The 119373-nt window shown below is 43.1% G+C and overlaps 2 protein-coding genes across 3 annotated transcripts; both read left to right on the top strand.

Moving 5' to 3' along the window:
- Positions 1–11925: 11925 nt before the first annotated feature.
- Positions 11926–98763, top strand: LOC141148333 (up-regulator of cell proliferation-like). 2 transcript variants are annotated; one of them, XM_073635708.1, is made up of 3 exons: positions 11926–11997; positions 70355–70668; positions 93463–98763. In XM_073635708.1, the coding sequence occupies exons 2-3, from the start codon at positions 70374–70376 to the stop codon at positions 98139–98141; spliced, it is 4974 nt and encodes a 1657-aa protein (XP_073491809.1). In that variant the 5' UTR covers positions 11926–11997; positions 70355–70373; the 3' UTR covers positions 98142–98763. The 2 variants fall into 2 exon arrangements, with proteins under 2 accessions (XP_073491809.1, XP_073491810.1); XM_073635709.1 differs by lacking the exon at positions 11926–11997 and adding an exon at positions 53870–53991.
- LOC141148332 (up-regulator of cell proliferation-like) lies at positions 16870–34939 on the top strand. Its single transcript, XM_073635707.1, has 2 exons — positions 16870–17197; positions 29633–34939. Exons 1-2 carry the CDS (start codon positions 16906–16908, stop codon positions 34351–34353), a joined length of 5013 nt encoding a protein of 1670 aa, XP_073491808.1. The 5' UTR covers positions 16870–16905; the 3' UTR covers positions 34354–34939.
- Positions 98764–119373: the final 20610 nt, after the last annotated feature.

The raw sequence follows: 119373 nt of genomic DNA, 5'->3' as shown, positions 1-119373 counted from the left end.
TTATAGGTGGCATTGTGGGCAATGATAGGTGGCACTGTGGGCACGGATAGGTGGCACTGTGGCCACTGATGGGTGATACTGTGGGCACTGGTAGGTGGCGCTGGTGGGCACTGGTAGGTGGCACAGAAGCCTCTGCAGAGGCTCCCTATGATCGGGACCAATGTCCTTCTCACAGCGTGAGGAGAAAAAATAGCCGATTGCCAGCTCTGTTTACATCACATGATCAGCTGTCATTGGCTGTTAGCTGATCACGTGGTAAGGGGTCAGGATCTCATAGACTCGCTGATCACAGAGCGAGCTGCACGCTCCCTGCAGGGGGCACGCAGGCTGCTCGACCACGGGAGGACGTCTATGGATGCCCTCCAGGCAAATTGGGTCTGCGCTGCAGCCGTCTTTCGGCTATACCGCAGACGGGAAGTGGTTAATGTCCCCCTCACACTTTATTGTCTCACACACAGTTCCTATTATTATTATACATTTATATGGCTCTTGCATATACTGCAGTGCTGTACAGAGAAAACTGAGCCAAACACATCAGTCCCTGCACCAGATGAGCTTACACTCTAATGTCTCATGGAAATCACATACAATTATTTATGACTCACTCACATTACACAGAAGGTACCTAGATCCGTCAGTGTCTGCTCTCAATGAAGGTCACATTCTAATGTTCTCTTTGCAATCATCCAGCACAATGTTCAGTGAGTGAGAACATAACATTTAACTGCAACACAGTGCAACAAAAATACTGCATTGTGGGAACTAAACTAAAGACCTAGGACCTGCAAAACTACAGTGCTAAACCACTATGAATCTAACAAGAAACTTTATTAGGTTAATTTAACCTAGTTACCGTAATTAAGATTTAATCCCATTGTGTTTAGTCATGTGTTCCTCATTAGGGCTGTACAATGGGATATGAAACACAATGTAATATAAAAATACAATAAAATAAAATGTTGATATTAAACTTATAAAAGAATATCCAGCTTTCACTGTCTGATATTTACGCAACAAAGAAAGCAGCAGAGAGATTTTTTTTTCTTTGTAGATAAAGAGTTTCGATTCTACACTTTGCTCAAAGTTTATATTTCCTGCCCTCTCCAGGAAGTCTTTGTCTCTTTAGCGATGTTGCTTCTTTTAACTCTTTTCTGCCAGTTTTTCAATTTCCCACATGTGATACAATGAATTTTATTGAACCTGAACATTTATGGAGGACCCCCCATCCCCAAATCATATATTTTCTAAAAGCAGAGGTCCTTAAGAATAAAAAGATTTCCATCCCACAATATTGTGCAAATGTTGATCACAACTATAAAATTAAAGTGGTTGTAAACCAAAAACCAAAAACCAAAACCAAAAAACAAACCCTGTAAGGCAAAGGCATAATGAGCTAGTATACATCACTGTGACTGGCGACATGTCTCCCGGAGTTATTTCCAGGTACGCGGGCTCCGTCGCTGTGATTTGCTGGAGCCGCGATGATGTCACTCCCATGGTCACAACACTGGCCCTGAAGAAACGACACTAGCAGGCCGTTTCTTCAGTGCGCATGCCCCGATGACGTTGGCGCAAGCGTATATGGTAAATATCTCCTAAACCGTGCAGGTTTAGGAGATATTCATTCTACCTACAGGGAAGCCTTATTATAAGGATTCCCCTTAGGTACAAATGGTGTAACAGGGTTTACAACCACTTTAACCACTTCCGGACTGCCCACCGTCCTTATATGTCGGTACTTTGAAGAGGAATATCGTTGTTATGGCAGCAGCGAGCTGCCATAACCTTGTTATCCTCTTCTTCAGCGGGCTTTCAGATAGAATTGGTCTCTGCGGCAGATTCGCCGCAAGATCACTTTTATCGATGGCCGGAGAGGGGCCCACTCCTCCCGCCGCGCTCCGGTTCCCTCCGCAGCTTACCGGGGCCGTCGGCAGCGACGGAAGAGATTGGATGTTTTCCCTAGCCTGACATGGAGATGAGTGAGGGGAAGATGGCCCCTACCCGTCTCCATATCATTGCAGGGCGGAAGCGATGTCAAAGCATCACTTCCTCCCATAGCTCTTAAAGGGACATTTTTTTTGGAGTATTTTTTTAAATTACAACATTTTTTATTTAATTTTTTTATTGCATTTTAGTGTAAATATGAGATCTGAGGTCTTTTTGACCCCAGATCTCATATTTAAGAGGTCCTGCCATGCTTTTTTTCTATTTCAAGAGATGTTTACATTCCTTGTAATAGGAATAAAAGTGACACATTTTTTTTAAAAAAAAACAGTGTAAAAATAAAAAATAAAAGGTAAAATAAATAAGAAAAACATTTTTTAAAATGCCCCCCGTCCCGACGAGCTTGCGTGCTGAAGCGAACGCATACGTGAGTCGCGCCCACATATGAAAACGGTGTTCAAACCACACATGTGAGGTATTACCATCAGTAGACTGAGAGCAATAATTCTAGCCCTAGACCTCCTCTGTAACTCAAAACATGCAACCTGTAGAATTTTTTAAACGTCGCCTATGGAGATTTTTAAGGGTAAAAGTTTGTCACCATTCCACGAGCGGGCGCAATTTTGAAGCGTGACATGTTGGGTATCAATTTACTAGGCGTAACATTATCTTTCACAATATAAAGAAATTGGGCTAACTTTACTGTTGTCTTATTTTTTAATTCAAAAAAGTGTATTTTTTCCAAAAAAGGTGCGCTTGTAAGACCGCTGCGCAAATACGGTGTGACAGAAAGTAGCACAAGAAGCAACGACCGCCATTTTATTCTCTAGGGTGTTAGAAAAAAAATGTATAACGTTTGGGGGTTCTAAGTGATTTTCTAGCAAAAAAAACTTTTCTTAACTTGTAAACAACAAATCTCAGAAAGAGGCTCGGTCCTTAAGTGGTTAACCACTTCAGTCCCGGAAGGATTTACCCCCTTCCTGACCAGAGCACTTTTTGTGATTCGGCACTGGGTCGCTTTAACTGACAATTGCACGGCCGTGTGACGTTGCACCCAAATAAAATTGATGTCCTTTTTTTCCCACAAACAGAGCTTTCTTTTGGTGGTATTTGATCACCTCTGCGGTTTTTATTTTTTGCGCTATAAACAAAAAAAGAGCGACAATTTTGAAAAAAAAGCAATATTTTTTACTTTTTGCTATAATAAATATCCCCAAAAAATATATAAAAAAACAAATTTCTTCCTCAGTTTAGGCCGATACGTATTCTTCTACATATTTTTGGTAATACGAAAACCAAACCCAATAAGCGTATATTGATTGGTTTGCGCAAAAGTTATAGCGTCTACAAAATAGGGATAGATTTATGGCATTTTTATTATTATTTTTTTTATTAGTAATGGCGGCGATCTGCGATTTTTATCGTGACTGCGGTGGACACATCGGACACTTTTGACACTACATTGGAACCATTGACATTTATACAGCGATCTGTGCTATAAATATGCACTGATTACTGTGTAAATGACACTGGCAGGGAAGGGGTTAAACACTAGGGGGCGATCAAGGGGTTAAGTATGTTCCTCAGTGTGCTCTAACTGTAGGGGGGATGGGCTCACTAGAACATGACATAGATTACTGCTCCCGATCACTGGGAGCAGTAGATCCCTGTCATGTTGCTAGGCAGAACAGGGAAATGCCTTGTTTACATAGACATCTCCCCGTTCTGCCGCTCCGTGTCACGATTGCAGGCCACTGGCGGACATCGAGTCCGCGGGACCCGCGGGCATGCTCACGCGGCCGAAAAACGCCCCCACTAGCCCGCGATTTAAAGGGGACGTACAGGTACCGCCATTTGCGCAGCCATGACATTGTGCCGACGTACATCTTCATGTGCTGGTCGGCAAGCGGTTAATGAATACAATAAAATAAATAAGCCCTTTTAGGACATATCGAGAGCGACTTCAGGAACTTAAATCGGAGCTCCACCCAAAAGGGGAAGCTCTGCTTGTTCATACCCTCACCCCTTCCTCTGCCACATTTGGCACTTTTTTGGGGGGGAGGGGTGATAGGTACCCGCTCCCACTTCCAGGTAAGATCGCTGCAGAGAACTCCGAGTATGTTCGGCCCCTCCTCCTTTCCCCCGCTGCCTCCTGGGACAAACAGAGTTCCCAGAAGACGGCGGGACCATTCAGAAAGCGCAGTGCCACTCTTGGATGCTTGCAGTAGGAAACCAGCTGTGAAGCCTGAAGGTTTCCCTTATTGAAGATCCCGGCACCTGCATACAAAGTCGATTGAAGAATCGAAGGACATCGTGGGATCCCTGGACAGGTAAGTGTCCTTATATGAAAAGTCAGCAGCTACAGTATTTGTATCTGCTGACTTTTTTTTTTCTGCCCAGACTGGAGCTCCTCTTTAATATGTACAGTCTGGAGGGAAGAAGAGAAAGGGGAGACATGATTGAAACCTTTAAATACATCAAAGGGGTGAATAAGGTTCAGGAGGGCAGTATTTTCAACATGAAGCCAAGATCGAGAACACGGGGACATGACCTGTATGTCGGTCTGTGCATGTGGTACAGCTGGCTTGCGCGGCGCTGCGGAAGTGGGTCCACCAGCCACCCGCGATTGCGGTGAAGAGAGGCAGAACGGGGATGTAAACAAGGCGGATCCCCGTTCTGACATGGGAGGAGAGAGAGAGAGAGAGATCAGCTGTTCCTAGTGATCAGGAACAGCGATCTCTCTGTACTCCCAGTCAGTAAATCCCCCCCACAGTTAGAAACACCTCCCAGGGAACACTTAACCCTTTGATCGCCCCCTAGTGTTAACCCCTTCCCTGCCAGTGACATTTATACAGCAATCAGTGCATTTTTATAGCACTGATCACTGTATTGGTGTCACTGGTCACCAAAAAGTGTCACTTAGGGTCAGATTTGTCTGCAGCAATGTCGCAGTTCCACTAAAACTCACTGATCGCCGCCATTACTAGTAAAAGCAATAAAAAAAGAAAAAGTCCCTAAACCTTACCCATAGTTTGTAGACGCTACAACTTTTGCGCAAACCAATCAATATAAGCTTAGTGTGATTTTTTTTTTTTTTTTACCAAAAATATGTAGCAGAATATATATTGGCCTAAACTGATGAATAAATTTTTTTTTTTTTACATATGTATTATAGCATAAAGTAAAATATTATTTTTTTCCCAAAATTGTCAGTCTTTTTTGTTTATAGCGCAAAAAATAAAAACGGCAGAGGTGATCAAATACCACCAAAAGAAAGTTCTATTAGTGGAAAAAAAGGACATCAATTTTGTTTGGGTACAGCATTGCACAAACGTGCAATTGACAGTTAAAGCGGCGCAGTGCCGTATCACAAAAATGGCCTGGTCATTAAGGGGGTAAATCCTTCTGGGGCTGAAGTGGTTAAACTGTTTTCATCTCTGTGCAAATGTATTTTTATTTTGGACAAAATACCACATTATGGTCACTAGATGGAGCTAAGGAGCATAGGAAATACATACGTCTTTGTTACAATTCTAGAGAATGTTCCATGGAATTAGCAAATGAATCCTGAGAATGGTATTTGTTTGTTCCCTCTAACATTCTCTAGAATTATTACATTTAGGCTAGATTTACACATATGTGAATTGGATGCGGGTTTCACCGCATCCAATTCGCATGACAGGCGAGTGTGATCAGCTCTCAATGGACCGGGGCAGCGGCGGTCCACATTGTGAAAGGGTCCTGTGCGTCTTTGGGTCCGGTTCAGGTGCGAAGTTCAGGCAAAAAATTCAGACCTGATTCGCACCTGAACCGGTGAACGGACACGCAACGGACCCTAGGCATGAAACCGCGCCCGCATAAATGTGAACCCGGCCTAAATCTCTTGCTACGAAGACATATGCTTTCCTTGTTATGAATACTCTAGGTATCAAAGACTATTTAATCCTTGCAGTGGTATTTTTTCCCTCGGAGTTCAGCTTTAATAAATCAGATTCCTGTCTCACCTCTTGTCGGGGAAAACCATAATCATTGGGGAATCTCTCAAAGCCCCAAAAAGTTATGACAACCTGGCAAGAGTTCTAATCCTCCCCACTCCATCCGAAACTTGGAAAAAAAAGTTTCTGGCTATATATACACCTACATTGAGAAAAAGTAACAATGCAAAAATAAGCTGAATAAGACATGACTGGTGTAATGCTGAATTTGCTAGATGACCTACTAACCACCCCTAATCCCCCTTTACCATTGAACTTAAATTATTAGAATTAAACACATAACACCTTGTGGATTAAATGGCCAAACAAATGGCCCCTTTATTAATTCCAAAATTAACAACTTTATTTTAATACATATATATATATATATATATATATATATATATATATATATATATATATATATATATATATATATATATAAATTCAGGCAAAAAATTCGGACCTGAACCGGTGAACAGACACGCAACGGACTCTAGGCATGAAACCGCGGCTGCACAAATGTGAACCCGACCTAAATCTCTTATCTCTTACGAAGACATATGCTTTCCATATAGAAATAGTAGCTCCCGCGCTGTCAGAATAAGGGGCTAGAATACACTGCAGCAAGCACGTATTTGACTGATCCTAGGCAGAAAAAATGTGAATGTATACGTGATGGCGTTGCGCTGTGTGTGATATACAAATATATACCAAAAAAACAACCAAGGTGTATAAAAAATTAACATGTGATAGGTGACCCCCTGATGAAGTGACGTGATGTGACGATACGCGTCGGGATTGGAGCAATAGGTTTACCAGGAACTGATTGTAACTTACGAGCTCGGAACTCGTAGATTACCGCTGTTTGCTGCTTTTAAAAACATGAGTGTTTACTTTTTAACTGTGCTTGTGATATCAAATTATTCCCAACGGGATTACACTATGGGTATCTTTCTTTTTTGTGCCTAAAACTCCCTTATATCGAGGATATTAGTGGATACTAGTGGAGGGATTGGAACATCAAACAAGATCACCCAAGTCTGGGCAGAAGGATACGAGATTGGCGCTCGTGGATTGTTGCAAGTTATTTTAGATAATAAGTGAGTTCATTTATTATGTTTGTTACAACCAACCCTCTCATACGGGATCACGCTATGGGCTGTTTTTTCTTTGATAGCTAAACCCCATACACTGAGATTACGATCGTTAAGTTCACGCAATCTGACCAAAGGGACGTTTGAAGATTGTCATCAGGAATTTCTTTCATGCTGTATACCTTACAGCAGTAAGGTGAGAGGCTTGTACACACAGAGGTGCCACTTTTAGAAGACTGGCTAGGCACCAGTTGATTTAATGTTCACAGTGGAGGGATTCATTTTCTGTGTGGAACATCGTTTAGACTGTTATAGTGGAATTTAATATTTTTCTTCATCACCTTTACTTCATTGGATCATCATTGTGTTTTCATCTCGTTTTTTTTTCACTGCACACTCATATGTGTGCATATTGAACTTTATTATACTGTTTCATTTATTTGTTTGCTTTATGTCACATTTTGTTACATAGATTTTAATCGCTCACTTATCACGTTAATTTTTTTATACACCTTATGGGGCGTACACAAGGTCAGACTTTCCGGCTACAAAAGTCCGACAGTCCGTCCGACAAACTTTCGACTGACTTTTGGCGGACTTGCGGCGGACTTTCTAACGAACGGACTTGCCTACATACGATCACACAAAAGTCCGATGGATTCGTACGTGATGATGTACACCGGACTAAAATAAGGAAGTTGATAGCCAGTAGCCAATAGCTGCCCTAGCGTGGGGTTTTTGTCCGTCGGACTAGCATACAGACGAGCGGATTTCTGGGTCCGGCGGAGTTACGACGTAAAGATTTGAAGCATGTTCCAAATCTAAAGTCCGTCAGATTTGCGACTGGAAAAGTCCGCTGAAAGTCCGGGGAAGCCCACACACGATCAGATTGTCCGCCGGATTTGGTCCGTCGGCGTCCGTTGGACTTTTGTAGCCAAAAAGTCAGACCGTGTGTACGCCCCATTAGTTGTTTTCTTGGTATATATTTGTATATCACACACAGCGCAACACCATCACGTATACATATGCTTTCCTTGTAATGAATACTCTAGGTATCAAAGACCATTTGACCCTTGCCGTGGTATTTTTTCCCTCGGAGTTCAGCTTTAATGAGTCAGGTTCCTGTCTCACCTCTTGTCGGGGAAAACCGTAATCATTGGGAAATCTCTCAAAGCCCCAAAAAGTTATGACAGGCTGACAAGAGTTCTAATCCTTCCCACTCCATCCGAAACTTGGAAAAAAAAGTTTCTGGCTATACAGGTACATACACCTACATTGAGAAAAGGTAACCATGCAAAAATAAGAGATGAATGGAGCTCAGTGGCGGAACTACCGCCATAGCAACCCACGCGGGTGCTATGGGGCCCGCAGCCGAGTGGGGCTCCGGCAGTGGTGTACTAACTGGGTGGCGGGAGCGGTCCGCACCGGGTGGCGCACGCTGGGGGGATGTCAGGCAGTGTATGAAACAGTGACAACAGGTAGGCATGGTAGCGGCAGCGGCGATGTGCGCAGGGAGATCCCAGTTCAGGTGGACTGACCCATTGGGCAAAAATATAGGGATGTCGGCTGTACTTGACACACTGCTGTGCATTCTACAGTACGTTCTAACAGCCAAGCGAGTACAACTCCTCCCCCCCCTCCACAGAAATGGAAGAGGCTGCATCGGCTCTGCCCCCGCCCTTCCCTCTGTTCCTGTGTCAGACCATGCTCTGTGCAGCCCGTGTGCTGTGTCTGAAAGGAATGTGGGGGCGGGAACGCTAGTGTGAGCATCCTGGGAACATCCAAGTGACTTAGCAGCACTGTCAGTGTCCAGATTCTGCCTTCTCTCTCTCCCAAATCTTTTTCTCTCCCCCTCTTTCCTCTGATGTCCTCCAGCAGAATTAACTCCATCCAAAGCATTTTCTTTTAACCAGCCCATACTAATAGATGGCCACATCATGTTTCTTTAGCCAGGGTTTTCACTAGTGCGATCACAGACATTGCATGTGATTCGCACCGCATTGCTGTGCAAATCACATGCGATGTCTGTGCAATGTAAGTCCAGCCATACAAACTTATGGCTGAAATCACATTGCATTCGCTCCAAAATGGCGCAGGACCCTTTTTTCGTTCCGCACTGGAATCGGATCACATGGGTGTTCACACCTATACGATCCCATTCCTGCACCATTTTACAGTTCGCACTGCGATCTGCAAACTGATCTGCGGATGTCATTAACTTTACATTGACACCCATAGCAGTTTGCAAAGGGCAGTGTGATTGCCGGAGAGCGACACGCAATGCAGGAATCGCGCTGATTCCTGCATCGCATATATGTGAACCAGGACTCAAGTGGGTTCACACTGATGCGCTGTGGTTTAGTTGCAGTGCTGGTGTATACACAGTTTTCCCTCATTTAACTCCATTTTCACTACAGTCCCACCAACTTCTATTAGGTTACACATTTTTGCAACATTTTCTGAAAGCGCACCAAATGTCCTCTATACCGCAACTTTGGTGTGCTTTCAGAAAACACAGTGACATTATACAAACTAATAGAAGACTGTGGGACTGCAGCTAAAAAATTGGGATAAAATGCAGAAAAACAGCGTATACCCCAGCACTGCGACAAACTCCAGGACACCAGTGTGAACCCAAAGGCTTCAGGGTGCAGGGTGCTGTGTAATGTAAAGGGGTCCAGATTTGCAGGGGGTTGTGTAATGTAAAGGGGTCCAGATGTTCAGGGGGTTGTGTAATGTAAAGGGGTCCAGGTGTTCAGGGGGTTGTGTAATGTAAAGGGGTCCAGATGTGCAGGGGGTTGTGTAATGTAAAGGGGTCCAGATGTGCAGGAGGTTGTGTAATGTAAAGGGGTCCAGATGTGCAAGGGGTTGTGTAATGTAAAGGGGTCCAGATGTGCAGGGGGTTGTGTAATGTAAAGGGGTCCAGATGTGCAGGGGGTTGTGTAATGTAAAGGGGTCCAGATGTGCAGGGGGTTGTGTAATGTAAAGGGGTCCAGATGTGCAGGGGGTTGTGTAATGTAAAGGGGTCCAGATGTTCAGGGGGTTGTGTAATGTAAAGGGGTCCTGTGAAGGGACATCATTTTCAGGACATGAGGAGGCTCTGGAGTCTGGACAGGAGGTAGGGAGTGGCAGACTGTCATCTGTTTTGCACTGTTTTGCTATTTTTGTGGGGGGGGGGGCCCATACAACATTTTGCTATGTGTCTCTGTGATTTCTAGTTACGCGAAAAATAATGGAAGAAACCTGCGCTAATGAGCAGTACGTGATAACAAATAACAAATAAATAGAGTGCAGCTGCAAAAAAAACTTCAAATATCCATGAAGTGATAAACATATAAATAAAACTTTTGTGCGCTAGCAGTAATTAAATAAATAAAAAATGCCTAGGAGACACAATGTGTGTGTGAATCCCAGCAAGAATAACGACAACAAGTGCATGGAATCATAAATACAACAAAATATTAGCATAAACTGGAAGTAAGTAGTCACACATCAAGGCAACTCATGATCAGTCCAAGACAGGATTCAAAAAAATAAGGAAAAAGGAAAAAGTCCACTTGTTATATCTCTTCACTGAAACATGGGAAATAATGAGCTATAATGAGCTGAAGAGACTCTCATCGGATGTGCATTGATTGCAGAAAAAGGAGTAAAAGATGTGCGCTTACCCCAATCGTTGGACCTCCTCTCTGGCAAGGTCGTATGGGCTTGCAGATATAGCCCTCTGCAGGGACAGAATGTTGATATCCGGGTCTTGACAGCATGTACCACCGACTCCAAAATGGTACGGACACTCCAACTGCTCCAACATCAGAGGGGGGACAATCCTTAGATGTGATGTCTGCATTGGTTTTCTTTTTTTTCTGTCTTTTTTCCTTTATTTTCACCTGATTCTGCAACACTTCCTGTCCTGGGGTGACAGTGTTCAATCATTGTACTGTATTTATGGAAGAGCAGTGTTATCACCCTAGGATAAGTGTGTTAGGGGTACAGAACACCTCTCCTTCTTCTCTACTCCATAACATCTGGGGGATCTGAGATCCATAACATCTGAGATCCCCCAGATGTTATGGAGTAGAGAAGAAGGAGAGGTGTTCTGTACCCCTAACACACTTATCCTAGGGTGATAACACTGCTCTTCCATAAATACAGTACAATGATTGAACACTGTCACCCCAGGACAGGAAGTGTTGCAGAATCAGGTGAAAATAAAGGAAAAAAGACAGAAAAAAAAGAAAACCAATGCAGACATCACATCTAAGGATTGTCCCCCCTCTGATGTTGGAGCAGTTGGAGTGTCCGTACCATTTTGGAGTCGGTGGTACATGCTGTCAAGACCCGGATATCAACATTCTGTCCCTGCAGAGGGCTATATCTGCAAGCCCATACGACCTTGCCAGAGAGGAGGTCCAACGATTGGGGTAAGCGCACATCTTTTACTCCTTTTTCTGCAATCAATGCACATCCGATGAGAGTCTCTTCAGCTCATTATAGCTCATTATTTCCCATGTTTCAGTGAAGAGATATAACAAGTGGACTTTTTCCTTTTTCCTTATTTTTTTGAATCCTGTCTTGGACTGATCATGAGTTGCCTTGATGTGTGACTACTTACTTCCAGTTTATGCTAATATTTTGTTGTATTTATGATTCCATGCACTTGTTGTCGTTATTCTTGCTGGGATTCACACACACATTGTGTCTCCTAGGCATTTTTTATTTATTTAATTACTGCTAGCGCACAAAAGTTTTATTTATATATTTCTAGTTACGCCCCTGATGGAGCTGACTGTGTTTCTATCTGGAGGGATGCCATCAGAGCTGCAAACAATAAACCCACAGCCAGGATACTGGAGATGTTACTTTCATTTCTCTGGAATCGCTCTGCATTTCCCCTCCACCCCCTCTCTATATATATGAGAACTGAGCTGAGTGGAACCAGATACCCAGATCTCCTCTCTACAGAACAGGACCATGGATGGAAGGTCAGTAGAAAACAATTACAGACAATTCTTCTTTCTTATCCTCTAGGTCAGGATTTCTCAACCAGGGTTCCATGGATCCCAAAGGTTCCTCCAGAAGTTGTTAGAGGTTCCTGGAGCAATGAGCAATTTCTGCATTTCAGAGAAGTTCCCACTAACACCATTGATCTTTATAGCTATCTGTATATGGGTAATTTTTCCCAGTGACCATAAGCATGTGGACCACTATTCCCACTGACCATCTCACTAATGCCGCGTACACACGAGTGGACTTTTCGATTGGACTGGTCCGACGGTCTATCCGACGGACTTTGGGCAGACTTCCGACGGACTTTCCGACCGAACAGACTTGCCTACACATGATCACACCAAAGTCCAACGGATTCGTACGTGGTGATGTACACCGGACTAAAATAAGGAAGTTGATAGCCAGTAGCCAATAGATGCCCTAGCGTCGGTTTTTGTTCGTCAGACTAGCATACAGACGAGCGGACTTTTTGATAGGAACTGGGTCCGGCGGAGTTCTGACGTAAAGATTTAAAACATCTTCCAAATCTAAAGTCCGTCAGATTTTCGACTGAAAAAGTCCGCTGCAGGTCCGATGAAGCCCACACACGGTCGAATTGTCCGCTGGACTCCGTCTGTCGGACCAGTCCGGTCCAAAAGTCCGCTCGTGTTTTTAGTAGGGGTTCCTTGGGACCGGAAAGTTATTTCAAGGGTTCCCCTGTGTTGAAAAGATTAAGAAAGGCTGCTCTAGGTTTATCTTCTCCATTTGTCTCTACAGCTCCCATATTACATGTATCTCTGTAGATTCCTGATATCTAAATGTACTTTTATAATTCCCTGTGTGGGAAGGTGCAGGTATAGTAAAGCCTTTGTAGTGTATGGGAATATGAAATGGTATTTGAGGGATGTTCGTTTACAGGATAGCCTTACTTTTAACTAGCTAATATAATATAATGTAATATATTATGATTTTTTATATAAAGTAATATGAGATATGATATAATATAATATAGAAACCCTGCAGATCTAATGTACAGTATTCAGACTACAGAGAATTATCAGAACTTCTGATCACTTCTACACATCGCACACCATTGATGATCTTTATGCTGTTATAAATTACACATACATTATATTGTTAAAAGTATTGAGACGCCTGTCTTTACACGCACATGAACTTTAATGGCATCCCAGTCTTATGCCCCGTACACACGGTCGGACTTTCCGACAGAACATGTGCGATCGGAGCCTGTTGTTGGAAATTCTGACCGTGTGTAGGCTCCATCGGACTTTTTCCATCGGAATTTCTGACACACAAAGTTTGAGAGCAGGAGAGAAAATTTTCTGACAACAAAATCCGATCCTTTAAATTCCGATCGTGTGTGGACAATTCCGACGGACAAAGTGCCGCGCATGATAAGAAAAAATTAAGAGACAAAAGCTATTGGCTACTGCCCCAGTTATAGTCCCGACGTCCGTGTTTTACGTCACCGCGTTCAGAACGATCGGATTTTTTGACAACTTTGTGTGACCGTGTGTATGCAAGACAAGTTTGAGCCAACATCCGTCGGAAAAAATCCTAGGATTTTGTTGTCGGAATGTCCGAACAAAGTCCGACCGTGTGTACGGGGCATTAGACTGTAGGGTTCAATATTGAGTTGGCCCACCCTTTGCAGCTATAACAGCTTCAACAAAAACAGGCACCACTGCCCCCATCTATAACTGGCCATCGCAGTAAGCAGCATTGGGGGGCGACATAAGGTAAAAACAGGGCCAAGGATAAATCGAGGGTAAAAAGACCAAGCTTACTTACCGACCAGCTCGCAGACAACCAAATCAACCTGTCTAACAGTATGCATTAAAAGCTGGGGTTTAGTCTGCACACATTTGCCAATGTATGCGTAAGCCACAGAGCCTCGCCACGGCACCCTGATATCTGTGGTCCCTAACACTAACTTATAACAGCTTCAACTCTTCTGGGAAGTCTGTCCACAAGGTTTAGGAGTGTCTATGGGAATGTTTGACCATTCTTCCAGAAGCGCAGTTGTGAGGTCAGGCACTGATGTTGGATGAGAAGGCCTGGCTCGCAGTCTCCCCTCTAATTCATCCCAAAGGTGTTTTATCGGGTTGAGGTCAGGACTCTGTGCAGGCGGGTCAAGTTCCTCCACCCCAAACTTGCTCATCCATGTCTTTATGGACCTTGCTTTGTGCCCTGGTGTGCAGTCATGTTGGAACAGGAAGGGGCCATCCCCAAACTGTTCCCACAAAGTTAGGAGCATGAAATTGTCCAAAATATCTTGGTATGCTGACGCCTTAAGAGTTCCCTTCATAGGAACTAAGGGGCTAAGGTAAGGCAGCATTCTCAAATGGCACATTATCAGTGAATCGATGGTTTCCGTCTCCCAAGGGTGGGGGGCGCCGGGGGGGGGGGGGGTTGTCAGATCGCCGCCATCCTAGCCTGGTTCTGTGCACTGTTCCGCATGCATGTGCAGTTCTTTGACCATGGGCATGAATTTGGTTTTCCTGATGTTCAGCAAATGGCCAGGAATGGGGTGTTCGGCCACCCACTGGAGCCAGATGATCAGGTTGGTGGGTTGTTGAACATCTCATTTAGTTTGCCCAAATGCTGAACATGTACAATTCAGACTAAACATGGGTTCAGTCCACATTTGAAAGCTCCTTTCTAAATAATATATTTAACCACTTCAATACCACGGGCGTCATATGACCTCCTGGGCTTTGAGCAGGTATATCTGAATGATGCCTGTAGTTACAGACATCATTCAGATATTGCCGGTTTCAGCCGGCGAATCTCTACACCATAGGAATGATCATAGCGGCCGTTCCACCGCTTGATCGTTCCTATGGGAGGCGAGAGGGGACGTCCCCCCCCTCCCGCCGCCCTCCGGTGCCTGCTCCGACTCACCGTTACGATTGGTGAGGCGGAGAGTGGATCCACCGGCGCCGGATGTAGATCATAGAGATTTCCGGCGGACCAGATGGTCCCCGGAGTCTCTATGATCGTCGGAGGCCGGGCGCGATGTTATGACGTCACGCCCAGCCTCTCCATTCAAAAAAACGGCGCCGCTTCGGCTGGGAAGCGCCGATCGTTTTATTTTTTTATTTATTTCAGGCTTCCCAGCCTAGTGGTGAGATATGGGGTCTTATTGACCCCATATCTCACTATTAAGAGCACCTGACATGTCATATTGCTATTACAAGGGATGTTTACATTCCTTGTAATAGGAATAAAAGTGATCAATTTTTTTTTTTTCAAAAAAGTGTCAAATTAAAAAAAACAAAATATAATTAACAATAAAAAAAAAATGTTTTAAAGCGCCGCTGTCCCCGTGTGCTCGCACGCAGAAGTGAACGGTGTTCAAACCATACATGTGAGGTATCGCCGCGAACGTTGGAGCGAGAGCAATAATTTTGGCCCTAGACCTCCTCTGTAACTCAAAACATGTAACCAGTAAAAAAATTTCAAGCGTCGCCTATGGGGATTTTTAAGTACCGAACATTGGCGCCATTTCACGAGCGTGTGCAATTTTGAAGCGTGACATGTTAGGTATCTATTTACTCAGCGTAACTTCATCTTTCACAAAATGCAAAAACATTGGGCTAACTTTACTGTTTTGTTTTTTTTTTTAAACACAAAACTGTTTTTTTCCCAAAAATAACGCGTTCGAAAAATTCCTGCGCAAATACTGTGTGAGATAAAAAGTTGCAACAACCGCCATTGTATTCTCTATGGTCTTTGCTAAAAAAACATATATAATATTTGGGGGTTCTGTGTAATTTTCTAGCAAAAAAATGATGATTTTTACATGTAGGAGCAAAGTGTCAGAATTGGCCCGGTATTGAAGTGGTTAACCACTTCACATCCCGCCCATATTCATATGACGTCCCCAGGAGGGATCTCCTATCCTGGGCAGGCGTCATATGATGTCCCGGGCTTCCCGGCCATCTGGGTGGCGCGTGCGTGCCCGCCACGTCACTCGAGAGCCGATGCGCATGCCCGGCGACTGCTATGTCCACCGGGCACCCGCGATTGCCCGATAAGAGAGCAGGATCGTGGATCTGTGTGTGTAAACACACAGATCCACATTCTGTCAGGTGAGAGGAGACCAATGGTGTGTTCCCAGTACAGAGGAACACCGATCGGTCTCCTCCCCTTGTGAGTCCCCTCCCCCTACAGAATCACTCCCTAACCCCTTGATCGCCCCCCTAGTGTTAACCTCTTCCCTGCCAGTGACATTTACACAGTAATCAGTGCATTTTTATAGCACTGATCGCTGTATAAATGTGAATGGTCCCAAAATAGTGTCCAAAGTGTCCGATCTGTCCGCCGCAATGTCGCAGTCACAATAAAAATCGCAGATCGCCGCCATTACTAGTAAAAAAAAAAAATAATAAAAATGCCAAAAAACTTTTTTTTTAGAGGCTATAACTTTTGCGCAAACCAATCAATATACGCTTATTGCAAATTTGTTTTTACCAAAAATATGTAGAAGAATACGTATCGGTCTAAACTGAGGAAAAAATGTGTTTTTTGTTTTTTTTAAAACTTTGGATATTTATTATAGCAAAAAGTAAAAAATATTGTGTTTTTTTCCCTAACTTGTCGCTCTTCTTTTGTTTATAGCGCAAAAAAAAAAAAACGCAGAGGTGATCAAATACCACCAAAAGAAAACTCTATTTGTGGGGAAAAAAATTTAAAAAATTACATTTTAGTACAGTGTTGCATGACCGCGCAATTGTCATTCAAAGTGCGACAGCGCTGAAAACTGAAAATTGGCCTGGGCAGGAAGGGGGTGTAAATGCCCGGTATTGAAGTGGTTTACAAAAAATGTATTAAAGATTTATTTGTTCTTCTTTACCTGCAGACTTTGAATACAGCGCAACATGTCTTCTACTGAGGAAGCCTCGCAGACTATAAGGAATCTGAAGGATAAATTAATAATTATATTTGAAAAGAATGTCTATGGTTTCTACGAGGTGCTTGAGTCACTCGATCTTCTATCCTTGGACGAAGTCTTGGATCTCTTTAATGAGAACATTCCTGTCAAAAGTGGGAAGATGATAGATATTATACTACAGAAGGGAGAATCATCCTCAAAATTATTTCTGGATCATCTGCAGCTCATGATTACCAGGTTCCCTGAATTGTCCAGTTTGCCTCTCTACCATCAAGTGGGTAAGTCATTTATTAAGGAGTTTTTTAACCCCCCCCCCCAAAAAAAAACATTATTATATTGTATTATTATATACGCCATAGATGTAATGGCTGCTCTTTTTTTTTTTCACCTGGTGATACTGCAAGTAACAATCAACTGCCCTAATGTAATCATTCTCATTCACCATAATGTATCTATGGTCTTGTCACCCAAAGACTAGATGTGTTTCAGAGCTACAGAGCACCTATCTCTCTTACCCATAAGGCCTCATGCACACGAGACTCGTGTTAAACTCGTGTTCAGAGGCAGTTGGACACTTTTTTCAACTGCCCCTGAACTCATTCAATATTATCCTATGTGTCCATGTACACAGTCTCGTTTTTTGGCATTTTTAGGCAGTTTAACATCGTTTTTCCAGAAGCAAAAAAATGGGTTCAGATGCAAAAGTTTTCCACATTTCAGACGCCAAACGCGGCTAAACGCGGTACCGCGTTTACGTTTATAAGTGTTTTTAAAGGAACAATATTTTTTGGACCAGAAAACACAGAAATATGATGGTAAACTGCAGCAGAGAATGACATTTTGAGACCCGACTTTGGGGCCCCCGTATCTCGGGGCCACTTGGTGCTAGGAACCCCAAATTTAGATATGTTGTAGTGCTAGTTCCACTGTGTTAGCACACCAAAATTGTCAAGCACTTTTCTGCAGCAGAGAATGACATTTTGTGACCTGACTTTAGGGCCCCCTATCTTGGGGCCACTTGGTGCTAGGAACCCCATTTTTTGGACCAGAAAACACAGAAATATGATGGTAAACTGCAGCAGAGAATGACATTTTGCGACCCCATATCTCGGGGCCACTTAGTGCTAGGAACCCCAAAGTTGGTGTGCTAACACGGTGGAACACTACAACATATCCAAATTTGGGGTTCCTAGCACCAAGTGGCCCCGAGATATGAGGCCCCAAAATCAGGTCGGAAAATGTCATTCTCTGCTGCAGAAGTGCTTAACATTTTGCGACCCGACTTTGGGGCCCCGTATCTTGGGGCCACTTGGTGCTAGGAACCCCAAATTTCGGGGCCACTTGGTGCTAGGACCAAATTTGGGGTTCCTAGCACTTTTTAAAAACATGTGTTCAGCAGAGTTTGCACTGGCGTCTCGTGTACATGAAGCCTAACATGAGAGATATGTTTTGTAGTACACAAATATAGTTAAGAACAATGCTAAGCGCACTCAGCAGAGGCAAAGGATGTAGTCAGCTCACAAGATGTAACAATTTTTTTTTCACTGATTGAGCAGATAAAAGGGCATTGTATCAAAAATGACAAAATCTGCACTTTATTACCAACTTGTGATAGGTGCTCTCCTTTCTCTTATACATTATATTATCCAAAGTATTGGGACGCCTGCCTTTACAAACACATGAACTTTAAAGGCATCCCAGTCTTAGTCCGTAGGGTTCAATATTGAGTTGGCCCGCCCTTTGCAGCTATAACAGCTTCAACTCTTCTGGGAAGGCCGTCCACAAGGTTTAGGAGTGTGTCTATGGGAATGTTTGACCATTCTTCCAGAAGAGCATTTGTGAGGTCACTGATGTTGGCCGAGAAGGTCTGGCTCGCAGTCTACGCTCTAATTCATCCCAAAGGTGTTCTGTCAGGTTGATTTTAGGACTCTGTGCAGGCCAGTCAAGTTCCTCCACTCCAAACTCCATCATCCATGTCTTTATGGACCTTGCTTTTTGCACTGGTGTGCAGTCATTGAGCATCCTCAACCTGACAGAACACCTTTGGGATGAATTAGAGCAGAGACTGTGGGCCAGGCTTTCTCGTCCAACATCAGTGCCTGACTTCACAAATGTGCTTCTGGAAAAATGGTCAAACATTCCCATAGACACACTCCTAAACCTTGTGGACAGCCTTCCCAGAAGATTTGAAGCTGTTATAGCTGCAAAGGGCGGGCCAACTCAATATTGAACCTTATGGACTAAGACTGGGATGTCATTAAAGTTCATGTTTGCGTAAAGGCAGGTGTCCCAATACTTTTGGAAATATAGTGTATTATAAATGAGAAGACCTGTCATTTTTATAGATGAGGCCTAATACCCTGTTTCCCCGAAAATAAGCCCTACCCCAAAAAAGGCTTATTTTCGGGGATGGCTGCAATATGGGCAGCACAGTGGTGTAGTGGTTAGCACTTTCACCTAGCAGCAAAAGGGTCACTGGTTCAAATCCCGACCACGACACCTGCCTGGAGTTTGCATGTTCTCCCTGTGTCTGCGTGGGTTTCCTCTGGGTACTCCGGTTTCCTCCCACACTCCAAAGACATGCTGGTAGGTTGATTGCATTTTGTCCAAATTGGCCCTAGTATATGTGTGAACGTGTGTCCCAAGCGCATCGCGATCCTACGGGGTAAATGATCGCGCTATATCAAGATGCAACTCAACTCATAAGCCCTACCCTAAAAATAAGCCCTAGTTAAGGTCTTTGTAAAAACATGCAAACTGTTTTGTAAAAAGATTATATAATGTGCAGTGTGTCTCCATTTGTAACTTTATTGTGGAAAATACCTTATTTACAGCACCGCTGTGCGCTCACGTGACCTGCCGGAGATCTTATCCTCTCCTCCCGGCTGATGTCAGTGGCCCCCACCCTCTGCAGTGCTTGGAGCAGGAAAGAAGAGCTCTGGCGGGTCACTGAGTGCCCAGCGGTGCAGTTACAAAAGGAGACACACTGCATATTATATCATCTTTTTATAAAACAGATTACATAATTATACAATGACTTTAACCACTTCAGCCCAGGACCATTTGGCTGCCTAAAGACCAGAGGACTTTTTCCAATTTGGCACTTCGTCGCTTTAACTGCTAATTGCGCGGTCATGCAATGCTGTACCCAAACGAAATTTGCGTCCTTTTCTTCCCACAAATAGAGCTTTCTTTTGATGGTATTTGATCACCTCTGCCGTTTTTAATTTTTGCGCTATAAACGGAAAAAGACCAAAAATTTTGAAAAAAAATGATATTTTCTACTTTTTGTTATAAAAAAAATCCAATCAACTCAATTTTAGTCATACATTTAGGCCAAAATGTATTCGGCCACATGTCTTTGGTAAAAAAATGTCAATAAGTGTATATTTATTGGTTTGCGCAAAAGTTATAGCGCCTACAAACTAGGGTACATTTTCTGGAATTTACACAGCCTTTAATTTATGACTGCCTATGTCATTTCTTGAGGTGCTAAAATGGCAGGGCAGTACAAAACCCCCACAAATGACCCCATTTTGGAAAGTAGACACCCCAAGGAAATTGCTGAGAGGCATTTTGAGCCCATTGAATATTCATTTTTTTTGTCCCAAGTGATTGAATAATGACAAAAACAATTTACAAAAAGTTTTTACTAAATGATATATTGCTCACACAGGCCATGGGCCTATGTGGAATTTCACCCCAAAATACATTCAGCTGCTTCTCCTGAGTACGGGGATACCACATGTGTGGGACTTTTTGGGAGCCTAGCCGTGTACGGGGCCCTGAAAACCAATCACTGCCTTCAGGATTTCTAAGGGCGTAAATTTTTGATTTCACTCCTCACTACCTATCACAGTTTTGAAGGCCATAAAATGCCCAGATGGCACAAAACCCCCCAAATGACCCCATTTTGGAAAGTAGACACCCCAAGCTATTTGCTGAGAGGCATGTTGAGTCCATGGAATATTTTATATTTTGACACAAGTTGCGGGAAAGTGACATTTTTTTTGCACAAAGTTGTCACTAAATGATATATTGCTCACACAGGCCATGGGCATATGTGGAATTGCACCCCAAAATACATTTAGCTGCTTCTCCTGAGTATGGGGATACCACATGTGTGGGATTTTTTGGGAGCCTAGCCGCGTACGGGGCCGCGAAAACCAAGCACCGCCTTCAGGATTTCTAAGGGCGTAAATTTTTGATTTCACTCCTCACTACCTATCACAGTTTTTAAGGCCATAAGATGCCAAGATGGCACAAACCCCCCCAAATGACCCCATTTTGGAAAGTAGACACCTCAAGCTATTTGCTGAGAGGCATGTTGAGTCCATGGAATATTTTATATTTTGACACAAGTTGCGGGAAAGTAACACATTTTTTTTTGCACAATGTTGTCACCAAATGATATATTGCTCAAACATGCCATGGGCATATGTGGAATTACACCCCAAAATACATTCTGCTGCTTCTCTTGAGTATGGGGATACCACATGTGTGGGACTTTTTGGGAGCATAGCCGCATACGGGGCCCCGAAAACCAAGCACCGCCTTCAGGATTTCTAAGGGCGTAAAGTTGTGATTTCACTCCTCACTACCTATCACAGTTTTGAAGGCCACAAAATGCCCAGATGGCACAAAACCCCCCCAAATGACCCCATTTTGGAAAGTAGACACCCCAAGCTATTTGCTGAGAGGCATGTTGAATCCATGGAATATTTTATTTTTTGACACAAGTTGCGGGAAAGTAACACATTTTTTTTTGCACAAAGTTGTCACCAAATGATATATTGCTCAAACATGCCATGGGCATATGTGGAAATACACCCCAAAATACATTCTGCTGCTTCTCTTGAGTATGGGGATACCACATGTGTGGGACTTTTTGGGAGCATAGCCGCATACGGGGCCCCGAAAACCAAGCACCGCCTTCAGGATTTCTAAGGGCGTAAAGTTGTGATTTCACTCCTCACTACCTATCACAGTTTTGAAGGCCATAAAATGCCCAGATGGCACAACCCCCCCCCCAAATGACCCCATTTTGGAAAGTAGACACCCCAAGCTATTTGCTGAGAGGCATGTTGAGTCCATGGAATATTTTATATTTTGACACAAGTTGCGGGAAAGTGACAATTTTTTTATTTTTTTTGCACAAAGTTGTCACTAAATGATATATTGCTCAAACATGCCATGGGCATATGTGGAATTACACCCAAAAATATTTTCTGCTGCTTCTCCTGAGTACAGAGATACCACATGTGTGGGACTTTTTGGGAGCCTAGCTTCATACGGGGCCCCGAAATCCAATCACCACCTTCAGGATTTCTAAGGGCGTAAATTTTTGATTTCACTCCTCACTACCTATCACAGTTTTGAAGGCCATAAAATGCCAAGATAGCACAAAACCCCCCAAAATGACCCCATTGTGTAAAGTAGACACCCCAAGCTATTTGCTGAGAGGCATGGTGAGTATTTTGCGGCTCTCATTTGTTTTTGAAAATGAAGAAAGACAAGTAAAATTTTTTTTTTTCTTTTTTCAATTTTCAAAAGTTTGTGACAAAAAGTGAGGTCTGCAAAATACTCACTATACCTCTCAGCAAATAGCTTGGGGTGTCTATTTTCCAAAATGGCGTCCTTTGGGGGGGGTTTGTGCCATCTGGGCATTTCATGACCTCCGAAACTGTGATAGGCAGTGAAGAGTGAAATTAAAAATTTACGCCCTTTAGAAAGCCTGAAGGCGGTGCTTGGTTTTTGGGGTCCCGTACGTGGCTAGGCTCCCAAAAAGTCTCACACATGTGGTATCCCCGTACTCAGGAGAAGCAACAGAATTTATTTTGGGGTCTAATTTCACATATTCCCATGGCATGTTTGAGCAATATATCATTTACTGACAACTTTGTGCATAAAAAAAAAAAAAATTGTCTTTTTCCCGCAACTTGTGTCACAATATAAAATATTCCACGGACTCGACATGCCTCTCAGCAAATAGCTTGGGGTGTCTACTTTCCAAAATGGGGTCATTTGGGGGGGTTGAACTGTCCTGGCATTTTATGCACAACATTTAGAAAACTTATGTCACACATCACCCACTCTTCTAACCACTTGAAGACAAAGCCCTTTCTGACACTTTTTGTTTACATGAAAAAAATTTTTTTTTGCAAGAAAATTACTTTGAACCCCCAAACATTATATATTTTTTAAAGCAAATGCCCTACAGATTAAAATGGTGGGTGTTTCATTTTTTTTTTCACACAGTATTTGCGCAGCGATTTTTCAAACGCATTTTTTGGGGAAAAACCACATTTTTTTAAATTTTAATGCGCTAAAACACACTATATTGCCGAAATGTTTGATGAAATAAAAAAGATGATCTTAGGCCGAGTACATGGATACCAAACATGACATGCTTTAAAATTGTGCACAAACGTGCAGTGGCGACAAACTAAATACATTTTTAAAAACCTTTAAAAGCCTTTACAGGTTACCACTTTAGATTTACAGAGGAGGTCTACTGCTAAAATGACTGCCCTCGATCTGACCTATGTGGTGATACCTCACATGCATGGTGCAATTGCTGTTTAGATTTGACGCCAGACCGACGCTTGCGTTCGCCTTTGCGCGAGAGCAGGGGGGGACAGGGGTGCTTTTTTTTTTTTTCTTTATTATTTTTTTGATTTTTTATCTTATTTTTAAACTGTTCCTTTCATTTTTATGTTTTTTAAACATTTTTATTGTTATCCCAGGGAATGTAAATATCCCCTATGATAGCAATAGGTAGTGACAGGTACTCTTTTTTGAAAAAATTGGGGTCTATTAGACCCTAGATCTCTCCTCTGCCCTCAAAGCATCTGACCACACCAAGATCGGTGTGATAAAATGCTTTCCCAATTTACCAAATCTGTTTACATCCGGCAAAATCTAAGTCATGAAATGCTCGTAGCTTCCAGTTTCTTAGGCCATAGAGATGTTTGGAGCCATTCTGGTCTCTGATCAGCTCTATGGTCAGCTGGCTGAATAACCGGCTGCATTTTCAGATTCCCTGTTAGGACAGGAGAGCCAGAGAAAAACATGGAAGACGGTGGGGGGGGATTCCCTCCCACTGCTTGTAAAAGCAGTCTAGAGGCTAATTAGCCACTAGGATTGCTTTTACATGAAAGCCGACCGCTGGCTGAAAAGAATGATACCAAGATGATACCTAAACCTGCAGGCATAATTCTGGTATAACCACTCAAAGTCCAGCAACATACCAGTACGTTGCTGGTCCTTGTTGGGCATATATTGTAAACTTTTTTTTCATGAAGCCTGTGGGCTGAACGGAAAAAAGATATTGATCGGTGGGTATGCCCACCATTAGAATACCTCCCTTCATCCACCCACTTCTAATGATGGGCATACATTCACCGTTTATATATGCCGAAGCATGGGGGCATCCTCCCGCAAAAGGCAGGAGCAAATCGCTCCTCCACCCACTGCTGCCCCCACGCTTCGGCATATATGCTGAAGTATGTAACTGTGGTGGTGAAATCACCTCCGACAGCGCTGGAGTCACGGCTTTATGTGTTGTGGGAGAAAACGCTGTTGCTGTCAAGATTAATAAATCCGCGCTGCAACTGAATGGCGTACCTGCTAAGCAAATGATGGTTAACAAAAAACAAAGTAATATTACAGTATAACAGTAATACTTACCATACCTGCTAAGCAAATACAAAAAAAAAATAGTAAAATATAAAACATTTAATGCAACCTGTGCCTACCTAAAATATATATATGCCGAAGCATGAGGGCATCCTCCCGCAAAAGGCAGGAGCAAATCGCTCCTCCACCCTCTGCTGCCCCCACGCTTCGGCATATATGCTGAAGTATGTAACTGTGGTGGTGAAATCACCTCCGACAGTGCTGGAGTCACGGCTTTATATATCGTGGGAGCAAACGCTGTTGCTGTCAAGATAAATAAATCCGCGCTGCAACTGAATGGCGTACCTGCTAAGCAAATGATGGTTAACAATAAAACAAAGTAACATTACAGTATAACAGTAAGACTTACCATACCTGCAAAGCAAATACAAAAAAAAATAGTAAAAAATAAAACATTTAACGCAACCTGTGCCTAAAATATATATATGCCGAAGCATGGGGGCATCCTCCCACAAAAGGCAGGAGCAAATTGCTCCTCCACCCACTGCTGCCCCCACGCTTCGGCATATATGCTGAAGTATGTAACTGTGGTGGTGAAATCACCTCCGACAGCGCTGGAGTCACTTCTTTATGTATCGTGGGAGCATACGCTGTTGTTGTCAAGATAAATAAATCCGCTCTGCAGCTGAACGATGTACCTGAAAACAATAAAATGGTTACCAACAAAACACAGTAACCAGTAAAGTATAAAAAAATTGCATATCTGAAAAGCAAACATAGTAAAACATAATAACAATAAAACATTGCAGAAAAGAATACAATAAAAAAGAGCAGAACAATACAGAGAGAATAGAGAGAGAGAGAACAATAAAACGACAACTAAGAAGAAAACATCCTTCTTATCCCTCCACTTCATAGCGAGCAAGTTATTACACTTGAAGCAGGCTCTCTCCCCCAGCCTAAGACGGGAATCTACAAGCCGCACGGTGCCACATGCTCCAATCTGATGATCAAAAAGATGACTAAAGGTGACTAAAAAGTGGCACGCTCGTGTAATAATTGTCCACGTACAAGTGGTACCCCTTTCCGAATAAGGGTGACACCAAGTCCCACACTATCTTGCCAGCGCTTCCTATGTAGTCAGGGCAGTTTGTCGGCTCTACGTGACTATCTTTGCCCTCGAAAACCATAAAACTACATGTATAGCCTGTGGCCCTGTCACAGAGCTTATACATCTTGACCCCGTATCTGGCACGCTTGCTGGGAAGGTACTGTTTGAATGACAAGCGGCCAGAAAATTTAACCAGGGACTCATCAATGCAGACAACTTGATGGGGAGTAAACAAGTCTGCAAAAGGTTGGTTGAAGTGGTTTACGAGGGGCCGAATTTTGTAGAGCCGATCGTATCCAGGGTCTCCACGAGGAAGAGTTCATTGTCATTGAAATGCATGAACCGCAAAATCTGCTTGTATCGTGCCCTGGCCATGGAAGCAGAGAACACGGGCATATGGTAAATTGGGTCAGTGGACCAATATGACCGCAACTTACTCTTTTTATTTATGCCCATGTTGAGGGAAAGGCCCAGAAAGAGCTTAAATTCGGAGACCGTAATTGGTCTCCAATCTCTGGCAAGGGAGGACTGGGGATTAGCGGCGATGTGTTGACCAGCATATAAATTGCTTTGGTCCACAATAGATCTATAGAGATCTTCGGTGAAAAACAGCGAATAAAAATCCAGTGGCGTAAAATCAACTGTTTCCACCTGAATTCCGGGTTGGCCAGTGAATGGGGGAAGTACAGGTGCTGCAGAAGTGGTGGGTTCCCAATTCGGATTGGCGAATGCAGCAGGAAGGGCACTATGGGCATGACGGGCCTGTCTTTGTCTTCTTGGTGGCAGCGGGACACTACTTGTGCTTGCCACCTCGCCAGCTTGAACTGCACTTATGGGACTCGCCACGTCACCAAGTGTTACTGCAGTGCTGGATGTACGACCAGGGTGTACTAGGCCGCTGGTGCTTGCCAGTTCACCAGAAGGAATAGCGGCACTAGTACTTCTCTGCTCCATATGAGAGCCCTGCGGTTCTTGCACTTCAAGGACAGAAGAAGAAGATTGGGGTCTGGTACGCCTGACCTTGGCAGGGACCACAACTCCGTCGTCAGAGCTATCTGTCATGGGGCCGCTGTCCTCTACAGGATCGTATTCTGAGCCTGAATCTGACAGATGAGTGACTTCCTCTTCACTATCTGTCATGCACAGAAACGTGTAGGCCTCTTCACTAGTGTGCCTTCGATTTGCCATTTTGGGCTCTAAATTTAGGGGTACACTAGTGAGACTCACAGGCAAAAAAGCTCCTGACTGTTAGCGACTGATTCAAAACGCTACCAAAAAACTGTTAGCGATCGCAGGGATCAGGCCTGACTCTGCGAACGCTGCAGTTATGTGTGCTTAGTGTTTTGTAAGTGTCAGTGATCGATCGATACTGCACTTGGGTGGGCTGGGCTGGGCCGGGCCGAGGGGCAAAACGTAGGTGCTAGCAGGTATCTGGGCTGATCCCGCTAACACTGTGTTTATGGGAACCCTAAACTGCTGGGGATGCTAGTATAGATCTGATCGGATCAGATATCGATCCGCTCAGATATTATAGCACTAAGGGAGATGTATGCTGCGTGCGTGGGTGTTAGCGGTACTGGCGCTAACCTGACGCTGCCTGGGGTGACACAGACCTTATCTGACCCTAAAAACGTAACTTATATCACCGCCGGGCAATTAGGGGGTTAAACCTTTATAAGGTAATAAACGGCGGGTGCCCTAAAACAATGACAATCAAACTTACTAACCAGCGTCACCCATAACACTTATACGGTGATCGCTGGTGAAAGGGTTAACTAGGGGGCAATCAGGGGGTTAAAACATTTAGCAGGTAGTATATGGGGGTCCCTGTCGCTATAAAACACTGACGGCGAACCTATATACTTACCTCCCTAACTAGCGTCACCTGTGTCACTAATACAGCGATCAGAAAAACGATCGCTTAGTGACACTGGCGACGGAGGGTGATCAAGGGGTTAACCTTTATTAGGTGGGGTTAGGGGGGTACCCTGGACCTAAAGGGGGGTACCCTAGACCTAAAGGGGGCTAACCCTAACTGCCCTAACACTTATAACTGTCACAAACTGACACCAATGCAAAAAAAAAACCTGCTATTGGTGTCAGTTTGACAGGGGGTACAGGGGGGTGATCGGGGGGTGATGGGGGGTGAAAAGTGTGCCTGGCGTGTTCTACTGTTAGTGTAGTGTTGGTGCACTTACTTGAATGTCTTCTCTCCTCGGCGCCGGAACGAAAAGACCGGCTCGAGGAGGGATGACATTACTTTCTCTGCCTCTGTTTACATTACAGAGGCAGAGGAAGGATTTTCATTCGCCCGGAGCGATCGCGAGGGGGTGGCCACGAATGGATGGCCTTCCCCTCACCTCTGATCGCCCGCGAAGAAATGCCGGCCGCCTTTGGCACCGGGGGAGGTCTGATCGGACCTCCCACCTGCGGAAGGCAGATCACGTGTATGTACGTGATTCTGCCTGTCCGTGCCACTTTGCCGACGTACATCGGCGTGAGGCGGTCGGCAAGTGGTTAAGAAAGGTTTATTTTTGGGATTACAGAATGAGCTGACAGGGGACACAGGAACTCCTGAGCTGACAGGGGACACAGGAACTTTTTTAACCACTTTAGGACCGAAGGATTTGCCCCCTTAATGACTAGGCAATTTTTTGCGATACGGCACTGCGCCGCTTTAACTGACAATTGTGCGGTCATGCGACACTGTACCCAAACAAAATTGATGTCCTTTTTGTCCCACAAATAAAGCTTTCTTTTGGTGGTATTTGATCACCGCTGCGGTCTTTATTTTTTGCGCTATAAACAAAAAAAGACTGACAATTCTGAAAAAAAAAACAATATTTTTTACTTTTTGCTGTAATAAATATCCCCATAAAAAAGAAAAAAAGAATTTCTTCATCAGTTTAATTGATTTATTTATTAATTGATTTGCGCAAAAGTTATAGCATCTACAAAATAGGGAATAGTTTTATGGCATTTTTATTATTAATAATTTTTTACTAGTAATGTCGGTGATCAGGGATTTTCAGCGGGACTGCGACATTGTGGCAGACAGATCGGACACTTTTGACACTTTTTTGGGACCAGTGATTTTTATACAGCGATCAGTGCTATAAAAATGCACTGATTACTGTATAAATATCACTGGCAGGGAAGGGGTTAACACTAGGGGCCGATCAAGGGGTTAAATGTGTTCCCTGGGAGGTGTTTCTAACTGTGGGAGGGGAAGGACTGACCGGGAGTACAGAGAGATCGCTGTACCTGATCACTAGGAACAGACGATCATCTCTGTACTTTCCTGACAGAACGGGGATCTGTCTGTTTACATTGACAGATCCCCATTCTGGCTCTCTGTGGAGCGATCACGGGAGGCCGACGGACATCGCGGCTGCCAGCCACGCGAATTGGCTCCAGCGCTGCGCCACAAGTGCGTGCCCTCCATAGCTGTTAAAGGGCCGGCGTACAGCTACGGCAATTTGCAGGAAAGAGCCGACCTGCCGCCCTATAATGACGGCGGCTGGTCGGCAAATAGTTAAAAACTTTTTTTTGCTTTATTCCAGGATTTTTAGAACATAAAGAGGGGTAAATTACACAGCACAAGCACTGTTCTATCTATCATGCTTTAAAGGATCAGGATATATATATATATATATATATATATATATATATATATATATATATATATTAGGATTACAACCACTTTAAGATCGTCATGATGACATGACTGTATATGAATATATGTAGATTATTGTACATACTGTAAATAAATAAGACATCCCCTGAAAATAAGTCCTTGTGTGTTTTTGTAGCCAAACTGTATATATCGTGTTTTCAGGGAAACACAATATATACAGTATCTCTATTTCAATATATTTTCTTAGGTTCAGTGACAATATTCATAAGACTGATTTTAGAGCACAGTATTTTGTGAAACTTTTATTCAATTTTTTTTTACTCGTAGAAAAGAAAAGCGAATTTCAAGAACTTGTAGAACAGCTGAATATGAAAAATTACTTGACTTCTAAAGTGACCTTATCTGATGTCCTGAGCATTGGATTGGAAGATCTGAAAGATGTTGAGCTTCACAATATTAATGAAATTCCGTGGCACTTCTTGAGAAACCTCATGGCTTTGAATAGGTCCTCACGAAGCACTCAGCTGAAAAAAGATCCAACTAGTCAAGAAGATAATGATGATGATAATGATAATGATGATATGTTTGATGTACTTAAAGTTGTGCATGATACCTCAAGTACTATCCACCCATTGGATGCCCTTTGTGTTCTCTTGCATTGCTCAGACCACTTTCTACAGCAAGAGATTGCAACTAAAATGTCCATGTGTCAGTTTGCAGTCCCTCTGCTGCTCCCCCCAGTAGGTGATGGGTCACGCTGCACCTTCTTGCTGTGGGCAATGAGGGGCATTGTAAAGAAGTGGAGACCTCATTCATTATTGGACAGTAAAGGGTTCAGAGAGGAAAATGTAGTGAATATCCCAATGCCAACTGTCTCTTTTGTCAGATTAGGGGAAAATAAATTATCCAAATCTAAAACCCTGAACCAGATCCTTAACCCAGCCCAACAACAACATAACTTCTTTATCTACCATGATATGGAAGGTGGTAACATTAAGAGAAAAATATCTGATGGGCTGGTGGAAGTTTCATGGTATTTTCCTTGTGATAATTCTGATGTTTTTCAAGAACCAATCTCAGTGACCAACCTACGTGGAGACCTGGAGTCCAGCTGGAACCAGTTCACATTTCTGACTCGAGTGTCATCAGCTGTCTTCATATTTGTTGAGGACATTTGTGAGAACCAAGTCAGACTGTTGTCCACCTGTAATAACACTGACTCTGAGTTTTATTTCATTGTTACCCCAGGTCCTGGCAAAGAGATTAACCAAGAAACTCAGAATTGTTTGAAACAATTAATGGAAACATTACATGTTAGTAAAAAACAATTGATAATCAAACGGAACAATCTAAATGATGCTGCATTTGTGAAAAAGATACAAAGCATCCTTAAAAACCTAATACACAAAGAGAGACAACAACCATCATTAGAGAGTATGAAAACACAGACAAATGGGCTCAAGATAGATGTGGATGAGAACTTTCCTGACTGTCAAAAAGCAAGAGCATGTGCATGTGTTATTACCTCTACAATAGGCGATGTGGAAGGGTATAAAAAAGAAACGCTAAAACTACAGGGAGATCTGTGGAAACAGTTGTCCAAAGTAGAGAAAGAACTTTGCAGAATGGTAAACCAAGGTAACAAAGATGCCCAAACATATAAAAATGAACTGGAACAAAAACGTCTTGCACTGCACAAAAAACAACATGAACATGATTTACCCAATCCTATAATGCTCTTTGTAACTGCAATCACTCATTTGTCTCAGGTGCAGAAACAATATTTTTTGAAATGGATGAAATTAGAACTGGATACTATCGCTAGGAAAAATCTTACTGCCTTACAGGTGGAGTACAAAGAGAAATGCAAAAGCAAGTCAAACAGTTCTGGGGAACTCAAAGAGGTTGACCAAAAAATATCCGACAGCTCTTTAGGAATTGAACATTTCATCCGTGAGTTAGGACAGTTTTATGAGGCTGAGTGTTCTATGGTTAAAGAAGAAATTATTCCAGCAGAGAGAGCACAGTTTACAAAACTTCCAAAAATTGCTGCTGACCTTCTTTTGGATGGATTTCCATTGGAGCTTATAGATGGAGATGCCTCAAACATCCCCATGAAGTGGATAAGTGATGTCTTGACTGAATTAAGCAACAAGACAGAAATGAAAAGTCAAATTAGAGTGATAACAGTCCTGGGAGTGCAGAGTACAGGAAAATCCACCCTTCTGAACACCATGTTTGGTCTGCAGTTCCCAGTGGCCAGTGGACGATGTACTAGAGGGGCTTTTATGACTTTACTAAAGGTGAAAAAGGATTTTGAAGTACAACTACGCTGTAAATTCATTATAGTGATTGACACTGAGGGTCTGAAAGCTCCAGAGTTGGCCTCCCTAGAGGACAGTTATGAACATGACAATGAACTGGCCACACTAGTAGTTGGGTTGAGCGATATCACTATCGTCAATATGGCCATGGAAAACTCAACTGAAATGAAAGATATTTTGCAGATTGTGGTCCACGCTTTTCTTCGGATGAAGAAAGTAGGGAGGAAACCCAATTGCCAGTTTGTACACCAAAATGTGAGTGACGTGTCTGCTCATGAAAAGAACATGAGAGATAGGAAGAAACTTCTGGAACAACTGGATGAAATGACCAAAGTGGCTGCAAAAATGGAGAAGCAAGATGGAATCACATCATTTAGTGATGTGATAGACTACGATTTGGAGAAACACAGCTGGTACATTCCTGGTCTGTGGCAAGGGGTCCCTCCAATGGCTCCAGTAAACTCTGGTTACAGTGAAAATGTGCTAAAGCTGAAGAAGTATTTATTTGAGTTCATGGAAACCCAAAATACAGCTTGCAACATAAATGGATTTATTACATGGATAGAAAGCTTGTGGAAAGGAGTAAAACATGAAAAATTCATCTTCAGTTTTAAGAACAGTCTGGTAGCTGAAGCTTATAACAATCTGTCTATGCAGTTTTCCCTTTGGGAATGGGAATTCGGCAAAAAAGTCTACAACTTTGTCACCAGCACAGAAAATAATATAAAAAATCAGTCGGCTGAGAGTCTGGAGATGCATGTCAGTGAAGAGTACGTGAAAGAACTTCACCAGCTGGTTTTTGAGGAGGAAAACAAAATGCTGGATTTACTAGACAAATATTTTGACAGTAAGTCTGGAAATGTTCATCTTATAGAACGTTATCGAGAAGAATTCAGAATGAGTGTACAGTTCCTAAGGCGAGAACTTGAAAGAAATGCTCTGAATAAATGTAACAAGGCAGTTTCTATCCAGAAAGGGAAGTTTGAGATCCAGAACATCCAGAGTCAATATCAAAAGTTAATAGAAAAAAAAATTAGTTTTCTTTTAGAAACTGGTAAAAAGAATAAATCTAAGCTACCGGTAAGTTCTACGAAATTAGAACAGGAATTTGAGTCAATGTGGAAGAAGACATTGAAAGATCTGAAGATAAAGAAATTAGAAAGACACAATATCGATCATCTGATTTTACAGAAACTGAGACATGACCTGAGCAATAGGGGAGCTGCTGTACATGAAAAATTAAAGGGCATAAACAGTCTACAAGATTATGGTCAGCAAACTTTTAAAATGGATGAAAAGTATATTGATCACTCTTGGTGGGATCGGGTCAAGAACACATTGGGCATTGAAAGTCAAACTTTTGAAAGAGTAGAGAATTTTGCTGTCTCTCTAATAGATATGTGCAACAAGTATGTTAAAGAAAAAGCTGATACTCCCGAAGATTACGATGACACTTACAGCCAAGAATTGCTGTACAAGATAAATAAAGAACTTGAAAGTACTACCAAACTTCATGTTTCAAGAGAACTGGAGCTAGATATCAAACTGATCACTCTTGGAAATGCAGCTCAAAGGTTTCAGCAACTGCATGATACATTTATCAAAAATAATGACCCAACACAATGTCTGGAAAGCCTGAGACCTCAATACTTGTCAGTATTTCTCAGTATTTTTCAAGAGAAAGGTGAAAGCCAGAACAGAGCCAGACAATTCTGTGAACGATGTATCAAACCGGCAATTACTAACTATGTCTATAAACATCTTGGGGAAAAAATTGTGGATGACATTTTACACAGTTCTGAAAATATCATTTTCAGTAGCAGAAGCTTTTTTCAGTGTAAGATGCTTGAAAAGCTATTGGAAGAAATGTCTTTCCAGAAATATGTTGAATACATTCGTTCATATGAAAAGTTTTCAGAATCATGGATACTAAGTTACGTCACCAAAAAGTACACGAGCTCAGCCAAGTTAAATAATTTATGCAAAATTCTTGTCTCCTCCATAATGATGGAAATAGATACTGTACTTAAAGAGAAAGCATGCATAGAAATGCCTACTATATCATCATTTTTAGAAAAAGTTTGTGACATGTTACAAAAGGAACTGGTAATACCACAGAATGAGATGAAGGTTATCACTTTCCATAACACAACTGCAGTTGAGCAATTTTCATCTGACATTCAACATTTCCTAACATTGACAGAGCAACAAATTCTAACAGAATTTGGATCATTGGATATTGAGTCTGTACTTTCCAAAGTGACACTGAAGCCTCAGGATGAATTGTTCAGGAAGGTGATTGGTTGTGGCAAACAGTGTCCATTCTGTAAAGTCCCTTGTGAAGCAGGAGGTGGAGAACATACACATCACTTTGCATCTATCCACAGATCAACAGGATTGGGACAATATAGGTGGCAAAGTGATGATACTTTATTAACAGACATCTGTACCACACTTGTTGTATCTACAAGCAACTTTAAGAATTCAGATACAGAAGGAAAATGGCACCCATACAAAGAGTACCGTACATATTATCCAGACTGGACCATTCAGCCTGACCCCAGCATTGAGTGCTCAGACTACTGGAAATGTATATTTGTCCTGTTTAATCAGCAGTTTGCAGAAGAATACAAAGCAAAACCAGCCAAACTTCCAGAAGACTGGGAGAAAATCACTGAAGTTCAAGCGCTTAACAACTTAATGCAAGTGTTCAACATGGACTAACATCCCTATGTTACCAACAACCATTGATAAAGCAGTAAGAAACTGTCCACCTACTACATGTATCAAAACTGATTCTTCAACTTGGTAGACTGCATGCTTCCAGCTTCATGTATACATATTACTACTACTGACTTGTACCACTTAACAATTAGATTCAATTAGATGAGCCTAGATCTTCATAGCAGTACCCTATACCACTGGTGGAACCAGAGAGGACTCTGCATATTATGCAGGTGTTTAACATAAACTATCATGATTAACATAAGCTATGATGATTTTGGTCATTTCTAGGATCCAATGGTGATCCTCTTTTTAAGTGCACGGGGGCCATTTTCCTACTAACAAAGTGCTATACTTATTTTATAGGTGTCCCTTCTGTCCCTCAGACTCCCACTCTTTCTGGGTCAGGAAGTGGGGATACATTTTCTGATGAGGACAGATAGTAATAACATTTTTACAGAAGTTCCAATCTGATACTACAATGTATAAGTGTGAAGCACTGAAGTTTTTTGTTTAGTGTTTTTGAAGTTAAGTGTGTTTCAGAAACATTTTAAACTGATAAAAAATAAAATCTGTTTAAACCATATTTTGGGTCATTTATATAAAAATGTTTATGAAAATATAAAAAAATCAAACATAAGAAATAGATACAATGGCCTCAACCAATATAAATTTGCTACACAGTAACTTCAAATTATCTTTATTTACATTTATCTTGTGCAATCAATGTTCTGCTTTACATGCTGTATACTGTGGGGATGCAGTCATCTCTATGCAAAGTACGCACTGGTAATGAGAATCACGTGACATGACGTTGTGAAATTCCATGATACATAAAAGCAAATAGACTGTTCTCTTTGCAAGTGAATATTCCCCCTTAGTGAATGAGGTACAGTTCTGCCAACTTCCATCATCCAATCATGTGGAAGCAAAAATGCTGTTTTTTTATTTTCCTTGCATGTGATTGTGTATTTGTTGCAAAGTAAAACTTCACCACATTTACAGAGCTCTAAGGAAAATTTCCTTGCAATGTGCACCTCCCCGATGCCAAGTGAACAGAATATTTTCTTAGGTAAATCAACCCCATCTTCTTCAGTGCTATAAAAATAAAATTATACAAATGTTCTGAATACAAATTGTGTGCTAGGAGTGAGGTTTGCTTAGCAAGAAAATGTATTTTGCCTTTTATTAAAGGGATTGTAAAGTCAGAAGGTTTTTTTATCTGAATGCATTCTATGGCGTCCAAGATTATGCCTCCTGATTGGCTGAGGCACAGCAGCGGTGCCATTGGCTCCCACTGCTGTCAATCAAAGTCAGTTAGCCAATCAGGAGAGTGAGGGGGTGGGGATTGGTCTCAGCTCCGTGTCTGCATAAACACAGGGATCTGCGACTCAGCTCAGGTGCCCCCATAGCAAGCTGCTTGCTGTGGGGGCACTGAACAGGAGAGTAGACATGTGCAGGATGAAAAAATTTGTTTAGTTTAGTTTCGTTTCGATTCGTTATTTAACTTAATTCGTTTAGTTAAATTCGTTGCATTCATTACATTCGTTTTCGGAATTCGTTTCGTTTCGTATTCGAATTCGAAAAAATTCGACCGCATTCGAAAAAATTCGACCGTATTCGAAAAAAACTATCAAATTCGAAAAAATTCTAACACATTCGAAAAAAACTGTCAAATTCGAAAAAATTCTACCACATTCGAAAAAAACTATCAAATTCGAAAAAATTCTACCACATTCGAAAAAAAACTATCAAATTCGAAAAAATTCTACCACATTCGAAAAAAACTGTCAAATTCGAAAAAATTCTACCACATTCGAAAAAAACTATCAAATTCGAAAAAAATTCTACCACATTCGAAAAAAACTGTCAAATTCGAAAAAATTCTACCACATTCGAAAAAAACTGTCAAATTCGAAAAAATTCTACCACATTCGAAAAAAACTATAAAATTCGAAAAAAACAATAACTGAATTTGAAAAAGTAAACTATATATAACCATTTTGCGAAATTTGAAATTCGTATAGAATGAAATCGAATTCCAATAGAAAAAATTAGGATAGAATAGAAAGTATAAAAGAATAGCATAGAAAAACAATAGATCATATAATATATTGTATTCTAAGCTTTTCTATTTGAATTCGAATTCATTCTGTACCAAATTCCAATTTTGGAAGATGGTTAAATATATATATTATATTTTTTTTCTATTCTGTTCCATTGTTTTTCTATGCTATTCTTTTCTATTCTATTCTAAACTTTTCTATTCGAATTTGAATTAATTCTATGCGAAATTCGAATTTCGGAAGATGGCTTCTAAAATTAGAATTTCGTATAGAATGAATTCGAATTTGAATAGAAAAGATTAGAATAGAAATAGAATAGACTAGAAAAACAATAGAACAGAAGAGAATAAAATATAATATATATATTTTTTTCTATTCTGTTTCATTGTTTTTCTAAGCTATTCTTTTTTATTCTATTCTAAACATTTCTGTTCGAATTTGAATTCATTCTATATGAAATTCGAATTTCAGAAGATGGCTTCTGAAATTCGAATTTCGTATAGAATGAATTAGAATTTGAATAGAAAAGAATAGACTAGAAAAACAATAGAACAGAACAGAATAAAATATAATATATATATTATATCTTATTCTATTCTGTTCTATTGTTTTTCTAGTCTATTCTTTCTACTCTATTTTAATCTTTTCTATTCAAATTAATTTTAAACGAAATTCGAATTTTGGATGGTTTTATATATATATAAAAAATATTTTTTCTATTCTGTTCTATTGTTTTTCTATTATTTTCTATTATATTCTGATCTTTTCTATTTGAATTCAAATTCATTCTATACAAAATTCGAATTTCAGAAAATAGTTATATAGAAATAGAATGAAATCAAATTCTAATAGAAAAGAATAGAATAGAAAAACAATAGAACAGAATAGAAAGAAATATTTTATATATATATAAAATAAATAAAACCATCTTCCGAAATTGGAATTTGGTACAGAATGAATTTGAATAGAAAAGATTAGAATAGAATATTTTATATTTTTTTCTATTCTGTTCTATTGTTTTTCTATGCTATTCTTTTATATTATTTTCTGTTCTATTCTAATCTTTTCTATTTGAATTCATTCTGTACCAAATTCCAATTTCGGAAGATGTGTGTGTATATATATATATATATATATATATATATATATATATATATATATATATATATATATATATTTTTTTTTTTTTTCTATTCTGTTCTATTGTTTTTCTGTTCTAGTCTTTTCTATTAGAATTCTATTTCATTCTATTTCATTCTGTTTCTGTATAACCATTTTCGGAAATTCAAATTTCGTATAGAATGATTTTGCATTCAAATAGAAAAGATTAGAATAAAATAGAAAAGAATAGAAAAGAATAGAAAAACAATAGACCAGCATAGAAAAAAAATAAAAATAAAAAAAATATATATAAATATATATACCGTATTTATCGGCATATAACACGCACTTTTTTCCCCTAAAATCAGGGGAAAATCATGGGTGCGTGTTATACGCCGATCCCTTGCGATCCTGAGCTGACAGATCTTCAAAATCGCCGACCGCGATTTGAAAATGGCGCCGAAATACACAGAGCCAGTCCTCGGCTCTTCTCGGCCACTTTCGGCTTCACTCGAGTGCCGCCCGAACCTAGCCGAGTGTACTCGGCTAGGTTCGGATAGCTCCGCTCACAGTCACGCCCATCCCGGGCGGGACTACGAGTGGAGCCGAAAGTGAATGAGAGCCGCCGAGAAGAGCCGAGGACTGGCTCTGTGTATTTTGGCGCCGGCGGCACCATTTTCAAATCGCGGTCGGCGATTTTGAAGCTCAGGATCGCAGGGGATCACTGGATTTTCAAACTGCGAGCTGCAAGGCTGCACTGGGGCAAGGCTTCCCTGGGAAAGGCTGCACTGGGATAAGGCTGCAATGGACACTGGGAAGGCTGCACTGACAAGGCCGCACTGACAAGGCTGCACTGACATGGCTGCACTGGGGCAAGGCTGCACTGAGAAGGCTGCAATTATGGGCATTTAAATGTAAGTTTTTTTCCCTTAAACTTCCCTCCTAAAAGTTTTTTTTCCTTAAAATTCCCTCCTAAACTTGGGGTGCGTGTTATACGCCAGTGCGTGTTATACGCCGATAAATACGGTCATTTTTTTGTATTATTCTCTTCTATTGTTTTTTTATGCTTTTCTTTTCTATTATTTTATATTCTATAATAGTCTTTTCAATTCAAATTCATTCTATACGAAATTCGAATTTCGGAACATGGCTTCTGAAGTTGAATAGAAAATAATAGACTAGACAAACAATAGAACAGAATAAAATATAACATATATAATTTTTTGTATTCTGTTCTATTGTTTTTCTAGTCTTTTCTCTTCTACTCTGTTCTAATCTTTTCTATTCAAATTCGAATTCATTTTATAAGAAATTCAAATTTCAGAAGATGGTTTTATATATATATATATATATATATATATATATATTATACATATATATATATATTATACATATACACACACATATATATATATATATATTATACATATACACACATATATATATATATATATATATATATATATATATATATATATATATATATATATATAAATAAAACCATCTTCCGAAATTTGAATTTCTTATAATATGAATTCGAATTTGAATAGAAAAGAATAGAATAGAGTAGAAGAGAAAAGACTAGAAAAACAATAGAACAGAATAGAATAAATGATATATATTATATTTTATTCTGTTCTATTGTTTGTCTAGTCTATTATTTTCTATTCTAATCTTTTCTATTCAAATTCGAATTCATTCTATACGAAATTCCACTTTCAGAAGCCATCTTCCGAAATTCGAATTTCGTATAGAATGAATTCAAATTCGAATAGAAAAGTTTAGAATAGAATAGAAAAGAATAGCATAGAAAAACAATGAAACAGAATAGAAAATTATATATATATATATATATATATATATATATATATATATATATATATATATATATATATATAAAACATCTTCCAAAATTCGAATTTCATATAGACCGAAATCAAATTTGAATATAAAAGATTAGAATAGAATAGAAAATAATAGAAAAGAATAGACTAGAAAAACAATAGAACAGAATAGAAGAAAATATAATATATATTATATTTTCTTCTATTCTGTTCTATTGTTTTTCTAGTCTATACTTTTCTATTATTTTCTGTTCTAATCTTTTCTATTCAAATTCGAATTCATTCTATACGAAATTCAAACTTCAGAAGCCATGTTCCGAAATTCGAATTTCGTATAGAATGAATTTGAATTTGAATTGAAAATACTATTATAGAATATAAAATAATAGAAAAGAAAAGCATAAAAAAACATATATATATATATATATATATATATATATATATATATATACATATTCTATTGCTTTATTATTTTATATTCTACCTTATTGTTTTTTTTAGAAAAACGTTTTCTATTTTTTTTTAATTTGATTATGTTTTCGAATTCGATTCGAATATGTTTTCGAATATGTTTTCGAATTCGATTCGAATATGTTTTCGAATTCGATTCGAATTCGTTCGTTTTTTTTCGGATTCGTTTAAATTCTTTACTTTTGTCATTCGGAAATTCGGATGCATCCGAATTTCCGAATAATGAAAAATTCGTCCGAATTTCGATTCGGAACGAAACGAAATGCACATGCCTACAGGAGAGAGGGGCCAGGATCACAGAAGAGGGACCCAAGAAGAGGAGGATCTTTACAATCGAGACTTTACAATCACTTTAATCACTTTTTCAGAAAACAGTCCGTGACTTTGTTTTTTTTGTTTTATTGAGGGTAATAATTCGGATAGGGATCAGAGGTTTGGGATGCTCATTTGACTTCAGAACAAACTTCAGGGACAACGCTTCCTATATACAGCTTCTATATACAGTCTCTATATACAGCTCATCTTCTTCCTTCAGCACTCACTTGCTTACAGAACCCAGTTGGAACACTGTAAATTATCCAACAGTCACTTAGTTAGATGAAGCAATCGCCCATTAGAGACAGGAACCCGAGGCCCCTTGGTTGTGTAACAAAAGTTCAGTGTCCAGCATACATTACACCTGTGGCCACTAATCCCAGCCCGCCTGGCTGCAGCTGCCCCTTTCACTAGCCCTCCAGGCTAACTTTTCCCCACAGTCCTCCAAAATGACACTCACCAGCCCAGGCTAACTCTCAAGAGATCTCCCAGATGTGCTGACCTTCTCCTGCTATCCTCTCTTCCTGCTCCCGTGCCTCCAGGAAGAGTTTCCTCCGTGTGTTTTAGGGGGAATCTTCAAGCACCTGAGCCCCAGACCCGAGGTCACACCCCCCCAGACTAGGGGGCGCCCTGCAAGGGCCTCCGACAGCCTACTCAGCACTCCATCTCCACCTTCCACCCCACTGCCCCTGCTGGCATGACTCAACTCTATTTATGAGGTGACCTGCCCCCTTCCAGCCCCTTTCTGCTGGGGATTGGTCTAGGTCCTCATAAATATGCATGGCAGCTCCTCCTTACTCCCACCCTCCAGTTCTGGAAATTTCCACCAACTTTCAGACCAGGGGGGAAGTGCCAGAGAGAGCTGCCAGATGAGTCATCCTGCCCCTCAGTCACTGAACCCTGACCCAGATTTACAACCCAAGCCTGGTCCTCAGCCAAGCTAAATTTTCCTACACCAACAACTATTTCTAGCACACACTAGAGCAGTGGTTCTCAACTCCAGTCCTCAGGACCCACCAACAGGCCAGATTTTAAGTATTACCTTGGGGAGTTGCAGACTAGAATACTGCAATCACTGAGCAGCAAGTGATATCACCTGTGATGTATTTCAGCTATCTTGCAAACCTGGCCTGTTGGTGGGTCCTGAGGACTGGAGTTGAGAACCACTGCACTAGAGGGTGCTACATATTACAAATTTGATTATACATATAAACCACTAAAACTTGCTAAACATATTTGCAAACTGGTTTTCCATAAAATGAAGGAACATGAAAGAACTAAATAAAGAGAAACATTAAAAGATCAGAATGACATACATTTTTGCCAACATTAATAACTGAAGTCAATAAATTCAGTTATGCAACTAAACAAAAATGGCAACCACCCCAATTGATAACTAGCTTTTCGAGCAGCCTTTCTCAACCCTCATACCCTAGAAGAACTTTTGAATTCATTTTTAGGTCTCGGGGAACCCCTGCTAAAACTAGCTAAGTGAAGGCCAGTGGAAAAAATGCCTTTACATTGGTGGCCATTGAGAAGAAAAGGCCTGAAAAGGCCATTGGTGCCATGCCACTGACTCTGCCAAGTGGTGTTGATCCTGTAACTATGCAGACACCATAAACTGAAATGTCAAGCAGCCACAGCTCAAGAAACCCATAGAAACCCTTGGTCGCACCCTAGAGTGCACAGAACCCTGATCGAAAATGGCTGTTTCAGAGGAAGGTGCACATGGAAGGGCTTTGCAAAGAGTAACCAAAATAAAGTGCATTTCCCAGTAAACTTACCAGTTAGCCAGTGAAAAAAAATACATTGTCTAACCCTTTTAGTTAAAAGCAGCTGCACAACATTTGCAAATATATTTGGAAGTCACACTGCCTTGTCAAGGCCCTTCTGATGACTGTGGTCTTAACTCTAGTCTATGAGAGCATACATGCTGTAACATACATAACAACTGAGAAACTAAATGCAGGTATGGCTTGAAGGAGCCCATTCCTCCTTATAGAAGAATTCCAGGTATGGATATTTTATGCATAGTTACATTGACCAGCTTGGACCAATGTAACTTTTTATAACATACCTGACTGGTTCTCCTGGAAGTTAAAAATCACTTAAGTAGACACCGCTACTCCAGTGATCTCCACCTGCTTCTGGGACCTGGATTAATCGACTGCTCTGCTGCAATCTGAGCACAGGAGGTTGGCTGCTCAGAATGGGCACCATTCAGAGAATACTTTGCATTAAAGTAATCCCCTCCCCCTCTGTGTTGCCAACCGTCTGTGTTTTTACGGGCAGCCCGTAAAAACGGGGCTATTTTTTCATGTCGGTGAAAATCCGTAAATAAAAAATCTTGCCAGTAAAAATATGACGGTCCTGGCTTGGAACTGCGCACCTAATTTTACCACAAAAAACTGGGTAAACTTATTGACTCGAGTATAAGCCAAGAAATGCAGGAGCTACTGTAAGTGTAAAAGTGGGTCAACAATACCCATTTGCATGCCTCACTGTGCCCATCTGCATGCCTCCTCACTGTGCCCATTTGCATGCCTCCTCACTGTGCCCATCTGCATGCCTCCTCACTGTGCCCATTTGCCTGCAGCCTCACTGTGCCCATATGCCTGCCTCCTCACTGTGCCCATATGCCTGCCTCCTCACTGTGCCCATATGCCTGCCTCCTCACTGTGCCCATATGCATGCCTCATCACTGTGCCCATTTGCCTGCCTCCTCACTGTGCACATATGCCTGCCTCCTCACTGTGCCCATATGCATGCCTCCTCCTCACTGTGCCCATCTGCATGCCTCCTCACTGTGCCCATCTGCATGCCTCCTCACTGTGCCCATTTGCCTGCTGCCTCACTGTGTCCATCTCCCTGCTGCCTCACTGTGTCCATCTCCCTGCCGCCTCATGTACCTTGATCTCCAGCACTGTGACATGCAGTCAGTCTAGTCGGTGGCCAGTGTAACAAAGCCCCACCTCCACCTCCTCCTCGTCCCTCATCCGTGACGGAACACTGATTCAGTTCTTCCAGTCAGTGTCCCGCCTAACACAGGCGAGGACGAGGACGAGGAGGAGGTGGAGGCGGAGTTGGGGCTTTGTTGCAGTCAATCTAGTCAATGGCCATGCAGTGTAACAAAGCCCCGCCTCCGCCTCCTCCTGGTCCTTGCCTATGATAGGCGGGATTCTGACTCCCTGCTTGGAAGAACTGAATCAGTGTTCCGTCACGGACGGGGGACGAGGAGGAGGCGGAGGTGGGGGTTTGTTACACTGGCCACCGACTAGACTGACTGCATGTCACAGCATCGGGAGATCAGGCGCATGAGGCTGCAGATGGACACAGACTCGAGTATAAGCCTAGGGGGGCATTTTCAGCACAAAAAAATTTGCTGAAAAACTCGGCTTATACTCGAGTATATACGGTATGTTATATATTTGCAAGATTTTTAATAAACAAAAATTTACACTCTAATGTCCCCCTACAGTCACACACTATTATTATTATACATTTATATAGCTCTGACATATACCGCAGTGCTGTACAGAGATCCCTGAGCCAATCATATCAGTCTCTGCACCAGAGGAGCTTCTTCACAAGGTGGTGCTGTTTTGCAGGGTGCTGTTGGCTCATTCTGCTGTGATCTCAGCTGAAAAAAGCAGCAAGCCTGGGCCTCTCATGCAGGCTTTTCCCAGGCAAGCATGGACCATATTGGGGAAGACGAAGGTGGAGGCTCTCCAGAGGCACTGAGGCCTACTCCATGTGCTCAAGCTGCAATGGATCCTGGGCCTGTTCCTATGCAAGAGGAGTCCTTACCAGTCTTCCATGATAAAGTGGTGAACAGAGTTCGCCGCATTGCTAAGGAGGAACAGAAACTTTCTGTCATGAAAGAAGATCTTAGGAAAAATAAATCCCTGCATAGTAAGTCTGGAAACAGTAAGAGGGAAGTCTCCAAGCTGAAGTCTCTGGAAGAGGCAGTAGGACGGGCTGTCTGTGAGCTTCCGGCCGGCGCTCCAGACTACACTACATGCCTACTATTGTCTACTAACATGTGAGTTTAACTTTTTACTTCTCCAATAAAGTCAATGATTTTACACTATAGGGAGCCTTTTTTTCCTTCTATGACTACATCTGCAATGCTGTGGGCTGATGTCTGAGTACCTGTCAGTGTGAACATCCTTAGCCTGACCCTGCAGTCTTTGATGTCCCATCTCGGTATAAGGTCTCTGATCCATTGGTCGTGGTTCGAAGCAGTATTAACAAACAGCTTTCTCTGATCCTCTGTAATGGGGGATCATGAGTTTCTGGTAATCGGCTAATCTGATTTCACGGTGGTGGAGCAAGCATGCTTTTTTCTTCTTACAGCAAGAATTTATTTTTTTTGGGACTTTTTTAAGATATTTTCATATCACTTGGGTGATTTATTTTTTATATATGGACTTTTTATTACCACTTTGAACACTTTTTTGGACTGATTATTCATTTGACATGTGTTTTGTATATTATGTATACACTAAAGGGGAATTCTTTACTTAGTTCTAAATATTTGGTTTGGTGATGATGTGTATGATCACCAATTTGTTTTAGCGCGAGTTAACCCCCCCTTTTTTCTTATTGAAAAAGCAGGAGAAGTTGGTCGCCTCTCTGAAGGAGAGCAGCGGTGTGTTCAGAGAAGTGTGTGAGAATGAGAACAGATGAATGAGAGTGCCTGTGCCAGTACCAGCCAGAGGGTGGATGCCACAGCAACGGCAACAGTATGGATGGGGGTAAGGAAGTGTGGATGGGGGGGTAAGGAAGTAAATGCCCCCCTCCCTTCCCAGCGGCCTGGGTCATCTCAGGAGGAGGAAAAAGTCGGATCGCTGCAGGCCATTACAGAAGTGGAATCTCCCTTGAGTGGCACTGACTCATCAGATGAAGATCATGGGAATGCAGGAAGAGATGCCATGTATCCAGACAGAGAAGTTTCTTCTGGCTGTGAGGTGTCCCACATGGACACTAACAGTGCAGAGCAGGAATGTCGCATGAACATTGAAACTGCAGAGCAGGAATGTCACATGAACATTGAAATTGCAGAGCAGGAGGGCCGTATGAACGCTGAAACAGCTGGTGTTTTTTCTAAACAGAAAACTTTACTTGACGATGGGACTGCTGGTAACTGTGGTACTTCTGGGACTCTGGTGAGCGGGACTGTTGTGCTGGAGGAGAGGAGGGAGGATCAAGTGGTGGGTAATTTACCAAACCAGATTTCAGAGATTTCTATGCAGCCAGTTAATATTCCTATGCAACCAGTTAATGTGTCATCTGTCCCAGTTAAGAGTTATGCTAAGGCTGTCGGGACAAAGTCATGCTACTGGTGGTGGAAGGAAGCCAGTTGTGTGACTTTCACCTAACGCACCTTCTTCCATTAAATGTGGGAATGTGGTACAGCTCAGGTGGGAAGGAGGAGGTATTCCACCTATCAGGAGGGTGGTTGTGAATAAGATCCTAGCCATGGGTTTTAAGGCAGAGGATAATTATGCTTTCATCAGTCCGGCTGGTTCCTATGAATATGATTTATCATTTGTGTGTCCAGAATCGCTGGATCTGTTTTGGGAGTGGTATGAGCATGTATATGGGGGCCAGCCAGACTGGAAGGGGCTTGTCCCTAAAGTTGTCTTAAGACATCCGTTGATAAAAAAATGTGACTATCCTGACAAGGAATTAGTCTATACCCCTGAGGATTTATGGGTCTGGTTGAGGAGGTTTGGTGAAATGTTGTGTCCCCTAAAAAGATTGTGGATGATAGGGGAATCTGGATGGGTGGGTGGTCAGTATCAATGAGGTTGAATGTGTGTGGGAATGTAGTCCAGCATTTGCCCTCCTCTGCCTTTATTGGTAGAGATAGAATTACCGTCTTCTTCCCTGGTCAACCTAAGCTGTGTCATAAATGTGGAGTCAAGGGACATTTCTCCTCTAAATGTCCAGAACAGAAGTGCTCTTTGTGCCAGGAACTGGGGCATCTGACAAGGGACTGTAACATCATTAAATGTAACCTATGTGATAAGGTTGGTCACCCTTATAGCTGGTGCTCTGAGGCTTTGCACAATAAGCCAGAGTTAGTGGAGGAATTCTTCCGTCTGGATAGAGAAGAGTCTAGGTTGGCAGAGGTTGTACCAGGGGATCCTAGTGTGTCTGTCCTGTCAGAATCTGTGTCTGTGAGGCCCTCTGTGGTGTTAGTGTCCCCCCAGTCTGTGGTCTCCCAGTCAGTGTCAGAAAGTGTGGTTGTCAAGTCTGTGTCTGCACCTATTGTTTCTCCTAGTGTAGTGAAGGCAGTGGAGGGTGCTGGACCAGAGTGTATGGTGGTGCCAACCCCTCCTCCTTGGCGTGGCAGAAGGGCGGCTGAAGGTCAGGGCACATCGAGGGGTGGAGTGAGGGATGTATTGGATGGTGGGGGGTGGGAAGGGAATGAGGGTGGCTGGTGCAGAATGCAAGGTAAATGATGTGGAAGTCGGGGTGAATGATGTGGGGGGAGGGGTTAATGCATCCTGATGGCGATTAAATCTCAAAAGGTTTCTTAGCCTGGATTGTGTTTAGGTTGAGTTTCGGGGTTTGTAGTCTCTTTTTTGTTGTCATTAAAATATGTTTCTTAATATGTTATCTTTTCAGGAAACGTTTTTCTTTACTTGATGATGTAAGCATGCTTGTTTTAGTTTAGTTGTTGTTTATTTTTGTGTAAATATGTTTTTATTAATGAGCTGTATGCTTGTATGATTTGTTTAATAAAAAAAAATTTACACTTTACCCTTGCTTACTGGGCACTTAAACCCCCTCATGCCCAGATCAATTTTCAGCTTTGAGTGCTGTCGCACTTTGAATGACAATTGCACGGTCATGCTACACTGTACTCAAATGAAATTTTTATCATTTTTTTCACACAAATGGAGCTTTCTTTTGGTGGTATTTAATCACCACTTGGGTTTTTATTTTTTGCTAAACAAACAAAAAAAGACAGAACATTTTGAAAAAAAAAAAAACATGTTTCATAGTTTCTTATAGAATTTTGCATTCTTCATTGATATTCGCTGATGAGGCTGCAGTGATAGGCACAGATAAGGCAACACTGATGGGCACTGATAAGACGGCACTGATAAGACGGCACTGACGGGTGGCACTGATGGGTGGCACTGATGGGCACTGATAGGTGGCACTGATGGGCACTGGTAGGTGGCACTGGTAGGTGGTATTCATAGGCAGCAATGGTGATGAGGCACTGATTGGTGGCATTTATAGGTGGCATTGTGGGCACTGATAGGTGGCACTGTGGGCACTGATAGGTGGCACTGTGGCCACTGATGGGTGGTACTGTGGGCACTGGTAGGTGGCGCTGGTGGGCACTGGTAGGTGGCACAGAAGCCTCTGCAGAGGCTCTCCATGATTGGGACCAATGTCCCTCTCACAGCGTGAGGAGAAAAAATAGCCGATTGCCGGCTTTGTTTACATCACATGATCAGCTGTTGGCTGACAGCTGATCACGTGGTAAGGGTTCGGGATCTCATAGACTCACTCTGTGAACACAGAGCGAGTCGCACGCGCCCTGCAGGGGGCGCGCAGGCCACTCGAGCACGGGAGGACGTTTATGGATGCCCTCCCGGCAAATTAGGTCTGCGCTGCAGCCGTCTTTTGGCTATACCGCAGACGGGAAGTGGTTAATGTCCCCCTGACACTTTAATGGCCCCCTCACAGTAACTATTATTATTATACATTTATATGGCTCTGACATATACTGTAGTGCTGTGCAGAGAACACTGAGCCAAACACATAAGTCCCTGCACCAGATGAGCTTACACTCTAATGTCTCATGGAAATCACATACAATTATTTATGACTCCGGCACATTACACAGAAAGTACCTAGATCCATCAGTGTCTGCTCTCAATGAAGGTCACATTCTAATGTTCTCTTTGCAATCATGCAGCACAATGTTCAGTGAGTGAGAACATAACATTTAACTGCAACACGGTGCAACAAAAATACTGCATTGTGGGAACTAAACTAAAGACCTAGGACCTGCAAAACTACAGTGCTAAACCACTATGAATCTAACAAGAAACTTTATTAGGTTAATTTAACCTAGTTACCGTAATTAAGATTTAATCCCATTGTGTTTAGTCATGTGTTCCTCATTAGGGCTGTACAATGGGATATGAAACACAATGTAATATAAAAATACAATAAAATAAAATGTTGATATTAAACTTATAAAATAATATCCAGCTTTCACTGTCTGATATTACGCAACAAAGAAAGCAGCAGAGAGATTTTTTTTTCTGTGTAGATAAAGAGTTTCGATTCTACACTTTGCTCAAAGTTTATATTTCCTGCCCTCTCCAGGAAGTCTTTGTCTCTTTAGCGATGTTGCTTCTTTTAACTCTTTTCTGCCAGTTTTTCAATTTCCCACATGTGATACAATGAATTTTATTGAACCTGAACATTTATGGAGGACCCCCCATCCCCAAATCATATATTTTCTAAAAGCAGAGGTCCTTAAGAATAAAAAGATTTCCATCCCACAATATTGTGCAAATGTTGATCACAACTATAAAATTAAAGTGGTTGTAAACCAAAAAACAAAAACCAAAACCAAAAAACAAACCCTGTAAGGCAAAGGCATAATGAGCTAGTATACATCACTGTGACTGGCGACATGTCTCCCGGAGTTATTTCCAGGTACGCGGGCTCCGTCGCTGTGATTTGCTGGAGCCGCGATGATGTCACTCCCATGGTCACGACACTGGCCCTGAAGAAACGACACGAGCAGGCCGTTTCTTCAGTGCGCATGCCCCGATGACGTTGGCGCAAGCGTATATGGTAAATATCTCCTAAACCGTGCAGGTTTAGGAGATATTCATTCTACCTACAGGGAAGCCTTATTATAAGGATTCCCCTTAGGTACAAATGGTGTAACAGGGTTTACAACCACTTTAACCACTTCCGGACTGCCCACCGTCCTTATATGTCGGTACTTTGAAGAGGAATATCGTTGTTATGGCAGCAGCAAGCTGCCATAACCTTGTTATCCTCTTCTTCAGCGTGCTTTCAGATAGAATTGGTCTCTGCGGCAGATTCGTCGCAAGATCACTTTTATCGATGGCCGGAGAGGGGCCCACCCCTCCCGCCGCGCTCCGGTTCCCTCTGCAGCTTACCGGGGCCGTCGGCAGCGACGGAAGAGATTGGATGTTTTCCCTAGCCTGACATGGAGACGAGTGAGGGGAAGATGGCCCCTACCCGTCTCCATATCATTGCAGGGCGGAAGCGATGTCAAAGCATCACTTCCTCCCATAGCTCTTAAAGGGACATTTTTTTTGGAGTATTTTTTTAAATTACAACATTTTTTATTTAATTTTTTTATTGCATTTTAGTGTAAATATGAGATCTGAGGTCTTTTTGACCCCAGATCTCATATTTAAGAGGTCCTGCCATGCTTTTTTTCTATTTCAAGAGATGTTTACATTCCTTGTAATAGGAATAAAAGTGACACATTTTTTTTAAAAAAAACAGTGTAAAAATAAAAAATAAAAGGTAAAATAAATAAGAAAAACATTTTTTAAAATGCGCCCCGTCCCGACGAGCTCGCGTGCTGAAGCGAACGCATACGTGAGTCGCGCCCACATATGAAAACGGTGTTCAAACCACACATGTGAGGTATTACCATCGGTAGACTGAGAGCAATAATTCTAGCCCTAGACCTCCTCTGTAACTCAAAACATGCAACCTGTAGAATTTTTTAAATGTCGCCTATGGAGATTTTTAAGGGTAAAAGTTTGTCACCATTCCACGAGCGGGCGCAATTTTGAAGCGTGACATGTTGGGTATCAATTTACTTGGCGTAACATTATCTTTCACAATATAAAGAAATTGGGCTAACTTTACTGTTGTCTTATTTTTTAATTCAAAAAAGTGTATTTTTTATAAAAAAGGTGCGCTTGTAAGAGCGCTGCGCAAATACGGTGTGACAGAAAGTATTGCAACGACCTCCATTTTATTCTCTAGGGTGTTAGAAAAAAATGTATAACGTTTGGGGGTTCTAAGTGATTTTCTAGCAAAAAAAACTTTTTTTAACTTGTAAACAACAAATCTCAGAAAGAGGCTCGGTCCTTAAGTGGTTAACCACTTCAGTCCCGGAAGGATTTACCCCCTTCCTGACCAGAGCACTTTTTGTGATTCAGCACTGCGTCGCTTTAACTGACAATTGCGCAGCCGTGTGACGTTGCACCCAAATAAAATTGATGTCCTTTTTTTCCCACAAATAGAGCTTTCTTTTGGTGGTTATTGATCACCTCTGCGGTTTTTATTTTTTGCGCTATAAACAAAAAAAGAGCGACAATTTTGAAAAAAAAGCAATATTTTTTACTTTTTGCTATAATAAATATCCCCAAAAAATATATAAAAAAACAAATTTCTTCCTCAGTTTAGGCTGATATGTATTCTTCTACATATTTTTGGTAATACGAAAACCAAACCCAATAAGCGTATATTGATTGGTTTGTGCAAAAGTTATAGCGTCTACAAAATAGGGATAGATTTATGGCATTTTTATTATTATTTTTTTTATTAGTAATGGCGGCGATCTGCGATTTTTATCGTGACTGCGGTGGACACATCGGACACTTTTGACACTACATTGGAACCATTGACATTTATACAGCGATCTGTGCTATAAATATGCACTGATTACTGTGTAAATGACACTGGCAGGGAAGGGGTTAAACACTAGGGGGCGATCAAGGGGTTAAGTATGCTCCCTCAGTGTGCTCTAACTGTAGGGGGGATGGGCTCACTAGAACATGACATAGATTACTGCTCCCGATCACTGGGAGCAGTAGATCCCTGTCATGTTGCTAGGCAGAACAGGAAATGCCTTGTTTACATAGACATCTCCCCGTTCTGCCGCTCCGTGTCACGATTGCAGGCCACTGGCGGACATCGAGTCCGCAGGACCCACGGGCATGCTCATGCGGCCGAAAAACGCCCCCACTAGCCCGCGATTTAAAGGGGACGTACAGGTACCGCCATTTGCGCAGCCATGACATTGTGCCGACGTACATCTTCATGTGCTGGTCGGCAAACGGTTAATGATTACATTAAAATAAATAAGCCCTTTTAGGAGAGTCGAGAGTGACTTCAGGAACTTAAATCGGAGCTCCACCCAAAAGGGGAAGCTCTGCTTGTTCACACCCTCACCCCCTCCACTGCCACATTTGACACTTTTTTTGGGGGGGAGGGGTGATAGGTACCCGCTCCCACTTCCAGGTAAGATCGCTGCAGAGAACTCCGAGTATGTTCGGCCCCTCCTCCTTCCCCTCGCTGACTTCTGGGACAAACAGAGTTCCCAGAAGACGGCGGGACCATTCAGAAAGTGCAGTGCCACTCTTGGATGCTTGCAGTAGGAAACCAGCTGTGAAGCCTGAAGGTTTCCCTTATTGAAGATCCCGGGACCTGCATACAAAGCCGATTGAAGAATCGGAGGACATCGTGGGATCCCTGGACAGGTAAGTGTCCTTATACGAAAAGTCAGCAGCTACAGGATTTGTAGCTGCTGACTTATTTTTTTTCTGCCCAGACTGGAGCTCCTCTTTAATATGTACAGTCTGGAGGAAAGAAGAGAAAGGGGAGACATGATTGAAACCTTTAAATACATCAAGGGGGTGAATAAGGTTCAGGAGGGCAGTATTTTCAACATGAAGCCAAGATCGAGAACACGGGGACATGACCTGTATGTCGGTCTGTGCATGTGGTACAGCGGGCTTGCGCGGGGCTGCGGGAGTTCGCCCGTGGGTTAACCGGCCACCCGCCATTGCAGTGAAGAGAGGCAGAACGGGGATGTAAACAAGGCGGATCCCCGTTCTGACATGGGAGGAGAGAGAGAGATCAGCTGTTCCTAGTGATCAGGAACAGCGATCTCTCTGTACTCCCAGTCAGTAAATCCCCCCCACAGTTAGAAACACCTCCCAGGGAACACTCAACCCTTTGATCGCCCCCTAGTGTTAACCCCTTCCCTGCCAGTGACATTTATACAGCAATCAGTGCATTTTTATAGCACTGATCACTGTATTGGTGTCACTGGTCACCAAAAAGTGTCACTTAGGGTCAGATTTGTCTGCAGCAATGTCGCAGTTCCACTAAAAATCGCTGATCGCCGCCATTACTAGTAAAAGCAATAAAAAAAGAAAAAGTCCCTAAACCTTTCCCATAGTTTGTAACACTACAACTTTTGCGCAAACCAATCAATATACGCTTAGTGTAATTTTTTTTTTACCAAAAATATGTAGCAGAATACATATTGGCCTAAACTGATTAATACATTTTTTTTTTTTTAGATATGTATTATAGTATAAAGTAAAATATTATTTTTTTTCCCAAAATTGTCAGTCTTTTTTGTTTATAGCGCAAAATTTAAAAACCACAGAGGTGATCAAATACCACTAAAAGAAAGTACTATTAGTGGGAAAAAAAGGACATCAATTTTGTTTGGGTACAGCGTTGCACGACCGCACAATTGACAGTTAAAGCGGCGCAGTGCCGTATCACAAAAATGGCCTGGTCATTAAGGGGGTAAATCCTTCCGGGGCTGAAGTGGTTAAACTGTTTTCCACTCTGTGCAAATGTACTTTTATTTTGGACAGAATACCACATGATGGTCACTAGATGGCGCTAAGGAGCATAGGAAATACATACGTCTTTGTAACAATTCTAGAGAATGTTAGATGGAATTAGCAAATGAATCCTGAGAATGGTATTTGTTTGTTCCCTCTAACATTCTCTAGAATTACTACATTTAGGCTAGATTTACACATATGTGAATTGGATGCGGGTTTCACCGCATCCAAATCGCATGACAGGCGAGTGTGATCAGCTCTCAATGGACGGGGGCAGCTGCGGTCCACATTCAGAAAGGGTCCTGTGCGTCTTTGGGTCCGGTTCAGGTGCGAAATTCAGGCAAAAAATTCAGACCTGATTCGCACCTGAACCGGTGAACGGGCACGCAACGGACCCTAGGCGTGAAACCGCGGTCGCACAAATGTGAACCCGGCCTAAATCTCTTGTTACGAAGACATATGCTTTTCTTGTAATGAATACTCTAGGCAGAGGCGGCTCTCTAATTAGGCAAATTAGGCGGTCGCCTAAGGCCTCGCACTCACAGGGGCCTCGCGGCCTCCTAATTTGCCTGTTCTCAATCACTAAAGTTGACGCCGGCGGCTCCACCTACCCCCACTGGGACTCTGTGGCTTAGGAGCTGATGGACAAATCAGATACCGCCCACAGCCTGAGGAATAGCGGCCTCATCACGGAGCGTCCCAGTCCGTGGGGCCTCATGTGTAAGTTTTGCCTAAGGCCTCACAAAGCCTAGAGCCGCCTCTGACTCTAGGTATCAAAGACAATTTAACCCTTGCAGTGGTATTTTTTCCCTCGGAGTTCAACTTTAATAAATCAGGTTCCTGTCTCACCTCTTGTCGGGGAAAACCATCATTGGGAAAAAGTTATGACAACCTGGCAAGAGTTCTAATCCTCCCCACTCCATCCAAAACTTGGAAAAAAAAGTTTCTGGCTATACAGGTACATACACCTACACTGAGAAAAGGTAACCATGCAAAAAATAAGAGATGAATGGAGCTGACTGTGTTTCTATCTGGAGGGATGCCATCAGAGCTGCAAACAATAACTCCACAGCCAGGATACTGGAGATGTTACTTTCATTTCTCCGGAATCGCTCTGCATTTCCCCTCCACCCCCTCTCTATATATATGAGAACTGAGCTGAGTGGCACCAGATACCCAGATCTCCTCTCTACAGAACAGGGCCATGGATGGAAGGTCAGTAGATTGGTTTATCTCCTTCATTTGTCTCTACAGCTCAAATATTACATGTATCTCTGTAGATTCCTGATATCTAAATGTACTTTTATAATTCCCTGTGTTAGACGGTGCAGGTATAATAAAGGCGTTGTTGTCAGGAAAACGGCACCTCCAGCACTGAATGTATGTAATGGCAAGGGGTGTTGGGGTGTACTGGAGTGTCTACTGATGCTGGCTGCTGGGGGGATCCATGGTTGTTAGGGAGGTCTATTGTTGCTGATGTTGTCTTATGTTTCTGGGTGGGGGGGGTAGGAGGAATCTACTGTTGAGGGATGGGTCTATTGGTGGCTGCTAGGGGATCTATTGTTGCTGACAGGGGTCTATTGTTAAGTATAAACTATAAATTGATGCGCTCAAATAAACAGTTCAATTAGTGTGAATAAATAAGAATCGTGCTAAAAGCCAAATGTGATCAGGTATAGATAAAAATTCCAAAGTCACTAAAATAAATGAGTAATAGGGCGTACACACGGTCGGACTTTGTTCGGACATTCCGACAACAAAATCCTAGGATTTTTTCCGACGGATGTTGGCTCAAACTTGTTTTGTCTACACGCGGTCGCACAAAGTTGTCGGAAAATCCGATCGTTCTAAACGCGGTGACGTAAAACACGTACGTCGGGACTATAAACGGGGCAGTGGCCAATAGCTTTCATCTCTTTATTTATTCTGAGCATGCGTGGCACTTTGTCCGTCGGATTTGTGTACACACGATCGGAATTTCCGACAACGGATTTTGTTGTCGGAAAATTTTATCTCCTGATGTCCAACTTTGTGTGTCGGAAAATCCGATGGAAAATGTCCGATGGAGCCCACACACGGTCGGAATTTCCGACAACACGCTCCGATCGGACATTTTCCATCGGAAAATCCGACCGTGTGTACGGGGCATTAGAGAAAAATGAGTTAGAGAAAAATGTGTGCAACTCTAAAAAATATTCTAAAAAATATTAGAAAAAAATGTGCATATCCACTAAAAAATGTGCTGAAGCACGTGCAATTACTCCAAAGTGAGAAATGCAAAGGTTAAATTATAAGGAGAATGTGTTCAGATATGCTAAAAATGCACTAAAAAATTATGGATAGGCTAAAAAGATTAATATAATTAGTGCCAATACTCCAAAATAAGGGTAAGTATTAAAGTTCCTAAATAAATAATAATTAATTATTCCCTGTGATGAGCACTAAACACTCCATGATGCTGAAAATAAATGTATAAATAGATAACAACTTATATGGCAGTGTTGTATATAGATAAATATAAATATAAATGAATAATGCCGATTGGGTGCGATTGAGCATAGATGGTTTAGTTCATGAGATGGAATTGATAAAAAACAACAGTTCACTCCTCAGTATTCTGGGATACTTGGATTTCTGCAATACTTGTTTGTTCACATTTATAGGTTATTTCCTTCACAGCCGCAATAATGTAACTAGTAATTTCTCCATACCAGATGATTTATGTAAGACAAACAAAGGAAAGAATCATTGCGCAATATTGCTACAAGGAAAGTCCACAAACAAAACAGCACAGTGATGAACTCACGTGCGCCCGATTGGTTTAAGGCATGCAGATAGGCAGATCTCAGCTGGCCGCTACGGGCGAGACTTTTTACACAAGCCGCTGCTGTTTGATACAATGTGTTCAACAGACTACGTCCTAGGCTCCTCCCGCACGTTGCGTCACTGACACGTGACTTTCTCTAGGGCGTCCCAGTGGCTGTATCAGTATAGAAGGGCCCTGTGTTCAGTTCAACAGCTGGATGATGTCACCCCCGCTTCTCATGTTTTTTGCCATAAACATTTTTAAGCCCTTTTTAAATTTTTGGTGAAATGCACATTTTAGGGCTGATGATTACATAAAACCCCAAAACATGAGATTTAGTTTGCTAAGACTCTGTGTTACTGATCGGGTCTATTATTACCTGGGTGGATCTACTGTTTGCTGGGGGTATTTAGTTGTGGTGGAGGTCATTGGCATCCGCATAGGGGGGCAAGTCCGCACATGGACACTTAGGGCTGATCCTGGGCAGGTACCCAGGGTGAACTGTACCCAGGCACCGCAAGCTGCCACAAAATGGGGGGGCACCAAAGATGCAGGGACATGCAGTCAGTGGTGGCATGCCATGAGCATAAAAAACAAAACTAAAAAAAGGATTGACTTTGAGGGTCATAGCTCAGCGACCAGGAATCACAAAAGACCCCAAATTTGGGGGGTAGGTAGCTGAAGTCCTACCCCACCACTTGGGCTCACATCTATGGTTCTGGAGATACGGGGTACCTACCCCCCAAATTTGGGGTCTTTGTGATTCCTGGTCGCTGAGCTATGACCCTCAAAGTCGATCCTTTTTTTGTTTTTTTTTATGCTCATGGCATGCCACCACTGACTGCATGTCCCTGCAGCTTTGGCGCCCCCCCCATTTTGTGGCAGCTTGCGGTGCCTGCAGTCTCTGACCGTCTAATGTAGCATGTCTGCAGTCTCTGGCCATCTCCTGTAGCATGTCTGCAGTCTCTGACCGTCTCTTATAGCATGTCTGCAGTCTCTGACCGTCTCCTGTAGCATGTCTGCAGGTCTCTGACTGTCTCCTGTAGCATGTCTGCAGTCTCTGACTATCTCCTGTAGCATGTCTGCAGCCTCTGACTATCTCCTGTAGCATATCTGCAGTCTCTGACCATCTCCTATAATATGACTGTAGTCTCTCACCATCTCCTGTAGCATGTCTGCAGTCTCTGACTATCTCCTGTAGCATGTCTGCAGTCTCTGACTGTCTCCTGTAGCATGTCTGCAGTCTCTGACCGTCTCTTGTATCCGATGGATAGAGACTGGGGACATGATACAAGAGATGGTTGGAGACTGCGGACTGAATTTTCTTGAGCTTTTCTTGCACCTAAGGTGGTAATTATGGCCAACAATAAATCCATATTAATTTAAATTGATGATATTAATTAAAAAGTTGAATATAATACTTTTTAAAAACTGTTTATTTTTTCTATCGGTTTTGGTTTTCGGCCTAGTATATTTTTCATTTTTGGTATCGGTTTCGGCACCAAAAAACCCATTTGGTGCACCCCTATCTCCCAGCATTGGTGGTCAGTGGCTGGCTGTAAAGATAACCTCCCAGTATTGGTAGTCAGTGGCAAGCTGTAAAGATAGCCTCCCAGCATTAGTGTTCAGTGCCTGGCTATAAAAATAACCTCCCAGCATTGATGAATAGTGGCTGGTTGTAAATCTAATTCCTTGGCATTGGTGGTCAGTGGCTGGCTGTAAAGATAACCCCCAGCATTGGTGATTAGTGGCTGGCTGTAAACCTAATCCCTTGGCATTGGTGGTCAGTGGCTGTCTGTAAAGATAATCTCCCAGCATTGGAGGTCAGTGGCTGGTTGTAAAGATAACCCCCTAGCATTGATGATTAGTGGCTGGCTGTAAACCTAATCCCTTGGAATTGGTGGCCAGTGGCTGGCTGAAAAAAATAACCTTCCAGTATTGGTGGTCAGTGGCTGGCTGTAAAGATAGTCCCCCCTAGCATTGGTGATTAGTGGCTGGCTGTAAACCTAATCCCTTGGCATTGGTGGTCAGTGGCTGGCTGTAAAGATACCTCCCTAGCATTGGTAAATAGTGGCTGGCTGTAAACCTAATTCCTTGGCATTGGTGGTCAGTGGCTGGCTGTAAAGATAACCCCCCCTAGCACTGGTGATTAGTGGCTGGCTGTAAACCTAATCCCTTGGCATTGGTGGTCAGTGGCTGACTGTAAAGATACCCCCCTAGCATTGGTTATTAGTGGCTGGCTGTAAACCTAATCCCTTGACATTGGTGGTCAATGGCTGGCTGTAAAGATACCCCCCAGCATTGGTAATTAATGGCTGGCTGTAGACCTAATCCTCTGACATTGGTGGTCAGTGGCTGGCTGTAAAGATACCCCCTAGCATTGATGATTAGTGGCTGGCTGTAAACCTAATCCCTTGGCATTACTGGTCAGTGGCTGGCTGTAAAGATAACCTTCCAGTATTGGTGGTCAGGGACTGGCTATAAATATAACCTCCCAGCAATTGTGGTCAGTGGCTGGCTGTAAAGGTAAACTTCCAGTATTGGTAGTCAGTGACAGGCTGTAAAAAAAACCTCCCAGCATTAGTGGTCGCTGGCTATAATTATAACCTCCCAGCATTGGTGGTCAGTGGCTGGCTGTAAAGATACCCCCCTAGCATTGATGATTAGTGGCTGGCTGTAAACCTAATCCCTTGGGATTGGTGGTCAGTGGCTGGCTGAAAAAAATAACCTTTTATTATTGGTGGTCAGTGGCTGGATGTAAAGATAACCTTCCAGTATTGGTGGTCAGTGGCTGGCTGTAAAGATAATCCCCCCTAGCATTGGTGATTAGTGGCTGGCTGTAAACCTAATACCTTGGCATTGGTGGTCAGTGGCTGGCTGTAAAGATAACTTTCCAATATTTGTGGTCAGTGGATGGCTGTAAAGATACCCCCAGCTTTGGTAAATAGTGACTGGCTGTAAACCTAATTCCTTGGCATTGGTGGTCAGTGGCTGGCTGTAAAGCTACCCCCCTAGCATTGGTGATTAGTGGCTGGCTGTAAACCTAATCCTCTGACATTGGTGGTCAGTGGCTGGCTGTAAAGATACCCCCTCAGCATTGGTGAATAGTGGCTGACTGTAAACCTAATCCCTTGGCATTACTGGTCAGTGGCTGGCTGTAAAGATAACCTTCCAGTATTGGTGGTCAGGGACTGGCTATAAATATAACCTCCCAGCAATTGTGGTCAGTGGCTGGCTGTAAAGGTAAACTTCCAGTATTGGTAGTCAGTGGCAGGCTGTAAAAAAACCTCCCAGCATTAGTGGTCGCTGGCTATAATTATAACCTCCCAGCATTGGTGGTCAGTGGCTGGCTGTAAAGATACCCCCTCAGCATTGGTGAATAGTGGCTGACTGTAAACCTAATCCCTTGGCATTACTGGTCAGTGGCTGGCTGTAAAGATAACCTTACAGTATTGGTGGTCAGGGACTGGCTATAAATATAAACTCCCAGCAATTGTGGTCAGTGGCTGGCTGTAAAGGTAAACTTCCAGTATTGGTAGTCAGTGGCAGGCTGTAAAAAAAACCTCCCAGCATTAGTGGTCGCTGGCTATAATTATAACCTCTCAGCATTGGTGGTCAGTGGCTGGCTGTAAAGATACCCCCTAGCATTGATGATTAGTGGCTGGCTGTAAACCTAATCCCTTGGGATTGGTGGTCAGTGGCTGGCTGAAAAAAAATAACCTTTCAGTATTGGTGGTCAGTGGCTGGATGTAAAGATAACCTTCCAGTATTGGTGGTCAGTGGCTGGCTGTAAAGATAATCCCCCTAGCATTGGTGATTAGTGGCTGGCTGTAAACCTAATTCCTTGGCAGTGGTGGTCAGTGGCTGGCTGTAAAGATAACTTTCCAATATTTGTGGTCAGTGGATGGCTGTAAAGATACCCCCAGCATTGGTAAATAGTGGCTGGCTGTAAACCTAATTCCTTGGCATTGGTGGTCAGTGGCTGGCTGTAAAGATAAACCCCCTAGCATTGGTGATTAGTGGCTGGCTGTAAACCTAATCCCTTGGCATTGTTAGTCAGTGGCTGGCTGTAAAGCTACCCCCCTAGCATTGGTGATTAGTGGCTGGCTGTAAACCTAATCCCTTGGCATTGGTGGTCATTGGCTGGCTGTAAAGGTAACCTTCCAATATTGGTGGTCAGTGGATGGCTGTAAAGATACCCCCCAGCATTGGTAAATAGTGGCTGGCTGTAAATCTAATTCCTTGGCATTGGTGGTCAGTGGCTGGCTGTAAAGATAAACCCCCGTAGCATTGGTGATTAGTGGCTGGCTGTAAACCTAAGCCATTGGCATTGGTAGTTAGTGGCTGGCTGTAAAATAACCTTCCAATATTGGTGGTCAGTGACTGGATGTAAAGATAACCTTCCGGTATTGGTGGTCAGTGGCTGGATGTAAAGATAACCTTCCAGTATTGGTGGTCAGTGGCTGGCTGTAAAGATAACCCCCTCTAGCATTGGTGATTAGTGGCTGGCTGTAAACCTAATCCCTTGGCATTGGTGGTTAGTGGCTGGCTGTAAAGATAACCTTCCAGTATTTGTGGTCAGAAGCTGGCTGTAAAGATAACCTCTCAGCATTGGTGGTTAGTGGCTGGCTGTAAAGATAACCTTCTAGCATTGGTGGTCAATGGCTGGCAGTAAAGATAACCCTCCCTTAGCATTGGCAATTAGTGGCTGTCTGTAAACCTAATCCCTTGACATTGGTGGTCAGTGGCTGGCTGTAAATATATCCCCCAGCATTGGTGATTAGTGGCTGGCTGTGAACCTAATCCCTTGGCATTGGTGGTCAGTGACTGGCCTATAAAGATAACCTTCCAGTATTGGTGGTCAGTGGCTGGCTGTAAAAATACCCACCCCCCCAGCATTGGTTATTAGTGGCTGGCTGTAAACCCAATCCTTTGGCATTGGTGGTCAGTGGCTGGCTGTAAAGATAATCTTCCAGCATTGGTGGGCAGTGGCTGGCTGTAAAGATAACCTCCCAACATTGGTGGTCAGTGGTTGGCTGCAAAGATAACCTCAGAGCATTGGTGATCAGTGGCTGGCTGTAAAGATAACCTCCCAGCATTGGTGTTCAGTGGCTGGCTGTAAAGATAACACCCCTAGCATTGGGGAATAGAGGCTGGCTGTAAACCTAATCCCTTGGCATTGGTGGTCAGTGACTGGCCTATAAAATAACCTTCCAGTATTGGTGGTCAGTGGCTGGCTGTAAAGATACACCCTCCAGCATTGATAATTAGTGGCTGGCTGTAAACCTAATCCCTTGACACTGGTGTTTAGTGGCTGTCTGTAAATATACCCCCCAGCATTGGTAAATAGTGGCTGGCTGTAAACCTAATCTCTTGGCATTGGTGGTCAGTGACTGGCTTAAAGATAACCTTCCAGTATTGGTGGTCAGTGGCTGACTGTAAAGATAACCTCCCAGCATTGGTGGTCAGTGGCTGGCTGGAAAGATAACCTCCCAACATTGGTGGTCAGTGGCTGACTGTAAAGATAACCTCCTAGCATTAGTGGTCAGTGGCTGACTGTAAAGATAACCTCCCAGCATTGGTGGTCAGTGGCTGGCTATAAAGATAACACCCCCTAGAATTGGTGATTAGTGGCTGGCTGTAAACCTAATCCCTTGGAATTGGTGGTCAGTGACTGGCTTATAAAGATAACCTTCCAGTATTGGTGGTCAGTGGCTGGCTGTACAAATACCCCCCCAGCATTGGTGATCAGTGGCTGGCTGTAAACCTAATCCTTTGGCATTGGTTGTCAGTGGCTGGCTGTAAAGATAATATTCCAGTATTGGTGGGCAGTGGCTGGCTGTAAAAATAACCTCCCAGCATTGGTGGTCAGTGGCTGGCTGTAAAGATAACCTCCCAGCATTGGTGGTCAGTGGCTGGCAGTAAAGATAACCCTTCCCTAGCATTGGCAATTTATGGCAATTGGCAATATGGAGGCCACGCCCCTTGTGATGTCACAGTCCCATCATGCACCGGGCAGTGACGTCACAAGGGGGCGGGCTCCCCAAAAATGTCTATAAAAGTATTGGCACATGATGGACCCATCATTACACCGGGAGAGCTCGTTGAGGCAACATTGGAGGAAGAACAGAGGAAGAAGACAGAGGAGAGAGAGGACCTGGCAGAAGAAGGAGAAGACAGCGCTGAGAGGAGAAGAACCAGAGAGGGGAGAAGAACCGGCAGAGGAAGAAAAAATCGGAAGAGACGCCGGAGCTGATTAAATAAATTATTTTAACCACTTCAATGCAGGGCATTTATACACCCTTCCTGCCCAGACCAATTTTCAGCTTTCAGCGCTCTCAGACTTTGAATGACAATTACTCAGTCATGCTACACTGTATCCAAACAAAATTTTTATCATTTTGTTCTCACAAACAGTGCTTTCTTTTGGTGGTATTTAATCACCGCTGGGTTTTTTATTTTTTGCAATTCAAGCAAAAAAAGAGAGAACATTTTGAAAAAAAACACTTTTTTTTAGTTTCTATCTTAAAATTTTGCAAAGAAATAATTTTTCTTCATACATTTGGACCAAAATGTATACTGCTACATATCTTTAGTAAAAATAACCCAATTAGTGTATATTATTTGGTCCCTGTGAAAGTTATAGAGTCTACAAGCTATGGTGCAAATCATTGAAAATTGATCACATCTGATCACACCTGATGTACTGACGGCCTCGTTTCTTGAGACCCTAACAAGCCAGGAAAGTACAAATACCCCCCAAATGACCCCTTTTTGGAAAGTAGACATTCCAAGGTATTTAGTAATAGGCATGGTGAATTTTTTGAAGTTGTAATTTTTGGCCCACACTTCTTGGGAAAATTAAGAATTTTTTTTTTAATGCCGCGTACACACGGTCGGACTTTTCATCTACAAAAGTCCAACGGACGCCGACGGACTAAAGCTGGCTGGTAATCCGATCGTGTGTGGGCTTCTCCGGACTTTCAGCAGACTTTTTCAGCCTCAAATCCGACGGACTTTAGATTTGAAACATGCTTCAAATCTTTACGTCGTAACTACGACGGACCCCGAAATCCGCTCGTCTGTGTGCTAGTCCGACGGACAAAAACCCATGCTAGGGCAGCTATTGGCTACTGGCTATGAACTTCCTTATTTTAGTCCGGTGTACGTCATCACGTACGAATCCGTCGGACTTTTGTGTGGTCGTGTGTAGGCAAGTCCGTTCGTTAGAAAGTCTGCTGCAAGTCCGCCGAAAGTCCGCCGGAAGTCCGCCGGAAGTCTGTCGGACAGGCTGTCGGACTTTTGTAGACGAAAAGTCCGACCGTGTGTACGCGGCATTACACAAAATTGTCATAATAACACATTAGTTCTCTCACACAGCACATGCATATTTACAATGACACCCCAAAATACATTCTACTGCTCCTCCTGAGTATAGCGATACCACATGTGTGAGACTTTTACACAGCCTGGCCACATACAGAGGCCCAACGTGCAAGTAGCACCTCCAGGCGTTCTAGGAGCAGAAATTACACATCTCATTTTATGACAACCTATCACACTTTTGAAGGCACTGGAGAAACCAGGACAATGGAAATGCCCACAAAATGACCCCATTCTGGAAAGCTAACACCCCAACATATAATATATGAGGCATAATGAGTCTTTTGAACGGTTCATTTTTTTCCAGAAGTTTTTGGAAAATGTGGAAAAAAAAATTAAAAAGCATTTTGTTTACACAAAGTTGTCCATTTATATGATATTTCTAACACACAGCATGTACATAGCAAAAATGACACCCCAAAATACATTCTGCTACTCTTCCTGAGTATGGTGATACCACATGTGTGAGACTTTTACACAGCCTGGCCACATACAGAGGCCCAACGTGCAAGTAGCACCTCCAGGCGTTCTAGGAGCAGAAATTACACATCTCATTTTATGACAACCTGTCACACTTTTGAAGGCACTGGAGCACCAGGACAATGGAAATGCCCACAAAATGACCCCATTTTGGAAAGCTAACACCCCAACATATAATATATGAGGCATAATGAGTCTTTTGAACGGTTCATTTTTTTCCAGAAGTTTTAGGAAAATGTGGAAAAAAAATTAAAAAGCATTTTGTTTACACAAAGTTGTCCATTTATATGATATTTCTAACACACAGCATGTACATAGCAAAAATGACACCCCAAAATACATTCTGCTACTCTTCCTGAGTATAGTGATACCACATGTGTGAGACTTTTACATAGCCTGGCCACATACAGAGGTCCAACATCCAAGTAGCACTTCTAGGCGTTCTAGGAGCATAAATTACACACACAAATTCCTGCCAACCTATCACATTGTTGGCAGGTACAACACAAGGCCCTTCATATTTCTAACCCATAGCATGTACTGTACATACCAATTACAAACCAAAATACATTCTTCTGAGCAAAGAGTAAACAAAAGATTAGCTTCGATTTTAGTAGTGCAGTGGTCCACAGAGGAGAGCATCGGTCCAGGTAGCAGGCAGAGATGTGGTCAGCAGCAGTGAAACGATCTTCCATGCAGCAGGCAGAAATACTGTCCATAGTACAGACAGCAGGCAGAGATATGGTTAGGGCAGCCAAAGTATTGGTCCAGGCAACAGGCACATGGTCCATGAAAAGTCCTGGGTAAGTGTAGGTAGAGTTATTGTCAGCACAGCCAAAGTATTGGTCCAGGCAGCAGGCAGGACCATCAAGTTTAGGGCCTCGGTCAGGAAAGAATGGGGACAGGGATAGAGGCTTCTCCCACCCAAATCGCTCCGAAGCCTCCGGACAACCAGACCCTTTTCTGGGAATTGCAAAACAAAGAGAAAACCAAAAAAACTGTTTTTCTCAAAGCAGAACACTATACTGGAGCCCCTCACATATGTGAGACCCCTGTGTAGCAGGGTGAAATATCAGTCCAAGGGGCAGGCAAAAACATGGACGACAGGCGGAGGTCAGTGCAGGTAAAAAGCAGAAATAGACGGTAGGCAGAGGCATAGTCGATAGTCCAGGGTCAGCTCACGTAAAAGGCAGAAACATGGCGGATAAACAATGCAGATGGCAGGCAGAGGCATAGTCGATAGTCCAGGGTCAGTTCACGTGAAAGGCAAAAACATGGCAGATAAACAATGCAGACGGCAGGCAGAGGCATAGTCGATAAACAGGCCAGGGTAAGTTGAGTTGAGGCACTAGTTTGGTTGGTTGAGGCAGCAGGGAAATAATCAGCACAGAAATTGAAACCAGGGAAATGGCAGCCTATTAGAAATTTGGGCTAATAGTTTACGAGAGTGTGAGAGCGCCTGAAGCATTCTCCGATGCATAGGCCAGGTTGGGAGGGACATTGGGGACAATGGAAACTGGTGTTTTTCCTAACTCCTCTTTTGCTGCACACCCAACATTTTTTTTGGCATCTTCTTCCGGTTGCTGATGGTAGAATATTGTCAGGAAAATGGCGCTAATGCAGTCTGCTGACACAATCGGAGCGAATGCTTTTGGGGGGGGTCCTTGCTGATAGATCAGGGCAGTGACAATATTTTCGATAAATTTGATAAAGGGGTTGGGTATTTCCATTGATTTTTGATAAGTGACTTACGCATTATAAATGGCCAAATGGAAGAAGTATATTGCGACTTTTTTGTACCAGAAGAGGGACTTTCGTGTTGAAAGATAGGGCTGCAGCATTTGATCGTTTAAATCCACCCCCCATGAACTTATTGTGATCGTTGATACAGCAAGGCTTTTGAATGGTACCGCGTCTTCTTTGAAGTTCCACTGAGGTGTCATTGTGTATGGTGGACATGATGTAAACATCTTTCTTATCCCTCCACTTCACGGCCAACACTTCCCCATTCCTCAGGCTTGCCGATTCCCCCCTTTGTAGCCTTGTGGTGACTAGACTCTGCGGGAAGCCTTTCCTGTTTTTTCTTGCAGTACCACAGGCCAAAGTTTTCTTCAGGTATAGGTGGCGAAAAGGGGCAAACTGGTGTAGTAGTAGTCCATGTAAATGCGATACCCTTTTGGAGGAGTGGGAATGCCAACTCCCATACAATTTTCCCATACAATTAGATTTGTTTGGTCCATGATGCTTTGAAGTAACTCATCAGGGAAAAATACATTAAAAAAAAGGATTTCAGAGAAACCTTCGTTGTTGGCCTGCATACCTGGCTGTGCTGTGAAAGGGGGGATTGTGGCTGACCCTGTGCTAGAAGGCAGCCACAATGGGTTGGCCAAGGCATCTGGAAGATGGGTTTGGGCCCTACTTCTTTGGTGGGGAATTCCAGCGCTTATATTGGGCCTTTCCTCTTGGGGTCTACCAGCGCTTGTACTGCATCTCTCCTCCTGGGGTCTAGCAGCGCTTGTACTGGGCCTCTCTTCCTGGGGTCTAGCGCCGTTGGCATTTGCGGATTGGCCATTTGAGTGTCTGGCGCTGCTGGTAGCTGCCTGGAGTTCAGACTGTCTTCTTTTTGAACGGACTACTTCCTCCTCTGATTTGGATGTACTGCCTTCGGGGGGCTTGTATTGCGAACCAGAATCGGAACTGGAATCAGAACTGTACTGGGGCGGTGAGAGCTCCCCGCTGCTCTCATCGGTAAGGCTTAGCATTTGGTATGCCTCTTCTGGGGTGTATACTCTTCTGGACATGGTGGCTATATGACAGGGCTGCACGACAAGGACTAATGGGCTGTACGTCAGCTAGAAATTGGCTGCACGTCAGGCACTGCTGGGCTCACGGGACAGGTACTCAGTTGGGGTGACAGATACTCAGTTGGGGTGACAGATACTCAGACGGGGTGACAGATACTCACACAAGGAGACAGGTACTCTGACAAGGTGACAGGTACTCCTGATCGGGTTGACAGGTACTCTTGATCGGGGTGACAGGTACTCAGGTACTCCTGATGGAGGTGACAGGTACTCCTGATGGGGGTGACATGTACTCAGGTACTCCTGATCGAGGTGACAGGTACATCTAACGGAGGTGACAGGTACTCCTGATGGGGTAGACAGGTACTCCTGATGGGGGTGACAGGTACTCAGTTACTCCTGATGGAGGTGACAGGTACTCCTGATGGGGGTGATGGGTACTCAGGTACTCCTGATGGGGGTGGCAGGTACTCAGGTACTCCTGATGGAGGTGACAGGTACTCCTGATGGGGTGATGGGTACTCAGGTACTCCTGATGGAGGTAACAGGTACTCCTCATGGGCTTGACAGGTACTCCTGATGGGTGTGATGGGTACTCAGGTACTCCTGATGGAGGTGACAGGTACTCCTGATGAGGGTGACAGGTACTCAGGTACTCCTGATGGAGGTTACAGGTATTCCTGATGGGGGTGACGGGTACTCAGGTACTCCTGATGGAGGTGACAGGTATTCCTGATGGGGGTGATGGGTATTCATGATGGGGGTGACAGGTACTCCTGATGGGGGTGACAGGTACTCAGGTACTCCTGATGAGGGTGACAGGTACTCCTGATGGGGGTGACAGGTACTCTTTATTCGAGGGGGGGCAATCTGGGCACAGTAGTAATAATTAGTAACACTATAAGACTGTAACTCACTGTTCCGATTTCTCCTTCTCACACTGGATCGGTGTGTGAGGAGAACCCAGCAACAGCCGTTACACTCGGGTTTGTTTACACTTGTGACTGTCTGTGATTGGACACAGCCAGTCACGTGGTAAAGAGCCAATTTTATTGGCTCTTTACCCTGATCGGGCTGGGCTTTGTTCAAGGGACGAGCCTTGTCCCCGAATGGCGCGCACAAGCGGCGTGCATGCCAAGCCTCTTCAAAGTGACCGGCTGTGATTGGACACATCCGGTCATGTGGTAAAAAGCCAATTTCATTAGCTCTTTACCCTGATCGGGGATGGGCTGTGTTCGAAGGACATGCCTCATCCCCGTTCACCGCGCTGCGGGCCCCTGGGGGCCCGCAGCAGTGGCGAGAAGCGGAGGACGTCATATGCTAGTACTAGCAGTGCTTGTACTGGGCCTCTCCTCCTGGGGTCTAGCGCCATTGGCATTTGCGGATTGGCCATTGGAGTGTCTGGCGCTGCTGGTAACTGGCTGCCTGGAGTTCAGACCGTCTTCTTTTTGGACAGACTACTTCCTCCTCTGATTTGGATGTACTGCCTTCGGGGGGCTGGTATTGCGAACCAGAATCGGAACTGGAATAAGAACTGTACTGGGGCGGTGAGAGCTCCCCGCTGCTCTCATCGGTAAGGCTTAGCATTTGGTATGCCTCTTCTGGGGTGTATACTCTTCTGGACATGGTGGCTGTATGACAGGGCTGCACAACAAGGACTAATAGGCTGTACGTCAGCTAGAAATTGGCTGCACGTCAGGCACTGCTGGGCTCACGGGACAGGTACTTAGTTGGGGTGACAGATACTCAGTTGGGGTGACAGATACTCAGACGGGGTGACAGATACTCACACAAGGAGACAGGTACTCTGACAAGGAGACAGGTACTCCTGATCGGGTTGATAGGTACTCCTGATCGAGGTGACAGGTACTCCTAATGGAGGTGACAGGTACTCCTGATGGGGGTGACAGGTACTCCTGATGGGGGTGACGGGTACTCAGGTACTCCTGATGAAGGTGACAGGTATTCCTGATGGGGGTTATGGGTATTCCTGATGGGGGTGACAGGTAATCCTGATGGGGGTGACAGGTACTCAGGTACTCCTGATGGGGGTTACAGGTACTCCTGATGGGGGTGACAGGTACTCAGGTACTCCTGATGGGGGTGACAGGTACTCAGGATGGGGGTGACAATTACTTCTGATGGGGGTGACAGGTACTCTTTATTCGAGGGGGGGCAATCTGGGCACAGTAGTAATAATTATTAACACTATAAGACTGTAACTCACTGTTCCAATTTCTCCTTCTCACACTGGATCGGTGTGTGAGGAGGAGAACCCAGCAACAGCTGTTACACTCGGGTTTGTTTACACTTGTGACTGGCTGTGATTGGACACAGCCAGTCACGTGGTAAAGAGCCAATTTTATTGGCTCTTTACCCTGATCGGGGCTGGGCTTTGTTCAAGGGACGAGCCTTGTCCCCGATTGGCGCGCACAAGCGGGGTGCATGCCGAACCTCTTCAAAGTGACCGGCTGTGATTGGACACAGCCGGTCATGTGGTAAAGAGCCAATTTCATTAGCTCTTTACCCTGATCGGGGATGGGCTGTGTCCAAGGGACATGCCTCGTCCCCGTTCACCGCGATGCGGGCCCCTGGGGGCCCGCAGCAGTGGCGAGAAGCGGAGGACGTCATATGATGTCCACCCGGACAGAGAGAGGGTTCCTGCTGACGTCATATTACTATGGCCTGGTATGGAACTGGTTAAAAACCTGTGTAGTGATTTTATTTCTTGACACTTTTTTTGGGTGAATGGGTACAGCTTACCTCATACTTATTCCCCTAGGGTGGGGGGCTGGGATCTGGGGGCCCTCTTGTTAAAGGGGGCTTTCAGATTCCGATAAGCCCTCCGCCTGCAGCCCCCGTCAACCACCGGCCAGGGTTGTTGGGAAGAGGCCCTTGTCCCCATCAATATGGGGACAAGGTGCTTTGGGGTGGGGGGCACAGACTCCCCCTGCCCCAAAGCACCCACCCCCCCATGTTGAGGGCATGTGGCCTGGTATGGTCCAGGAGGGGGGAGGGCCGCTCGCTCGTTCCTGAGCTGCCAGGCTGCCTGCTCGGATAAGGGTCTAGTATGGATTTTGGAGGGGGGACCCCACGCCATTTTTTTTTTTTTTGGCGTGAGGTTTTCCCATTAAAATCCATACCAGGCTTCGGTCTGGTATGGATCTTGGCATAGGGTTCCTCTTTAAGAACCTCAACGCACAAGTCGCACTGAAAGTTGGATCATCATGATCCGACTTGTGGTGCGACTTCCATTCAAATCAATGGGCTCTCATAAGGAACCACTGATTTTGAATAGAGGCAGAGAAACGCTGCTATAAGCTAGTGTGGCCAAACGTGCATTAACGCCAATACAAAAAGCTACCAAAAGCACGTTTTTACAGCTACATTTTCCTGGCATTGGTAATGGCTTTACAGCTCATTTTTTCTAACGCCCTGTGTGCATGAGCCCTAAGGATCCTGGCAGTAAATTACCGCAGGCTTTCACTACTAAAATACCGCATGACTTCATAAAATCGTATTTTAGTAGCGTTATTTAGTGAATGCGCTATTCACTAAATTATTTAGTGCAGTATCTTACAGCATACTCGTATGCGCTTTGTGAATGGGGCCTAGTGTTCCCTATATAGGTAGACATTGGGGTTGATTTATTAAAATGGCAAATAGACTGTGCACTTTGCAAGGTGCAGTTCCACTCTGCAAGTGCAGTTGCTCCAGAGCTTAGTAAATAAGCAGAAGCTCTGCTGACTTCCATCATCCAATCATGTGCAAGCAAAAATGCTGTTTTTTTTATTTTCCTTGCATGTGATTGGGTATTCTTTGCAGTAAGTGAAGCTTTACTTCATTTACTAAGACTTGGAGCAAAGTGCACAGTCTATTTGCCTTTAGTAAATCAACCCCATTGTGTCTATAGTTATCTAGTGGATAAGGAAGTAAGTTTCCATGTAATTGGAGGGAAAGGCATTAGAAGCACAGACATTCCATGTCAGGTTTTTCTTTATATTTTCGGATTTTTCCTAAATGATTTTATCGTAATAACCAACTTTTCCTATACTTAGCAAAATTGCTGCTACATAATATTTGTGTTTTTTATATCTACTTACAGAGAGTGAATAGCTTACACCATGTCGTCTCCTGAGGAAGTGTCGTGGACTGTAAGACGTCTGAGAGATAAATTAGTAGAAATATTTGAGGAAGATGTGGATGGATTGTGTGATGAGTTGGACTCCCTCCATCTCCTATCTCTGGAGGAATACATGGATCTCCAGTATGATGAGGATCCCAGTGTGAGAACGGGAAAGATGATCGATATTATACTTCAGAAGGGGGAATCAGCCTCAGAGAAGCTCCTAGATCATCTCAATAACATGATTCCCAGGTTCCCGGCATTGTCTAGTTTATCTCAGCACCTTCTAGAACGTGAGTCTATTCCTGTAGCTCATTTATGGTCACCACAACACAAATATCCTATTTAAACCTTATAAGGAGGAACATTTCACATATGGATCACATTTTTTTGTTTTCTTTAAAATGCCCTACTCTTTATTTTTATTTTTTTTTACTTTTTCACTTACCTTATAGTAACCCCCCCCCCCCCAGAAACACATGGAGGGGGAGATTTGCTGGAAACATTTCTGGCAACCAATGATGAATCTCTAGCCTCATTTAGCTGCCAGCTGGGAGATCCTTTGGCCAACAACCTGAATGTAAACAAAGTGGTCAGGGATGCTGACTGATATCATTACCCAACCATGGACATGGCCATATTTGGTCAATGATGGGAATCTCTTGGATGACACCTGAATGTAAACAAAGGGGCTAGGGATGCTGACTGACATCATTACACAAATATGGGAATGACCATATCTGGTCAATGATGGGAATCTCCCCTGGCTAGAAGCTAAATGGGACCCAGTCTCACAGAGTTCCTCATCATGTCCGCCTCCCTTATAATTGATAGCGAACAGCAGTGGTCGCATTCCATAGCTGCTATTGGGCTGTGTAATGGCTAAGGATTCTACCCACTGCTGTCCTCTGTCAATCACAAGGGAGATAGACCTGATAGGTAACAAATCTCTCAGCATCCCCATCAGGCTCTGCCCAATCAACAGCTCAACTGCTTGGCCACTGCACCTGTTTGTATGACATGAACCGTGGCAGGCCTGAAAGCAACCCTGAGCCGGTGTTACTGAGCTGCACTGCGTTTAGAATGTACACTATGGATATTCCAGCCTCAGTTCAAGGCTCCCACCTTGTATCCTGCAACAAACTCATGTAGCTTTTTCCAACAGCTACATTAATCTTTTGCAAACACTGGCATTCTCCATGCAGAGGGGGGAAGAATTCTTAAGAATGTCATAGACACTACGAATTCCAGGTGGAAATGTTACTAAGCAAGTTCTAAAAGTATGGGTATCACAAAGGATAAACTTCAGCAAAATGCTCCTCAATTTGTTAAGTTGCTTCTTTTCTTTTGCTTTGAAGTGATCCCTTACATTGGTGGTTAGTGATCAGTGATGAAGTGTTTATGTTTGTGCTCAGAGGGGAAATGACTGCTTACATTGTGTCACGCTTACCCCTAACGCAGGTGGTCAGGCACTATAGCTAGCTTCTGTGTTCTTCACCTTTAGTAGCCCCTTTCCCATAAGGCAAGCAGGTCTACTGGTACTCGGTTGCCTCCAGAACTTAACACAATGATATAGTGCCTGGCTATCATGCCGGGGCAGGCACAAACTGAGAAAAGCAAACAGGTATTTGCGGTTGGTAGATTGGTTCAATGACAGTCCAGGTACAAGGCAGGCGAGGTTCAGAATAGTCAGAGTCAAGCCACAGTCAAAAGGCAAGCAGAGTTAGAGAATAGTCAATATCTGATCCGTAGTCATCAACGAGGGAATCCAATCTAACAGAGCAGGGCAGACAAACAGTGAGCCTGGAACACCCATTACACACGCTATCACAAGCATGAGACTGCAGGCTTGGATGGCTTAACCACTTAAGGACCGAGCCTTTTTCTTTCTCGTACATCACGGGACACAGAGCCTCAGTAATCACTGATGGGTTATAGGGTATCACTAGGTGATTGGACACTGATCACACCCTAGACAGGAAGTTTAACCCCCTATATAACCCCTCCCCTTACTGGGGATACCTCAGTTTTTTCGCCAGTCTCTTAGGTGTTGGTCACGAATAAGATGTGCTGTGCTGAGCTCCAAAGGAGTATCCTTTACTGGGGCAAGTCATGCAACCGGATCCATTCAAAGTGCTTTTTCAGGCCAAATTGGATGGTACCCGGGCCATGTGTCCGAAAAAACGAGGTTTTACCTGTAACGCTTCTCTTTTTAGAGAGCTGGACCCAGGGGTCCAGTATTTGGTTTTTTAAGCCATATCCCTGGCGGGGTGCTTTATGGGGCCAGAACTGCGGATCCTCCTATTGAAGGGGGCCCCAGTCTCTGAAGGTTTTTTCAAACGGAGCCCACCGTGAGAGGTGAAGACTGGGTCTGTATAACAGAACCCTGTGGCTGGATAAGGTAAGGGAGACTCCTCAGGAATGTTTTAATTCTAGTAGGTTTTCTCCTTTAAGTAAATGTATGCTATGCCTATTGTCGCCACCGGGAGGGCTGTCAAGAGCACATACCTTTTCATGCTTGTTCTGTCTGTCTCAGTGTCCACGCTGTACGCTCCTCCAGCCAGACTCCAGGTAGGATGGCTTGGGGGGTTCCCTCCTTAGGGATTCTCCCCCCCATGGTTAGGGGGGCCGGGGTGGCCTGAGCAAACAGCGGTAGTATACCGCACCACCCATCCACCGGCCTTTCTCTCTCCTCCACCCCAGCCTCCCCTCCATGCTTGTCCCGAGGATCGGAGCCTCGGCTCGCGCGGGAAAGCAAAAGTTTTTTGAAAAAAACGAGGGGGGGGCGGGAGGGGTGGTCAGAGGAGGGGGGGCGGAGCATTAACGCGACGTCCGGCATGATTAGACGCCCACATCGCTGGCTACACAGGCTATAAAGTGCACTCTCTTTCAGGTGCACACAGCCTATGGAGGGACACAGAGCTGATGGGCTCATGTGAGGTGGGACACAGGCATTCTCCCAGGCAGCATTTACTTAAAACACCAGACTGAGCATTGGTAGCAGCGGCAGTTGCTGAACTACATCGCTCAGCAGTCAGTGTTTTTTTGTGGTACCTCCACCTTTTGTTGCTTTGCACTATGGGTAGAAGAGGTACAAATACCCTGAAAACCAGAGGCTCTAGGGGATCTCCCTCAGGCTCTGAGGACCCCCCTTCTGCAGCACCTTCCCCCCCTGAGGGACCTAGGATGGCTGGCCAGGGTGAGCCGTGGGGGTCAGGGGCTGCATCTGCTTCTGGCACTTCAGCCCCTGTATACATTACGCAGGAGGTTTTTTCCTCAACCATTAATGGACTAGAGGCAAGACTAATGGCCTTAATCGCATCTTCACTCAGTGGAAGAAAACGTACTAGGTCTCCCTCTGTTACCCAGGACCCTCAAGCAGAGGATTTCTGGGAAAAAGGAGAGGAATCCCTCTCAGAGGATCAGGATGGGACTAATGATTCCTCTTTGGAGGAATCAAGTGGAGAAGGGCCCTCTTCAGCTTCTCAGGCAAATTCTTGCTGGATTTTTTTCTTAGCAGGTTCAGTAGCTCAACCTGCAGTGGCAGCAATCGGAGTCTGTCAATACTTGAGAGACCATGTTAAACAAGTCCTCAAAGTTTTACCTGAACAGCAAGCCCAGGGGTTGGCCAACCTTCCAGCGGCATTATGTTTTGCTGTTGATGCAATCAGAGATTCTATTATCCAAACCTCTCGCCTTTCGCTTGGGTTGGTGCATATGTGTAGAATCTTATGGTTGAAAAACTGGTCAGCCGAATCACCATGTAAGAAGCTTCTGGCTGGATTTCCATTTTGTGGTGCAAGGCTGTTTGGAGATGATTTGGACAATTATATCCAAAAGATCTCTAGTGGAAAAAGCACACTCTTACCAGTTAAGAAAAGAAGTAAGCGTCCCTCTTTTAAATGGGCTCTTTCCCCAGTGCCAGGAGCATCAGCCTCTAGGCAGTCGCGACGGCCTCCTCCGTCAGGCTCAAGAATTACATTTTAGAGTCGACCCCAGGGACAAAAGAAGTCCTGGGGAAGAAGCCTACTAGAGAAGCTAAAGCCTCTTTATGAAGGAGCGCCCCCACTCGCTCGGGTGGGGGGAAAATTGCTACAGTTCTCAAAGCTCTGGCAGGAGGATTTCCAGGACAGATGGGTGATCTCCACGGTAACTCTAGGTTACAAACTGGAGTTCCGAGCATTCCCCTCTCCTCGTTTCCTCAGATCAAATGTCCCCAGAGATCCAGAGAAAAAGCAGTCTCTCCTTCTAGTGTTGGAGCGACTATTGTTGCAAAAGGTCATCATGGTGGTTTCCACGGAAGAGCAGGGATTGGGGTTTTATTCAAACCTTTTCACGGTTCCAAAACCAAATGGAGATGTCAGACCCATTCTGTATCTAAAGGATCTAAACCGATTCCTAAAGATTCGATCCTTTCGCATGGAATCAATTCGATCAGTAGTCTCCATCCTACAAGGAGGAGAACTTCTGGCGTCAGTAGACATCAAGGATGCGTACCTGCATGTACCCATTTCCCCTGCTTATCAAAAGTACTTGCGTTTCGAAGTAGAAAAACGCCACTTTCAGTTTATAGCCCTGCCTTTCGGGCTAGCCACTGCACCTTGGGTGTTTACAAAGATCTTACAAACAAGATATTTGGGGGGCACACCCTAAAAGATGCATTAAAGATGGTGCAGCCATAAGACCATACAGTAGAAGAAAATATTACAGCGCACACATGCAAAAAAGACATTTACCTCCAGCAAGGCTAGTTTAAAAACACCTAAACATTTTCAAAAAACATCAAAAAATATGGGGATTTGGTCACACCATATTGCTATATGGTGCTAAGCCCACTTACTGTGACAAAGTACCCCATGATTAGTGGGTCCTACACTATTCATAGACTGGGAGATCCTGCATCTCTGAACCATGAGAGTAATACACTCTTCTAAATGGGAGAATCTTGAGGTCTCTACCCATGGCACAAGTGGACACTAAGACACTAATGAGAGGTACTTGATGAGGGAGTGGGGTGCACCATCTTTAATGCATCTTTTAGGGTGTGCCCCCCAAATATCTTGTTTGTATATTGTATGGATTCTGACCAAATCCCTTTGGGTGAGGAGCACCCCACTCCCTCATCAAGTACCTCTCATTTAGAAGAGTGTATTGCTCTCCTGTTTCAGAGATGCAGGATCTCCCAGTCTATGGATAGTGTAGGACCCACTAATCATGGGGTACTTTGTCGCAGTAAGTGGGCTTAGCACCATATAGCAATATGGTGTGACCAAACCCCCATATTTTTTGATGTTTTTTGAAAATGTTTAGGTGTTTTTAAACTAGCCTTGCTGGAGGTAAATGTCTTTTTTTGCATGTGTGCGCTGTAATATTTTCTTTTACAAAGATCTTGGCTCCTCCTCTGGCCAGATTAATGGCCCAAGGTATAACTGTCATAGCATACCTAGACGACCTGCTCTTGATAGACTGGTCGGTAGCCTGCCTGGACCAGAACTTGGTCACCACAGTCAACTACTTGGAACACCTAGGTTGGATTCTCAACTTAGAAAAGTCTTTCTTAAAACCAGTAAGAAGACTAGAGTGTTTGGGCCTGGTCATAGATACAAGCCAAGAGAAGGTATTTTTACCTCAGGCAAAGATCAGTGCTTTAAAAGAACTGATTCAGGTAGTCAGGACAAAAAAGGGTCCTTCTGTTCGCCTTTGTATGAGGCTGCTGGGAAAGAAAGTGGCTTCATTCGAAGCAGTTCCCTATGCTCAGTTTCATTCGAGACTGCTGCAACACAGTATCCTGTCTGCCTGGAACAAGAAAGTGCAGGCATTAGATTTTTCGATGCATCTGTCTCCTACAGTGCATCAGAGCCTCAGTTGGTGGTTAATACCCGAAAACCTGAAAAAAGGGAAGTCCTTTTTACCGGTTACCTGGACAGTGGTAACAATGGATGCCAGTCTTTCCGGTTGGGGAGCAGTTCTGGAACAGTCTGCAGTCCAAGGGGAATGGTCCAAAATCGAGAGGACCTTACCTATCAACATTCTGGAGATCCGTGCAGCGTATCTAGCCCTAAAGGCCTGGACTCTCAGGCTACAGGGTTGCCCTGCTAGGATCCAGTCCGACAATGCCACAGCAGTGGCTTATATCAATCATCAAGGAGGCACCAGGAGTCATGCAGCTCAGGGAGAAGTGAACTAGATTTTAATCTGGGCAGAAAAGCATGTGACATGCATATCGGCAGTTTTCATTCCGGGGATAGATAACTGGTAGGCGGACTATTTGAGTCGCCAGCGGTTAGTCCCACGGAAATGGTCTCTTCACCCCAACATCTTTTGGGCCATATGCCAAAGATGGGGGGTTCCAGATGTAGATCTCTTTGCATCCAGATTCAACAAAAAGATCGACAAGTTTGTGGCAAGAACAAAGGATCCTCTTGCATGCGGGACATATGCGTTGGTGATTCCGTGTCATCGGTTCTCACTGATTTATGCATTCCCTCCTATTCTGCTACTGCCACGACTCCTTTGCAGGATCAGGCAGGAAAAGAGGTTGGTACTTTTGGTGGCCCCAGCTTGGCCCGGGAGAGCTTGGTATGCAGAAATAGTAAGGATGATAGTAGGTTCCCCTTGGACCCTACCGTCACGTCCAGACCTGTTATCTCAAGGTCCAGTGTACCATCCTGCCTTACAAAAGCTGAATTTGACGGTTTGGCTATTGAAACCCATGTTCTGAAGAATCGTGGGCTTTCAGGTCCTGTGATCTCTACCTTGATCAATGCAAGGAAGCCAGCTTCCAGAGTAATTTATCATAGAGTCTGGAAGACTTATGTATCCTGGTGTGAATCCAGGGGTTGGCATCCCAGAAAATATGTCATAGGTAGAATTCTTGACTTTCTACAAATGGGATTAGAAATTAAGCTGGCCTTGAGTACCATCAAGGGCCAGGTCTCGGCCTTATCAGTATTATTTCAACGGCCACTTGCTTAACATTCTTTAGTCCGAAAATTTATGCAGGGGGTAACGCGTCTTAATCCTCTGGTTAAGGCACCCCTAAACCCCTGGGACTTGAATTTGGTTTTGTCAGTTTTACAGAAACAGCCTTGAACCAATACGTCAAATTCCCTTGGTCTTGTTGACAAGAAAGTTCATTTTTCTGGTATCCATTTCTTCTGCTAGAAGAGTATCAGAATTAGAAGCCCTTTCCTGTAAAGAGCCTTATTTAATCATGCATTAGGATAGAATGGTACTGCGCCCTCTTCCTAGCTTTCTACCGAAAGTGGTTTCAGATTTCCATCTAAACCAAGATATTGTTCTACCTTCCTTTTTTCCAGATCCCTGTTCTATGGAAGAAGGGTCACTACATTCTTTGGATGTAGTAAGAGCAGTCAAAGCCTATCTGGAGGCAACTGCTCAAATTCGCAAAACGGATGTTTTGTTTGTGTTGCCAGAAGGTCCCAATAGAGGACAGGCAGCATCAAAATCTACCATTTCAAAATGTATTTGACAAATGATTGTTCAGGCTTACGGTTTGAAACAGAAAACTCCACCTTTTCAAATCAAGGCACACTCCACAAGGGCTATTAGTGCTTCTTGGCGGTGCATCACCGGGCCTCTATGGCTCAAATCTGCAAGGCCGCAACCTGGTCTTCAGTCCATACATTCACTAGATTTTATCAAGTGGATGTGGGAAGGCATGAGGATATCGCCTTTGAGCGTAGTGTGCTGCAGGCAGCGGTACGAGGTCCTCAGGTCTGATTACACCCTACCTTGTGTGGTCCCCTCCCCTCAAATAGCATTGCTCTGGGACATCCCATCAGTGATTACTGAGGCTCTGTGTCCCGTGATGTACGAGAAAGAAAATAGGATTCTTTTAACAGCTTACCTGTAAAATCCTTTTCTTTTGAGGTACATCACGGGACACAGAGGTCCCGCCCCTCTTCTAATACACTTATATTGCTTTGCTACAAAACTGAGGTATCCCCAGTAAGGGGAGGGGTTATATAGGGGGTTGAACTTCCTGTCTAGGGTGTGACCAGTGTCCAACCACCTAGTGATACCCTATAACCCATCAGTGATTACTGAGGCTCTGTGTCCCGTGATGTACCTTAAAAGAAAAGGATTTTACAGGTAAGCTGTTAAAAAAATCCTATTTTTTAAGATTTGTTGTTTACAAGTTAAAAACAGTTTTTTTTGCTAGAAAATTACTTAGAACCCCAAACATTGTACATTTTTTTTCTAACGCCCTAGAGAATAAAATGGCGGTCGTTGCAATACTTTCTGTCACACCGTATTTACGCAGCGGTCTTACAAGCACACTTTTTTAAATGAAAAAAATAAGACAACAGTGTGGCGTGCGGCGGTCCGGAAGTGGGTAGCCTCCCTGACGGTATTCCCGAGTGTGGTTTGGGGTTAAATTTCAGTCCCATTAGCCACACTCGGGATTACATTGCAGGATCCTGGTGCAGGTTACTTACCTTGTCCCCAGGATCCTGCGATGTCCCCCGCTGTGTCTGAGGGCTCTGTCTCCTCCGAAGCCTCTCCGTGCCAGGCTCCGTTCCCTGCGAGCGTTGCGACGCACGGGGCGGAGCCTGGCGGCAAATTAAAAAAAAATGTACAAACCATAACACATACAGTACTGTAATCTTACAGATTACAGTACTGTATGAAATCATTTCACATCCCTTTTGTCCCCAATGCTTTGGCCCATGCCCTGCATGCAGTTTTATATTATATATACTGTTCTTTCTGCCTGGAAACTGGAGATTGTCCATAGAAACCAAAAAGTGTCCCTTTATGTCAAACGTGGCTTTAGACCAGCTAGAAAACAGCGATAATAAATTAGAACACTTACAGAATTGAGCGATAGTGAATCGTGGGGAAATTTATTTTATTATTATTATATTATTATTTTTTTAAATTATTTATATTTATTTATTATATTATAATTTATGTTTTTGTGTTTCAAACTTCATCATACCCAGGATATCTACTAGACTCTTGTTTGGACAGATTTAAGTGTGTTATTGTTAGGAATTACAGGCCTACAATATAAAACGCCAAATTTCCATGCAAAATAATTGTACCGCTTTCAGCACCTAAAATCCGAAATAATCATACCGCCAGGGAGGTTAAATCAGGTTTGGTCCCCACCCAGAGACTGGCCACATCAATCACCTTGCAGGTGGACAGACAGACAAAGAGAATGCCACAGCCAAAACCAGGATGCTGGAATCAGAAGCTATGATGGAGCAGAAGCGCACATGCTTCTGACACATTGCTGGCCAGTGATGAAGCATCCCTCAGTAGAGAAGTGCCCCCTTACATTGGTGGCCAATGGAAAAGTACCCCCTTATGTTGGTGCGCAGTGGTGAAGTTCCACCTTGCATTGTTGACCAGATGAGAGCTGACCCCCTACATTGGTGGTTAGTGGGTAGTTTTTCCTTATGTTGGTGCCAGTTTAATGGTTCATTAAACTAAATTAAATTATTATTATTATTATTATTATTATTATTATTACATATTAAATCAATTAGCAGGACCATAGCCAAGTAGTGCATTTATTGTTTTGAAATGCAGCCTCTCTTACCTTCATTTAGCAATAAATACATACTCCCAGGCACCAACTTCCAGCAACTAAACTATTCATACATCAGACATAAGTGCTGCTTAAAAAACAGGAATCTACCTTACCTTCAGCACGATCGAGGAAATGCTCAGCTTTTCCATCACTGCAGATGCATGCCTCACTATTGGTTCAAAGACTGCTAAACATTTTTTTTTTTTTTTTTATATTCTTTTCGCATTGGTTAGTGTTTTAAAACTACACTGTATTGTCAAAAGTATTGGGACACCTGTCTTTACACGCACGTTAGCTTTAATGGCATCCTAGTCTTAGTCCGTAGGGTTCAATATTGAGTTGACCCACCCTTTGTGGCTATACCAGCTTCAACTCTTCTGGAAAGGCTGTTCACAAGGTTTAAGAGTGTGTCTATGGCAATGTTTGACCATTCTTCCAAAAGCACATTTGTGAGGTCAGGCACTGATGTTGGATGAGAAGGCCTGGCTCGCAGTCTCAGCTCTAATTCATCCCAAAGGTATTCTATCGGGTTGAGGTCAGGCCAGTCAAGTTCCTCCACCGCAGACTCGCTCATTCTTGTCTTCATGGACCTTGCTTTGTGCACTGGTGCGCAGTCATGTTGGAACAAGAAGTGGGCCATCCCCAAACTAGTCCCACAAAGTTGGAACATAAAAGTGTCCAAAATGTCTTGGTATGCTGACACCTTAAGAGTTCCCTTCACTGGAACTAAGGGGCAAAGCCCAACCCCTGAAAAACAACTTCATGCCATTACCCCCCTCCACCAAATGAATTGGACCAGTGCACAAAGCAAGGTCCATAAAGACATGGATGAGCGAGTTTGGGGTGGAAAAACTTGACTGGCCCGCACAGAGTCCTGAAAAAAGTAAGACTGACAGTCTGGGAGATGACAGTTTCATTAATAAGTCAGCACAGGGAGTTCCCACATTTCTATCCTGCCACACTTATTTTAAAGTGTAAGAATATAAATATCAAAATTTTCTAGGCCTCATCAGTGATGGGGGGGAGGGTCCAGAGGTAGAGATAGTCAGCGCTGAAAATATTCCAGATATTCCAGAGGGTAGTATTGGGGGCATTAGTGTTAGGTTGACCAAAGCACAAAAACACAAGGTAAGTATAGTAGCAAGTCCTAGTTGCAACCTCAAAACACCCAATACGAGGACAATATGCGACCGGTCTAAACTATGTGGTATGTTCACCAATGCCAGGAGCATGGCGGACAAGATTGGTGAACTAGAGATACTGTTGTACGAGGAGGATTTGGATTTTGTGGGAATTTCAGAGACCTAGTTCAACAGCTCTCATGATTGGCTGGCAAACATTCAAGGGTATACCCTTTATCTCAAGGATAGAGAGGGTAAAAAAGGGGGAGGGGTATGCATATATATCAAGAATAATGTACAAGTGAATGTGAGAGATGACATCACTGAGGGGGCTAGGAAGGAGGTGGAATCCTTATGGGTAGAGCTCCAAAGGGATGAAGCTAAGGGGAAAATAATACTGGGAGTATGCTATAGGCCCCCTAACCTGAGGGAGGAAGTGGAGACGGATCTCCTATCACAATTTGGATTAGCAGCAAGGATGGGAAGTGTTATCACAATGGGGGATTTTAATTATCCGGACTGGGCGGAGGGAACCGCACATTCATTTAACCGCTTCAGCCCGGGAAGAATGTACCCCCTTCCTGACCAGAGGGTTTTTTGCGATTCGGTACTGCATCGCTTTAACTGACAATTGCGCGGTTGTGCAACGTGGCTCCCAAACAAAATTGACGTCCTTTTTTTCCCACAAATAGAGCTTTCTTTTGGTGGTATTTAATCACCTATGCGATTTTTATTTTTTGCGCTATAAACAAAATAAGAGCGACAATTTTGAAAAAAACGCATTATTATTTACATTTTGCTATAATAAATATCCCCAAAAATATATAAAAAAATTTTTTTTCCCTCAGTTTAGGCCGATACGTATTCTTCTACATATTTTTGGTAAAAAAAAATCGCAATAAGCGTTTATTGATTGGTTTGCGCAAAAGTTATAGCGTTTACTAAACAGGAGATAGTTTTATGGCATTTTTATTAATATTTTTTTTTTTACTAGTAATGGCAGCGATCAGCGATTTTTATTGTGACTGCGACGTTATGGCAGACATGTCGGACATTTTTGACACATTTTTGGGACCATTGTCATTTATACAGCGATCAGTGCGATTAAAAATGCACTGATTACTGTGTAAATGACACTGGCAGTAAAGGGGTTAACCACTAGGGGGCGGGGAGGGGTTAATCAGTACTAGGGGAGTGATTACTAACTGTAGGGGGGTTGGGCTGTGGGTGTCACTAGACTGATCACTGCTCCCGATGACAGGGAGCAGTAATCAGTGACACTGTCACTAGGCAGAATGGGGCGATGCTGTTTACATCAGCATCTCCCCGTTCGTCCTCTCCGTGAGGGGATCGCAGGTATCCCCACGGCGATCGAGTCCGCGGGACCCGACTCACGGAGCTCCTGGCGGCGTGCACGCAATGGCACAGCGGGGAATTCAAATGGACGTACAGGTACGCCCATTTGCCCAGCCGTGCCATTCTGACGTACATCGTCGTGCGCCAGTCGGGAACCGGTTAAAGCTCGCCAGTTCCTTAATGTCTTGCAGGACAATTATATGGGTCAGATGGTAGACGCACCAACTAGAAATAAAACATTACTGGATCTACTGATTACCAACAATACAGACCTGATCACGGATGTGGAAATACAGGGCAATTTAGGTAACAGTGATCACAGGTCAATTAGTTTCAGTATAAATCACACAAATAGGAAACATAAAGACACTGAATTTCAAAAGAGCCAACTTCCCTAAACTACAAACCTTGCTAAAAGGCATAAATTGGGATAAAATATTAGGAACAAAGAACACGGAGGAGAGATGGGTTTGCTTTAAGAGCATATTAAATAAGGGCATTAGCCAATGTATCCCATTGGGTAATAAATTTAAAAGAGCGAACAAAAGTCCTGGATGGCTTAACTCCAATGTAAAAATGCATATATTGCAAAGGAGAAGGCCTTCAAAAAATACAAGGTTGGGGGATCATCCTCAGCATTCAGACTTTATAAAGAATGCAACAAGAAATGTAAGGGTGCAATAAGGACGGCTAAGATAGAACATGAAAGACACATAGCGGAGGAGAGCAAAAAAAAAATCCCAAGAAATTCTTTAAGTATGTAAACAGTAAAAAAGGGAGGACGGACCATATTGGCCCCATAAATAATGAGGAAGGACATCTGGTTACAAAGGATGGGGAGATGGTGAAGGTATTGAATTTATTCTTCTCCTCAGTCTTCACGAGTGAATCGGGGGGCTTCAGTAACTAAAACTGCAGTGTTTATCCTCATGACACAACACAGGAAGCACCTCCATGGCTAACAGAGGACAGAATTAAAATTAGACTTGAGAAACTTAACATTAATAAATCACCGGAACCAGATGGCTTGCATCCGAGGGTACTTAGGGAACTCAGTCAAGTGATTGCCAGACCGTTGTTCCTAATTTTTACAGACAGTCTATTGACTGGAATGGTACCAGCTGATTGGAAAAAAGCCAATGTAGCACCAATATTTAAAAAGGGCCCCAAATACATCCCTGGGAATTACAGACCAGTTAGCCCAACATTAATAGTATGTAAACTCTTGGAGGGGATGATAAGGGACTATATACAAGATTTTAATAATGAGAACGGTATCATTAGCAGTAATCAGCATGGATTCATGAAGAATCATTCATGGTCCAAACCAATCTACTAACCTTCTATGAGGAGGTGAGTTGCCATCTAGATAAAGGAAGGCCCATAGACGTGGTGTATCTGGATTTTGCAAAAGCATTTGACACAGTTCCCCATAAAAGTTTACTGTACAAAACAAGGTCCGTTGGCATGGACCATAGGGTGAGTACATGGATTGAAAACTGGCTACAAGGGCGAGTTCAGAGGGTGGTGATAAATGGGGAGTACTCAGAATGGTCAGGGGTGGGTAGTGGGGTTCCCCAGGGTTCTGTGCTGGGACCAATCCTATTTAATTTGTTCATAAATGACCTGGAGGATGGGATAAACAGTTCAATCTCTAAATTTGCGGACGATACTAAGCTAAGCAGGGCAATAACTTCTCCGCAGGATGTGGAAACCTTGCAAAAAGATCTGAACAAATTATTGGGGTGGGCGACTACATGGCAAATGAGGTTCAATGTAGAAAAATGTAAAAGAATGCATTTGGGTGGCAAAAATATGAATGCAATCTATACGCTGGGGGGATAACCTCTGGGGGGATTCTAGGATGGAAAAGGACCTGGGGGTCCTAGTAGATGATAGGCTCAGCAATGGCATGCAATGCCAAGCTGCTGCTAACAAAGCAAACAGAATATTGGCATGCATTAAAAAGGGGATCAACTCCAGAGATAAAATGATAATTCTCCCGCTCTACAAGACTCTGGTCCAGGCGCACCTGGAGTATGCTGTTCAGTTCTGGGCACCAGTCCTTAGGAAGGATATACTGGAAATGGAGTGAGTACAAAGAAGGGCAACAAAGCTAATAAACGGTCTGGAGGATCTTAGTTATGAGGAAAGGTTGCGAGCACTGAACTTTTTCTCTCTGGAGAAGAGACGCTTGAGAGGGGATATGATTTCAATATACAAATACCGTACTGGTGACCCCACAATAGAAATAAAACTTTTTCTCAGAAGAGAGTTTAACAGGACTCGTGGCCACTCATTAAAATTAGAAGAAAAGAGGTTTAACCTTTTGTTTACAAAAGTTTTATTTGGAAGATTTAGAAAGAAAATACAGAGTTATGATGATAATAACATTTGAATATACAGTAATGTACATAAGAGACAGTATACAGTATCTTTTGAATATTCTACAGGTATATAGCAAATATAGCCAGTTACTTGGGAGAAAATATAGCATAGCCATATTGATCGTAATACTGAGTGGAATTGAAAAATAGTTCTATGAGGAAGTAATGAGAATATTGATAATACCATCTGAGGGTATGTATGGGGTAGGCAAAATGTAATAGAGTGGGACTTAAACATCAAATCCATTAGAGTCCATTTTTTGTTAAAGGTGTGCATACTATCATGTAGGGTATGGTGGATTCTCTCTGATAATTTAAGCATATCCATCCTGGACAGGACCTGAGGCCAGGGTAAATTTTTGGATTTCCAGTTTAGGGCTATCATCCATTGGATAGAACTGAATAAGGAGTGAATCAGTCTAACACATGAAAGTGGTATATCAGGGATTGTTGCATATAGTATGCATAATTGTGGTGAGAGGTTGATTTTCTTTTTAGCTATTGATTCTATTTTACTAGTGGCAGCCTTCCATATAGGTTCTAGGTGCACACAGCTCCAAAATATATGAAGAAATGTACCGGGTACCATACAGCCCCTGAAACAGCATGGAGAGGCCATCGGATAAAAAGAATGAATCTTCGAGGGTGTCAGGTATAGTCTGGAGAATGGTTTCATTGCCGATTCTCTAAAAGAAGCTGCAATATTACACTTACGAAGGTTATCTGTCATGGTATTCCATGTTTCTATGGGGATAGGACTGTCTAGATCAGCTTCCCAGTGTAACATTGGGCTAGATTTTTCAGGTGCAAATAGTGGGTAAAAACCAAGCGCTGATGTGGATAAATTTGAATCAACACAAATAAACGTGCATAAAAGATGTGTGCTGTGATTGGATCAATAAAATAAAGCTGCTATCAATGCAAGGTGATCAGAGTCCCAAAAGATATAAAACATAAATATAAAATTGATGCGCTCTAAAAATTGACCAATGTGCAAAAAACTATATCAGGAAAAATACGATATGCTCAAATAAATCAATATTGCATATAAATATATAAATACCTAAAATATAAAGGTAAAAAATAATGGTGCTATTACGTGTATTAATATTACCCAAAAAATGGTAATGTGCTCGTGTGCAAAAATAAAAGAGTCACACTAAAGGAATAAAAAAATCCAGCGGAGATAAGAAGTTAATTAAACAGTTCCTTCCCTTCATCCAATTAATTGATTCACTGAATTAAATCGTTTGTTCAGGATTTTTGATTTTTCTTACATGCCACTTCGGCCATGATACTGCTGGTAATTCAGTTCTCAGGAGAAAGATTTATGAAAGGCAAGAAAAGAGATATATCATTGTGCAGTGAACTTATCTAAGAGTACACAAGCAAACAGCTATCAGAGATACACTCACATACGCCCGGCATATTAAAGGCATTCAGGTATGCAGATTGCAGTCAGCCGCTGTGGACGAGGCTTCCCATAGAGAAACCGCTGCTATTGAACTCAATGAGTGTTGCAGCACTGAACGTCCTAAGCTCCTCCCACGCGTTGCGTCACTGGCACGTGACTTTCTCAAGGATAAACACAGGAAGCCACGGCCTCTGTGTTTAAGTCCTATGGCATTGTGGTTACCATGGAGACAGCGCTGTGTTCATTGGATCATCACACTGCTTACTGCTACTACTGGCGTGTAAATATTTAGATTTAAAAACAAGTTTAATTGTTACATAATACTTAAAAAAGGAAATGTATATTTATAATCGCAGGTTAGAAAAGGAAAACAGATATAAAAAATTTTGAAACAGAAAGTAAAAGACGCTGATAGAAGCATTGATTATATGATAACAGACTCCCTCCAGTGATGTGAAACGGTATTGCACACTTCTGTTTTAAACAGCAAGTGATATGACAAACGGAGATGCATGGTGCAATCCCTAATGCGTAAGTCTGACACCACAATACAAATAACCTAAGATCCACACTGTGTGGTTAGTAGAGAAATTATCATTATGCTAACACACTACACCATCCACAGCAAACTCCTTTGTCTCTTGAGGAGTTTATACAGATGTGCTCAAATAAGGTCGTTTGGGATTGGATGATTAACGAGTAGTGTTCTGTATAGAAATTTTTAATCTGGAGATAATTTGTGAGTTCAGATGAAGGAAGGTTGTATTTAGATTGCAGGATGGGAAAGGAGATAAACGTCTTGTATGGAAACAATGATCTTAGAGTAGTCAAACCATTGTTTCACCAGTAAGGGAATGAGTTATTGTTATTGTGGTTTTGTACGAGTCTAGAATCTCCAAAAAAGGATGCTAGAGGGGGGGGTGTCTGATGATAGTTTAAAAGTTGTATTCATTTTAAGCCATAATTGGAGGTAGTGGGCAACAATGTTGTTTAATTTGAGGATTTTATGGTGAGAATTTAGATTGGACCATCGTAAACCTTGTAGGAAGTGTGGGGAGATTGAAGTTGATTTGAAGTTTAGCCATGGGATGTTTGGGTTAGGGGCAAACCATTGGGCTATTTGTGTGAGTTTGGTTGCTATGAAGTATTGCCAAATATTTGGGAGGCCAAGTCCACCTTTATTTTGGGGTCTGAACATGAGAGAGTAGCTGCATCTTGGTTTCTTATTAGACCAGATAAATCTGTTAATCTCTCTTTGTAGGGCTTCTATTCTGTATTTGGGGACGTTAATAGGTAGAGCATGGAAGTGGTATAAAAGTTTGGGTAGTATCGCCATCTTAAAGGCACAGATCCTACCCAGGAGGGAGATATGATATGAGGACCATATTTTAAGAAGAGAACTAATATGTGAGAAAAGAGGTGTGTAGTTGGTTTTATATAGAAGTTTGTGATGGGATGTAATGTGGATACCAAGATATCTAAATAATTTGGAGCACCATATAAAGTTAAAATTTCGCTGTAGGTTGGTGGTCAAGATAGGGGAAAGATTAATAGGAAGGGCTGAGCATTTGTTAATGTTAATACCTAAACCTGATAGGGCATGAAAAGAGTTAAGTTCAGATATCAGGTTGGGAATAGATGTGAGAGGGTTAGTAAGAAATAGTAGAGCGTCATCTGCGTATAAACTCAATTTGAATTCATTTGGGCCCTTACTATATCCTTTGATGTCTGAACTATTTCTTATGGCTTGAGCTAGGGGTTCTATTGCTAGTGCAAATAAAAGTGGGGAGAGGGGGCAGCCCTGTCTAGTACCTCTACTTAGAGAAAAGACGTCTGAGTTGTGGCCTGGGATTTTAATTCTAGTTTGAGGGAGGTGGTAAAGGGCATTAAATCCATGGATAAATGTATCTGTGATGCCGAATTTAGGGAGTAAGTGATTAAGGTATGACCAGTTTACACTGTCAAATGCCTTGTGTATGTCAAGGCTGAGAAGGCAGACCGGGCGAGAAGAGAGGTTGGTATCCTGTACTATGTTTGTGACAAGTCTGTATGTTGTATGTTGTCCGTAATCTGTCTACCGGGTATAAAACCTGTTTGGTCAATATGGATAAGGGAAGTAATGACTGTCGCCAATCTGTCTGCTAAAAGTCTGCCAAAAATTTTCTAGTTATTATTGAGAACTGAGATAGGGCGAAAATTTTGAGGGAGGGTGTGGTCTTTAAGAGGTTTAGGGATAAGGGATACATTTGCTAGAAGCATATCCTCTGGAAACTGGCCACCCATCAGAATATGGTTAAATAGTTTTGTTAGTCTAGGTGCTAAGAGGGGAGCAAATTTCTTGTAGTATGATGTAGTGAAACCATCTGGGCCAGGTGCTGTTGATGTTTTCAGCGATTTAATTATATTGATAATTTCAAGGTCTGTGCAAGGATCGTTGAGGGTGGAAGCCTGTTGTTCATTGAGAGTAGGGAGATGTAAATTATCAAGCCACTTGATTGAAGTGTGATGGGGATGAGTTTGGGGGCCTGAGAGAAGATCTTTATAGAAAGAAGAGAATATGTCTAGGACTTATTTGGGGTGTGTGACCAGGTTGCCTGATTGGTTTCGGAGCTTGTATATATGGGGGGGTTTATGTTCTTGGTTAAGTTTTTTTGCGAACATGGTAGAGGTAGAATTGCCATATAACAGAAATTTGGCCTTAGAAAATCTGAGGGATTTTTCAGTGTCTGCTGAAAGAATTGTATCTAGGGCCTGACGTTTAGATTGAATTAGTTTTGTAGTATCGTGGGAAGGGGATTAGTTCAGTTTGTTATGTAAGAGATCTAGGTCTTTGGTGAGGCTTTTAATCTCAGTGAGTTTAGCTTTATTCTTGGCTGCTGTTATACTAATCAGATGTCCCCTAATGACTGCTTTATGTGCAGACCAGAGTGAGGTGGGGGATATGTCGTTAGTTGAGTTATTTTTTAAATAGTCTTCAATATGTGTGGTTATGTCTTGAAGAGTGGATGGGTCTGATAAGATCGAGTCGTTCAGATGCCAGTTGAATGGGGTAGGGGCAAGACCAACATGAGAAGTTTCAAATTCAACCATGTCATGATCAGACCATGGACAGGGATGGATTCGGGCTCTTGAAGAATTTGCCAATAAGATAGGGGTGCTGAAGATATAATCAAGCCTAGCATAACAGTCATGTGGGTGGGAGTAGTGGGTAAAAGCCTTTACACCAATGTTATGGGCTCTCCAGGAATCAATTAGTTGGAATTTGCTAAGTGAGCGATTAATTGATTTGGAGAAGGCTTTCGTGGTGAGGGCAACTTTGCTTCTGTCTAAGGAGGGGTGTGCAGCTAAGTTAAAGTCACCTCCTAGTACTATATGGGGGGAGCTAAGGCGGTCTAGAGATTCAAAAAATTTGTTGAAAAATTATGTTTGAGCATCATTAGGGGCGTATATGGAGGCGATTGTAAGTGAACGTTTGTTCATTATGCCTTTCAGTATAATGTAACGGCTTTCTATATCTTTATACTGTAAATGTGTTGTATTTCAAATATGATAGAGTTACGGATAAAGATCGCTTCCCCCCTAGATTTATTGGAGAATGTGGTAAAGTAAAGTTGGTTATAAGTTTTGTCAAAATAGCGCGGGTGATTTTCAGTGCAGAAATGGGTTTCCTGAAGGAGGATAATATCTGCACCCAGTCTTTTATAGTGTCTGAAAGCCTTTTTACGTCTTTGTGGGGAATTAAATCCTTGTATATTGTGTGAAAAGATCTTAAGACCCATTTTTAATAGAAGTATATTTGCAAATTATTTTGATTGGGTTGGGGAAAACTTTATATGGGAAGTGGGCTAAAATTTGAAATATATTAGGGTGTACCCAGTTATTACCAGTGCCAACACTACCAATACAGATTAGAGATGTGCAATATAGTATAAAGCTATAGCATAGAGTAAGGAGACAACAGTAGAATAATAACTTTCTTCTTGAGTAAACCTGTAAAAGGATAAAAGTAGAATCTTCCAGAAAGTATTATATTTAGAAACAATGCCATAAGGGCAAAAGAAAAATGTAATTTGTAATAAACCGTAAGGGGGCCAGAGGACTCAGTGTCAGTGAGGACTCAGTGTCGTCTGACCTTACAAATTTTAAACGTGGACAAAAAAAGTCCAAGACTCACAAACCAGGACTGCCGCGGCACCCAGACCAATGGAGGAGCCGCACCAGGTCGTGGATGAGAGCATGGGGACAAACCAGCGACGGCGGATGGATGAGCCAGGTAAAAATTATATATCAAACATTAAGGTGCGAGGTCGGAAGAACAATCTGAACATAATCCTCAAGAGTAACCGAACAATTAGATTGTGATGTGAGGTGCAAACATGTGGGTTTAAAGTTATAATAACCTCTACTTCTATAATAGTCACTTGAGAGAGACAAGGTAGAAAGTAGGGAGCCAAAAAAAAAGGCGGGGTGTACTGGGGTGGTTCGATGAGCCAGCATTATATTGTAGTCGGTAAGGATACCATCTGGGAGGAAAGTCAAGTTCTGCATTGAATTGTATTTTGAAGGAGGGGTGGTGAACCCTTAGGTGTTATAGGCTGGGTCCGTCACAGGGTTATTGTGAAATGGGACTATGAGATTCTAGTTATTTTTTGATGCAATGAGAGAATTAAGACATGTGTATATTAATTGGATGAAATCAAAGATCTCCCTTCGTCATCCTCTTCAAAAAAAGAAAAAAATTGTCTCCCTCTAATCGGATCAGTATGGCTGTTGTAAGAGGTTTTCTAGGATGAAAGTTGTGTACCGACATTCAAATAATTTGGAGTAATGCAAAAAAGAGAAAAAGAAAAAAAGAAAAAAAAGACAGGAACTTTTCTTGAAGGATTTTGCTGCTTTGTTTTTAGATTCAGAGCATGTGGCAAAAGAACTAGATAAGATTCTCAGGCTTAGTCTTAGGAAGATTGGCGCCATCTTCTCCGTTCTCTTTGATTGCGATGAGAAGAGGGGGTAGACCATATGGGGGATGAACGGGGTGTTGCAGGGAGACGGTTCGGGGGTTCTGGATGTAACAAGCCCAGTTTGATAAGTAGATCTTTCCCTTCGATGATGTTATAAACTGTGTGTGTGGTGCCATTGTGCATCACCGACAGTTTAAATGGGAAAAGCCAGCCATATTTGATTCTATTTGTCTGAAGGATTGTGGTGACTTCCTTCATCCTGCATCTGCGGTCAAGGGTAGCTGGGGAGATGTCAGGATAGATCTGCAATCTGACACCGTCTAGCTCAATATTTGGTGTATTTCTGGATGCCCTCATGATATCCTCTTTAGTGAGAAAATCCTTCATGCACAGTATTATAATATCGCGTGGAGGCTTGTCAGAGGGTGGTTTGGGGCGAAGTGCTCTATGAATCCTGTCACAGGTGAAGGCTGACAGGGGCTTGTCTGGCAAAAGCATGTGGAAGACTCTAGACACTGCAGGGAAGAGATCTGTGGTAGATTCGGGGACACCACACACTCTGATATTACTTCTACGATTGTCCAAATCTTCCACGTGTGCCTGCATAAAAGAAAAGCTATCTGCAAGTGTTTAATAGTCCCTCCTGAGGTCACTGTGTGCAAGGGCGAGTTTGTCATGTTTAGTTTCCAGCACATCTGTCTGGCTTCCTATGTTAGCAATCTCCTGTGTTAGAGCATTGGTCGATTTGTGAAGTATCTTATCAGCTAACTTCTCATATATGGCTGAGAGACTGGCGTCTAGATCAGCTTTAGTCAGGGGGGTGTTGTACTCACATTCCTTGGTAGACCTCAGATGTGTCGGTGTGGAGCTGTTAGAGGCGGCCTGTGAGCCGGCGCCATTTTTGGACATCTTTCCCTGCTGTTGTTCCAAGCCGAGTAGGTATTTAGTTAAGGAATGTCCGGAGCCCTGTTTGCCCCTCTTTTTGTTCGATCTCTTTTCAAATAATTTATTGAGAATACAACAATACAATTTTACAGTACTGGTTTTAAATTTATGTAAGGTTACAAAATATGAGGAAAAGGAACTTCTCAATCATAACTTAGAATAATAATACTTAAGTTATCTTGTAGAAATCAGTAAGAAAATCTATTATCCAGTGTACATATCTGAATTATATAGTTATAACAATTAATAGAGCTTTTGTAATTGGAAAAATAAATAAATAAGTAGATAAATATATATATATAAAAAAAAATACAATATGTCACAATAGTGAGACATAAAATGCAACTAAATTAGATAAATCAGGTAATAATGAGATGACCTAGAGAGACACCCAAACAACCAGGGCCAAGGTCCGGCTATTTGGCCCAGCATATCCCGCGTGCATGGGTGCCCCTCCAAAGCATCCCCATCAAAGGTATAGTTAGTTTGCATCCAAAAAAGTAATAGTTTGCCTAACCAAATAATAATTTAATAGAAATAGATAAAGACATATTTTATTATTATACATCACTAAAAATAAAATTTAATAAGTGGGAATATGTGCTGGGATCTGAAAGGGTTATGGAGGGAATTTCGGTCTCCAGAGAGAAGCGAGTGTTAAATATTTATGGGAACATGTAATAATATAGACCGTGAAGGTGGTAGATCTCATTAGGGTAAAAGAAGTGAATAGTTCAAATCCGGTGGTAGTATGTGTGTTATCCATGGAAGCCAAAGAGATTCAAATTTGTCCAGTTTATCAAGTATGATTGCCTCCATTTTAGCATGGATCATAGCTTGAGTTCTTTTTGTTCGATCTCATGCACCGCTGTGTTCCTCAGGGGTGCTAGGATATTTCAGATGTTTCTTGAGCAAAAATAGCCCTGGGAATCAGGCCTGGCGATCAAGGTCAGACGGAGCTCTCAGCAAACGTCTGCCTCGCATCGCGCCGCACATGCTCCCCCGAAAAGAGGTCTAACCTTAAACTATGTAGAGGGTTCTTTACTGTAAGAGCGGCAAGGATGTGGAATTCCCTTCCACAGGCGGTGGTCTCAGCGGGGAGCATCGATAGCTTAAAGAAAGTATTAGATAAGCACCTGAATGACCGCAACATACAGGGATATACAATGTAATACTGACACATAATCACACACATAGGTTGGACTTGATGGACTTGTGTCTTTTTTCAACCTCACCTACTATGTAACTGTATAACTATGTGATGATTTAAGAAAAGGCTGACTTGAAAACTTATTTTATGAAACAGTTTTGTTGAAATATGTATTTCTTTTCTATCTACAGACAAGAAAAACTATTTCCAGGAAGTTTTGGAACAGCTAGATATGAAAAATCACTTAACTTCAAAAGTGACTTTGAGTGACATCCTGAGCATTGGGTCAGAGAGCCTGACAGAAGAACAATCTAACAATATAAAGGATATTCCATGGCACTTCTTGAGGAACCTTCTGGCTTTAAAAAGGATCTCCCAAAATACCCAACTGAAGAAAAACGCAGCTACTTCAGTTAATATTGATGTGTTTGATATGTTTAAAGCTGACCTTGATACATCAAGCACAGTTCACCCCTTGGATATCCTGTGTGTTCTCCTCCATTGTTCAGATAGTTTTCTGCAACAAGAGATTGTAACCAAATTGTCCATGTGTCAGTTTGCCGTCCCTCTACTGATTCCCCCTGCTGGTGATGGATCACACTGCACCCTCATGTTGTGGGCAATGAGAGACATTGTGAAGAAGTGGAGACCCCAATCATTAGTGAACAGTAAAGGGTTCAGAGAAGAACATGTAGTTAATATTCCAATGCCGATCTTCTCTTTTGTCAGATTAGGGGCAAATAAATTGTCCAAATCTAAAATTCTCAACCAGATTCTAAATCCAGCTCAGCAACATCACAATTTCTTCATCCACCATGATATGGATGGAGGGAACATCGAAAGGAAGATATCTGACGGACTAGTGGAAATGTCCTGGTATTTTCCTTGTGGTAGTTTGGATGTTTTCCCAGAGCCCATTGCAGTGACCAACCTACGAGGAGACCTGGAGACCAACTGGGACCAGTTCACATTTCTGACTCAAGTTTCCTCTGCTGTGTTCATATTTATTGAGAGTATTTCTGAGAGTCAATTCCAACTGTTATCAACCTGTAAAAACAATGAAACACAGTATTATTTCATTATCACTCCAGGATTAGCCAAAAATATTAACCCAGAAATGCAAATATTCTTAAGGCTTTTAATGAAGACATTAAAGGTTAGTATAGATCAAATTATATGTAAAAGGAACAATTTAAATGATGCTGATTTTGTGAAAAACATCCAGGACCTCCTTAGAAGTTTATTAGGAAAAGAGTTTCAAAAGCTGTCACTAGAGAGCATGAAAAAACAAGCCCATGGGCTCCAGATGGATGTAGATGAAAACTTTCCTGACTGTCAGAAGGCAAGAGCGTGTGCATATAACATTACCGCTGAAATAAAAGATGTTGAAGAGTATAAAAGGAAAATGCTGAGACTTCAGGGGGATTTATGGAAGCAACTGTCCAAAGTAGAGAAAGAACTTTGCAGAATGACAAAACAAGGGGAAATGGGTACAGAAGAATATCGGTCTCATTTGAAACAGCAACGCATTGCACTGCATCAGCAGCAACATCAGCATGATTTGACTGATCCTATGATGTTGTTTATTACTGCAATCACTAATTTGTCTCAGGTAGAGAAACAATACTTTCTAAAGTGGATGAAATTAGAACTTGATTTGATCGCAAGAAGGAATCTGTCTTCCTTACAGGTAGAATACAAAGAAAGAAGTAGATCAGACAATCCAGAGGAACTCAAGCAGGTAGACCAAAAAATCTCAGACAGTTCTTTAGGAATTGAACATTTCCTACGTGAGTTAGGACAGTTTTATGAGGCTGAGTGTTCTATGGTTAAAGAAAAAATTATTGCAGCAGGGAGAGCACAGTTTACAGGGCTTCCAGGAATTGCTGCTAACCTTCTATTGGAAGGATTTCCATTGGAGCTAATAGATGGAGATGCCTCCAACATTCCACTGAAATGGATAACTGATGTTCTGACTGACCTAGATATAAAGACAGGAGGGAAAAGTAAAATAAGAGTAATAACTGTGCTGGGAGTGCAAAGTACAGGGAAATCCACCCTTCTGAACACCATGTTTGGTCTTCAGTTCCCGGTGGCCAGTGGAAGATGCACACGAGGAGCTTTCATGACTCTTCTAAATGTGAAGGAGAACTTCCAGGAGGAGCTGGGCTGTGATTTCATCTTGGTGATTGATACAGAGGGGCTGAAAGCTCCAGAACTGGCATCTTTGGAGGACAGTTATGAACATGACAATGAACTGGCCACACTAGTAGTTGGACTTAGTGATATTACGATTGTTAACATGGCCATGGAAAACACAACAGAAATGAAGGATATTTTACAGATTGTTGTTCATGCTTTTCTTCGGATGAAAGAAATAGGAAAGAAACCCAACTGCCAGTTTGTACATCAGAATGTGAGTGACGTGTCTGCTCATGAAAAAAATATGAGAGATAGGAAGAAACTTCTGGAACAGCTGGATGAAATGACCAAAGCAGCTGCAAAAATGGAGAAGAAAAGTGTTATCACATCTTTCAATGATGTGATGGACTATGATCTAGAAAAACACAGCTGGTACATTCCTGGACTCTGGCAGGGGGTCCCCCCAATGGCCCCAGTGAACTCTGGCTACAGTGAAAATGTCAATAAGCTAAAGCAGCATTTGTTTGAATTCTTGAAAAAACAGAATGCACCTTGCAACATTGGTGGATTTATCACATGGATAGAAAGCTTGTGGAGAGCGGTGAAACATGAGAAATTCATCTTTAGTTTCCGTAACAGTCTGGTGGCTGAAGCTTATAATAAATTGTCTATGCAGTTTTTTCAGTGGGATTGGGAATTTTCTAAAAAAGTCTATAACTTTGTCATCAGAACAGAAAATATGATAAAAAACCAGTCAGCTGAGAATCTGGATTCAGAAAGTTATGAAGAATACAGGAGAGAACTTCAATTGCTGGTGTCTGAGGAGGAAAACAAAATTCTGGATTTGTTAGAAAAATATTATGACAGTAAGTCTGGAAATGTTCATCTTATAGAACGATATCGGGAAGATTTCAGGATGAATATACAATTCCTAAGAAAAGATCTAGAAAGAAATGCTCTAAATAAATATACTGAGGCAGTTTCTATCCAGAAAGGGAAGTTTGAGATCCATAACGTTCAGAATCAATATCAGATGTTGATAGAAGAAAAAATCAGTGACTTGCTGAAAGATAGTAGAAAGGACTATATCACGGATGAGGAAATACAACAGGAATTTGAGTCCATGTGGAAGAAAACACTGACAGATTTACAGATCAAGAAGTTAGTTAGACGTAATGTTGATCAAGCAATTTTACAGCAATTAAGACATGACCTGAGCAGGAAAGGATCTACTGTTCATGAAAAATTAAAGCATGTAAAAAATCTATCAAGTCATGGACAGTGCACTTTTAAAATGGATGAAAAGTATATTGATCGCCCTTGGTGGAAACGTTGGCAGCATAAATTGGGACAGCAAAGTGAAGCATCTGAAAAGACAGAGGACTTTGCTGTCTCGCTAATAGAAAAGTGTGAACTGTATGTAAAAGAAAAAACTGATAACTCAGAAAATTATGACAACACTCACTGCCAAGAATTACTACACATGATCAATAAACAACTTAAAAGTAGCAGTCTGCCTTTTTCGGAAGAATTTGAGCTAGACATCAAACTCATGATTCTTGGAAATGCTGCCCAAATGTTTCAAAAGATGCATGACACATTTATCAAAAATAATGACCCAATAGCTTGTCTGGAGAGCCTAAAACCTCAGTATTTATCAATATTTCTCAGCATATTCCAAGAGAAAGATGAAAGCCAGAACAGAGCCAGACAATTTTGTGAACGATGTCTCAAACCAGCAATGACTGATTATGTCTTCAAACATATTGGTAAAAAGATAGTGGATGACATCTTAAATGGCTCTGATCATATCATCTTCAGCAGCAGAAGTTTTTTTCAGTGTGACATTCTAGAGAAACTATTGGAAGAAATGTCATTTCAGAAATATGTAGAATACATTCATTCATATGAGAAATTTTCAGCATCATGGATATTAAGTTACATCTCCAAAAAATACAAGAGCTCCACAACTATGGACAATTTATGGAAAAATATTCTGTCCTCCGTCATAATGGAAATTCAAACTGCACTTAAAGCTAAAGCATGTTTAGAAAGTCCCAATGTATCATCCTTTTTAGAAAATGTCTGTGAAACATTACAAAAGGAACTGGTAATACCACAGAATGAGATGAAAGTGATCATGTTCCGCAACACGGCTGCAGTTGAGAAATTTTCATCTTACATTCAACACTTGCTTACGAAAACAGAGCAACAAGTCCTAACAGAACTGGGATCATTGGATATTGAGTCTGTACTTTCCAGGGCTACGTTGAAGCCTCAGGATGAATTGCTCAGGAAGGTGATTGGATGCAGCAAGCAGTGTCCATTCTGTGGTGCCCCTTGTGAGGCCGGAGGTGGTAACCATAAGGAGCACTTTGCATCTATCCACAGATCCACAGGACTGAGAAAATGGAAATACGTGTTGGATAAGAGTTTGGTGACCAATATCTGTTCAACTCTTGTTGTATCCAACAAAAAGTTTAGATGTTCTGACACAGACTATGAGTGGCACCCATACAAAGAGTATCGTACATATTATCCAAACTGGGCTATTCAGCCTGACCCCAGCATGGAGTCCTCAGACTACTGGAAATACATATTTGTGCAGTTTAATAAACAATTTGCAGAAGAATACAGAGCAAATCCAGCTGAACTTCCAAAAGACTGGAAGAAAATCACAAGAGCTCAAGCCCTTGAAAGTCTAAAGAAAGTGTTCAATATGAACTAGAATGATGAAGGAGGATACACATGATAAAGGTGTACAGTATGCAGTTATTATTTTTTACTTTTTCTTGTTCAAACGTTTAATTGATAGCTAAAAAGTCAAATAGTAAAGTCACAAAACATGGAGTAGCATTGAGGAGCATGTAGTATAACATTCTTCCAGTGTGCATATAATATGGTTCCAGGAGTGTAGTGATGTACCAAGAACTAGGTCACTTCATAAATTGCAAAGTAAAGAAATTAAAACACAATACACTGTTGACTAGACCCTCACATACATAATCAAAAGGTCTATAAACCATATATTAGGAGGGTTCCCAAAAGGTATCGGGGCCAGGGGGTCAAGAGCACTAAATGCTTATGTTTAACTTTTTAAATATTTTTTCGTATATTGTTTGTATCTGGTAAAATAAAATTGTACTCCTACTATAGGTAAAGGTAAACTAATGCAATGTAAACAAGTCCACATTTCATGTTATTGCAGCATTTACCTAATTAACATAAAGTTTAAGTTTAATAAACTTTCAACATATTTTGCTTATTGCGTTTCATATGCATCAGTAGTGCCGGCCTAAGTGGATTGTTCATAAACAGCTAATTCAATAAAGTTGCCTTTGGGGATTGTTTATGCAGCGTGGCCTCCATTATTTTACGCAAGAATCTCTGTTTTGTGGTTGGAATAAATCCAAAAGGAGAGCCAGGACCATCTGAGAAAGGGGAAGCTGCACAGACTGTGTGGAGCCGGAGTGGGGCTCCTTTTGTGTAGTCTTCTTTTAATTTTGTTGAATATTACACAGAAAGGATAGAAGGTCCGTCTTGTCAGATGGTAGATCAATAATGAAATTGTAGGCCACACCACCCACCAAAACACATTACACCACCAACACCCATTATAATAATGAGACACAGACCAGCAAATGGCAAAGAATGGCTGCGGCACTTTTATTGGTTTAAAGCATATTTCAAATTGATAAAGCCAAAACTTTATTATTACAAATAATTATAACAAACAACAATACCTTTGCTCAGTTATAGAACTCAAGCAACATAAATACAAATTCATCTGAATATAAACGTCCCTCCTAGAAATCCAGGGTGACCAAACCACATAGAAGTGCTCGCGACTAGGGAGGGAGGGAGCTCTTCAGCTGGAGGGGTCCAAGAGGAAGTTCCCAGCCTCAGCAGCCTCTTTTATAGACTTTCCTGGGAACTCCAGACTTTTCCAAACGTTTCCATTGGCTCCCAATGTATAGCTTCATCTGAATTTAAAGTGACAGTACCTAATACAAATATTACATAGCAGAAACCACTTAACAATAAATAGAATGTGCTGCGGTGTCCACAGTCTCAAGAAAGGGGGCCCATATGAGTGCCCCCCTTTATCACTCTCTTCATAAAAACTCTCCCCACAAAAGAATAAGTAAAACATACAATAACATGATGGGACACTCTGGGTTATCTTGTAAGTGAGCTTGTTATGGCTATTTATTAATAAGACTCTTCTTTTTTTTAATGTCTAGAGGGTTACATATGTAGGTTTATGTGGTAATAATGAGGGGTATGTTGAATATAATCATCTTGTTTGCAGAAATAGGCAAATGGCATAAATATATCCTGCAATGTAAGCAATTTAGCGCTTTACTGTTGAAGTGCCACATATTTAACCACTTAAGGACCAGGACCTTTTTCTGACACTTGTTGTTTATCAGATATAATTAGTATGTTTTGCTAGAAAATTACTTAGAACCCCCAAAAATTATATATATATTTTTAGCAGAGACCCTAGAGAATAAAATGGCAGTCGTTGCAATATTTTATGTTACACTGTATTTGTGCAGGGGTCTTTCAAACGGAATCATATTTTGTAAAACATACACGTTTATGAATTAAATAAAAATAAAAACAAAGTTAAGGTAACCCATTTTTTGTTTTGTTTAACCAGTTCCCGACCGGCTCCTGTAGATATACGTTGGCAGAATGGCACGGCTGCGCAAAGTAATGTACCCATACGTTACTTTGAATTTGCCTCCGTGAGTCGGGTCACGGGTCCCGCGGACTCGATCGCCGCGGGCATACCTGCGATCGCCTCATGGAGAGGAAGAAAGGGGAGATGGAAAGTAGACACCCCAAGGAAATTGCTGAGAGGCATGTTGAGCCCATTGAATATTCATTTTTTTTGTCCCAAGTGATTGAATAATGGCAAAAAAATATTACAAAAAGTTGTCACTAAATGATATATTGCTCACACAGGCCATGGGCATATGTGGAATTGCACCCCAAAATACATTTAGCTGCTTCTCCTGAGTACGGGGATACCACATGTGTGGGACTTTTTGGGAGCCTAGCCGCGTACGGGGCCCCGAAAACCAGTCACCGCCTTCAGGATTTCTAAGGGCGTAAATTTTTGATTTTACTCCTCAATACCTATCACAGTTTTGAAGGCCATAAAATGCCCAGATGGCACAAACCCCCCCCCCCCCAAATGACCCCATTTTGGAAAGTAGACACCCCAAGCTATTTGCTTTGAGGCATGTTGAGTCCATGGAATATTTTATATTTTGACACAAGTTTGGCGAAAGTGACAATTTTTTTTTTTTTTTTTTGCACAAAGTTGTCACTAAATGATATATTGCTCACACAGGCCATGGGCATATGTGGAATTGCACCCCAAAATACATTTAGCTGCTTCTCCTGAGTATGGAGATACCACATGTGTGGGACTTTTTGGGAGCCTAGCTGCGTACGGGGCCCCGAAAACCAATCACCGCCTTCAGGATTTCTAAGGGTGTACATTTTTGATTTCACTCTTCACTGTTTCGGAGGCCATGGAATGCCCAGGTGGCACAAACCCCCCCAAATGACCCCATTTTTGGAAAGTGGACACCCCAAGCTATTTGCTGAGAGGAATGGTGAGTATTTTGCAGCTCTCATTTGTTTTTGAAAATGAAGAAAGACAAGAAATTTTTTTTTTCTTTTTTCAATTTTCAAAACTTTGTGACAAAAAGTGAGGTGTGCAAAATACTCACTATACCTCTCAGCAAATAGCTTGGGGTGTCTACTTTCCAAAATGGGGTCATTTGGGGGGGGTTTGCCACCTGGGCATTCCATGGCCTCCGAAACTGTGATAGGCAGTGAAGAGTGAAATCAAAAATGTACGCCCTTAGAAAGCCTGAAGGCGGTGCTTGGTTTTCGGGGTCCCGTGCGCGGCTAGGCTCCCAAAAAGTCCCACACATGTGGTATCCCCGTACTCAGGAGAAGCAACAGAATGTATTTTGGGGTGTAATTTCACATATCCCCATGGCATGTTTGAGCAATATATCATTTAGTGACAACTTTGTGCAAAAAAAAAAAAAAAAAATTGTCTCTTTCCCGCAACTTGTGTCACAATATAAAATATTCCATGGACTCGACATGCCTCTCAGCAAATAGCTTGGGGTGTCTACTTTCCAAAATGGGGTCATTTGGGGGGGGGTTGAACTGTCCTGGCATTTTATGCACAGCATTTAGAAGCTTATGTCACACATCACCCACTCTTCTAACCACTTGAAGACAAAGCCCTTTCTGACACTTTTTGATTACATGAAAAAATTATTTTTTTTGCAAGAAAATTACTTTGAACCCCCACACATTATATATTTTTTTAAAGCAAATGCCCTACAGATTAAAATGGTGGGTGTTTCATTTTTTTTTCATACTGTATTTGCGCAGCGATTTTTCAAACGCATTTTTTGGGGAAAAAACACACTTTTTTAAATCTTAATGCACTAAAACACACTATATTGCCCAAATGTTTGATGAAATAAAAAAGATGATCCTTGGCCAAGTACATGGATACCAAACATGACATGCTTTAAAATTGCGCACAAACGTGCAGTGGCGACAAACTAAATACATTTTTAAAAGCCTTTAAAAGCCTTTGCAGGTTACCACATTAGATTTACAGAGGAGGTCTACTGCTAAAATTACTGCCCTCGATCTGACCTTCGCAGTGATACATCACATGCATGGTGCAATTGTTGTTTACATTTGACGCCAGACCGACGCTTGCGTTCGCCTTAGCGTGAGAGCAGGGGGGACAGGGGTGCTTTTTTTTTTTTTTTCTTTATTATTTTTTTGCTTTTTTATCTTATTTTTAAACTGTTCCTTTCATTTTTTTTTTTTTTAAAGTTATCTCTAGGAATGTAAATATCCCCTATGATAGCAATAGGTAGTGACAGGTACTCTATTTTAAAAAAATTGGGGTCTATTAGACCCTAGATTTCTCCTCTGCCCTCAAAGCATCTGACCACACCAAGATCGGTGTGATAAAATGCTTTCCCAATTTCCCAATGGCACTGTTTACATCTGGCGAAATCTAAGTCATAAAATGCTCGTAGCTTCCGGTTTCTTAGGCCATAGAGATGTTTGGAGCCACTCTGGTCTCTGATTAGCTCTATGGTCAGCTGGCTGAATCACCGGCTGCATTCTCAGGTTCCCTGTTGAGACAGGAGAGCCAGAGAAAAACACGGAAGACGGTGGGGGGGGCATTGTAAAAGCAGTCTAGAGGCTAATTAGCCGCTAGGATTGCTTTTACATGAAAGCCGACTGCTGGCTGAAAAGAATGATACCAAGATGATACCTAAACCTGCAGGCATCATTCTGGTATAACCATTCAAAGTCCTGAATGGCGTACCTGAAGACAAAAAAATGGTTATACTATACCACTAAGGGAGGTGTACGCTGCGTGCTTGGGTGTTAGCGGTACTGGCACTAACCTGACGCTGCCTGGGGCAGGTGCTTGCCAGTTCACCAAAACGCTACCAAAAAAACTGTTAGCGATCGCAGGGATCAGGCTTGACTCTGCGAACGCTGCAGTTATGCGTTTAGTGTTTTGTAAGTGACAGTGATCGATCGATACTGCACTTGGGTGGGCTGGGCCGGGCCAGGTGGAGGGGCAAAACGCAGGTGCTAGCAGGTATCTGGGCTGATCCCGCTAACACTGCGTTTTTGGGAACCCTAAACTGCTGGGGACGCCAGTATAGATCTGATCAGATCAGATATTGATCCGTACAGATACTATACCACTAAGGGAGGTGTATGGTGCGTGCGTGGGTGTTAGCGGTACTGGCGCTAATCTGACGCTGCCTGATGCTGGTGCTTGCCAGTTCACCAAAACGCTACCAAAAAAACTGTTAGCGATCGCAGGGATCAGGCCTGACTCTGCGAACGCTGCAGTTATGCGTTTAGTGTTTTGTAAGTGACAGTGATCGATCGATACTGCACTTGAGTGGGCTGGGCTGGGCCGGGCGGAGGGGCAAAACGCAGGTGCTAGCAGGTATCTGGGCTGATCCCGCTAACACTGCGTTTTTGGGAACCCTAAACTGCTGGGGACGCCAGTATAGATCTGATCAGATCAGATATTGATCCGATCAGATACTATACCACTAAGGTAGGCGTATGCTGCGTGCGTGGGTGCTAGCGGTACTGGCGCTAATCTGACGCTGCCTGGGGCGACGCATATCACCGCCGGGCGATCAGGGGGCTAAACTTTTATTCGGTAATAAACAGAGGGTGCCCTGACACTATAAAAAATAAACAAACTAACCAGCGTCACCCGTAACGGTTATACAGTGATCAGTGGTGAAAGGGTTAACTAGGGGGCAATCAAGGGGTTAAAACATTTATTAGGTAGTATATGGGGGTCCCTGACGCTATAAAATGCTGACGGCGAACCTAAATATTTACGTCCCTAACTAGCGTCACCAGCGACACTAATACAGCGATCAGAAAAATGATCGCTTAGTGACACTGGCGACAGGGGGTGATCAAGGGGTTAAAACTTTATTAGGGGGGGTTAGGGGGGTACCCTAGACCTACAGGGGGCTACCACTCACTGCCCTACCACTTCTAACTGTCACAAATTGACACCATGCAGTAAACAGAAAAAATATAAATTAAAAACACTGCTTGGTGTCAGTGTCACAGGGGGGGAGGGGTGATTGGGGGTTGATCGGGGGGGGGGGATCGGTTGTGTTATGTGTGCCTAGCATGTTCTACTGTGTGTGTGTGTTCACTCACTGTGAAGTCTTCTCTCCTCGGCGTCGGAACGGAAACTGCCGAGCCGAGGAGAGATGACATCACATCCTCTGCCTGTGTGTACTATACACAGGCAGGGAATGTTTCTCATTGGCTGGGAGCGATCGCGAGGGGGGGCCACCATCGGATGGCCTCCCCCTCGCCTCTCAACGCTCCCAGACCAAAGCCGACCGCAGCTGGCACCGGGGGGGGGGGTCCGATCGGACCCCCCACCTGCGGGAAGGCAATCACGTACCAGGTACGTGATTTTGCCTGCCCGTGCCATTTTGTTCACGTATATATGCGTGAAGCGGTCGGCAAGTGGTTAAAGCTAACAGGGTGTGACAATGTATGGAGACAACCAAGAGACTAACTTTGAGACAAATAAAGGTTATACTGACCATATAGGTAAGATTATGAGAAATACAAAGAAAATAGTAATAAGAAAAAAAATATAAATTTTTTTTTTTTTTTTTAACATTTTCATGCCTATTACAAGGAATGTAAACATCCGTTGTAATAGAAATAAGCATGACAGGTTCTCTTTATTGCAAAATCTGAGGTCAAAAAGAATCAAAAATCTCCTATTTACACTTTACAAAAAAATGTAATTTTACATTTACTAAAAAAAAAAAAAAAAAAAAAAAAAAAAAAAATTGCCCTTTAACCACTTAAAGTGGTTGTTAAGCCACTATCTGATCTTTATATCACCCCCTCTGTCAGATAAAAAGCTGCATCCTAGTGCCTGTGCTTTATTAAAAAAAAAAAAAAAAAAAAAAAGGTCTCTGCCTGTATTCACAGTATCTTTTAGCCATAAGAAGACTCCAGACTGTCAGTTCTCCCCCTGTGCTATCTACAGTGGACGGGCCGAGATTCCCCTGCTGACATCAGCCAGGGAGGAGGGAAGGAGAGGAGCAGAGAGCCAGGAGTCATGTGATTGCTGGAGGGCACTGTAAATACAGGTAGAGAAAGTTTTTTCGTTTTTTTTTTTTTTTTTATGAAGCACACTAAGATTCAGCTTTTTATGTGACAGAGGGGATGATCTAAAGATGAGATAGTTTTGAAGCCATGGGGAGAGGAGCAGATCCGTGATAGTGAGAGCTGAGAGGCAGGGAGGAGGGGGGGCAGAGGAGACACAGGCAGAGCTGCAGATAGCAGCGTCTGATGGAGACACGCACAGACACCAGTGTCAGGGGTCTATAGCCATGGTTCAAGGGAGTCAGCACAGAGAGGGGAGGGCAGAAACTGACAGGATCAGCCAGATATTACAGGTGATACAGGGGGCCAAATGACATGGCACAAGCGCTGTGCTGTATAACATGCATTAAGGGAACAAGAGCTGGTCGGCAAGTGGTTAAGGCCGTTAGGCGGAAGTGTGTAGGTAGGTACAGGGTGTAAAGTGCAGTTAGGTACAGGGTGTAGAGTGCAGTTAGGTACAGGGTGCAGAGTGCAGTTAGGTACAGGGTGTAGAGTGCAGTTAGGTAGAGGGTGTAGAGTGCAGTTAGGTACAGGGTGCTGTTAGGTACAGGGTGTAGAGTGCAGTTAGGTACAGGGTGCAGTTAGGTACAGGGTGTAGAGTGCAGTTAGGTACAGGGTGCAGAGTGCAGTTAGGTACAGGGTGCAGAGTGCAGTTAGGTACAGGGTGTAGAGTGCAGTTAGTTACAGGGTGCAGTAAGGTACAGGGTGTAGAGTGCAGTTAGGTACAGGGTGCAGAGTGCAGTTAGGTACAGGGTGTAGAGTGCAGTTTGGTACAGGGTGTAGAGTGCAGTTAGGTACAGGGTGCAGAGTGCAGTTAGGTACAGGGTGTAGAGTGCAGTTAGGTACAGGGTGCAGAGTGCAGTTAGGTACAGGGTGTAGAGTGCAGTTTGGTACAGGGTGTAGAGTGCAGTTAGGTACAGGGTGCAGAGTGCAGTTGGGTACAGGGTGCAGAGTGCAGTAAGGTACATGGTGTAGAGTGCAGTTAGGTACAGGGTGCAGAGTGCAGTTAGGTACAGGGTGTAGAGTGCAGTTAGGTACAGGGTGTAGAGTGCAGTTAGGTACAGGGTGTAGAGTGCAGTTAGGTACAGGGTGTAGAGTGCAGTTAGGTACAGGGTGTAGAGTGAACCCCCCCGAACTGTTTGACCACAGTGTTGGGTACATGCTCCAGGAGGATGCTGTTTTGAAGGCTCCGATGTTGGTACCCAGCTAGAGGAAGGCAGTAACGTGAGCCCAGAGAGAGGGGGTGCCCAAGAGGGACAGCAATCTGGCAGTCATGTTCCCCCAGCTGCAGCATACTGCCAGGTTTGCTCCAGTGATGAGGAGGGAGGGGATGATGAGGTCACTGACTCCACATGGGTGCCTGATAGGAGAGAAGAGGAGGAGGAGCAGACACATCACCAACGAGGCAGGATGCCCTCCAGGGGCCAGCTTAAGGGCAGCACACTGACTGCATCACACCGCAGAGCTCTGCATGTGCAGGGCGCTGCTGTCTCTGCGCGTTATTCCAAAAGTTCTTTGGTGTGAGCCTTTTTTGAGACGAGTGCATCAGATCGCTACGCTGCTATTTGCAACATATGTCTCAAGCATATCTCGCGTGGACAAAACATCATCCGCTTGGGCACCACATGCTTGACCAGACATATGTCGACCTGCCATGCAGTTCGTTGGCAAGCGTACCTAAAAGACCCACACCAAAGAACAAAGAGGACCTCTCCTTGCTCCTCATCAGCTAGGATCTCCAACCCCACTATACCTTCAGTCCTTTCTGAGACCTGCACTGAGAGGTATGACGGTGTAGAATTAGGTGTGTCACAGCCAAGTACTTGCGGGCAATCTGATATCGGTACACCAACTTTAGATTGTACCAGGCAAATTTCCCTGCCCCAGCTGCTGCACCACCAAAAAAAGTTCACTCCCAGCCATCCACATGCCCAGCGGTTGAATGCTAGCTTGGCTAAATTGCTAGCACTTCAACTGCTGCCTTTTCAGTTGGTAGACTCTGCCCCCTTCCATGAGTTTGTGGAATGTGCGGTTCCTTAGTGGCAGGTTCCCAAACGCCATTTTTTCTCACGGAAGTCGATTCCGGCTCTCTACCGGCATGTGGAAGGCAATGTCTTGGCCTCGCTGGACAGGGCGGTGAGCGGTAAGGTGCATAATACCGCTGACTCATGGTCCAGCAGGCATGGACAGGGACGTTACCTATCTTTCTAGGCACATTGGGTGACTCTGCTGGCAGCTGGGAAGGATGCAGGACAAGGTGCAGTAGTGTTGGAGGTTGTTCCGCCACCACGCCTCCAAAATGCTACTACTGGTGATTCTGACACACCTCTCTCCTCCACCCCCTCTGCTTCCTCTTCCTCCATGGCCTTTTCCTGTGCTTTGTTCTTGGAACCAGCAGTGCTCCGTAGGCGTTCAAGGGGCTACGCAAGTACGCAGGCCAAAAGATGCCATGCGGTGCTTGAACTGGTGTGCTTGGGGGACAGGAGCCACACTGGGGCAGAGATTCTGTCAGCTCTGCAGGGGCAGGCTCAGAGGTGGTTGACGCCACGCCAACTTAAGGTGGTTTGCGACAATGGCACCAACCTCCTCTCCGCACTCCGACAGGGACAACTGACCCATGTTCCCTGTTTGGCTCATGTCCTTAACTTGGTGGTGCAGCGGTTCTTGGGCAGGTACCCGGGCTTACAGGATGTCCTGAGGCAGGCCAGGAAAGTCTGTGTGCATTTCCGCCAGTCATATAATGCCAGTGCTCGGCTCGCTGACCTCCAAAAGGAATTTAACCTGCCCAAGAACCGCCTAATCTGTGACATGCCCACCAGGTGGAAGTTGTTGGCCATGCTGCAGAGGGCCATCAATGAGTAACTGTGCGACTATGGCACCAGGACAGGGTCAGGGGAGCTTGTTTTTTTTTCCCCACGCCAGTGGGCCATGATCAGGGATGCATGCACTGTCCTGTCACCATTTGAGGAGGCCACAAGGATGGTGAGCAGTGACAGTGCATGCATCAGTGACACTGTCCCTCTTGTCCACCTGTTGGAGCACACGCTGCATGGAATGATGGACAGGGCACTTGAGGCAGAACAGAGGCAGGAAGAGGAGGACTTCCTTACCTCTTAAGGCCCCCTTTATCCAGGGTGTTCCTGCGTGCCCGCCGATCACACAGGAAGAGGAGGAGGAGGAGGAGGATTGTGTCAGCATGGAGGTGGAGCCTGGCACTCAGCATCAGCAGCAGTCTTCAAGGGATCATTTACAGTCCCAAGAAACCCATGGACTTGTACGTGGCTGGGAGGAGGTGGCTGAGGATCATGTCGTCCTTAGTGACCCAGAGGACTCCAGACCGAATGCCTCAGCAAACCTACGCTGCATGGCCTCCCTGATCCTGCAAAGCCTGCGGAAGGATCCTCGTATTCGTGGTATCAAGGTGAGGGATCAATACTGGCTGGCAACCCTCCTTGATCCACTTTACAAGGGTAAGGTTGCGGACCTTATCTTGCCATTGCAAAGGGAGCAGAGGATGAAACACCTTCGGGAGGCCTTACAGAAAGGTCTGTGCAATGCATTACCAGAGACTGGGAGGTTAAAAACTCCTGTTCCTGGACAACGTGTTGCTGATGCTTCGGTCAGTCAAAGAAGGAGCGGTGGAGAAGGTGGCCGTCTGACCGATGCGTTCAGACAATTTTTTAGTCCGCAGCTCCAAGGTATGATCGGTTCCAGCAACCATCGCCAGCGTCTGTTTTACATGGTGCAGGAATACCTAGGAGCAAGATCTGACTTGGACATCTTTCCCACCAAAATTCCTCTGGGTTACTGGGTCACATTTAGTGCTGCTGGAGGCATGGTAACCGATCACAGCGCCTGTCCACCGACTCGGTTGATTGATTGACCTTCATAAAAATGAATCAGTCTTGGATCACCACCAGCTACCAAGCACCTGATGCTGATGTAACCGAATATTTTTTTTTGAAATGTCAGATTCCTTCAAGACTGCCTATGCTGATGCTGAGTGACTATCCTGTTATGCTGAGAGATTATCCTCTTCCTCCTCAATGATCATGCTGATAGCTTGTAAGAACATTTTTGGTTCTGGGCGCCGCCACCAGTGGCTAAAGCCCAATTTTTCAGCCCCTTTTTAACAGGGGCGTGTAATTACAATTTTTGATGCAATATTTTGCAGGAGGGTTCGTTGCTGCGCTCAACTAGAGTATCTGTGAGGGGTTGCAGTGTTGTGGCACCAGTGCCTAAGGCCCAATTTTTCAGCCCCTGTTTAACAGGGGCGTGTAATTACAATTTTTGATGCAATACTTTGCAGAAGGGCTCATTCCTGCACTCCAACTATAGCATCTGTCAGGGGTTGCAGTGTTGTGGCAGCAGTGGCTAAGGCCTAATTTTTCTGCCCCTGTTTGCCAGGGGAGTGTAATTTTGATGCAATACTTTGCAGCAGGGCTCATTCCTGCGCTCCAACTAGAGTATCTGTGAGGGGTTTCCCCGTGTTGTCAGAGGGGGTGGGGTCACCTGGGTACGCAAACGGGTGACCCCGCCCCCCTCTGACAACACGGGAAAAGCCACAGGGAAGTTCCCCATGCGTCAGAGGAGGGCAGGGTCACCGGGTGGCCCCGCCCTCCTTTATTTAAGAAATGTCAGAAGAACCGAAGCGTCACACGGCGGAAGACTCCCACTGAGGCGGATCGTGCGGACGGAGCGGAGAAGAAGCCTGGAGGAAGATGCGGGACAAGAAGAGCGGAGGAAGAAAAAGATGGAGAAGAAGGAGATGAAGAAGAAGATGGAGGAAGAAGAAGAACACCGAAGGAAGACCAGAAGAAAGAAGATGAAAGAAGAAGAAATTAATAAAGGACTTGTCAAAAACAGTCTCTTGTGTTTTTTAACCTTTTTGACACTTTGTTTGTGAAATGGTAGGGGTACATTTGTACCCCATTACCAATTCACATGGGGGGCGGGATCTGGGGGTCCCCTTGTTAAAGGGGGCTTCCAGATCCTGAAAAATCCCCCCGCCCGCAGACCCCCACAACCACTGGCCAAGGGTTGTAGAGATGAGGCCCTTCTCCCCATCAACATGGGGACAAGGTGCTTTGGGGGCTACCTCAAAGCACCCTCCCAATGTTGAGGGCATGTGGCCTGGTACGGTTCAGGAGGGGAGGGGGCCGCTCTCTCATTCCCCCTCTTCTCCTGCGGCCTGCCAGGTTGCGTGCTCGGATAAGGGTCTGGTATGGATTTTTGGGGGGACCCCACGCCATTTTTTAAAAAATGTTGGCGCGGGGCTCCCCTTAAAATCCATACCAGACCTAAAGGGTCTGGTATGGATTTTGAGGGGGCCTCCACGCCATTTTTTAAAAAAAGTTTTGGTGCAGGGTTCCCCTTAATATTCATACCAGACCTGAAGGGCCTGGTATGGAATTTAGGGGGACCCCACACGTTTTTTTTTTTTTTTGGTTCGGGGGTTCCCCTGTGGGGAAATCCCATGCTGTTTTTATCAATTAACTTTTATGTGTATTGTCGGACCGACAATTCATTAATAGCCGCGAGTAGTTTTAAATGACTTTTTTTCCTTTGAAATGTCATTTTGCTGTCAGACTGTTCTAAACACGGGAAACATGCGCCCCTTTACAGGCATAGTATAGAAACCCCCCAGGTACGAAATTTAAAGGAATATTACACTTTTATTGTTTCACTTTAAGCATTATTAAAATCACTGCTCCCGAAAAAACTGACTTTTTAAAACTTCTTTTTGCATTGATACATGTCCCCTGGGGCAGGACCCAGGTCCCCAAACACTTTTTATGACAATACCATGCATATAAGCCTTTAAAATTAGCACTTTTGATTTCTCCCATAGACTTTTAAAGGGAGTTCCGTGGCTTTCGAATTTGCCGCGAACACCCCAAATTGTTCGCTGTTTGGCGAACTGGCGAACAGCAAATGTTCGAGTCTAACTCATGTTCGACCTGAGCATAAAGCCCATTCCTAGCAGGGAGCAACATCAGGCATTCTAGGAGAAAAAAATTACACATCTAATTTCATTCCTACCTATCACACTTTTGAAGGTCCTGGAGCACCAGGACAGTGAAATTACCCACAAAATGACCCAATTTTGGAAAGAAAACACCTCAACGTATATTCTATGAGGCATGGACTGCAGACAGGTACTCAGGAACTCTGATGGGCTGCAGGAGGGAATGAGTGTTCCTGCTGGCGTCATTTTACAATGCACCAGTGGGGAAGTGGTTAAAATCTATACTAGAGCCAAAGGGTCCCCCCATGCCGTTTATTCCCCCAATTTTTTTGAATTTACATTTTTTTTGTACAATAATTTTTTTTAAATTTAGCTCTCAGCGGGGAAGCCTTAACAACCTATTCAAGAAAAACAAAAAATCACTGCGCTACCACAGAAAAAATAACCCCAAAAAGCAGCAGTTCAACTGTGAGATATACACAACAAAACAAAAAAACAGGGAAAAAGAACTGCGCTGTACCATAAAAATTATATAAGTGCATAAAAATCAACTAATGCTGAGCAAAGTGTAAAAAACTGAAATGAATAAGAAAAGATGTCATATTGCATGAAATCATAAGTGCATAAATTAATTTGACAATGTGTGGCAAAATTCATAAACTGAAAAATCCAGAAATTCTTCTATAGAGATGAGAAGAGTCCCATGATGCCTCTCCATGAAAGCCAGTGTGAAAAGGTAGAAAGTATAACACCCCTCACAGTGATCCTCCACCACCTAAAATTCATGCCTACCAGATTGCAAGCAAAACAGGCTCGGTGCTATTGTTGCATACAACCATTCCTGGCTCAAGCTACAGTGGCGTCAACCCCCTCTGAGCCTGCCCCTGCAAAGCTGACAGAATCTCTGCCCCAGTGTGGCTCCCGTCACCTAGACAGACCAACTGAAGCACCGCATGGCATATTTTATCCTGACTGCTTGCGTAGCCCCTTGAACGCTTAGGGAGCACTGCTGGTTCAGAGGACAATTCAGCAGAAGAGGCCATAGAAGAAGAAGAAGAAGAAGAGAAGGGGGTGGAGCAGACAGATGTGGCAGAATCACCACCATATTTTTGGAGGCGTGGTGGCGGAACAAGCTCCAGCACTGAACCCTGTCCTGCATCCTTTCCAGCTGCCAGCAGAGTTACCATGCACCGTGAAGGAAATGTAACGTCCCTGTCCATGCCTGCTGGACCATGAGTCAGCAGTAATGTGAACCTTGCTGCTGACCGCCCTGTCCAACGAGGCCAAAACATTTTCTTCCACATGACGGTAGAGAGCTGGAATGGCCATATGTGAAAATAAATGTATTTTTGGAACCTGCCACTGTCGTATAGCACATTCCACAAATTCACGAAAGGGGGCAGAGTCTACTAGATGAAAAGGCAGCAGTTGTAGTGCTAGCAATTTGGCCAAGCTAGCATTTAGACTCTGCGCATGTGGATGGCTGGGACAGTATTTTTTTTGTTACGGTTCAGCAACTAGGGTAGTGAAATTTGCCTGCTGAAATCAACAGGTGGTGTACTGCTAGAAGATTGGCTGCAAGTGCTTGTGGCACCCATTGCTATATCATTATTCCTCTCAATGCAGGTTTTTGAGAAGCCCTGAGGTATAGTAGGGGTAGAGATCCCAGATGAGGTGCAAGGAGAAGTCTGCATTTTTTTATGATGTGAGTCTTTCAGGTGCTATTGCCAACAGACTGCATGGCAGGTCATCATATGTCTTGTCAAGCATGTGGTACCCAAGCGGGTGGTCTTCTGGTCATGCTTGATGCGCTTCAGACAGAGATTGCAAACAGCAATAGTGCGATCTACTGCACGTGTGTTGAAAAAAGCCCACACCAATGAACTTTTGGAAGTCAGCGGGGAGTCAGCAGCGCCCTGCACCTGTGTAGCTCTGTGGTGTGATGCAATAGGGTGGCTGCCCTTAAGCTGGCCCCTGGAGGACATCCTGCCTCATTGGAGTTGTGCCTCCTCCTCACTTTCCTCCTCTGTTCTCTCAGGCACCCTAGTACAGTCAGTGACCTCATCATCTCCTCCCTCCTCGTCACTGGAACAAACTTGGCAGTATGCTGCAGCTGAGGGAACATGACTGTTAGTTTCTTGTCCTTCTGCGGCACCCCCTCTCTCTAGGCTCACGTTACTCCTTTCCTCAACCTGGAAACCAACATCGGAGCATTCAGATTGCTGCGCATCCTCCAGCAGCATGTAACCCACTTCATCGAATAAATCTGGTGACTCCTTCGTGCATGATGGTGGGGCTACGGAAGGAGTATCTGTGGACAAGGAGTTGGTGGAATAGACCACCGCTTTTTACTGTAGACACAAAGGCTGCTTGCCCTCTTCTGGTGGCCTTTTTTGCTTGGTGCACTATAAAAAGTATTTTTTTTTTTTGGGGGGGGGGGGGGATTTTTATAACTAGAGTGTGGGAAGGGAATATGGTGCTTGGGTGCAATACTTTTGTGCTTGGTGCACTATAAACCGTTTTTTTTTTTTTGTTTTGTTTTTTTTGCTGCTGCACAAACTAAAATAAGATAAATGTAAAAAAAAATTAAGAAAGGCCAAAAAAAGTAAAAAGGGAACCACTGCTGACGCAAAAAGAGAAACAGTTGCGGCGCAGAAGGGGAGACAGAAATTATGCAGAAATGATGCCCTAAATATTCTTAGTGCTGCTGCACCACGAAAAAAGAATCAAAGGTATACCACTGCTGTGCTGATGCAGAAGGAATAACACCTGCAACACAGAAGGGGGAGTACTAATTGTTCTGTCCACCAGATGTTTTATACTGGTTATTTGTACCTGTGTTGTTAAATTTACATGCAAAATGTGTAATTTACTTAAGACAATCATATGTGGTGTGCAGGCTCCATCTAGCGTTCCTTTTTGGTATTGCTGTAGTTCTGTTTCTTTGTTTATTTGTATGTGTAACTAAGGAAGTTGTCAGCAAGCAGGGAATTCTGAGTAGAATCTTAGCAAGAAGTGAAACAGCCACCATTTTGTGAGAAGACATTCAGGAAACAACACATGTATTTCTCTATCTATCGCCATCACTTGAAAAGTACGTTTTTATTATCTCATCTTGTACTGTATATTGTTGTTTATGCAATGTATGCTGTATTGTATGCAATATTATACTTATTGAGGTCTATTTCTGTTATTTTGTAGTTTCGCCTGGCTTGTTCTAATAAAACTGAGAACAAAGAAATATGGTATCTACAGTTATTGGGATAAGTGGGTTTAGCTATCTGCTCCTTGAGACAGAACAGTGAAATTTTTAAGCTGACCTCTGAAGGGAAGATAAGCTGACATCGGATGTCTGTACAGCCCGGGGCTATGCAGTATCCATACAGTCAGAAGCCTTAAAGAAACAGGCCTGCGGCAGGCGAAGCAAGCAGCCACGCTACACAGAGACGTGCTCTGTCAAGCAGTATCGACACTAGAACGGTCTCTATACAGCAAGACAGCTTCTTCCCTGCAGCCATGTCTCACAGCGGGACATCTTCTTACAAAACACGTTCACGAGCAAGCTCATCTAAGTCATCTGTCGCAAATGCAGCAGCTATCGCCCATTCAAAAGCCGAAGCAGCAAAAGCCAGGGCCGCATTCGCAGACCAAGAGTTGCAGATGAAAAAAGAAAAGGCCCGCCTTGATGCAGAAAAGGTGAGACAGGAACAAGAGAGAGAGAAGGAAAGAGTACGCTTGGAGCAAGGAGAGAGAGAAGGAAAGAGTACGCATGGAACAAGAGAGAGAGCAAGAAAGAGTGCACATGGAACAAGAGAGAGAGAGGAAAAGAATACGCCTGGAAGAAGAGCTAGCCCAGCAGGAAGCATCTCTGAAATTGCAGCAAGCTTTCTTAGAAGCTAACATGGAGAAGCTAGCAGTAGAAATAGACTCTGCCGCCGCCATTGCAGGAGCAGAAACTTTAGAAGCAGCCGTCTACGATGAGCCAAGACTAGGCAGCAGCATACCGGGTCTAGAAGAGGACCAACAAGATTCTTCGCAACGCACGTCAGATTATGTCTACCAGCACTGTGACCCATGCAGCATCCCAAAACAGGAGATTAAACATGATGTCAGTGAGTCACATCAAATAAAGCAGCAACAAGACGACCTGGGACCCCAACGCTGCAAGCAAGAAAAATCTGACAGAGTTCCAGACTTTCCAGTTCCAACCAAGCCTTCTACTCCACAAGGTACCCAGCCTTCATACAAGCATCAAACACCAGTCTTCACTTCAAAGGTGTATGCAATGAACAGGTACGAACTGCCAACCTTATGTAAGTTGGAACCCAGCGCGCCTAAAGAAGAGACTTTTACCAGGTATGCCTTTACACCGCACCACAATACACCAGCAGCCTACCCCAATGCCAATCAGGCTACTGTAGACTTTGCCAAGTTCCTGGCCAAAAGAGAGTTAGTTACCCAAGGACCTGTCAAATTCAGTGATTGCCCTCAACACTACAGGGCATGGCGATCTGCTTTCCAGAGTGTCATTCAAGGTCTAGATCAGGGGTCTCAAACTGGCGGATCTATCCTGCAGGGAACAAATAGAACTCCTCATAATGTGGCTTGGCAATGATTCTGCTGAACATGCCAAAAGGATCAGAGACATTAATATAAACCATCTTAAGATAGGCCTTGCAAACATCTGGAACAGACTGGATAGATGTTATGGCTCACCAGAAGCTATAGAAAGTACACTGTTTAAAAGGATAGAAGACTTTCCAAAAATACCTAGCAGAGGTTACCAAAGACTCAGAGAATTCAGTGACCTGTGTATGGAGTTACAAGTTGCTAAAGCAGAAGGGGACTTAACTGGCCTTTCTTATCTTGACTCTGCTAGAGGTATTAACTCCTTAGCACAAAAACTTCCTTATGAATTACACGAAAGATGGATTACTCATGGCTGTAACTATAAATGAAAACACAATGTGCCTTTTCCACCCTTTAGTGAGTTTGTGGACTTTGTAGACAAACAAGCAGGAATGAAAGAGGACCCCAGCTTAATTTTTCCAGTGTCTTATACCAGGGTTTCTCAACTCCAGTCCTCAAGGCGCACCAACAGGTCATGTTTTCAGGATTTCCCTCAGATGAAATGGCTGTGGTAATTACTAAGGCAGTGAAAACTGATCAAATCACCTGTGCAAAATAGTGGAAATCCTGAAAACATGACCTGTGCGCCTTGAGGACTGGAGTTGAGAAACACTGTCTTATACCACTTCTTCTGGCCCTATACAACTCAGAGCTCCAGTAGCAGTGCACAAAACTAACATTTCTTCCCACAGATTTGCAGAGTCTCAGCCAGAGGATCAAGACAGCGACCCTACTAAGTTCTGCCCTCTACATAAGATGCCACATCCTCTTCTGAAATGCAGAGCCTTCAGGACAAAGACCATCCAGGATCGCAAGTGCTGCTCTTCGTCCACATATTTCGCCAAGGACTGTAAGGTCAGTGTCAAATGTACAGAATGTGACAGCACAGAGCACAACACAGCTCTACACCCAAGGCCTACTCCAAGAACTTTTCCATCTGTTCATAGGGACAAGGAGCAAGGCGGGGAGACCAAAGACTCTACCCTGTTTCCCCGAAAATAAGACCTAGCGTGATTGTCAGTGATGGCTGCAATATAAGCCCTACCCCCCAAATAAGCCCTACCCTGTTTCCCCAAAAATAAGCCCTACCCTGAAAAGAAGACCTACAAGGACTTTAACTAGAGTTTATTTGGGGGGTAGGGCTTATATTGCAGCCATCACCAACAATCACGCTAGGTCTTATTTTCGGGGAAACAGGGTAGTACAGACGTCATAGTAATCACTTCACAGTGTACTGAAGTCTGCAAAGGAAGTATTGGTGGCAGATCCTGTTCTAAAATTTTTGTGAGAGTATATCCAAAAGAACGCAGAGACAAAGCAGTCAAGCTCTACGTCATCTTGGATGATCAGAGTAGGGCTGAAACAACTAATCGATTAATCGACAACTAATCGATTAATCAACAACTAATCGATTATGAAATTAATCGATTACTATTTTCATAATCGATTAATCGGCCAGTAACATAATGGGGTAAAAAAACCTAAAATGAGCCCTTTATAGTACAAAAAGAGCAAATAATCGCTACTGTAAATATTACTTTCACAGTTCTACAGTAAAAAAATGAACCCCTACAGTAGTGATTATCTGCTTTTTTGTACTATAAAGGGCTATTTTTTTTTTTTAACCCCATTATGTTACTAAACATCTTAGACCTGGTTCACATCTATGTGTTTCTTTAGTGCTTTTTGCAGAAACGCACTACAGTTCATTTACATGGTTTCCTATAGGACACGTTCACATCTATGCTTTTTTCAGCCGCTGCATATTTGGAAAGGGTCAGGGACTTTTTTTTTAACGCAAAACGGTGCTTTTTTGGTTCAATATACTTCAATGGAGAATCTGCAGAAAAGCATGTAATGCGTTTTTGCAGCAATTTGTGTTTTTTAATCTGCCCAACAACAAATTGGCCAAAAAAAAAGCAAAAACGCTAATTGCAGCAAAATCACGTGCGCAAAATGCACAGCAAAAAGCACTGCAGAAACAGATCAAAAGCAAACTTCATAGGTGTGTACTGAGCCTTATGCTGGCCACACGGATCAATTTTCAGACGAGAATATTTAGACGAAAAATCTTTGTACATTCGCTGAATGAAAGAATGTTTGAAATTTTCACTTGTTTTTAACATTCTGTTTTTAAAACAAATGTAATTTCTTTTTTTTTTTTTTTTTACCACTTCAGCAATCACCGCCGCCTGGCTTAATCAGCGTAATGATCATTTATTGTTGCTGACTTGGATTTACATCATTGTGGTTTTTCTTCCCTCTTTTTTTTTTTTCATAACTTTCATCAATTGTAATACAACTAGATATATAGTACTCTCCCAAATGAATTCTTAACCTAATTAACCTCAGGCTGCTTAAAAAAACCCTCTTAAGCCGAGTAGGTTGTATAAATCCTGTTCCTCCCAGTCTGGGATACCAAAGGTGTCGTTGACACCTGCAGACCTACATATAAAGGAGAGGGAGAAACAAGAAATACAACAAAAGAGAGCTAGGAGAAGACCTCTTATAGAAAGCTGGGCTTATGGGATCCCCACCCCCAAAGCCCCTTATTAGTACTAATAGTGGACTCTTAAATATTTTATAATAATTTATAATAACCCCCTTCCCCTTCCCCTACCCCCCCCCTCTATACCCATAACCTTCCTATGTGAAGACCTACCTATCTACAAGGTTTAGTGTTTCCTATTAATACCTAGCTACATCTAACCACTAATGACCCTAATTTTCTTCGTGTATCCAATCCATTCTGTATTCCTCTAGTGTGTATATATCTGGGTTATCAACCTAATCTCTTACATTCCAAGTTTACCCCCTTAGTCCGACCACCCTATTTAACCATGGCTTCCACATTTTTTCAAATTCCTGGAGGTTCCCCCTTTTAATGTACTCCCTACCGATAGAGGCGTCCAAAGTGTCTATCCAATCGTACATTGTCGGGGGGTCCTTTGATTGCCACCTTAGCATTATCATTTTTCTAGCCTGAAACAGACTTCTCAGGATTACTTGAGTAATACACCTCCTCTCTCCCCTTACCCTTCTATAGCCCAGAATACATTCCACCGCTTCCCTTTTTACTGATGTGCAATAGATGTCCCCCAAGGTACTGATTACTCCCTCCCAATATCGAAATAGCTTAGGACATCTCCAGAGTAGATGGATGAGGTCCCCAGACTCTTGACACCTAGGGCATCTATCATTAGGCCTTCTACCAAACTTAAAAAGCTGTTTTGGGGTATAATAGGCCCTATTGAGCAGCTTTAAATGGGAAATCTTCTGTGGAGGGGATACTGACACCAGGGACGCCATATCAAATATTCTCCTCCATTGTTCCTCAGAGATTACGCCCAGTTCCTCCTCCCATTTAGCTCTTACCTTCTGAAGTATCCTCATTCTCTTCTCTGAGTTATTTAGTTGTTCATAAATTTTGGTTATCAGCCCCCTGGTGGGTACTACCTGTAGCAGCTGGCGAGCTAAAGGCATTTCCACCCAGCCCTGAGACTGATCACCAAATTGGGCCCTGAGAGCATGTTCCATCTGTCGGTAGAAAAACAGGGAGCTCTGAGAGATCTTAAATTCCCTAACTAGCTCGGGAAATTCTTTAAAA

The sequence above is a fragment of the Aquarana catesbeiana genome, linkage group LG06, assembly GCF_042186555.1.
Source record: "Aquarana catesbeiana isolate 2022-GZ linkage group LG06, ASM4218655v1, whole genome shotgun sequence".
NCBI classification, from domain to species: Eukaryota; Metazoa; Chordata; class Amphibia; order Anura; family Ranidae; genus Aquarana; species Aquarana catesbeiana.
The sequence above is the reverse complement of the archived record's forward strand: the minus strand, read 5'-3'. Positions and strand labels throughout refer to the sequence as shown.

Bases quoted from the DNA above. Each gene is read 5' to 3' on its own strand.
- LOC141148332 (XM_073635707.1), top strand. From the start codon at position 16,906: ATGTCTTCTACTGAGGAAGCCTCGCAGACTATAAGGAATCTGAAGGAT. The intron at 17,198-29,632 runs GTAAGTCATTTA...TTTTACTCGTAG, and splicing joins GCCTCTCTACCATCAAGTGG to AAAAGAAAAGCGAATTTCAA.
- LOC141148333 (XM_073635708.1), top strand. From the start codon at position 70,374: ATGTCGTCTCCTGAGGAAGTGTCGTGGACTGTAAGACGTCTGAGAGAT. The intron at 70,669-93,462 runs GTGAGTCTATTC...TTCTATCTACAG, and splicing joins ATCTCAGCACCTTCTAGAAC to ACAAGAAAAACTATTTCCAG.